This window comes from Mercenaria mercenaria, chromosome 1, assembly GCF_021730395.1.
Source record: "Mercenaria mercenaria strain notata chromosome 1, MADL_Memer_1, whole genome shotgun sequence".
NCBI lineage: Eukaryota > Metazoa > Mollusca > Bivalvia > Venerida > Veneridae > Mercenaria > Mercenaria mercenaria.
This window is the reverse complement of record NC_069361.1, coordinates 56,973,460-57,117,638: the sequence shown is the minus strand read 5'-3', so window position 1 is coordinate 57,117,638 and position 144,179 is coordinate 56,973,460. Positions and strand designations below refer to the sequence as shown.

Below are 144,179 nucleotides of genomic sequence, written 5' to 3'. Positions count from 1 at the left end.
CAATTTATCAATCACCAGATCTGACTGAGAGTGAAATGGAAAGCTATTAGAGTTAGACATATGACGTAGTAATGTTCTTAAAGTTTATTTAAAGGAATTACTACCTGTTATCACCTTATTGGCCGTATCAAAGCCAGGATTCTGTAGGTCCGATACTGTGGAATGATATACCTTGGGGTGTAAGGCAGTTTAAATCTTCGGTTGTTCGGACGTTTTCAAGAAGAATCTGAAAACATTTTACTTTTTATGCATTGTTTTAGGACACAGCCATTATGTATTGCGGTTTGCGAAGCTATTCAGTTGTATGTTTGCTCTTTTCCTGATTTATGTACTTTTAACGCGAAATACGCATTTTACGATAATCAAGACGTATCGTAACGACATGTTTATGTTTTAAAACTTATTGTGTAAAGCCAGTGAATTAACTTAAAAATAGGCGTTTAATGAAATAAAGAGTTTCAGTTCCAGTTTTAAGACTGATTCTAGTTTAATACTCACAGTCAGATTTGGTGATCATTGCCTATAGGCAGGTTAATACAGCCGAGGTAGTAAAGGAATGTACTTTATGGTAATCGGATGAGATTTGTATTTGTCTTAACATGCTTAAGTTAAATGATTTGCATTGATAACATTAGTGATTTGAATGTGCTATGACAAGAACGTCCTTCATAGTTTTCAAATACCCATAATACTGTAAAAGGACGTATATAAGAATTAATGTTGGCAACTACCAATAACCTTAAAAAAAAATTAAGCAAATTGTTCAATTCGCTAAAAGACCAGGAAAAATACAACTTTTCAGTGTAGCCACGGATTTCAAATGCACTTAATTGCAATTTTCTTTGGGTTAAATTTGTCCATTAATCCAATACAGTTCCATTCCAAAGATATTGTATGTTATGATGAGCTGCACCAATAATGCTTGCAATTTTGTCTCCTGTGCTTTACAGCTGTATTTTAAAACAAACTTTTCGTCCGAGAAAGATCAACTGTAGCATAACATGATACCATAAATAATCAACAGAACTGTATACAAGAATCTCAAACTTCCCTACCTTTTTGCCAGAGATAACTTCTTCTCTGTGCCAAATTCCGAAAAGACCGGTGTCACGTGATTATCACACGCGTGGTAATATTACGACGCGTATGATAATTACGCGGCGTCGTGAGAATCACACGGTTTATGGTATAGCCGTGATAATCACATGGACGGTCTTAGATTTAGACATATATATCAATATGATACATAAAATGATTAAGAAATCCACTGGTATAAAATAATTGGGTATTCAGGTGCGTAGCAACTCGGGGTGTGCATCAAAGCCACATATTTTGAAGAAAAAAAAGGGATTTTTTTTCAAAAAAGAATAATTCGAATCACTCTTTGTTTTCAGAGTAGTTTTAAAATGTTTCTGTATATTTTTATTTTATTTAAATAGAATATCATTATGACGACCTGATACGAACATTAAGAATCCAGGGGCAGATAGTGATGGGTAAACGCACATTAGAATTACACTACAGTTACATTCGAATTGGACAGAACAATGCTAAGATCAAATAATAGGTAAGCCACCTGAAATATTTCCAACAGATAATTATTGACACGCATAAATCGCATTCTTGGAGTTCGACGATTTATTGACTGTACGTCTATAATCACGTATATCATTCATATAACTACAAGTGCTTAACCTTTAGCTTGCTGAGGCAAGTGAGTCTGCCTTTGCGACCAGTGCAGACCAAGATCAGCCTGCACATCTGTGCAGGCTGATCATGGTCTGCACTGTTCGCTATTCAGTCAGTAAATTTTTAGTGATGACCCCTTCGAATAACAAATGGTACTGCCCAAATTGAATGATGGACCACTCCATTTTAGAAATTTAGCAGGCTAAAGGTTAAATAAACAGTATAAAACTAATTCAATTATTCCCGGATATTATCTAGTAGTATAAATGGATATATGTCATCCAAAATTACACCTGATTTACCACATTAACTGTTCCTCATTATTCTAACTATAAATAGAAATAATTTTACGTTAATACTTAACAAATTCCAGTTGACTTGCTCAAGATATTGAAAAAAAGTTCCACATTACTATGATTCTTTTAGTTCTGGCTCCGCTGTTTCAACTTTTTTAAAAAAGTAGAGCTTTAGTTGTCACAAAAACTGGAAAAGCGAATATTTTAAAACTTCACACATGTCTTTGGCATAGTACATTTCCCTCACTGGACAAGTATCATAACTATAGCTTACATTTTATGAAAATGAGTTCCTTTTTTAACACAGAAATTTTGTGAGGGTTTGCAAGTAAGCAGGTTTCTGAGAATGTTCTACGCCGAAGACTTTATTCAGCATCACGTGATTTTCTTACAAAGCAGGTTTCATATGTCATGCTCAAGATCATTCCACATAAACACTGACACAAAATTGAACGAAAATATATACATGATTCCAAGTGGACTTTTTCGCATATACACTAAAGCTGAAACCGAAAATTAAACGAGACTGACACGAAAATATACATGAAATGAAATCATAGTTTCCGAATTCATTTCGAAAAGGTGAAAAAACACGTTTTTCACAAGTTTGTTGATTTTTACTTTGCTTATCTCAGAAACAACTACAAAAATGTTTACAAACAAACCACACAGTCAGAAGTCTTTTTCGCCATCCTGAATGGCTGCTTTACATTTTAGCAAAATTATTCTCGTTTGTAACTAAGTGATTTTGGTGAAAACTTGGCATATAAGCAGATTTCTCAGGAAGTATCGGACTAAATTCTTTCAGACTCTTTAAAAGTGTGTGCAATCAGGAAATGGCCCCTCTAAACCAGGTTCAATAACTCTGGCTAACCGTTTTCAAAATAACACACCTTCTTCAATTCAAAGTGTAATATTAGCTAGTATTTATGTAGAAAGGATTTAAATAGTCTAGCGTGCTGTGATTAAATAGTTGTTGTTACATCATTTTGTGATAAATAAAGCATTTTAATAATATGTACATACTTCCTATAACGCAGCAGTAATACACGAACATTTTCGACAACCACTACCTGTTTGATTTTCCATAATTCGCTTTTCAACTTAATATAATTTAATCAACGTTCATCGAATTTCTAAACTTGCCTCTCGCATAGTATATATGTCAGTCCTGCAGTCAGTTATATGTTAGTAAGTTTATACAATAAAACAAGTAGAGATACATAAATTATTACCAATTCTATTATACTCAAAAATCCGCAATATATATAACAGAAGGCTTCGCAAAAGTGCTTTTTTTTACAGATTGTCAGAGTAACCAGAGCAAGTGAAATCCTAACATGTTAAAATCCTAGAAACTCTAGCTACTCTGGCCAGCCAGAGTAACCAGAGCAAATGAAATCCTGGTTACACTAGCTACTCTGGCTGACCAGAGTAGCCAGAACATGTTAAAATCCTAGAAACTCTGGCTACTCTGGTCAGCCAGAGTAACCAGAGTTCTGGCTACTCTGGCTGCTCTGGCTAAGTTCATGCACATACTTTATGTACTGATTTTACAAATCCTAAAACTAAAGATTTTGGTCGGGGATACATACTATTCATACTGATGTAACCCTCCCCCCTCCCCACACACACACTTGCTAAATATAACAAAGGCGGACACAATCCCTCCTTTGATTTTGTATCTAGTTGTACCCGAATGGCAATCAATTCATTCCGTATTCAAATAGACAAGTATCATCTTATACTTGTTATTTTTTTTATTTTTATTGATTCTTTAAATTTAAGGTTTTTATTTAACAATATCAAAGGGGTGGGGTGGTGACGGCAGCAGTCAAATTTAACAGAGCGGGAGCGGGTAGCAGGGATGGGTGTTATACACTCACATTCCCTATCTACTGTAAGATCATGAGCTCTATTGTTTGTGGAATAGAAGTTTATTATAATTATTATATTAATTGACGTTTATTGATTTTTGCGCACGATATATTTTCGATTATATTAAGATTATAAAAATGATCCAGAATGCAAACATGAGTGATATATTAGGTATTTGCCTAAAGTAAATAAATTCAAATTGTAATTTAAGTCCTTGATATGATCCAGATCTTACGAATTAAGATTTTTTGTTTTAGTACAAACATCATTTTAAAAGGATATGTCCATCAAAGTTCCAGAGGATATTCTTATAGATTTTATTTAAAATTTTAGATATCGTGTGATATGTTTATTTTTTGATAAACGAAACACCTTCGTCACGTGATATATTAGCCCGGGTGAGTACCAAATCATGGCATTGGTGACAGAAGGGTATTAGTTAGTAAGCCACACTAAAGACATGTTATATACTTCAGTAACTTTTATAACCCGGTCTGATTAGGTGACATCCCCGAAATTACAGACAAGTCCATGGTCTTGATCACCAAGGTTAACTTTGTTTTATCATGTCAGTTGCATAATAGTTACGTAATAATCATTCCCGTAAATTACTTAAAACAGCAACGTTAGTGACAATGAGCCGCACCCCTTAAAATGCATAATCAAGTCGGAGTAAAATATGTATGTATACAGCTGCTATTTCAAGGAAAAAACCTCTTTTGACAGATAGAATGAAAGAAAATATAACATTTTCAAATGTACGAAACAAGTTTTATATTTGTTTTGTGAGTGGATCTAGACTTGCGGATGCTTGTTCTGTTCTGTCAAACGTAACAATAAAGGATACTTGTCAGGTAAGACATGATAAATAATATGTTGTAAAGTTGGATTTTTACAACATAATGTTACATAATACATAGTTTTAGTATTGCATAATATCATCTAACAGTCTAATATTTTATCATAAACGTTTGTATTTACATAAAGTATGGTATGGTAAGTTTTTAAAAGCATAGACCTTTAGCTAGTCTATGAAGGGCATTTCATCTAGTCTATTAAAGACTGCTGATTTATCTAGGAAGATCATTCTTCACATTCACACAGTTCCGTATATTTATTTGATACTTTATTATTGCTTATATACTTCATAGTCATCAGTACTTTCAGTTTATCTTTACTGTAACAAACTACATTTAATATCATTACATATTTTCATTTTGTATTTCCATCAGCTATTTTTAGTAAGACCAGTTATGAAAGAACTTTGAGCTATTTTTAGATTATAGACAAAGAGTTTACATAAGCATTGTCAAGGTCATAGCTGATATGTAAGATAAATGTTGAATGGCTTATCAGAAAGATGCTGACCAATCAGAATGTACTTTACATCCTTCATGGTTGACTGCATTCTGGAAGAGTTTACCTCAGTAGAATTTCAGAGCCAATTTTTCACTCTGTGAGGAATTTTTGGACTGACAACATCTTAAAACTCTCTTAGGGTTTAGTAATTAATAATTAATTAATTTTGTATTTATTTTTGGCTATTTATATAACCTAAGAGTTTTACTAAATTTATTGTAACTTTTCTCTAAATTAGTAAGAAATTTTCTCTAATTAAGTAATTTAAATTCTATTGTCTTAACAGCAATTATTTCAGATTTTCATTTTTAAATACTTCAGTAATTATTAGTATTTAATTTACATTGCTGTTAATTATACACAGAGCCATTCAAGTACAGAGTCACAAAATACATTTAGATACTTTAATAATAACATTCATTAAGATAATTATTTACTTTTTGGCAGAACTTAAAACTTTATTCTTTTTATTCATTAAGCTGATTTGTCATTTTCATCAGTAATTTTGGCGTTTTTCTAACTTGTATATTTAGATCACTTTGTAAAATATTAGTTAGAAAGATAAGTAAAAATTTGGTTGGTTTTCAAATTTATTCAGTATTTGTGTTTTTATTTTCCCTTTCTGAGTAAAGGGTGGTGTCATCCTGACGTGTCAGTTATTCTGACGTAATAATTTACTACTAGCAAACTGCTAGGCTAGACCACTGCTTCCAAGCAAACTATTAAACGAACGTGTAGTCAGACTGTTCTACAGACAGCGTTAAGTAAACAAAAACCTATTCCCCACAACAAATATCTATCTTTAATCAAGGCAATTGTGTGGTCAATATATTTTCATTATGGCAGAACAATTAGTAATATAGTGATGATTTTTTGTAGGTTTACTTATTGTTGAGTGGTCTTTTCGCTACACGTAAAGAGCGCATGCGCATTAAAATAGAAATATCCGAAAAAAACAACAGGGCAACCAACAGCGTTGTAAATTCGTCTGTTGCAGTCTATGCTTCCAAAGGGTCTTTATATAGATTTAATTAACAGTCACAACAACAATCTTTAAGTGCGTGTGGCGCCCATAAAACGTCTCTCCGTACTTGAATTCAGTGTTGTTATATTTTCTGGTCCTTTGGGAAATGGAGTCCATTCAATATCTGTGTAATAGAGTTCCGCTTAAGCCTGTGCCAGGGTGCGTGAGGGGTGTTGCACTTCCCATTACCTCCCAGGAACAGACTCTGGTATCATTTTGACTGTTTGCATTCTATGCTTCCAAAGGATCTTCATGTAGATTTATTGAGAAATCAAGATACACGTCCGAAATAATTTATCGACTTGAAACGGAATTCGTCTGTTTAAGAATAATCTTTAAGATTATGTGCCATACAGATTTGAATGCTGACCTGTTTCGCTGTAAAATGGTAAAAACTTAATTTGGTTATGACTGTAGAAATTCGATTCATATGAATGCCACACGTTGTAGAGCTTTCCTACGTTTCGCCAAATATGTTTCTCCCTCGCCAGACTAGGAAAGGACCAGCAAAATATTTTTAAAACATTATTATTGACACGCATTTAGCGCATAGTTTGAATTCCTACAGGCATCGTAAGTAGTATATAAATCACCTGTTACAGCTATATAACAGCAGGTGCTATATTACGGTATATTTTCATAATTACAAAAGAACTTGTAGTATTTTTCATATTATTCTAGTTTGCGTCTCTCCAATTTACCTCTACTAGCTCACACTGGATAACCGGCTATCCTGACGCCCGCTGGAAATGTAACCCAGCTGGAAATGTAACCCAGCTGTAAATTGGTAGGTAAAGTTTTTCATTTATTTCTATTAAAACGAAGCCGATTCTTGCAAATCAACTTGACAGTTTTGTCAAGGAATGACCATGGCTTACATTTACAATTTCTGGGCCAAATACTGTTGTTACGTTTTGAGATATTCGCTAACAATTTCTTCAGTTTGAAAAAATCGAACAAAAGTCCAAAGTTTTGCGCAAACTGTTTTGTTTATGAACAACCTATGAAAAATTTTATCATCTGGTTTAACAGATGTGTCCTTTCGGAAAACCTGTGTAAAGTTTCCGGGTTCTACGTTATTCCTGAAAAAGTATATTAGCCGTTAAATAGGCATGGTCGAGAGAAAAAGACGGCCGCTAGTGCTGTCGTTGAACTCGGATGTTAACATTTATAGACTATCCATCAACTCAGATGATTTTGAATATGTATGTAAAAAGTATTACTGGCAGTGATTTGACGGAAACGTAATTATTTTTTAAAATGGCACTTTCATTTCCAGAGGCTTTAGGACTATATTCCTTCATACCCGGGCTGAATTTTAACCTTGTTCACGCGTTCTTGCCATTTTTCCGCCATGCGAAAGCCAGCCATATATTTTTTGCAGTTACACCGAAGCAATATAGTACATATTGCCATTTTGCCAGCTTTTGATGGTGGAGGAAAACCACTACAGGTGCCTCCGGGCTACTACAGAAAGTAATTTCACATCGGGTTTTGCAAGTGCAAATGATAGCTTCTGGTCGTCAGTCCTTTGAATTTCGTTTGAAGAATTCAGTATCTTTAATGAATCCCAAAGGCCCGTTCTTGTTTCGAAAAGTGTTCTTAGTGCGGTGCTTGATAGGTGTATAATCTTATTTGCTCATACATAATTATTTAATTGCTCCTAATGTAAATCTGCCATTTTGTTTTATTCATAAATACCTTTTCAACAAATACCAGTTTATTCATGGTCTAAAACTGCAAGTTGTTGATGTATAGAGGCAAACGATTGAAAACGATTGTTTGAAATCTAAATAAGCAGAACTTTGCAAAATGTCACGTGACTGTTAATCAGTTATTTCTTAACATGGCAGCCACATGTAGCTTTAATAACATATAACAAGGTAGATCGGAACTCTTCTTTGCACTCTTTCTTATTCATAAATACCTTTTCAACAAATACCAGTTTATTCATGGTCTAAAACTGCAAGTTGTTGATGTATAGAGGCAAACGATTGAAAACGATTGTTTGAAATCTAAATAAGCAGAACTTTGCAAAATGTCACGTGACTGTTAATCAGTTATTTCTTAACATGGCAGCCACATGTAGCTTTAAGAACATATAACAAGGTAGTTCGGAACTCTTCTTTGCTTGTTTACGATCTTACACAGTCAGGTATCAAATAAAACCGCATGAAAATAAAAGTTCTACTATACGACACAATATATTTGAAATTTTGTCTATGCATGTAGGAATTGCCAGCCTGACACAAAATACTTATTTATAGCTCTGTGTTAAAGATTTTTTTTTGTTATACTGACATTGGAGGTGGTCAATAATTAATGGGCCTCACTAATACTTGCATCATCGGTAACACATGTTTGAAGTTTAAAAATAAATACTTAAAAATCAGTCCATGCATTTAGAATCAGAGCCCGGACAAGACACTGCGGGCGGGCGGACGGACGGACGGACGGACGAAAGGGACAAAGCAACTTCTAGACTCTAAACCAAAAGGACAATGATAATGAAATCAACCAGAATTACTCGACATGGCAATAAGGACCATACATAAGTATATACAAACTGTTTACTGACTGCAAGTATACATTTTTACACAAATGAAAGATGAAAGAAATCGCAAAAACACAGACGGACTAAACAGATACAAAATATACATAAAGAGGAGACACAACGGGGCATATAACATGTCTACAAGACAGTTCTTTTACTTTTATACAGCTGTATTCTCGATAGCCGACAGCTGACTTCAACGACTGCCTATTTCAAATACAGTGGCCGTTCTCGACAGTCTTTTTTTCTCGACCATGCCTATTTAACGGCTTATATACTTTTTCAAAAATAACGTAGAACCCGGAAACTTCACACAGGTGTTCCGAAAGGACACATCTGTTAAACCAGATGATAAAATTTTTCACAGGTTGTTCATAAACAAAACAATTTGCGCAAAACTTTGGATTTTTGCTCGAGTTTTCAAACTGAAGAAATTGTTAGCGAATATCTCAGAACATAACGATCGTTTTTGGCCCAGAAATTGCAAATCTAAGCCATGATCATTCCTTAACAAAACTGTCAAGTTGATTTGCAAGAATTGGCTTCGTTTTAATAGAAATAAATGAAAAACTTTACCTACCGATTTACAGCTGGGTTACATTTCCAGCGGGCGTCAGGATAGCCGGTTATCCAGTGTGTAGCTGTGTCTGGGTATTTTCAAGACCCCTAAAACTTCAGCAGTAAGAATATAAATATAACAAAATATGTAAAATACAATTTACATGCAGGAATTTTTGTGACAAAATGTTATGTTTTACACTATTGATTATTTTTTCCATACAAACAAATTAGAAAATGGGACATACAAATTAGAAATTGGGACAAAGTTTATTGGCGGACATTTCCTTCCAGATTAAACGGAGTTAACCGATGCAGTTGTGTTTGGGTCACTCACCGTTATCCGGGCATTATAACATCACGGACGAGCATCCAGGTAAAACCACCGACCTTCCGTAAGGCAAATGGATGACTTCCTCACATGAAAGTTTTTTTTATAAAACTTGCAAATATCATTTATAAGGATATAGAGGTGTAGATATTGACTTTTCACTGATATATGGTCAATTATCATTCAGAAGTTAATTTATTCCCGAGATATTAGAGGATACAGAAGTGTTTTTCACAATTTGCTTGCCTTATTGTAAAATTTGCTTGTTTGCTAATTCAATATATTTAATTTACAAAACTGGGCTGAGGCCGTAGAATAAATAAAATGATATCCAAGAATCACTCAAGTTTGTTGATATGTGAATATATTGCTTTTTATGCCCCCGAAGGGAGGCATATAGTTTTTGAACCGTCTGTCTGTCTGTCGGTCTGTCAGTCTGTCGGTCTGTCCGCAATTTTCGTGTCCGGTCCATATCTTTGTCATCGATGGATGGATTTTCAAATAACTTGGCATGAATGTGTAACACAGTAAGACGACGTGCAGAGCGCAAGACCCAGGTCCGTAGCTCAAAGGTCAAGGTCACACTTAGACGTTAAAGGATAGTGCATTGATGGGCGTGTCCGGTCCATATCTTTGTCATCGATGGATGGATTTTCAAATAACTTGGAATGAATGTGTATCACAGTAAGACGACGTGCAATGCGCAAGACCCAGGTCCGTAGCCCAAAGGTCAAGGTCACACTTAGACGTTAAAGGATAGTGCATTGATGGGCGTGTCCGGTCCATATCTTTGTCATCGATGGATGGATTTTCAAATAACTTGGCATAAATGTATACCACAGTAAGACGACGTGTCATGCGCAAGACCCAGGTTCGTAGCTCAAAGGTCAAGGTCACACTTAGATGTTAAAGGATAGTGCATTGATGGGCGTGTCCGGTCCATATCTTTGTCATCGATGGATGGATTTTCAAATAACTTGGCATGAATGTGTACCACAGTAAGACAACGTGTCACACGCAAGACCCAGGTCCGTAGCTCAAAGGTCAAGGTCACACTTAGACGTTAAAGATCATTTTTCATGATAGTGCATTAATGGGCATGTCCGGTCCATATCTTTGTCATTCATGCATGGATTTTAAAATAACTATGCATGAATGTGTGACACAGTAAGACGATGTGTCGCGTGCAAGACCCAGCTCCGTAGGTCAAAGGTCCTAAACTCTAACATCGGCCATAACTATTCATTCAAAGTGCCATCGGGGGCATGTGTCATCCTACGGAGACAGCTCTTGTTCAACATATTTTTCTGAATATGTGAGAAATTTTTTAATTTACTGTTAGTAATGGTAAAGATATTGAGGGTGCGTTGAAAGTTTCGTTTAGTGTATTTACAGTATTACAATGACAGCGTTAACAGCTGAAGATACAGTGTTAGAACAGGTTATCCAAGTGTGTACACTAGCTATTATTTGTGAAATAAATAAATAAATACTATTCATGTTTCTGTTGTTTCTAAAAGTTTCAGTTAAAAAATATATTCAGTTTAGCTGTATGCATTTTTTTCAATTTCAGTTTTAATTGTAACTTAATCAGTTTGCATAATTTGGAGTACCATATTGTATGCTCCGATTTCTGACGCATTTATATAATTTATTGCTGTTACCTGCTTTTGGTTGTCTGTTCTTGAAGCTGGCATTTTTTCCCTTACTCTTTTCAGATTTTAAAATACCAAAACGAGCACGCTCTTTTCTGGAAACCTAAAACTTAAGGGTTACATAAGCTCTGTATCAAGTATCGTTTAACGTGTAACGGATTTTAGACTCGAACTGTAAATCAATATCCATCAACCAAAAATAACGAATTAAACGTGCTTGCGTGCAAGTCTCGCAGACATTATTCCAAACTTATTTCTTGTTGACGTTAGAAGACATTCATTACATAGAAGTTACATAACCGTTTAATTATTACATTCGTATATCATATTATCATCTTAGCATATTTTCAGGACAAAACTGTTACGAATGTATTAGACAGGAGGTGCGAACAAACATGTGTACAAAAACCTAGAATCACATTATGTGTGAATGTTGATGTGGAAAAGGTGAATATCACAGACATTTAGAACCATTCCAGTGTGGTAAGACGTGTATCACTTCAATGGAGGGGCATCCGTAGTAAAGTGGTTAAGGTCGCTGTCTTTGAATTACTTGTCCCTGACCCTTGTGGATTCGAAACCTCTTCTGAGATGTAGAATTCTTCATGTGTAAAAGCCATCTAGCTGGCGTATGCAAGGTCGGTGGTTTACCAAAAACAGGAAAAGCAACGATATAACCTGAATGGTTTCGGTATGAATTTAAACCCAACGAAATAATGTTGATGTGGTAAGACGTGTGTATTACAGAAACCTAGAACCCCTTCAAAGATGCGAGCCTAGTGCAATCCAGCTTGTTTACGAAAGGTTGGTTGTTCTTACCAAGGTGCCCACCCGTGATGAAATAATTCACAGAGGGGCACCTGGGGTCTTCCTTCATCATTAAAGCTGGAAAGTCGCTATATCATCTGTGATTGTGTTGGCGTAACGTTGAACACAACACAACAAAACAAACAAATAAACAAACAATAATTAAATGCAAATTAACATATCACAGACAGTCCAGTACTTAAAGTATACATATCCTTATAATTGAGGAATAAATATAGATCGTCCAGGTGTCTTTTAGTCCACATGAATTCGTGTCGAGCATATTTCAAAAGTATAAGACCTAGAGTCATGAAATATCAGGGTTTTTTTTATTCAGTACGTAAAGTAGGGCATCCGGGATTTGGTTTGGTTTTGCTCAGTATGATCAGAGTTACAAGCATGGCCCTTAGATACTACTTTAAATAAAACTGACCCTACCTGTTTAAATATGGCCCCAACTGGGCTAGGGGCTAGGGGATATTTCTAGTGTCCGAAAAGTAAACAAAATATCAGATTTCGAGGTAATTAACTTGAGACTTGAAAACCAGGACACTCTTATTTAGACTTCTATCTATTCATGAACACGTGCATTGTTTATAGAACCATTAGTTATTGGTTATCATAATTTCAAAGGATCGAACACTACATTTTAGATATATAAAATTCACCCAGCCTGCAAAAATGAGAACAAAACTTTATGGACAAGTGGTTAGAGTAGCTGGTCCATCACATGTGGATTCGAAAGAAAATTAACGTTCGAATATTGTCAGTCTGCTGAAATAAATGGAACTTGTTATTTAGACGTTTCTTGCAAGATATATTCGAAATTATTTGTTAGAAAAGAATAAGTGCGTCTGAATTTTCAGTGCAAGATTTAGTTTGAGAAAAAAATGTATAGATTTATCTTCTGTTCAAAATGTCCTACTAAAATATTAGTTGTATATATCCGAGAAAGTATATGTACTAAGAACGTAAAACTTTACAGACTGAAGCTGCGCATCGGCCAATTTGCCGTTGGATTCAATCAGTTAGAATTTCTGTTTAATAAAATGGTATTTTTGGACACAAAACATAACCGTTTTAATATTCCGACATTAACGGAAATTCTGTTCTGTGGATTTTTTCTTTTTTTTGAGTCAAACTACATTGAACAGTTTATTAAGTATTACCTTTATTATGCTTAGTGATATTATTTTGAAACGTGTCATTTAATCAGTTCAAATAACTTTATAAATAGGTGTATTAATTGTCTCATCCGCTTTATAGAAAATGCACTCGCCTTAACAAGTCCAAACTGAAAAAAGCATAAATATTTCGCTAACCCACGGGTTTTTTTGTTTGTTTTTTTTTTGAAAAATTTCCGAAAAAGTATAAATCTAATTGGTATTGCGTAAAGGTTTACATAAGAAACATTTGGGTAAACTTATTTTAAAATCGGACACTCAGTTTCTGACAGGAACATTTTAAAAGATTCCTCTTTATACATATAAAGAAACTGCTTATTACGAATCATTTCTTGGTAGAGGGTCACCTAAAAGACGTTCCTGTGAAGTTGTTTCGAAATTGGGCCAGTAGTTCCTGACGAATAAATTTTTCATACATGCGGGTAAAATTTAGCATGTCTCCTAGTGGCTATGATTTTTAATGAATAGAATTAATTTGAATTTATTTTAAAGAGGCTCACCGATAGAACATTTCTTTGAAATTATTTTAAAATCGGATCAAGGTTTTAGAAAAAGATGTTTTTGAAGATTTCCTTTTATTTTCGGCTCTGGCAGCCGTGATATTTGACGGTGGACGCTACGCTTTCCTCTGATTGTGTCTCACGGAATAGGTGGAATACTCTATGATAGGTAGTTCTTACCGGTGTAACGGTCAGTTTTTTCCCCAGTCAGTTTTTTCCCCGGGGAAAGAACTGACTAGTCAGTTTCTTCCCCGGGGGAAAGAACTGACTGGTCAGTTTCTTCCCCGGGGAAAATACTGACTAGTCAGTTCTTTCCCCCCCTAGTCAATTTCCCCCCCCCCCCCAATTGCAACTGGTTACTTTTGATCATTCTTATGGGGGGAAAAACTAACTAGTCAATTCTTTCCCCCCTTTTTCCTAGCTAGTCATTTATTTCCCCTGTTAGTGAATTGGAACTGGTTATTCTTGGTTACTTTTAACTAGACTGCTTTTTTATTTCCAATAGTCTGTTTTCATTTAAATTCCATATAAAATAAGAAATAGGTTTCATATTTTGTGTAAATTAAGAAATGTTTAAAAATGAACTTACTTCAATTTCTGTTAAATATTCTTTCTAATTGCTGGCCTTTTTCCTGTTTCAATTTCTTCTAAGGTAAGGAAATCACTTCTGGTCAGTTCTCGTCCCACCTAGCCAGTAATTGACCAGTCAGGTGGGCGAAGTTAATTGACTGGTTAGTTCTTCCCCCGCCCCACCACTTGCCAATACAATACATGACTTATTGGACAGGGGAAGAAATTAACCTGTCAGTTCTTTCCCCATAGCCAGTCCTTGACTTGTCATGAGGGAGAAGAAATTGACAGGTCAGTTATTTCCCCCGAGCCATTTTTGCATAGGCTATTAAGTTGGAGAAGAAACTTACCAGTCAGTTCTTTCCCCCCAGTACTTGACCTGTCTGGTGTGGGAAAAAACTGACCGGTCAGTTCTTTCCCCCACCCCCCTCCTAGTTTTCGACCTGTCAGGTGGGAGAAGAAATTGACCGGTCAGTTCTTTCCCCCACCCTCCCAGTTTTCGACCTGTCAGGTGGGGGAAGAAATTGACCAGTCAGTTCTTTCCCCCATTGCCAGTACTTGACCTATTAGGTGGGGGAATAAATTGACTGGTCAGTTCTTTCCCCCCTAGCCAGTACTTGACCTGTCAGGTGGGGGAAGAAACTGACCGGTCAGTTCTTTCCCCCCTAGCCAGTACTTGACCTGTCAGGTGGGGGAAGAAACTGACCGGTCAGTTCTTTCCCCCCTAGCCTGTACTTGACCTGTCAGGTGGGGGAAGAAATTGACCGGTCAGTTCTTTCCCTCCTAGCCAGTACTTGACCTGTCAGGTGGGGGAAGAAATTGACCAGTCAGTTCTTTCCCCCCTAGCCTGTACTTGACCTGTCAGGTGGGGGAAGAAATTGTCCGGTCAGTTCTTTCCCCCACCTGACAGGTCAAGTACTGGCTAGGGGGGAAAGAACTGACTGGTCAATTTCTTCCCCAACCTGACAGGTCAAGTACTGGCTAGGGGAGAAAGAACTGACCGCTCAATTTCTTCCCCAACCTGAAGATAAAGTACAGGCTAGGGGGGAAAGAACTGACCGGTCAATGTCTTCCCCCACCTAATAGGTCAAGTACAGGCTAGGGAGGAAAGAACTGTCCGGTCAGTTTCTTCCCCCACCTGACAGGTCAAGTACAGGCTAGGGGGGAAAGAACTGACCCGTCAATTTATTCCCCCACCTAATAGGTCAAGTACTGGCAAGGGGGGGGGGAAAGAACTGACTGGTCAATTTCTTCCCCCTCCTGATAGGTAAATTACTGGCTAGAGGGGAAAGGACTGACCAGTCAGTTTCTTCCCCCACCTAACAGAGCCTTGACTGGCTAGGGGGGAAAGAACTGACCAGATAAAGTACAGGCTAGGGGGGAAAGAACTGACTGGTCAATTTCTTCCCCCACCTGATAGGTCAAGTACAGGCTAGGGGGGAAAGAACTGACCAGTCAATATCTTCCCCCACCTGATAGGTCAAGTACAGGCTAGAGGGGAAAGAACTGACCAGTCAATTTCTTCCCCCACCTGATAGGTCAAGTACAGGCTAGAGGGGAAAGAACTGACTGGTCAATTTCTTCCCCAACCTGACAGGTCAAAAACTGGCTAGTAGCGAATGAACTGACCAGTCAATTTCTTCCCCCACCTGACAGGTCAAGTACTGGCTAGGGGGGAAAAAACTGACCGGTCAATTTATTCCACACCTTACAGGTCAAGTACAGGCTGGGGGTGGGGGGGGGGGGAAAGAACTAACCAGTCGATTTCTTCCCCCTCCTGACAGGGAAAGTACTGGCTAGTGGGGAAAGAACTGACCGGTCAATTTCTTCCCCCACCTAACAGAGCCATGACTGGCTAGGGGGGAAAGAACTGACTGGTCAATTTCTTCCCCCACCTGAAGGTAAAGTACTGGCTAGGGGGGAAAGAACTGACCAGTCAATTTCTTCCCCCACCTGATAGGTCAAGTACAGGCGAGGGGGGAAAGAACTGACTGGTCAATTTCTTCCCCCACCTGATAGGTCAAGTACAGGCTAGGGGGGAAAGAACTGACCAGTCAATTTCTTCCCCCGTCTGATAGGTCAAGTACAGTCTAGGGGGGAAAGAACTGACCGGTCAATTTCTTCCCCCACCTGATAGGTCAAGTACAGGCTAGTGGGGAAAGAACTGACCAGTCAATTTCTTCCCCCACCTGACAGGCCAAAAACTGGCTAGGGGGGAAAGAACTGACTGGTCAATTTCTTCCCCCTCCTGATAGGTAAATTACTGGCTAGGGGGGGAAAGGACTGACCAGTCAGTTTCTTCCCCCACTTAACAGAGCCAGTACTGGCTAGGGGGGAAAGAAATGACTGGTTAATTTCTTCCCCCACCTGAAGATAAAGTACAGGCTAGTGGGGAAAGAACTGACCAGTCAATTTCTTCCCCCACCTGACAGGTCAAGAACTGGGTAAAGTACTGGCTAGGGGAGAAAGACCTGACCAGTCAATTTCTTCTCCCACTTAACAGGTTAGAAAAAAGTATATGCTAGGGGGAAAAGAACAGACCGTTCAATTTCTTTCCCGCACTTGACAGATATTGAATTGTAATGGCAATCAAACAGAAGTTAAAAAATTTGATTTGCCAAAAAAAACAACATTGATTAAAAGTTACAAAAAAAAGAAACATATAGGTTTATTCAAATGAAAAACAATACCTATTTCATCTGAAATTTAAATGGAAAATGAATAGACACTTGTATCCCTAATAACAATATCGAAAGAAACCAGTACTTGAATGGAAAACTTGACTAGGGGGAAAGAACTGACAGGTAAAGTACTGGCTAGGGGGGAAAGAACTGACCGGTCAATTTCTTCCACACCTGACAGGTCAAGTACAGGCTGGGGGGAAAGAACTAACCAGTCGATTTCTTCCCCCTCCTGACAGGGAAAGTACTGGCTATTGGGGAAAGAACTGAGCGGTCAATTTCTTCCCCCACCTGACAGGCCAAGAACTGGCTAGGGGGGAATAAACTGACTGGTCAATTTCTTCCCCCTCCTGATAGGTAAATTACTGGCTAGAGGGGAAAGGACTGACCAGTCAGTTTCTTCCCCCACCTAACAGAGCCATGACTGGCGAGGGGGGAAAGAACTGACTGGTCAATTTCTTCCCCCACCTGAAGATAAAGTACAGGCGAGGGGGGAAAGAACTGACTGGTCAATTTCTTCCCCTACCTGAAGATAAAGTACAGGCTAGGGGGGAAAGAACTGACCAGTCAATATCTTCCCCCACCTGATAGGTCAAGTACAGGCTAGAGGGGAAAGAACTGACCAGTCAATTTCTTCCCCCACCTGATGCGTTTTAGGTACCAAGAACAGGCTCAATCAAACCGAGCCTGCAACATTTTCGTTTTTGTCGTGTTGAGCGACCTGTGAGGTTTCCACTATTTCTATTTCATAAGAATTGCTTTTTATATAAATATACAAGAGTATATTTTTGTTTTACATAACATGTCTTCTATTACCATTACGTTGGCTAGGGATTCACCTGAAGGGGATAACTTTTTATTTACACTGTCTTTTGAACATGGTGGGGGTAAGGGTGAGGTTAGGTGCACCGTAAACCGGTTTCGCATGTTTGGTGTTCAGTTCTTTTACCGTGAGTTGGACGCTACGCTTTCCTCTTTGATTGTGTCTGACGGAACACGTGGAGGACTCTATGACAGGTAGTTCTTAAATCCGACCGGGACTGAGCTATTTTGCTTTATGTCTTCTGGCCTGCTTCGTCGGGCCCTTACGGGTGTTTCCCTTGTTGCTCTGTCTTCTTCCACGCGTTTTAGGTACATACGGATTGCTTTTTATATAAATACATGGGTATTTTTGTGTGCATAACATGCCTTCTGTTACCTTTGCGTATGTTAGGGTTTCACTTAGCGGGGATAACTGTTATTTACACTGTCCTGTGACTTTGGGGGGCGGGGATGGGGGAAGGAGGTAAGAGTGAGGCCAGGTGCACCATAAACCGGTTTAAATTTCCCAGTGGTGGTTTTGCCACTGACCGTTCAAAGGCGGTGCGCCACTATGTTCCTTTATTTGTTCGTTTTGTCTTAGTGTGTTTGCTTTGTGTATGTGCGTGTGTGTTTTCTTTGTGTTTGTGTGTGAGTGTACGTGCGTGCGTGCGTGTGTTGGTCGTGTGCACGTCCGCGTGCTGGGTTAACGTTTTGGGATGCTGCGAGTTTTGAACGTGGCTTTTCATGTTGGATATTTATCCTTGTTTTTTTTTAACTCCCCAGTGGTGTTTTTGCCACTGACCGTTCCAAGGCGGTGCCCCACTGTGTTCCTTTATTTGTTCGTTTTGTCCTTGTGTGTTTGCTTTGTGTGAGTGTGTGTTGGTCATGTGCACGTCCGCACGCTGGGTTGCGGATTTGAATGTCTGTGTTTTTGGATATTTATCCTTGTTTCTAGTAAAAGTTTACCCAAGGCACAAGTGTAAAATTATTTTAAAATCGGACAAGACGATTTTTAAGGTTTCCATTATATTAATATAGTGACAAATTACTATGCTCTATTGACAAATAAATTAAATAGTCGTGGTAAAGAGCCACCAAAGAATCATTTGTGTGAATTAATCTTAAATCCAGGTATTCAGTTACTGACAAGAAGATTTTTAGTGTTTCTAAAAGATTTGAAAAGTTTCTACTATACATATGGTCCTGTAAAGTGATCCCGACCGGTGGTGGCCATGTTTTTGAAGAATCGGAATAAGAATGTTAGCGAAATGTGATATCATAAAAAATTGGCTCAGTAGTTTCTGAACAATTCCGCCTTTTTAAAGAAAGAAGATTTCTGTGAAATTATTTCCGAAACCGGGCTTTCTGACAAGGATATTCTTAAAATATTCTTTTTCCGTTCCCGTGACAACCAGCAGATTTCTTCATAGAATAAAGAGGACCAAAGAATATTCATATAAAGTTTAGTTGAAATTGGCTAAGTAGTTTAGTTGGAGGTACTGGGGTGACTGAAAGAGCGGACATTGAGCAGTAAGTGCTCAAGTTGGCTAATAAAATACCATCAAAATAACCCATATATCGGAAAAATACGTGCTAAAGAACCAATTATTCTATGCATTTTCACAACATATATTATTATAAATCACTGCCGATTTGTGAGACATGAACAGAGCTTATAGCTCATACTGTAGATAACAGAAAAATGTTATATGAATAGAATACAAAGATTTCTTAGTATTGCCTTTAATCTAATTGTTCGTCTTAATACCACACCATTTTGATACTTGCTTTTCCGTAATCCATGCCAAGAGTGACGGAAGTTGATACTCATTGACAGCGCAAAATCAAACCGCACTTGTTACATGAAATATCTGTTGATTTCTTAATACCTCAATAATAACTATGACGTTCTAACTTTCTCTTCGCACGTAATCCTGCTAATTGACAGGCCATTAGAGCTGCACTAATGCATCATGGTAAAAACAGTCCAGTTTTCATGTACAGAACACCAGAGCCATGCCCCTGAATTAACCAAAAATTTACTGGCTGTGTTTTCATAATAGCAGACGACAGAAATGGCATTTATTGCTGATCTGAAAGGGGCATGTAATCGTGCGTACATGTAAATATCAAAATTATATCAAAAGTCATAAAATAAAATGTTATGAATAAAACATAAAATCAATTCTGTTTACTAAACGCAATAGATAACTTTTTCACATATTTTACAGACTACATGAACGTTTTGATAAATAACAGCTGATAAAACACACTCTGATTTTACATTATTTTATCATAGAATCACTTAAAAAGCAGGGCACCGCCAATTGTGCATTTTACTTTACTCATAAAATTGCCAGTGACCTGACGGACTTCGTCAGTTTTCTATGACCAAATTAACTAAAATGGCATGATGAAAAGAATGTTTTATTCTAGTTTTTAATATTCTTTTCATTTTTTTTTCTGTTTTATATGATGTACATTTTAATTTGTTTCCAAAGAATTTCTAAAACAGTCTACACTTTAGTATAATATTGGCGAACTAATGAGAAAGTGCTATGGAAAAATGGCTAAAGTACTAGTGGTGTTTAATGGTGGAAAACTGCATTGTCAGCGCTGCTTTCAGCTAAGGAACGGAATACTAAAGTATAATGTTCATATAGAAATGTGAAACAAGTAATAACATATGATATATAAAACATGTTCAACATTACGCTTAATAGTAGGTAATATAATAATTTAATAAAAGCGGTGTCGAATATACACAATTAATAGCACTAACGAAGGCAGTAACTTACAGTGATAGTACCATATATCACAGTGCATCACAGTTTCCTTCTGTCTATCGATTATGTAAAATATTTCACTCAAATGATTCTGAAAATATCTAGTGTAGAGATTGTACCTAAAACTTTTGTTGTTTAAACATAACATTTAAGACGGAATATAATTATTAATATTATTATTTACCAGATTTTACAGCGCTCTTTTCATCTATAAAATAAACGTTAAAAAGGGCTGTACAAACTACATATCACAGAATGATATGGACACACAATACAACACAAAAAACAATATTTAAAATATATCAACATTAAAAGGTAGTTAGCTAGAATCAGGTTTGACTCTACATATTAATTATACTAGATATTTTAAAGAACAATAAACAACAGTAAATAACTTCTATTGCGCAGTCATACAACAGCTTGTTTTCCAGTGCAAAGTTAGTTTCAATAGACCTTGAAGAAAAAGTGTGTTGTTAATGATCTTTTGAAAGCATCCAAACTTTTAGCGTCTCTAATGGTAGCCGGAAGAGTATTCCATAACTTCGGTGCAGGTGATGAAAAACTACGATCACCGTACCTCACAGTATTGCTTTTTGGAACAACTTGTTGTTTTGAGTTGTTCTTGGATCTCAAATTTCTTGCTGGCTGATAGAGTTCTAGCAAGTCTTTAACATAGATCGGTGATTGGTCATGCAATGCTTTGTATGTGTGAACTAGAATCTTAAAGTCCACTCTGTGAGTAACTGGTATCCAATGCAGTACTTTAAGACCGGTGTAATGTGATCATAACGCGATATTCTCGTTATGATTTAGACTTACAAAGTCTGTTGAGATCAAATAATCTGTAATAATATTAATTTCTTCATACTGACACTGATATTTTCTCAGAAAAACATTTTCTCTCTAGGCTCATCTCAACAGAGACAGAGACAAGAGATACTGTAAATTTTTTCAGAAAGTGGTATCAGAGAGGATTGATTTTATGGCCAGGTTCTTTACATTTAATGACTCTAACGACTGATGCCAGTCTAGTTATGATTCGAACTGTAGTGTTCTGAGGTCTGAAGTCTATTCAACAAGGACTTCGGAACACTACACAAGAGCGCATTGCAATATAATCGAAGCGTGAAGTGACGAGTGAATTTACTAGCGATTTTGTAGACAAAAGTCTTTATTTGATCATTTTGAAGCATATTGTTTAAGATTTTCTTAAACTTTTTATTTAATTTATATGTATCCCCTCTTGCAGATAGTCCTACCTATCAAGTCATTGGTCAATATTTAACCCCAAATTATACCTGAATTATTGTGGGAAGCACTTAAAGAATTGTTAAGTATGACATTGGAAAATGTTTTAAGTCTAATAAAATAAATTCAGATCCACCATTTAAGCTGAAATTTAGAAATGATGTTATTTCTACCATATCACAAATCATATATAAAAACTAGATACTCCAGCATTAACCATGAAATTTGAAATTACAATGAAATGACTTATCACTAACTTTTTAACCATTCAGTTACTTCATTCTTCCATACAGATGTACATGTTAATGCAGGGAAGGATTATTATTTGTGTCACTGGTTGATCTCTAGTACTATGTCTAGACATCTAGTGGAAATATGTATTTAAATACCCTTGTAATATTTCGAAATAAAGGAATTTATGTTCTGTTGAGAAATAAATTTATGTTATAATTTCTGCTTCTGTTATTTCAATCCAGTCCGTATAATATAACCTGCCTCGATTAATCAATTTCGCGCACGAGCAGTTCACGGGTGTGGTCATTTTATATTTCAAACGGGTTCATTCCTTCACAAATAACTAAGCAGGCAAGTCGGCACTTCGTGTTTATCACATGTCTGAAGAGCTAGCGTTTTCCAGTAATGTTGCCACAGAGAGGATGCAAGCAAAATGCAGATATGTTTTTGAACAAACTTTGTCTGTTTACTTTATTGCGTATTTCATAAAATTAAAGACGAATGAATAGATACAATTATTGTTCACTACAGCTCATGAATAATTTCAAATGATTTATGTCGAACAATCATTGGTTATTTATGATATAAAAAACTGGGTTCTTTTCTAGGGAAACTCCCGTTTCTATTGAAAAATAGCAACATTCACCATTCTTTGTTTGTTACCATTTTGTTGAGACATTGTGTTTTGGATATTGACTGACGGTTTTACATTTGTCGCAAAATTCTAATAATTTAGAATGAAAACACAAATTTTCACACTGCTTATACAGTCAAACCTGAACAACTACCCTAAGTGAATAAATGAAATGTCTTTGAACATTTGAGGACCGAAGGTCTCAATACGTGCATATTCTATGACAGCATTATCAACAACATTTTATTTGTTTCACTACTGACTTAAATATACACTCTATTACAAATTAAATGCAAAATTAAAAAATGATTGAAAATTTAAGAGATTATTTTCGATAATGAATGAACGAATCTATCTATGGTTGTTGCTACTATCAGTTGAATACTTTGAAAGCGTGATAATTTATACTATATTTATGTACAGAAAAGTCGATGTTGAAGAACACGACTAGTGGTCAAGACGATTCTTATGATGATGTTGGAATGGACGATTTTGATAATGATCACAATGATTATCATTTTTATTACTGCCGTTGTTACTTAAGAAATAATAATTTTTGTCCAGAGTGCCAAAATCTAGGGCTGTGCGATTTGTGACTTTATCGTAATGACAAAATCATTCATCAATAACTAATAACTGTATAGTATTTCTGTTCCTTAGACATTTGATTGCGCGACGTTAAACACAACAAAATAAATAAATAAATTTTATATTTCATTTACTTTTATTTAGATGCTTGTGTATGCAGCTTCTACATCCTCTTGTCATAGGCGTTGTGCTGTTGATATATGCTATTATACCGGACAAGGCAGAAGCACTGTCGATTCAAACAGTACACTAAGAATAGCAGGATGACATGAGAGCACTGTCGAACCAATTGGCGGATGGCATGAGAGATATTGTCAAATCTAAATATACACTGAAAGTGGCAGGGTGGCATGAACTCAATAGAGTTGTTTCACCTTAGACTGGTGATAACAAGCGGAAGCTTTGCTAGCAGGGTCAGCAAAGACTATTAAGTAAAACTATTGATTATGGTGGCTGATTCCTGCCGTTCCGTGTGTTCGTGTCGGCGAGGCGAAGTGTCGAAGCAACGAAAACACGAAAGGTCGAAATAATGCATATTTGTTCGTGTCGGCGGGTCGAAATGTCTAAGACACGAAAACACGAAAGGTCGAAAACAGCTTACTTGTCGTGTGTTCGCCTTTCGACATTCGAGGCGAATACACGAAGTAATGAAACATTGAAGACGAAATAACGAAATTTTAGAGGCGAACACACGAACTTTTGTATTAATCACTTTTCGTGTCGGCGGGTATCAAAACTTCGTGTTGTCGCCCTTCTTTTGTCGTGTCTTCGTGTATTCGCCGCGAAAGTCGAAAGGCGAACACACGAAAGATAAGCAGTTTTCGACATTTCGTTACTTCGACCCGCCGACACGAACACGCAACAAATATGCAATTTCGTCCTTTCGTGTGTCCGCCTTCCGGTAAGCATGCGCATAACAATTACACATATGCTGCTGAAATGAATATGCTATCTAAATAATGTGTTTTACCATTTATAAAAAAAATAATATTTGTCCTAAAACGAAAGCTAATGATTTATATTCCATAAAAGGTGTCATTGTGTAGAAATTTTATCACTAATATTAAATTTACATGTATGCTACATACATTAAGCTTTTGTCAGTCTTACGGGATATATCATTATGCCGACTTGAACTTTGAGTGCTATCTAGATAATGTGTTTTACCATTTATGCATTTTCTTTTCGCAGTTTATGATAGAAAATGTTTTATATGCAATAAAACATGTCACTGTTAAAGTATTTCATTTCTGGTATAAAATCCATGTATGAGCCGCGCCATGAGAAAACCAACCGTTGTGCATTTGCGACCAGCAGGGATCGAGACCAGCCTGCGCATCCGCGCAGTCCTGTCAGGATTCATGCTGTTCGCTTTCAAAGCCTATTGCAATTAGAGAAACCGTTATCACACAGTATAGATCCTGATCACAATGCGCGGATCCGCAGGCTAGTCTGGATCCATGCTGGTCGCAAACGCACTATGTTGCTTTTCTCATGGAGCGGCTCATATACATTACGCCCCAGTTTGTACCATTATTATAATGTATTAAGGCAGACCCTACACGATACATTTTTCGTATGTTTGTGTCGGCGGTCGAAGTAACGAAACAGCTCAGTTTTCGTGTGTTCGCCTTTCGCCTTCCAAGGCGAATACACGAAATAACGAAACATTGTAGGCGAAATAACGAAGTTTTAATACCCGCCGATACAAAAAGTGATTAATACAAAAGTTCGTGTGTTCGCCACTGAAATTTCGTTATTTCACCTTCAATGTTTCGTTACTTCGTGTATTCGCCTCGAATGTCGAAAGGCGAACACACGACAAATAAACATTATTTCGACCTTTCGTGTTTTCGTAACTTCGACATTTCGCCTCGCCGACACGAACACACGAAATGACAGAAATCAGCCACCATAATTGACCTATTCAAATAATATACGTGAATAATGGCTGGATTATAAAGTACGTGACTTATCAAGACTACTGCCTGATCTATCTCGGGTTACGGAAAAAGTAACTGTTGCATAGTATTGGAAGCGTTTGCTTTCGGTTGATTAGGTAAAATCAAGAGAAATAATGGTCAAATACAGCTGAATATAGCTTATATTGTCATCTTTGAAAGTAAATAAGCCGGAAAAATCTGATATTATTAAAGAAATGAATGTTTGCATGTGGCTATTAATTAATTAGATATGATATTCAATGTACCATTTTATAGGCAAATTTTATTTCATAAAATATTTGGTGGCCATCAACACACTTTGTGCATTTCGGTATGGCATGTTGTATACATAATCATTAGCATACTTTAAGCAACCACAGCTAAAATCATCATCATTATGTTGAGAATTCGTTGAGCATCTTGGCCTCGGATTTGCCTAGCAAAATGCATTCTCCCTGCATTGTCTAGTGCATGTGTGCTTATCATATTTAGAGCTTCAGCATCGTAGCGTTTTCTTTTTAGTTTCTATGCATTTTGGCTAGAAATCTATCTTTTCATGCTTCATTTCATGATACTTCTATCTCATACAGAATGCCATGATATTTCATTAATTTTCTGTAATGATATTATAATAATAAAAGTCACGGCCTTATCCAATTCAATCAGCATTTGTTATTTATTGTCAATAGCCAGAAGCGACTGATATATGGTTTAAATCTAGGTCACTTCTCATCATGGTTAAAACAACATGCCTTTCAGAGTGCGGGCGAGTCTGTCGCTTCTTATATTCATGTCTAGTGCCATTTTTATCCACTTTACAAGCTAAAGTCAAATCCTTCCATGTTAACTTGATGCAAGCTACAATCATGCATTATATTAAAGTTTTGTTGAACAATGATGGCACAGAGGCTCGAACCAGGATGTAAACATGCTAATTTTTGTATATACACTGATTGTTCATTGTTTTTCCTATAGTTTACATCCATATTTCACTTCGTGTGACCTCTATGGGTTATCCTTTCTCTTTTAACCCAATTTTAAAAAAAATATGTACACATGATATGTAGCTGCTATATTAAGTATCATTTATGTATAAAGGTGGCTGTTTGTCTTCTAATAAAATCAAATATGAATCAAAATAGGCCAATTTCTTAAAAATTTCCTCTTCTGGACATCCATCTTTAATACCCTGTTACATCATTTCGGCTCCTTCAAACCTGGTTATGGTTCTATTTAGTAGCTACAACATATAGCTACGGGATATCGTAATTTTAAGCCTTGAGCCTTGCACTTAAGAAAATTTAAAAAAAAAAAACATACCAAAAGTTTACTTTTTTGGTGATTTTTCGTAAATATACATCAGGTCAAGTTCACTTCATTGAGGATCAGAATTTATTCATCACTCATTTGTATTTTAAGTTAGCGCCTAGCACTTACTAATGATATATTAAACTTTTATTCGTAAATGGATTAGAAACTTACCCCAAACAAGTGTTAGAGGGAGCACTATCACTTTCTTGCAAACACCTCTGCAAGTTCTCGTTCACTTCTGCCTCATCCGCAATACATTCTTCTTTCACCAATGCGTACTGTTCCATTTCTGCAATAGATAAGAATAGTTCAGGGTGTTGGTTTCGATAATTTGTAAGGGGTATTAGTTAAGGTTTTAGGGTGACGGGGGGCAAGGTGTTGTGGCTATGGGCAAGACATGACGGGGTATTATAGAGTTAAGGTTTGAGGGGTGACGGGTAAGTCGTGACGGATGAGAGTGTTACAAAGGGTTGGAGGTAAGGGGTAACGGCTGACGGATTACGGCTGAGGGGTGTCCGGGATAATGGGTAGGGGTAAGAAATTACGATGTAAAATAAACGTACGGGTTGAGGAATAACGGTATAAGAGTCAATGGTATAAGGGGTAACTGTGTAAGGGGTAATGGTACACGGGGTAATGGTATAAGGGTTATAATATATGAGTATAATGGTCGAGGGGTGGGGATGACGGTATAATGGCATAACGGTATAAGGAACAAGGAGTAGCGCAGTAAGACGTTATGGTATAAGACGTAAAGGTGTACGGGTGTAAGGGGTAATGGTATAAGGTAATGGTAAAGGGGTGTAAATGGGAGATGTTGTAATGGGTAATGGTGCACGGGATAAAGTTATCAGGGTAACGGTAAGAGGGGTAACGATATCAGTGGTAATGCTGTTTGGGTTAATGGAATAACAAGAAAGAGGTGATGGTATAAGGGGTAATGGTATAAAAATTAATGATATAATGGAATAAGGGATAAGGGGAAATGGTAGGTAAGGGGTAACGGTATCATGGTATAATACTGTATAAGGGATCAGGGGTGCTGGTATGTAAAAGGTAAGGATATAACGATATAATGGTGTAAGGGCATATTGGTTAATGGTATAAGGGTGATCGTATAAATGTTAAGGGTATAACGGTACAAGGGATAAGGGATATGTAAGGAATAACTGTATAATGGTGTAACACGTAATGGTATAAGGTGTAACGGTATATGGGTATAAAGGGTAATGGTATACGACGGGTAATGGTAGAAGGCTGTAAGGGGTAATGGTATAAAGGTTAATAGTATTTTGGTAAAAGGGAGAAGGGGTGATGGTATGTAAAAGGTAATGGTATAAGGGATAATGGTATGACGGTATAACGATCCAAGCGGTAATGGGTTAATGACTCAGGGATAAGAGGTTAGGGATAACGTGTAACTGATAAGTGGGTAGGGATAAGGATAAATGGTTAGGGAAATAGGTGTTAGAAAGGGATAACGGATACCGGATACGGGTTACGGTAAACGGGTAACGGGTAATGGAAAAGAGATAAGTATGTATGGTTGAGCTGTAACAGGGGGAGGGGGAGGGACGGTAAGGTGTGGGGGTTTGCAAAATTACCGATATTGAAAGTGGTATGCACTGGGGTAGTGCCAACCGTATGGGTACGGATGATAGTTCTTAATCATCATCATCAACATCATCATCATAATTATCATCCTGGATTCCGTATGGTAAAGCGTAAGGAAAAACAGAAATAATTTCAATTTGAAAAATCATGTTGATATTAAAATATCAATGACATTCTTTATCGTCGTCATCTCGTTTGTTATCATCATCATCATCATCATCATCATCATCATTATCGTCATCATCATCACTATTACGTTCTCATTGACATATCTTCGTCATCAAAATCATTATTATCATAATTTTCATCATCATCACCATCATCAAAATAATGAGCAAAATTAACTGTCGTCTTCGAAACTTATACCGACTGCACTTCCACTACCCAGACACACAAGAGTTCTATCCACAGTTGTTCAGGAAACTAATAAGACGCCCAGTCTACTATAGAAAGAACACACTAATAACTAACATATAAAATCTCTTACCACACTATCCCCAATTTAAACTATGCACAAAATCTATATTAGTTACAAAATCATTTATTCACAGAAATAATCCATGCAAGCACTTTTTGTAGAACAACATCTTATCCCCAAGATATCAAATGAAAGGGTGGCCAGAATTATGGATAGGGTGCAATGGTAAAGGGTAATGGTAAAGGGGTAATGGTATAAGGGTTAATAGTGTAATAATAGTTAATTGTATAAGGATAAGGGGTAATTAGGGGTAACGGTATAACCGGTAACGGTATAAAGGGTCAAGCAATATGGGTAAGGGATTAAAAGTAAGGGATTGGTGGTATGGATTAAAGGGGTAATGGTTAACGGTATCAGAGTAAGGGATAACGGATCATGGGTTAGGGGTTACAGTAAAAAGGTTAACGGTAAACAGGTAAGGAGTAACGGTATAAGGAGTACAAGGGGAAATGGATAATAATATAACGGGTAACTGTGTATGGTGTAAGGGATTAGGATACAGGGTAAGTGGTAACGGTTTTAAGGGTAAGGAATAACGGATATATGGCGTCAGGGATAACGGATCAGGTGTTAGGGGTTACCGTAAGAGGGTTTAAGGTTAAGGGGTAACGGGTAACAGTATAAGGATAAATGTATAAGGAGTATCGGTACACAGGGTAAGGGGATAGGAGTAAGGGGCAAGGAGTTAGAGGTAACGAGTGATGGGTAACGGGTTGTTGTTTAAGAGTAAAACGGTAAAAAGGGCAAGGGGTAAATGTGTAACGTGTAACGGTATAAGTGGTAATGGATAAGGTGTGACGGGTAAGAGAAAACAGTATAAGGGGTAAGGGGTAACGGTATAAAGGGTAACGGTAAAAAGGTTAGGGATAGCGGAATAAGGGTAACGGTATAAGGTAACGGGGTAACGGTATAGGCGGTCATGGATAGAGGATTAGGAATTATGAATAATGGGTTAGGGATAAGCGGTTTCTGAAGCAAGATATCATTGCTGTAACACCAGAAATGTTCATCAACCCGTCTTCTACGGGGATGAAAAATAGTAAATATGTAAATAACAATTCTTATTTCCGTTTGTATGCATAATTATCAAATAGATCAACATATATGACCATCATATTGATTTTCATTATCTAATTTATTAAAGTTATTGTTTCTTAACGTTATCAAGTGCCTCGTCAAGAACACAAATATTTCCTTACATCAGACCGTTGCATCAGAAAACATCCATTACAATTAAATTCATAACTGTAAATATAAACAGTAAAACATCTCACATCACAATCATCCAAATGATGATATCCCCAAAAGTACGTTCTCACACATTGAAAGTTAACAGACATGTGACAAGGCACTACAGAATTTTAAAATGGGTAATGTATAAGGGGTAAAGGTACGGTAGGGGTAAGGGGTAATTGGTTTGGGTTAAGGTTAAAGGGTAAATGATCGGTAAAGTGAAGGGTAGGGATGAAGGTAAGGGTGAGGTTAGGGTGAAGGGAGGATGAGGGAAAGGGTGAAGGGTTCAGGGTGAGGTAGGGATGAAGGTAAGGGTGAAGGGTAGAGGTGAAGGTAGGGATGAAGGGTAAGGGGTGAAGGGTTAGGGGTGAAGGGCAGGGGATCAAGGGAAAGGGGTGAAGGGTTAGGGGTGAAGGGTAGGGGATGAAGGGTAAGGGGTGAAGGGTCAGAGGTGAAGGGTAGGGGATGAAGGGTAAGGGGTGAAGGGTTAGGGGTGAAGGGTAGGGGATGAAGGGTAAGGGGTGAAGGGTTAGGGGTGAAGGGTAGGGGATGAAGGGTTAGGGGTGAAGGGTAGGGGATGAAGGGTAAGGGGTGAAGGGTCAGAGGTGAAGGGCAGGGGATGAAGGGTAAGGGGTGAAGGGTTCGGGGTGAAGGGTAGGGGGTGAAGGGTCAGAGGTGAAGGGCAGGGGATGAAGGGTAAGGGGTGAAGGGTTAGGGGTGAAGGGTAGGGGATGAAGGGTTAGGGGTGAAGGGTAGGCGATGAAGGGTAAGGAGTGAAGGGTTAGGGGTGAATATCCCAAAAAATACGTCCTCACACATTGAAAGTTTATAGACATGTGACAAGGAACTACAAGATTTCAAAATGGGTAGTGGTATAAGGGGTATGGATACGGTAGGGGTAAGGGGTTAATTAGTTTGGGGTTATGGATGAAGGGTGGAAGGATAGGGGTGAAGGGTTAGGGGTGAAGGTCAGGAGATGAAGGGTAAGGGGTGACTGAGGGTTAGGGGTGAATATCCCAAGAAGTACGTCATCATATACTGAAAATTATCAGACATGTGACAAGGCACTACAATATTTCAAAATGGGTAATGGTATAAGGGGTAGGGGTACGGTAGGGGTAAGGGGTAATGTGTTAGGATTAAGAGTTATGAACAATGGGTTAGGGATTCGAGGTTTCTCATGCAAGATATCATTGCTGTAACATGTCTTTGCAAAAAGACGGAACGTACGTCAGGAGGACGGAAGGTCAGAATGACAGACAGACGGACAACCCAAAATCTACATTAACCCGTCTTTTACGGGGATAATTAATAGGAAATACGTAAATGATAATTCTTATTATCGTTTTTATGCAAATTTATCATATACATTAACATACATGACCATCATTTTGATTTTCATCGCCTTATTCATAAACATTATTGTGTCTAAGCGTAATCATGTTCCTCGTCAGGAACATAAACAAAATATTGCCTACATCAGACTGTTGTATACGAAAACAGCCATAACAGTTAAATTCATAACTGTAAATATACAAAACCTCACAATCATCCAAATGATAAAATCCCAAAAATACGTCCTCACACATTGAAAGATAACAGACATGTGACAAAGCACTACAAAATTTAAAATGGGTAATGGTATACGGGACAGAGTAACGGCAGGGATAAGGGGTAAGTGGTAATTGTTTTCGGGTTAGGGTTGAAGGATGAGGGGTGAAGGGTTAGGGGTAAAGGGTTAGGGGCGAAGGGTTAAGGGTAACGCGGTAACGATCTAGGCGGTCATGGTTAACGGATTAAGAGTTATATGAATAATGGGTTAGGGATAAGCGGTTTCTGACACAAGATATCATTGCTGTAACATGTCTTATAGTTTCTTTGCAAAATGACGGAACGTACGTCAGGAGGACGGAAGGATGAAGGGTACGGGGTGAAGGGCCAGGGGTGAAAGGTCAGAGGTGAAAGGTTAAGGGTGAAGGGTAAGGGCTAGGGGTGAAATATAAGGGGTGAGGGTTAGGAGTGAAGGGTTAGGGGTGAAGCGTAAGGGGGGAAGGGCCAGGGGTGAAGGGTGAAGGGTGAAGGGTAAGGGGTGAAGGGCTAGGGGTGAAATATAAGGGGTGAGGGTTAGGGGTGAAGGGTAAGGGGTGAAGGGCTAGGGGTGAAATATAAGGGGTGAGGGTTAGGAGTGAAGGGTTAGGGGTAAAGGGTTAGGGTAGAAGGGTATGGGGTGAAAGGTAAGGGGTGAACGGTTTGGGGTGTGGGTTAAGGGATGAAGGAAAAGGGGTGAAGGGTAATGGGTGAAGGATAAGGTGTAAAGGGTAGGGGTAGGTGTAACAGCGTAACGGTATAGTCGGTCATGGATAACGGATTAGGAGCTATGAATAATGGGTTAGGGATAAGCGGTTTCTGACACAAGATATCATTGCTGTAACATGTCTTATAGTTTCTTTGCAAAATGACGGAACGTACGTCAGGAGGACGGAAATCTTCATCAACCCGTCTTCTACGGGGATGATAAATAGTAAATACGTAAATATCATTTCTTATTTCCGTTTTTAAGCAAAATTGTCATATATATCAACATATAATATATTATGACCATCATATTGATTTTCATCGACGAATTCATTAACGTTATTGTGTCTAAGCGTAATCATGTTCCTCGTCAGGAACATAAACAAAATATTTCCTTACAACAGACTGTTGCATCAGAAAGCATCCATTACAATTAAATTCATAACTGTAAATACTAACAATAAATCATCTTACCTCAAAATTATACAAATTATAATATCCCAAAAAGTACGTCCTCACACATTGAAAGTTAACAGACATGTGACAAGGCACTACAAGATTTCAAAATGGGTAATGGTATAAGGGATAGGGGTACGGTAGGGGTAAGGGGTAATGGGTTAGGGGTAAAGGATGAAGGGTTACGGGTGAAGATAGATAGATATGGTACCTGGCTTTTTTATATTAAACACGCCTAACAACATAAGTTAGAATGTATATCCACAGGCAGGAAAATTTTCTTCTATTTGTTAATGTTTCAGTTTGGTCGGTTTAATACAGATACAACTGTCCAGGAAGGAGTGGCATGTTTCTACAGCTGAGCTGGACATGTGAGTGTCACTAGCCAGTTGAACTGAGAGGCAAGAGGAAATGATTAGAATATCACGAGGTTTATATTGGGCTAAGGCAATGCCAACATTTCAGTCCCTCAAGACAAACTGAGATGTCACCAAAATGGGTATTTAGACCACTATAAATATAGGTATTGCGGTCTTTAAGGAATTCACGATATAACTTAAATGGACCATTTCTCTCTATAATTTCATTAAATTTAGTAAACTGTTAAAAATACGGATATTAAACACTGCATATAACTTTACGAACACAATTTGTCTTTGCAAAGTTACCTTTTTATACGACATATTTTTATATTTATTTCGAAGCGACCAAAAACGCAGTCGTGCCATTTTAAAACCGGTGGTATAGAGAACAGTAACATCATAACTATACCATTATGCTTCTGCGTAAACTAATTGGAGAGGTAATTAACCCATTGTAAGGCTTTTTCATAACCTCTGAAAATGCCTTTGCATAAAAATATTTCTATTATGCATATTAAATGCATGTAGTTATTAGACTGAAACAATGATAACAAGAAATATCTTTAAAAATGATGGTCGGCGAATTGTAATAAGGAAAGAAGTTTATGAATTTTTCATCTAACATTCATCTTTCATCTAACATTTTTCAAATTGCAAAACTAAACACCGCACTTTAACAATTTAAATGCTTCTCTTTTAAGTTTTCGCAAAGGTTTCGTAGGGTTGCAATTTTGTTTCGTTTATCCTTAGACGAGACGAATAATTACAGTAGTTTGATGGAGATTCATGAAGCGGTTCATGAGAAGAGGTCATTAAACGTGTTTATATTTTTAGCTAAATTGGTCCCTATCCCCATTTGTAACAAAATAGCAGGAGACCATACGATATTGTTACACATCGAGTTTGATAAAAATCCATTACATTTTAGTGGTTAATGCGAAGAAAGGCATATCTATTTTTAGCTATAGTGGTCCCTAATAGGGCCCAAGTTCCTATATAAATAAATTTGGAAGAGGACCTTATAATGATGCTCCAGACCAAGTATGACAAAGATCCACCAAGCTGTTCATGAGACGCTGTATAAAGGCATTTCTAGTTTTAGCTCTAGTAGCCCCTAAAAGGGGTTCAATGTCCCAGCTGAACAAAGTTGGCTGCGGGCCTAATAAAGATTCTACAAATCAAGTTTGATTAGAATACATGAGGAAAAAATCAATTAAAGGATTTTTTTATTTATTGTTTTTATTTATTTCTAAAATAGGCCAACTGATCCCACTTTAACAAATGCATATTCACTATTCATGAATCTTTGGACAATAACGTCACACCTATAAAACGTGAAGGTCAAGCAAAACATACATTTGTAATTATTTCAATATTTCTGTTTTATAAGCAAAGTTTGACCGTAGTCATATCACATAGATAAACCGTATGCAGCGTACCTTCATTTCAGTGTAATGAGATTCAGTCATTATATAGCATATATATAATAAAACAGATTTCAGCTGAGTTCAATATTTGCATACCATACTAAAGAAAAATATTCATATATAATAAATCAGTTAAATAATTTATAACAAATATATCAAAGCAAACAAGTACTCATTTTAATATGCAATCTGAATAAGTCACAAAAGCAAGAAACCTTTTCATATACAGACGACAATTGTAACAAGGAAAATCTTTTAAAAAGCACTTCTCTACATAAAAGACTCTTATCACACCCTTATTCATGTGATACGCAGACCGTATTCAGCTCTTTCTTTAATTTGATATATATTGGTATTTGAACAGGTTTTTATCATATTTATTAAACTTACTTATCATATTGAGATATATCAATATTCTTGCTAAATATACTGAGCCAAAGTTAGCTTTAAAACTGTGAACAGCGTCGTTTAGGATAAACGCTTTGTCTACATTTCACTCAGCGTAGCACAATCAACAGAGTGAAAGAAATTGACACTCTCGTCCAATCAGGCAGTGTGTTACATAAATCTTCCATTTTGATAAATCATCTATATTGCGTTATCAAGTAGTTTGATTTGCAAACTGAAGTCACGTGGCATAGGTAACGAAAAGGAATTTAGACGGCGTCGCCGAAAAACGATTAAGCGATGTACATTAATATTTACCTACTGATGGCTTAAAATTAAAAAAGAGCATTGAATACAAACCTTCGTTTATCTTCTACAAATTGAAGAATAAGGCATGCAAGAAAAAGAATCAATTACTGGCAGCGGGTAAAAAATGGGAACATTCGGCACTCGGGTAATTGTTTAGGCTGTCTGCTATTTTACAAATTATTCTGATAATTATTTCTTGACAAGTTATAGTCTGCTTAATTTTGCATATAGCATCTACTGTTGTCATACTGAGAACTAAAACAATGTTTTGTCTCAAATTTGCATGGTTACCATAGCAACGTAGCCTAAGATAGGATGGAAATTGAAGCAACTTGCAATTCATCATTGTTGTGTTGTTAATGTTTATAACAGCATTGTTTGTTGTTTAGTAACACATTATTAAATGCCAATTTTGCAGTGAAAACGGATTTTAAGGTAGTTAGCATTGTTGCCATAGCAACCATTATGATGTCATTCAGCTGGAAATGAGTCAGGTATTTGAACAGAATATATATTGCTCTATCACATGTGTGCAATTTATCTGTTTCTGAGATTGGGCAAATTTTGACCATCAGTGAACTTACCCCTTTAATCATTCGATCACAGAAGATAAAACTATTCGGTACTTTTTTAAAAATGATAACCGGTAATGATAAACGATAAATCATAAAGTAAAGATTTTCTATCTAAACTTTGAAGTCATCATCAGATATTGAGTTCGGGATTTCATAAAAACATTTTCTGCCGGTTCGACTGAAAAAAAAAATGTTGAAAAGATGGCAAAGATTTCTGCAATATTTGCACAATTTTGAACATATCCGCATTATGCAGAACACCATAGCCATTTCTAGAATTTATTCAAATATTGTGCTTTGCCATTTCTTTTAACTACTGCTTTTTAATCTCACCAATACTTGAAATTTCATAAGTGCCTAAACTAACACTGTATTTTCATTCGAAACTCATTATTTCACAAGCATTGATAATATTGACGATCTTATATGATTGGTATTGGTAATGCCGAAAAAGTATAGCTGATTTCATTTGATTCGATGTAAAGTAACACCTAGTGTACGTATCAGTGAAAAACATCACATGCATTCTTTGATTTACATGTATGTATCTGGCATACACCGACTTTAGGTATCATCAAATTTTAGAAGGTTGCCATTACTGAAAATTTCCCAATGAGGCATTCTTGCTGACTTCGGAATAAGACTCAGCATGCACTGTTGAAGCCAAATCCTCGAAAAATAATGTCAACTGTGTATCAGACTGACATCTATAATTACGAGAGGGAAGTCAGTGTCCATCAGCTGTTACATTTCTGGTTGAAAACTGCTGAAAACCTGGGGCAAATTATAAATACAATTTAATGAATTTAACTTGATAGTTCCAAAATGCCATTTCGTTATATAGATAAAAGGAAACGAAATTGGAATGAACCTGACTACATATGTGGTGAGGAATATTTCCTCAGGGATATGCTGTTCTCTACAAGACTGCTAAAAGATTCATTGGCATTTAATCATGGTATGGTGTAGGCGTGTAAAACGAGAAGTTCACGGAAATATCGGACGGAAATCTAGCTTTGTCTGGGTCATTAAAACACGGCCTGCAAGCATTTGCTCCACCTCTTTTTAGAGTTGAGTTGAAGAGAGAGCCAGTAGCACCAATGAACGCAAAACGTAAGAAAGAAAGAAAAAGGTGGCTTGATCTGATACCTTCAGTAACAACCTAGAACCATATTTCAATATAAGGGCAGTTTAGTTCTACTCAGAAATGGTTCTACCTTTATATATTTGTAATACAAAATGTATTTGAAGATTGATAAAAGGAGACCGATTCAAAACGAAAGATGACATTTTTGCCGCGTATTCCGATTCGATTTGCACAATGTAAGGATGTTAAAGATATAGTACCATTTTCTATGAGAAATATAATACGTCATTTGCTAACGGTAAAATAGAAGGGGTCAACGCCCCGGAGGTGGCGCTAAGAACCAGAGTTCGAATCAATCTACATTCAATATCATTATGTTTAACACCCAGTAATAAGATAACCTGCAAGTAAGACAAATCGTTTATTGTACATCTCTCCTCAATTAAAACATATCATTTTTAATAAACTTCCACCAGGACGATAACACAATGATACCTAACAGGTAAGTTGCATCAATGTGTTTTTATAAACATAGGTTTCAACCTACAGACAAGCGATTCACATTACAATCGTTTGTGACACCAACCGTGATCGCACACCCGTCCTTCAGCAAAACAATTTACCACTTTCGCCGAGCTGCGTTCGTAGAAAGGATCCTTAATTAATGAAAGTATAGAACAGAAGAGAACATACGTTTATTAATAAATCGTATGCAAACAGCACATTGGTTAAACAATTAGATAATGAATTACATATATGTGCATGCATAATAAGTATGTATGAAATGAAATGAGAGCATATACAACATATATACATACATAAAACCATGTAATAAAGGTCATAAAAATAATGGCACAGCTTAAGTAAAGAAACTGCGATCCTACCGCAATGATTTTATAGTCTCCGGACGTTATGTATATACAATATCATGATAAATTATGACAATAATAATATACGTAGCAACATGAAATGGTCGTAAATATTACTTTCAATCATTAACAAAGACTTCAATTTGCATTGAGGAGTGATTTTCTTTTCTCAAAGGCTTTTAACAAATATTTGGCAAGTCTGTAAAATAGTTTAATGTTACAAGATGACAGTAATTCTATGAATTTAACCATATTTAGCCTAGTTCTATATCTTTGAGGTATGAACTGAGTTCTTATGTCATTATACACCGGACATTCTAACGTAAAATGTACTCATCTTCTATTGTTCGTAACTGACATAGTGCACATAATCGCTCATTTCGCGGAATGCCTCTGTGTCTTCCATATTCTATTTCCAGACAATGTGATGACAGCCTTAGCTTAGTGATTCTTCTTCTTGTCGTTCGCATCTACACTGTCAGACCAGTAGCCTCGATGAAACTTGTGGTTTGCCGAAGATCCTCAATGACTCCATACAGTTTCTGGTGGATTGAGGTATCTATCGGCCAAGTCGCAACTCGCTCCTGGTCATGCCTTTTACATCTCTGTAGTATATGCTCCGCAGTCTGATCTTCTTCACCACATGGACAAGTTGGCGATGATGTCAGTCTGTATTTCTTGTACATGTGAACATTGAGCTTGTTGTGCCCTGAGCGGAGCCTGACCATCATCACTTGTTCAGACCGATCAAGGAGATGAAAAGCATCTTCCTCCATCCTTGGTCTCGTTAGTGCCTTGATGATGGTGACTTTCTCCTTGTAACTCACAGGTTCTGTTGGTTGTTCTGACTGAGCTCCTAGCTTAGCCAGTTTGTCTGCCTTTTCATTGCCTGCAAGGCCACAATGGGATGGAATCCACTGAAGTGCTACTTTGCAGGTTATACTCAGGCTCTGCATTCTCCTGGCTAGCTGCGGGGCTTTATTGTTGATCAGAGCTTCCATGACAGACAGTGCATCTGTGAGAAAGACGACTGAGGAGCATTCTTCTGCCGAGTCTTCAACCATTGAGACGGCCTTCATGAGTGCTTCAGTCTCTGCCTTGTAATTGCTGCAGTGTTTTCCTGTGGCTGCATGTAGTGTTTCTCTCTTGCCAGATGGGTATTGAATGCAAACTCCTGCTCCTCCATCTTTGACGGCGCATGTGGCTGATCCGTCTGTATAGACATGAGTCCATAATTCCGGAGGATAGTCTTCATTGATCATAGCAAGAGTGAGGCTCTTCCGAATGCCTTCATCCTCTTGCTTCCCGCGGTCAAGACGAGGAACAGCAAGTCTCACAGTCACTGAGGACAGATCATTCGCTAGTGGGTTCATGATGTCTTCACTAACTAGGGGAGTCGTTGGTATGCTAGCTCAGTTTTGAACTCTCGGTTGAGTTTCTTTGCCTCATGTACGAAGCTGCTACGTTTGAGCCGATTCTTTGTGTAGCCATCTAGCTTGGCTTTCATGGAATGGTCTTGAAAAGACCTGAACTTCTCTGCTTGAAGCAGAACCTTTGCATGTCTTCTATCTTGTAACGGCTGTGTGCCTGTTAGCTTCTCCATGAAGGAGATTGGTGTAGACTTTGTAGCACCTGTCATGATCCGCAATGCTTGGTTCTGAACCTTGTCTAAAGCCTGTTGGTTAGTTTTGGCAGTAGTGGACCAGGCAGTTGAGCTATACTCTAAATGGGGTCTCACTGTTCCCTGATATACTGCCTTGAGTATTTGCTCATTTGCTCCCCACGTTGTTCCAGCAAGTTTGCGCATCATGGCAAGCTTCCTACGGGCCTTCCCTTCTGCTTGACTAATGTGGGGCTTCCAGGTTAGCCGTTTGTCAAAGGTCACTCCAAGGTATTTTGCCTCGTCTGCTTCAATACATCGAAAGTATTTCCATCTTGATTTTACCCGCCCTCTGCTTTGACGACAGGGAGAATAGTGTGGTGGACGATTTCTCTCTATTGATCGATACACACCAATCTTCAGCCCAAGCTGAAAGCTTGTTGATGGCTTCTTTCACCTGTATGTGGCTGTAGTGGCATGTTTTTCCTTAACCATAACACCAGATCGTCAGCATAAGAGCACCAGGATCATTGATGAAAAGCAAGAAGAGTGTAGGGGATAAGACTCCGCCTTGTGGGACCACCATGACGCAACAGGAACTTCTACTGCGGCATGTTCTAAACTGACTCTTGCTCTCCTGTTGTGGAGGTATGACTTAATCCACCTCAGCATGTGACCTCCTACTCCAGTCCTCATCAGTTTGACGAGGAGTCCATCAGTCCAGACTTTGTCAAACGCCCTCTGCAGATCAATCCATGCTGTAAGCACGACTTTCTGCTCTTGGAAGGCGTCCTCTATCTCTTGCGATAGATAAGTGGTCTGGTCCTCAGTGGAGCGGAATTGTCTGAAGCCAGCTTGTTGCGTTGCAAATAGGTTGTTAGTCTCCATGTACCACTTCAGGCGTGCATTCACAATCCTCTCCATGGTCTTTCCAACACAGCTGATTAGGCTGATTAGGCGGTAGCTTGCAGTCTTCTTTGGATCCTTCCCTTTCTTGTGGATGGGGATCATGACTGCCTCTTTCCATATCTGTGGAAGCAGTCCTTGTGTCCAGCTGTAGTTGTAAATTTCCAAGAGTTTGCAAATTGCTTCAGTGCCTAGATGGGTCAGCATTTCATTTGTGACTCCATCTGGTCCAGGAGACGTCTTTGTCTTCAACTGCCTAAGAGCTGTCTGTAGCTCAGGCAGTTTAAGACCCTGCTTCATGCATTCTGGTGTCACTTGGCTTGTCTGCCTTTCCCTTTTTAATCTTCGGGCTTCCCTTTGCCGTTCCCTGTTGATGGGGATGTTGGAAACATCTTTGTAGTTAGAGGCAGAAGTGTTTGCCAGCTTAGTGATAACATGTCTATATTTGAGATTTTCCATAAGCATTAAATATTCTGTCATTTCAAAGTTTTGTTAAATTTCGTTAAACAGCATTATACTTGGACTATTACGTTTACATACTCTCCATTCGGAGATATACATGTCCAGACATCTTTGTTTAAACATTTTCATAAATACACTGATATTAACAGAGTGCGGATATAGCCACACTTCCCCAAGTCTCTTCACTTTGCAAGCCCAGTTTTGCTGCCCGTATGTCTAGATGGCTCGGTGTTCTGAGCTAATGCTTTTGTATGAATAATGTTAAGAGTTGTAATGTATACGGTATTTAAATTTCAAATGAATCATTTACTAAAAAGTTGCTTACACACTAGTAATTGGACTCATGAAAATTCATACAAATGGAATAAACAAAAGTAAAAACGCTCGAACTTTATTAGACAGCGATCGAACTGAAAATTTAGGTCTGGAGAAAAAAGTTACTTCTTACGAGTGAGTCATTGTGATAAAATAAAAACGCAAAGAAATTATATTGACAAGCAAATAATCAAAACATTTGAACTTTCTAAAATACCGAGCAATACGCAACCATTACAGTCAGTGGTATCATTTTTGGAAGCAAAAAAGTGGTTGTTACTTTTATTTCACGTTTAATTTTCTGTGGTTTATAGCGGTAGATTATATTTGAACTTTCACTGTCCAAATTGTTACATAAAGTATATCAATCAAGTTTGTTATAGATATAGTACCATTTTCTATGAGAAATATAATACGTCATTTGCTAACGGTAAAAGAGGAGCCAACGCCCCGGAGGTGGCGCTAAGAACCAGAGTTCGAATCAATCTACATTCAATATCATTGTGTTTAACGCCCATTTTTACAGCATTTAAGTAATCAACAAGTAATAAGTTAACCTGCAAGTAAGATAAATCGTTTATTGTACTTCTGTCCTTAATTAAAACATATCATTTTTTATAAACTTCCACCAGGACGATAACACAATGAGACCTAACAGGTAAGTTACTTCAGTGTGTTTTTATAAACATAGGTTTCAACCTATAACAGCCTGTGACAAGCAATCGTTTGAGACACGAAAATTGCACTTCCGTCCTTCAGTAAAACATTTGAACACTTTCGCCGAGCTGCGTTCGTACAAAGGATCCTTAATTAATGAGAGTAAGTATGTCTAGATGGCTCGGTGTTCTGAGCTAGCGCCTTTGTTTTAATAATGTTAAGAGTTGTAATGTATACAGTATTTAAATTTCAAAAGAATCATTTACTAAAATGTTGCTTACACACTAGTAATTGGACTCACGAAAATTCATACAAATGGAATGAACAAAAGTAAAAACGCTCGAACTTTATAAGACAGCGATCGAACTGAAAATTTAGGTCTGGAGAAAATAGTTATTTCTTATGAGTGAGTCATTGTGATAAAATAAAAACGCAAAGAAATTACACTGACAAGCAAATAATCAAAACATTTGAACTTTCTAAAATACCTAGCAATACGCAACCATTACAGTCAGTGGTATCAGTTTTGGAAACAAAAACTATATCATTGAAAAGTGGTCCTTTCTTTTCAGAAATTGTTACTTTTATTTCACGTTTTATTTTCTGTGGTTTATAGCGGTAGATTATATTTGAACTTTCACTGTCCAAATTGTTACAGAAAGTACATCAATCAAGTTTGTTTGTTTACGTTTTGCGATAATTAGTGCCGCCTCGGAAGCATCATTGGCTTTTCTTCAACTAACCTACAAAAAAGCTAAAGCTAGTGTTTACATGCCGTGTAAAAGTTGTGAGTTTTTATCTTGATAGCTTTTCGCAGAAGTCTAAATAAATGCATCAGGTTTTAGTTGCTTGAGTTTGTCAGGACAAGTGACTTTGTCGTTTTCTTGATTGTCATTGAAAAAATGAAAAATACGGATTCAGAAGTTGTTACGTCCCAGCAAAAAAAAAAACCCTGAAGTCATTGGTACTATGTTAGCATTAACTTGTCAGTAAATTTGTATTTAGTTTGTGAGAACATTTTTATTAAACTTGTGCACTATTTATCATCTTATTATGGTACGCGTTACCAAACGGCCACATACAAAGTTTTAGGAAGAAGTACTAGGTCTTTCACTTGTATTAAAAACAGAACTATGAAAATTAGATAACCTTGTAACTTGTCATCAAATCAGTCTATTTTTGCGTAGACAGTCCCGTCAATAATACTTGTATGGCATCTTCAACTCGTGCTAGGTGTGACGATATGCTTCAAGAGCGTGTGTCAAATCACAGCCGTTACCTACAATATCTGATGATTTCTAAATTCCTTTAATAGCTTACCACGCACACGTCAACACGGGTTTGTGATATTTTCAGCAACAATTGTTATATTTTTGAGATAGGGCATAAAATTGGCCCAATTTGGTGACACACTTGCATTTGTTACAGAATAAATCAAGTAAAAGATGTAACATTAAGTAAATGTAAAGACGTTTAAATGTGTTCGTAGCATGCAGATAGTGCCTACAAAAGACGCCTCTTTTCAAACACAGTAACAAAATTAACACCCGTAAAAATTTTTGTAACATCCTTGTTAATCTATAAAACCTACAAAAGACGTATTCGCCCAAATTTAAGAAATGGGGTGTAACATGTGTAACATTTTGATCAAAACCACGCCACTACTTAGCACACGAAAACATAAGTAACACCCTGTAAAAGCGTTTTGCAACATCCTTTTTTACATCTATAAACACTACAAAAGACGTTTTTCGGCAAATTTTAAAAGAAATGAGGTGAACATATGTAAATTTTGAAAAAAGGGCCCTCTTTCGGACCAGAAAACAAAAGTAAAACCCATGAAACAGCCTTAAAAATCCTTTTTACATCTTTATAACATCAAAAGACGTTTTCGGCCAATTTAAGAATTGGGGTGTAACATGCGTCTTTTGACTAAAAAAAACACGAAACTTTTTGACACACGAAACATAAGAACATGCATGTAAACTTTGTAACATCTTTGTTAATCTATATACACTACTAAAGACGTTTTCGGTAAAAATTTAAAAAAATGAGGTGAAAATGTGAAAAACATTTTGACTGAAATAGAGCCATTTCTCAGACACACGTAACATAGAAAATTCCATGTAACGCTTGTAACACCCTTTTACATCTTTATAACATTAAAAAGACTTTTTTTCGGCAAATTTAAGTTTGGGGGTGTAACATGCGTAAATTTTGAAAAAAAAAAAAACCCACCCCATTTTAGCACACGTAACTATAGTAACATCCTTGTAAAAATTTTGTTACTCTATTAAAACCTAAAGAGTTTTTCGGTCAAATGAAAAGAAATGGGGTTTTTGTAATTGGGGGTAATTTTTTTACTCATAAAGACGCCATTTTCAGACACACGTATCATAAGTAACTCCATGTAACAGCCTTGAAAAATCCTTGTTACATCTATATAACATATAAAATTTTTTTCGGCCAAATTTAAAGAAATGAGGTGTAAATGTGTAACATTTTGACTACAAAAAGGCCCTCTTCTCGACACACGTAACATATAACACCCTGTAACAGCTTGAAACACCTTTTTCCCACAAAACATTAAAAACTTTCTCCTTTGAAATGAGGTGTAACATTGTCTTTGTAACATTTTCCCTTTAAAAAAATGACGCCCTTTTCGACACACGTAAAAATAAGAAATATTCTTTGAAACACCCTTGTAAAATCCTTTTTACTTTATATTCACTAAAAAGACTTTTTTCGGCCAAATTTAAAAATTTGGGGGTTAACATGGAAAATTTGTGACTACAAAACACGCACTTCTTAGACCACGTAACTACGTAAATCCATGAACCCCCTTGTAACATCTTTGTAAATTTATAAAACACTACTTAAACGTTTTTCGGTAAAAATTTAAAAAATGAGGTGTAACATGTGAAACTTTTGATAGAAATAGAGCCATTTCAGACACACGAAACATAAGTAACTCTATGAAACAGCCTTGTAACACCCTTGTTACATCTTTAAAAAACCTACAAAAAGTCGTTTTCGGCCAAAATTTAAAAATTGGGTGTAACATGCGTAACTTTTGATTGAAAAACACGCCATTTTAGACACAGAAATAAGTAACATCATGAAAACTCCTTGTAAAAAACTTTGTTAACTTTAAACCTACTAAAGGTTGTTCGGCCGTTTTAAGAATTTGGGTAAGTGTAATTTTTGCTAAAAAAAGGCCCCTCTTCTCAGAAAACGTAACAAAAGTAACATCCTGTAACAGCCTTGTAACCCCTTGTTAATCTCTATAAACATACTAAAGACTTTTTTTGGGCCCCAAATTTTAAGAAATGGGTTTGAAACATGGTAACATTTTGACTACAAAAAGGCCCCTCTTCTCAGCCCAAGTAACATAAAAACTGCATGTACATTTTGTAACACCCTTGTTAATCTATAAAACTACTAAAGACTTTTTTTTTTCCCGAATTAGGAAAGGGTGTAACATATTAAACTTTTTGCCCTACAACAACACGCCACTACTTAGACACAGAAACATAATAACTCATTTTAAATCCTTGTAACATTTTGTTCTCTATTAACATACTGAAGACGTTTTACGGTCAAATTTAAGAATGAGTGTAACATGGTAACATTTTGACTACAAAAAGGCGCCCTTCTCAGCCAGTAACTAAGAAACATAAATGAAAACCCCTTGTAACATTTGTTACATTAAAAAAAACAACTAAAGACTTTTTTCGGCCAAATGTAAAAAAGAGGTGTAAATGTGTACTTTTTGATACAAAAAGGCGCCTTTCTCGCAAAAGAACATAAGCAACACCCAAGTAACAGCCTTGTAACCCCTTTGTTAAATATATAAAACATACTAAAGACTTTTTTTTCGGTCTAATTTAAGAAATGGGGTGTAACATTGTAAATTTTGACTAAAAAACACCCCACTTCTTAGACACACTTTAACATAAAGTAACACCCTTTGTAACGCCTTGCTCCTTTTTAAATTCTATATAACCCAAATAAAGTCTTTTTTAGGCCAAATTTAAGAAATGGGTTAAACAGTGTAACATTTTGACTAAAAAAAGACGGCCTTTTCAGACCAAGTAAAAAAAGAACACCCATGTAACAGCCCTTAAATCCTTTAATTAAAAAAAACACTACAAAAGACTTTTCCCGGGCCAAATTTAAAAAATGGGTGTAAATGTGAAAACTTTTGACTAAAAAAGCCGCCATTCTTGACCCGTAAAAAAGTAAATCCATGTAAACCCTTGTAACATCCTTGTTACATTATAAAAACACACTAAATTTTTCGGCCAAAATTTAAAAAATGAGGTGTAACATGTGAAACATTTTGACTAAAAAAACGAAACTTTTCAGCAAGTAAATAATTAACATCCATGGACCCCCTGAAAATTCCTTGATAATCTATATAACATACTAAAGACTTTTTTGGCCCAAAATTTAAAAATGAGGTTTTAAATGTGAAACATTTTGACTAAAAAAAATGGCCTCTTCTCAGACCCCCGTACATGTAAATCCATGTAACACCCTTTGTAAATCTTGTTACTTTTATAACATATAAAGACGTTTTTCGGCAAATTTAAGAAATGGGGTGAAACATTTGAACATTTTGACTCAAAAAGGCGCCTTCCTAGACACAGAAAATTTAAGTAAATCCATGTAAAGCCGTAACATCTTTTTTACTTTTTAAAACACTATAAAGAGTTTTTCTGCCAAAAATTTAAGAAAGAGGTGTAACTGTGAACTTTTGACTACAAAAGCACGCCACTTTTAGAAAAACGAAAACATAAGTAACATCCATGAAACAGCCCGGGAACACCCTTTATAAAATTTATAACATATAAAGACTTTTTTGGGCCCAAAATTTTAAGAAATGAGGTGTAACGTGTAACATTTTGACTACAAAAACACGCCACTTCTTAGACACAGTAACATAAGTAACATCCATGTAACACCCTTGTAAATCCATGTTACATCTATAAAAATACAAAAGTGTTTTACGGCCAAATTTTAAAAAAATGGGGTTTTTAACATGTGTAACTTTTTGCTACAAAAACACCCCACTTCTTAGACACACGTAACTAAGTACACCCATGTAACACCTTGTAAATCCTTGTTACATCTTAAAACCCTACTAAAGTCTTTTTTTCGGCCAAATTTTAAGAATGAGGTTTTTCATGGGGAAAATTTTTATACAAAACACGCCTTCTCGGGAACACGTAAAAAAAGTAAATCATGTAACAGTTTTGTAAATCCTTGTTACATCTATTAACACTGTTAAAAAAGCGTTTTGGGCCAAAATTTAAAGAATGAGGTTTTAACTGTGTAACATTTTGATAAAAAAAGGGCCCCGCCTCTTCTCAGAACACGAAAACTAAGTAACATCCAAAAAAACAGTCTTGTAAATCCTTGTTAAAATTATGTAACACTGTAAAAACTTTTTAGGGCCCGAATTTTAAAGAATGAGGTTAACATGTGTAACATTTTGACAAAAAAAAGGCGCCGTAAAAAAGTAACATCCATGTAAAGCCTTGTAACATTTTGTTACTTATATAACACTTTATAAATAGAAGTGTCCTGTATTAACGCATTTATCAGTTAATACTGCCGTGAAAATCGTGAACAAAGTCAAAAATGGCCTGTGTAAGAATGTCCCTTTTTAAAAAAATTAAAATTTTTGACTATCTTTGTTGAAGAATTATTATCTAAAAAATTTCAATGAAAAAAAGTTTTTTTAAAAAACATAAAAAAGAATTTAGTTTCAACTTATAAACAGAACGGCATGATAGTTTAGACCCCCACTGCAAAACCCGACAAATTAAAAATTAAGTGAGCCGCGCCTGTGAAACTACGGTCTCCGTCCAGGTCAGTGACTGCTCCTTGTGAAGGCGAAGGTACATTGTACGTGACGAAAAAGGGGATAGTACGATGACGATAACACGACAGTCCAAAGGTGGAGCGCGCAGTATGATGTTGACAGTCCATCGTACTGTCGGCTCTGCCGTCGTTTCTTCGTCTTTACCATGTACTGTTGCCCTCCTGTCAAAACATGCGCAGAAAATTATTTTTTCGACATATTACCGCCCCAATGTGTAATAGTGTTAAAACAGGGTTTTTCTTATATTTTTTCGATTCTATTTGTCCTTTATTTAAAACAATTTTTATAAGATATTTGTAGCGCTCCTTTTTGGTCGCAACAAAAACTTTGGGCGTCACCCCACGTTAAAGTGAGGTCATTCTAGCGTAAACTTGTTTTAAAAAAGACAAACACAATAAAAAATTACAAATAATTTGTTTTTAACGTAAATTTATAAGAACATAAACCCAATTTATTGAAGAAACCGATTTCCAAAGATAAGCGTAACGAACGACGTTTTCAGACCTAATCAAATATTATTTATAATAGGCCCCCAAAAATTTTTTTTCACCAGAAAAGTAAACAATTTGTTATTTTTTTAAATAACACTCTGTTGGTGATTTTTAGTTTGAGTTTGGTTAAGTTAGATACGCATGATTTAGCAAAGGGTTTCAAAATAAATACGGAGCAGGATTCTTCGACCCAAAGAGCTTTTTTTTGTCCCCAATGAGTTAGTAAAACCCTTCTTTTTTTGGCCTGAAAAGTCACTTCCTTCTTGTGACCCTTTTTTCCCTTTTTTAAAAAACTGTTTTTTAAAAAATTAAAGGGGAGTGTTTTGCTAACGATATTATAGACCCCCCTTTTTCGAAGTCTAAAATTAAAATGAGCCCGGGCCCTAGGGGAAAACCAACATAGTGGTTTTCGACCGCATGGACCAGGGCCAGCCCGCGATCCCCGCGTCTGATCGGACCCATGCTGTTCGCTTTCAAAGCCTATTGAATTAGAGAAAAATGTTAGTGAACAACTGGTCCTGCCCCGAAGCGCTTTTCGAGGCCCGGTTGGGTCTATGTGGTCGCAAACACATATGTTGGTTTTCTCATGGCCGGTCAAATCACAACAAATTCTTTAAACTGTTGAACGTAATATTTTTAAAAAAGATAAAATTATCGTACCTCTTACAAATGACACATCCCCCAACGGAGTCCCATGCCTCAATGAAAACAGCTGTGGTCTGAGGGGCTAGGATTTCGTCCTGTTCGTTGTTTCCCCGTCAAAAAAGCGTATGTCATTTTTTGAACTGTTTTCATGCAGTGTGTATACCCAAAGTACAGACACTATACGCCCCCGTTTGAATTTGAAAGCACGAAAAATTTTGGGGGTTTTGTCGTAGTTGACCGTTAAATTTGAAAGGCACACGATAGTGTTTAAAAGTTTTTCTTTCGAAAGAAAAAATATTCATTTTCATTGTATTTATTCATACATTAATATTTCTGTCAATTATCGTGGTTTTGTCAGATACAGTTTCGTTTTTTTTCAAAAGGTCCTCTTCAGACTAAGAAGGTTTCGTAGGCCTATTGGGTTCGTCCAGGAAACGGCTTTTTATCTCAATGGTCTTTAAGAGGCGCTTTTGAAGAAAACTCGTACTGTATCTAGAAAGGGGAAAATTTCTTTGTGTTAAAATTTAAAAAGTATGGCGGATGAGGATAATGCTTTGACATGAAAGCGCGTGGAAAGGACGCGGAGAAATGCTGTTGATGTGCACTTAAGAGAAAATGGGTTGTTTGTTTGCATGCCCGGAATATATGTTGTGATTTATTTGTTCAATGACAGTTTTTTTTGGGTTGTACTGAATTTGCCCACAAATCTTCAAAATTTGTGCAAGAAGACTTCGAAAAGACATTTTTTTAATATTTATCGGTACAGCTACTTGGGAAGTCCAAAACATACTGATTTAATTGTGATTTATTTTCGTTCGTTTTAATGGTTTAAAGCACGACGCTAGTGGCGAGGCGGAAGCGAAAACTAAAGGAAAACTTGCTTTCGTTTTTAATTTTTTATGCACTCGAAGTACTCTTGTAAATGCCCGAGGCACCCAAAGGGTTTATATATTTTAAAGTAATCCCAATGGGGTACTGAAAAAAATTTTTGGTATATTCATTTGATTTATTAGTTTTTTTACTTTACTTCAGTATTTCATAAAAAGTAGCATAAAATTAAAAAAAACATAGAGTACAAAATTAATAGAAGCGACAAAACTAAAGGTTTTTTAACAGTGTAAGTAATGTGTCCTTAATTGCAGTTTTCCGAGAATGAACAAATTTTACAAATGTTCCCAGGCTTCAAACACAAGAATGAAGGCAAATTTTTTTACGTAGGGTGCTATAAAAAATTTATATTTGAAAAGAACATTTTGTTTTTCAACTGTTTTTTTTTTTTTTTTTTTTTAATACGGTGTAAAACCAAATAAACATGAACTGTAATGTCAATCCCAACAAAAAATATGAGCTGATCATGAGAAAACCAAATATGGTTTTTGCGACCAGCATGGATCCAGACCAACCTGCACAGTTGGGAGGATCCTTTGTTCGTTTTTTTAAAATAATGCAATTTTTACAACTGTTATCGAACAGCATGGTCTTGACCAGGTATGCGGATGCGCGGGGTTGGCCCTGTGGTCGCAAACGCACTATTTGGTTTTTCATGGGCGGCTCATATATTTACAGGGGTTTACTGAACATTCAGAACGTTTAAGATTTCTTAGTTTTTTCTATGTACGATGTACGGATAAAAATTTTGGGAAAAAGTGGATTGTGACATAACAAAAAAAAATGAGGGTGCAATGATTCATTAACTTTGTAAATCGTAAATTATTATTGCTATTTTTTTTATGTCCCGAGAGGGAGCTACATGCCCCTTTGTCCGCCTTTCCGTCCGTCCCTCCGAAAATTTTATTTAAAAGCTTTTAAGTATTTAACGCATTTTATTGAAAATTTTTTAAAAAGCACAGGGCTTTTAGCAAGAGCAGTGTCGAAGTACCAAATCTACCTTAAAAAGCTTTGAATCTCTCCCTTTTTATAAAAATAATGCTTGTCCGGAGCATTATTGCAATGTATTAATGGCATGTCATTGAAAAAATTTACAAAATGAAAAGCCCTTGAAGTACGGCTCAAAAAAATTGTGTTGTCTTACACGCCTGGTAAACCCCAGAATAATAGCCTTTCGGTTATGTAAAGCCAAAGTAGTGTTGTTTTTGGTTGCGGGTTTATCCCGCTACCAAAGTTACAAATGTATTTTTGACAATCATATAGCTGGTTTTTAATTTATGGTAATATTAGGAAGAAAACGTAAGAATTCCTTACCTGTGTCACTGTTTTTACGTGAAAACCGTCATAACCGGAAATCACAGCAAAGGCATTTTCATACATAACCGAAAGGTTATGATTCTGGAGATTACCGGGCGTGTACCATCGCGTATCGCGATTTAGTATTAAATAAAAAGTTACGATTGTCCAAACGGAACACCGTATAACAGGGTTATAGGGTTTATTCTTTTTACTGATTTCGTTATATACGTATTTTATACCATAGTCATATTTGTAATACTATGTCATTACAATAATTGATACAAATAAAAAGAAATCTTGTTTCGTATTTCCTTTTAAATTTTATGTTAAGACCGCTTGAATACAACACCTGCTTGGACGAAAAATGGCGCGAACCAGACCAAATGGATTACATGTATTATGCTAGAACACTATTATGTTGTCTTCATGCATATTTGGTTGGTATTTATAATAAAGCAGAAAATTATGAAAATGTTGAAAAATCGCTGGCAGTTTCAGCAATAGTGGGTTTGTTCAAAACTGGCAACTTTTCACAAAAACAAGCCTGGTGACCCATTGGTTTTATTTGTTCATTGTTTTCCGCACATATTTTCCAAACAACTTTGATATTACTTTCAGTAATTTTGAACACGTGAGTGTCTGCGTGCATATCTTGAGTCGAGGGTGATCAAATTTCGAAATCCTATTTTTTTTTTTTTTTATTATTGAAGGGGTCATGCTAAACTCGGCTAAGACATGCAAAGACACAAAGGTGCGGTTAGTAATGTTCGAACCCGTTTCGGCTTCTTCTAACTTAGGTACTAGCTTGTTCTTTCCAATAACGTATCATTTAATAAAGGAAATGAAGATATTATAGTCAGACATAGCTCTGTAGGACCACGTTCGTAACAGATCGCATTTGTAACAGATTTCGTACGTATGCGATCGCATTCGTAACAGGTAAAATGTGTTACGAATGTGTTTGTCCAACATGGGGGTTGACATGAAAAGCACATATGTATCATGTTGAGTTTTATACTGCAAATGTTCAATGAGTTGGTTGTCATCGCAACATCATTAAATGACTGCCATAAGCACCATCACAAGTTAGCCTCGTCGTCGTCGACGTCAATGGCGTTATTTGAGCCGCATCATGAGAAAATGGGCCTTCGGGAATCTTCGAGGCTTTGCAACCAGTGTGGACCCAGATCAGCCTGTGCATCCGCGCAGTCTGATCATGGCCCACACCGTTCGCTGTTATTTCAAAGACGACTTACACACTGGCACCAGATCAGGAAGAAAATTCCTCCGTACGTGTTATACCCTACCCCTAGGTATTCTATAAGAACCATGGTCGTGAACGGGAAAATATACCAACCCGTTTCAATCGCGCATTTCATACCTAAAAACCGCAGTGCGGTAAATGTGTACTATGGATATCAAACAAGTGGTAATTTATCTTCTATTGTGTACCGGTCACATTTTTTCAATACATCTTATCTTAGAAAAACAACGCGTAGTTTATAGTAATTTCAACATTACACAAAAAACTTGCTTGAACTTCCCTGGTGAAGTTCCGTTCTAGATTACAAAACCAATCTGATCGGCTGTTGTGAAAATGTATGTCAATCGTCATTTTACTACACGTGTTCGCTAAAATGTGAAAATGCAGCAAAATGTGCAAAATGAATAAAATATACAGAACAGATGCAGACCAAAGTACGATTTCAAATTAAAGATCATATACAAGATGAATTTCATTCATCATTTCGAGTTTTAGTGTAAAATTGTGATTTTTTAAAAATCTGTTTTTGTTTGTTTACGTTTCGCCAAACATGTGCGCACTGCCGTGACCTCTAGACCGGATGTTCATTAGGGAAGTTCAAGCAAGTTTTTTCTGTAACGTTGACGAAAGCATAAAATATGTTGATAATCTCAGAAATATGGAATATTGAGACAATGTGACTGGTGCACGATGGAAGATAAATTATCGCTTGTTCAATATACTAGGTACCTATGCACCGAACTGCGCGTTTAAGTTGAGAAATGTACGATTGAAACGGGTTAGTGCACTTTCCCGTTCACGACCATGGTTGTTATAGAATACCTAGGGGTAGGGTATAACACGTACGGAGGCATTTTCTTTATGATCTGGTGCCAGTGGACTTACACAAAAGTATTTCTTTCCATAGAAATAATAGTTATGCACCAAGGCATGTTACTTCTCAGTCTTGGTTGATGTAAAATAGATTTTTTAGACAAATAAGGTGCATTTTTCGCATTTGAACCTGGCACTTACATTCGAGCCCGGACGGCCCTATGGTTGGGTTTTAAACATAAACTATACCTTTATTGAAAAGCCTTTTGAACATTGTGTGAAATTTGATCAGTGGCATTCAAAATTTTCTTGCATGAAGAATTACTAACTTCATATAAATTGTCAGATTTATTGTGCTAAAATTACCACCAAATAAAAAAAATCATAACTTTTAAAAGCAACTGAAATGCAAAGGAAATTTAAGAATTTCATGAACAATTAAATTATATTATGAACAATTAAGCACAAAGTAAATTTAAATTTAATTTATATTTCATTGTAATGCAATTGCCTTCAAAATTTTGATATGATATAAGTTACATTTAATTTTGTATTAAATCCAAAGTCTTCATGCAGTGTTCGTTTTTCGTTTTATTCTTTCTCAGATTAAAAAATTGTAACAATTGATCGGATCCTATATCATGATATGTTTGGATAATATTATAAATGTTGTTTATGGGGGGAAAAGGGCACCACCACACAGGGAAACGCCTCCAAAATGAAAGGGTTTTAAATTGGTGATAGCTGATTGGTCATAACGATGCCAGTTAAATATCTAATGTTCCGCCTACCTTATGACCACCTGCCAGACACAATACACAGCCATAAGTTTAATATACCAGCATTCAAATAACAGTCCGAGTTACTGGAAAACATGACTTGTATATTTTTTGCCGATTTTATATGAAGTTGAACAGGCACTCCCCATAAATTAAAAAGACAGACAAAAAGCTTATAAAACGTATATGATAAGGTAAGGCAGTGATAAAAACGTATTTTTAATGAAGTCAATTTTTATGGATTTATTGCGAACTGTATTTCCGATACTGAAAACCAAAGACTATTGAATATCCTTTGCTTTTGTAACATATATTGTAATCACATGCTATTTGTTGAATAAAATACTTTTAAACCAACATGCATTGCTAGTGTAGTTTGTATTGCAAACTTTGTTAGTAACAACGTATGAACCAAATCCGCTTATCAGGTCACATTTTGACCGGCATTTGCGGTATTGAACTTGGACATTCCTATCTCCTGTCATATAGTCAAATTTATATATTGCAAGTTTTGTTATTGACCCCTAGTACTTAGATTGTTGATTTAAAAACATATTGACATTTCAACAAGATAAATCAGGATAAATTTTACGGTCACTAACCCAATTTTACAAGCCCAGAAAATACTTTAAAAAACAAAACTCGTTTAAAATAGCCAATATCAAAACATGTTATCTACATGTATCTATTCTAAAGCTAGGGAAAATAAGAAATTATTTTGTTATCATCATGATCATTTTCGGGCGATATATTAGAAATATAATTTTACCAGTGGCGAGTACAGGATTTGTGTTAGATGGAGTAAATTATTTGTAGTGCAGAGCAACTAGGGGGTCCGGGGTATGCCCCCACCCTGAAAATTTTGAAACAACGGATCCATCTGGTGCATTCTGACGTGCTTTATTTGGTATTGACGAAGGACAGGTTTTGTGACAAAATCAACACAAATAACATGCTAATAATAGTAATGTTTTCTGAAATGTCAGATATATTCTTATTTTTGCGCAGGTATCATGAAATTTCTAAGCCCGATTTCTTGGGATTTTTTTACCTAGTACTATGAAGAATTATTAAAGCTCGTGCTTACATAAGTTTAAACATATTATGAAATCGAACCAAAAAAGTATGATAAATAAATTAGCAAAATATATATATTTAGCAAACTGTAAAAGAGAAAATGTTCCATAATTGTATAAAGTTTTTCATTTTACGACTATCTTCATAGTAGTTTGTCATATATTAATTGTATGTAACTTATACCCTGTTAATCATTACTTTCATACTTTTCTCATATATTAACTTTTTGAAACCTTGTTTTGTACCGTCATATTACAATGTTATATTCCATGTTCGGCAATGAACATATTGTATGTTTTTGCCTAAATAAACTATCTTGAATCTTGAAATCTCGTGCAAACTTTGTTGGATTTTAAATGTGCGGGCATAGCGAGCGAGAAAAGAATGCATTTTTTTTCACCCAGAACAAAAGACAAATTATCTATGCGACAGAGAAAAAAATGCATATTATATATTTTTCACTCAGAACAGAAGACAAATTACGTACTCGAGCGTAGCGAGCCAGAAAATGCATATTTTTCACCCAGAACAATAGATAAATTATTTATGCGAGCGAAGCGAGCGAGAAAAAGTGCATATTTTATATTTTTCAGTCAGAAAAAAAGACAAATTATGTACGCGAGCGTAGCAAGTAAGAAAAATACGGTATATTTTGCACTTATTTTACCCAGACCAAAAGACAAATTACCTTTGCCCCGGCGATTTTAGGGGGGGGGGGGGGGGGGGGGGGGGGGGGGGGGGGGGGGGGGGGGGGCCACGCCGGGTGCACCCCATGAACCAGGTAGTGTTTCCTGCAAAACTTGTGTGTTGAGATCAGTACAATGAATTTTATTCATTGTTTTTATTTCTTTTAACAATATTGATATACACATGCACTTTCAAATTAATGCATTTATATCCCATTTTGAATCTCTTTGTGACTGTCTTTGCATAATTTGTAATAATATTATTTACTTATTTGTATCATTTCCTAAATAAATGTGTCATAAAATCACCTTTTAAATATAATTATACCTTCAGATATATGTTTGTGTATGTGTCTAGGTATAGTCCAATTCTAGCCTTTTATAAAGTTTATATCTTAATAAAATCTATTTATTGTTTTTTTTAAGCCAATACACACCACAACTGGGCATACATCAGAATCTTTTCCGAACGATACTGAAGAAAATAATTTTACGACAAATTTTTGTTATTACTGTATTTTATGTCTTTGTGTATGATACGTGCCTCTGTTAAGATTCAGCATAATTTATAACAATTTTGTTTATTGTTATTACTTTTTAGATAAAGATCCCCTAAAATCACCGTTCAAATGTAAATATACATGTCTGCCTTCAAATGTATGTCTTTGTATCCATCTTTGTGTGTCATTGCATGTTTCGAAAAAGGTCGAAGTCTTAACCAAGTCTTTATATTTTAATAATTCTAATTATTGTTTTTAAAACCAATACACACCACAACATTACACCAGAATCATGCATTTCCGAACGATACTTAAAACATTTTTACCGTAGACATTTTGCTATATTTTGTGTCTTTGTGTACGATACATGTCTCTGTTAAGTTCAACATAGTTTGTTACAATTTCATTTATTTTTATTATTTTTTTTTAGATAAAGATCCCTTAAAATAACCGTTCAAACATAAATAAACATGTCTGCCTTCAAGTGTATGTTTTGTGTCTGCCTTTTTATGTTTTGTCGAAGTCTAGTTCAATTCTAGCCGTTTATAAAGTTTATAATAAAATTAACAAATGGGCCGCGCCATGAGAAAACCCTCATAGTGCGTTTGCGAATGCATGAATCTCAAAGCCTATTGCAATTAGAGAACTGTAAGCGAACAGCATGAATCTTATCCAGACCAGCCTGCGCATCCGCGCAGTCTTGTTAAGTCTGGTCTGCTGATGCGCAGGCTAGTCTGGACCCATGCTGGTCGCAAAGCCACTATGTTGGTTTTCTCAATGTGCGGCTCAAATGTTAGCTAAATCTTATAAAAAAAATCTTATGGTTTCCTGACATTAAGTTTCTTGCTGATTATTCCAAAGGACTCCTGTCGCTTGGAGTTAAACACGGAGGGGAATACATATGTTGGATCCCCTCCCTGGTAAAGAACCAGACAACGATGCAATGCACAAATTTATACCAGTGCCGCCTTCGCAAATACTCTGTAGCGTAAACACATAAATCTAATGTATCAACGGTCCTTTTTAGGACCACACAACTGTCCTTTTGAGGATCACAAATGTCAAGAAGGAAGTATCATCGGTTATTGTCATACATATATTAAGTTTTATCCTATATGCATTGATAATGTTTTATGCAATAATTTGTAAATTTGTTGTTGTTCTTGTTGTTGTTTTATTCCTCAGGTTCATATAAACAGATTAATAAAGGGGGTTATTAATAATAAAAATAAGTTTGTACTTTTATATTTTTTTTATTTATTTATTTATTTATTCATTGATTTTTAAATCAATACACACCATAATAAGTTCCGAATCTTTTTCGAACGATACTGTAGAAAATAACTTTACGGTAACTTCCTGTTATTACTGTAATTTATACCTTTTGTGTGCGTTACATGTCTTTTGTTATGATTCAGAATAATGTGTTACAATTTTATTTATTTTTATTAGATAAATATTTCCTAAAATCACCGTTAAAACATCAATATACCAGTCCACATTCAGATATATGGCTTTGTGATCGTCTTTGCATGTCTTCGTGTGTCTTGTACGATACATGTCCCTGTTAAAATTCAGAATAATTTGTAACAATTTTTTTATCTTTATTAAATAACTTTTGCCTAAAATCACCTCGTTCGCACGATATTTTATTTCGAGCTCACGATATTTTATTTCGATCAGATGAAATCTTATTTTGATCGCTTCAGATAATTTTGAGAAGAAAAAATATGTGTGTCCTAAATATACCAACGTATTTTGATGTAGGTGTCAAAAAACTAACACTAAACATTTGTATCAAGATCAACTTCCCCATATATACCAAATATATACATAAAAACGAGTGATCTTCTATCAAAGTCATATGTTAGACAGGCTCAGCCCAATCTGAGTGACCAATTTTGGTAAATGTATTTCTAATAGGAAAATGTATGATATATGATACATAAAAAACCTTGCCACCGAAGTATCGACGACAGATTTCTTACAAGACGCAAGTTCATACACATGCGAATAGTTATGGAAGCGTCCTGGTGCCAGCAGAGAAATTTAAATTTGTCATACGTACGATTTACTATCTCCTACGTAGGACTTAGTATCTCCTACGTAGGAGTTAGTATCTCCTACGTAGTACTTAATATCTCCTACGTAGGACATAGTATCTCCTACGTAGGACTTAGTATCTCCTACGTAGGACATAGTATCTTCTACGTAGGACTTAGTATCTCCTACGTAGTACTTAATATCTCCTACGTAGGACATAGTATCTCCTACGTAGGACTTAGTATCTCCTACGTAGGACATAGTAGCTCCTACGTAGGACATATTAAGTACTACGTAGGAGTTAGTATCTCCTACGTAGGACTTAGTATCTCCTACGTAGGACATAGTATCTCCTACGTGGGACATATTACGTACTACGTAGGAGTTAGTATCTCCTACGTAGGACTTAGTATCTCCTACGTAGGACATAGTATCTCCTACGTAGTACTTAATATCTCCTACGTAGGAGTTAGTATCTCCTACGTAGTACTTAATATCTCCTACGTAGGACATAGTATCTCCTACGTAGGACATAGTATCTCCTACGTAGGACTTAGTATCTCCTACGTAGTACTTAATATCTCCTACGTAGGAGTTAGTATCTCCTACGTAGTACTTAATATCTCCTACGTAGGACATAGTATCTCCTACGTAGGACATAGTATCTCCTACGTAGGACTTAGTATCTCCTACGTAGGACATAGTATCTCCTACGTAGGACATAGTATCTCCTACGTAGGACTTAGTATCTCCTACGTAGGACTTAGTATCTCCTACGTAGGACATAGTATCTCCTACGTTGGACTTAGTATCTCCTACGTAGGACTTAGTATCTCCTACGTAGTACTTAATATCTCCTACGTAGGAGTTAGTATCTCCTACGTAGTACGAGTTAGTATCTCCTACGTAGTACTTAATATCTCCTACGTAGGACATAGTATCTCCTACGTAGGACATAGTATCTCCTACGTAGGAGTTAGTAACTCGTACGTATGTCACTGACTATATAAAAGACTCCCAAGCATGCGCAGTGGAACAATATACTCGTGTGTACTATAATTTAGTAAGGATTATCTGATTATCTGATACCGGTAGATTACATATTTGTAAATAATTAAACATCTCCCTTCTTTCAATGTCTCACACAAACTTCGTAAGTATGAATTAAAGACACATTTGACCAAGTTCTGAATTTGATAGATGAAGTAGTCAATAAATTTGTTTTAATAGATATTTTTGAACATTTTATTTTGTTGTTGTTGTTTTTGTTGTTGTTTTTTTTTGTATTTTCGGGGTGACTACGTAGTTTGGGTATAGACACACTGCGCTACCCACAAGGTGCACTTCTAGGCATTGCTCCAGGCATGGGCAGACATCAGGTTACAACCACCGACATTCCATAAGCCAACCGGGCAGTTTATGAGCATGAAGAATTGAAACATGTCATGTGGGGTTTCGAACCTTTACCATTCGGCTATGGGGGCCTCTCTTGAAACTATGTAGAGAGTTCAAAAGTATGATTAAAGTTTATCATGAAAGTTACTAAATATAATTACCGCCAGTTATTGTTTTGACCGATTGTGTGATTTGATTAATAAACTTTCTCTAAATAAAGGCACTGACCTACAAATTTTGGCTAAAAATGGTCTTTGAAGTTCGGTCATACATACTATGGACATTAAAATTCGAGTTTTTGTTTCTAAACTATCCTTAATCTACTCAATCAAGGAAAAAAGATGTCAGAGCCGGGAATCGAACCCGGGCCGCCACGGCAATGGAAAATTTCCTGCTGTCTTTAACAATATACACCACGCAGGAATATGTATACAATGACCCTTGAATGTAGATATTTAATAATTAGGCAGTTCACCTCAGTAAAACGTTACAAACGCTTTTGCATTTCCAGTGTAAAAGATAGCTAAGACAACTAGTTCTCATGTGTTTCAATAACATATAATCTGTTAGTAATTAATTCAAAGCTTTCTTAAGCGGTATTAGCATTAATTTCTTGATACTGGTACCTAAACTTTCTCTTTTTTTCTGTTGTCGTATGATCTCAAGGACAGTGCCTAATAATCAATATTTATTAGGTGTTATCATCATTTGAGCTGCGCCCTGAGAAAACCAACATAGTGCCTTTGCGACCAGCATGGATCCAGACCAGCCTGAACATCCGCGCAGTTAGAGAGACCATCAGTGAACAGCATGGACCCTGACCAGACTGTGCGGATGCACAGGCTGGTCTGGATCCATGCTGGTCACAAAACCAGTATGTTGGTTTTCTCAAGGCACGGCTCAATTTTCTTTTTCTACATTCAGGTCAAGCATTAACTAGTTACAGGAAATTACTGTAACTGCATCTAAAGCTTGATTTAACATGATAATAAACTATTGATACTTTTTGTTTGTTTCAAACACTCATTTCTACTTTATTTGCATATTAAAGATGATACATTTATGAAGTTTATTAAGGTATAATGTTCATTAACACCTCTCCCATTAATCTGGTGATAAAAGGTACTCATTGGCAAGCACTTCATTATACAGAGTGTGAAAGTCATAAAGGATATTCTATAATCCAGGGCACTGGAGTCAATCAAGGGTTATGTTACATCATGAACACATTTGCAATGATCTCTAATGAGATGGTGATTATTATAGCTGGGGTGAAAACTGCCTAGCTCAGATCGCATTTGTCCAGTCGTTAGAGTCAGAGGTAAGAGGTATTGTATTTTTTTTTCAGAAAGTGGTATCAGGAAAATGCTTTACATTTAATGACTCTAACGACTGTATATAGTGTTCCGAAAAACTAATGTCAAATCAACGTGTGGTCCGACGGTTTTGCTTTCTTTAACATGGTGTGTGTATCTTCTATATATTGTATATGTTGTGAAAAAGAGGAAGAATAGAATAGTATTTAAATAAAGTGAAGCGTTTTTTTGACAGTAAAATCTTTTAATTACCGAATATCACGGAATTTGTAGGTTTCAGTCATTAAATCTGGTAATCCTTTAAGGACGAGTAACTTGGTAAACATGATTTATTCCCCTTTATCGCTCTTCATAGTAGAGGCTATTTTTTAATATAAGAGCTTATTTCATGCGAAATAACATTTACAATTTTGTTTGATCAGAGTGACTAGATAAAAGAATAATTGACTAGTTGAAACTAACTAAATGTTATAGAACATTGATAATCGTGTCATGCAATCAGGTCTATATAAATTCATTCTTTGTTATTGGTTAGAAACAGTGGTTAAGAGATAATTTCACTGATTGCAATGAAAGTTATTTATTTATGCCCCTTCTCGAGACAATACATAAAATACAAGAATATAAATAGTTAAGAAAATAAATCAAATATTGCGATAAATGTCATTTATCAGCACGTAATTAAAAAGTCAACCAGCAACGTTCAATTAACACATGTACCGGAAACGCGAGTAGGACCACAGAACGCTGCAGCGCCCCAAAATAGGAACCCTTACGTAAGTTACTAAGTTCTACGTAGGAGATACTATGTCCTACGTAGGAGATACTAACTCCTTAGGTCCTACGTAGGAGATAGTAAGCCATACGTAAGACAAATTTAAATCTCTCTGCTGGCACCAGGACGCTTCCATAAGTAGTAGACTTGTATGAATTATGACGAGCACTTGAGTGGACAGCGACAACTATTATAGTTCGGAGGAAATCTCACAAGTAACTGCATTCTTAAATTACCAATACATAAAATTTGAATGTCATTAAATTTATTGACAACTTTTACATGAAAACAAAAATCATATAAATAATAAAATAAGTCTATTTCACGTCAAGAAAAATTAGATACAGATTTGCACCACGGATTGTAGGTGTGATCTATACCCCAGTCACACATACGGCGCGGATAGCTACGTCCAGCCACGGATAGAAACGTAGTAAACCTTATCGATCCGTACCTGAGACATACCTTAAATCATTCCGTACCAATCCACACGGTTCAGGTACGGATCGAATACGGATTACTACGTTTCTACCCGTGGCTAGGCGTAGCTATCTGCGTCGGTATGTGTGACTGAGTAATGAGAAGAACTTTTGGAAGCGTAGAACGCAACCAAACGTCTTTTTGTAGCCAAACTGTTACACATGTTACAGCTCATTTCTTAAATTTCGTCGAAAAACGTCTTCAGTAGTGTTATATAGATGTAACAAGGATCTTACAAGGAAATTACTTATGTTACATGTGTCTGAGAAGAAGCGTCCTTTTGTAGTCAAAATGTTACATATGTTACACCTCATTTCTTAAATTTGGCCGAAATACGTCTTAAATGTTACAAGGATGTTACAAGGATGTTACTTATGTTACATGTGTCTGAGAAGAGGCGTCATTTTGTAGCCAAAATGTTACACATGTTATACCTCATTGCTTAAAATTGGCCGAAAAACGTATTTATTAATGTTATATAGAGGTAACAAGGATGTTACAAGGATGTTACATGGATGTTACATGGATGTTACTTATGTTACGCGTGTCTAAGAGGAAGCGTCCTTTTGTAGTCAAAATGTTACACATGTTACACCTCATTTCTTAAATTTGACCGAAAAACGTCTTTAGATAATATAGATGTAACAAGGATGTTACATATGTGTTACTTATGTTACGCGTGTCTAAGAAGAGGCGCCTTTTGTAGTCAAAATGTTACACATGTTACACCTCAGTTCTTAAATTTGACCGAAAAACGTCTTTAGTAGTGTTATATAGATGAAACAAAGTTGATACAAGGATGTTACATGGATGTTACTTATGTTACGTGTGTCTAAGAAGTGGCGTGTTTTTGTAGTCAAAATGTTACGCATGTTACACCCCAATTCTTAAATTCGGCCGAAATACGTCTCAGTAGTGTTATATAGATGTAACAAGAATGTTACAAGATGTATACATGGATGTTACTTATGTTACGCGTGTCTGAGCAGAGGCGTCCTTTTGTAGTTAAAAGTTACATATGTTACACCTCATTCTTAAATTTGGCCGAAAAACGTCTCCAGTAGTGTTAAAAGATGTAACAAGGATGTGACAAGGATGTTACATGGATGTTACTTATGTTTACGTGTGTCTGAGAAGAGGCGTCATTTTGTAGCCGAAATGTTACACATGTTACACCTCATTCTTAAAATGGCCGAAAAACGTCTTTTTAATGTTATTTAGAGGTAACAAGGATGTTACAAGGATGTTACATGGATCTACTTATGTTACATGTGTCTGAAAAGAGGCGTCTAATTTGTAGTCAAAATGTTACACATGTTACACCTCATTTCTTAAATTTGGCCGAATACTCTTCATAGTGTTATATAGATGTAACAAGGATGTTACAAGGATGTTACATGTATGTTTCATATGATACGTGTGTCTAAGAAAAGGCGTCTTTTTGTACCATAATGTAACACATGTTACACCTCATTTCTAAATTTGGCCGAAATACGTCTTCAGTATGTTAATAGATGTAACAAGGATGTTTACAAGGATGTTACATGGATGTTACTTATGTTACATGTGCTGAAAAGAGGCGTCTATTGTAGTCAAAATGTTACACATGTTACACCTCATTTCTTAAATTTGGCCGTAAAACGACTTTAGTAGTGTTATAAAGATGTAACAAGGATGTTACAAAGCTGTTACATGGATGTTACTTATGTTACGTGTGTCTAAGAAGATGCGTCTTTTGTAGCCATAATGTTACACATGTTACACCTCATTTCTTAAATTTTGGCCGAAATACGTCTTCAGTAGTTTTATATAGATATAACAAGGATGTTACAAGGATGTTACCTGGATGTTACTTATGTTACTTGTGTCTGAGAAGAGGCGTCTTTTTATAGTCAAAATGTTACGCATGTTACACCTCATATTTAAATTTGGTCGAAAAACGCTTTATTAATGTTATATAGAGGTGACAAGAATGTTACAAGGAATGTTACATGGATGTTACTTATGTTACATGTGTCTGAAAGGAGAGTCATTTTGTAGTCAAAATGTTACACATGTTACACCTCATTTCTTAAATTTGGCCGAAATACGTCTTCAGTAGTGTTATATAGATGTAACACAGGATGTTACAAGGATGTTACATGTGTGTTACTTATGTTACGCGTGTCTAAGAAGAGGCGGCTTTTGTAGTCAAAATGTTACACATGTTACACCTCATATTTTAAATTTGGCCGAAAAACGTCTTTATTAATGTTATATAGAGGTAACAAGGATGTTACAAGGATGTTACATGGATGTTACGCGTGTCTAAGAGGAAGCGTCCTTTTGTAGTCAAAATGTTACACCTCATTTCTTAAATTTGGCCGAAATACGTCTTTAGTAGTGTTATATAGATGTAGCAAGGATGTTACAAGGATGTTACATGGATGTTACTTATGTTACGTGTGTCTGAGAAGAGGCCTCAATTTGTAGTCAAAATGTTACACATGTTACACCTCATTTCTTAAATTTGGCCGAAATACGTCTTCAGTAGTGTTATAAAAATGTAACAAGGATGTTACAAGGATGTTACATGTATGTTACTTATGATACGTGTGTCTAAGAAAAGGCGCTTTTTGTAGCCATAATGTTACACATGTTACACCTCATTTCTAAATTTGGCCGAAATACGTCTTCAGTAGTGTTATATAGATGTAACAAGGATGTTACAAGGATGTTACATGGATGTTACTTATGTTACATGTGTCTGAAAAGAGGCGTCTATTTGTAGTCAAAATGTTACACATGTTACACCTCATTTCTTAAAGTTGGCCGTAAAACGACTTTAGTAGTGTTATAAAAGATGTAACATGGATGTTACAAAGCTGTTACATGGATGTTACTTAATGTTACGTGTGTCTAAGAAGATGCGTCCTTTGTAGCCATAATGTTACACAGTTTACACCTCATTTCTAAATTTGGCCGAAATACGTCTTTCAGTAGTTTTTATATAGATATAACAAGGATGTTACAAGGATGTTACCTGGATGTTACTTATGTTACTTGTGCTGAGAAAGAGCGTCTTTTTATAGTCAAAATGTTACGCATGTTACACCTCATATTTTAAATTTGGTCGAAAAACGTCTTTATTAATGTTATATAGAGGTGACAAGAATGTTACAAGGATGTTACATGGATGTTACTTATGTTACATGTGTCTGAAAGGAGGAGTCATTTTGTAGTCAAAATGTTACACATGTTACACCTCATTTCTTAAATTTGGCCGAAATACGTCTTCAGTAGTGTTATATAGATGTAACAAGGATGTAACAAGGATGTTACAAGGATGTTACATGTGTGTTACTTATGTTACGCGTGTCTAAGAAGAGGCGGCTTTTGTAGTCAAAATGTTACACATGTTACACCTCATATTTTAAATTTGGCCGAAAAACGTCTTTATTAATGTTATATAGAGGTAACAAGGATGTTACAAGGATGTTACATGGATGTTACGCGTGTCTAAGAGGAAGCGTCCTTTTGTAGTCAAAATGTTACACCTCATTTCTTAAATTTGGCCGAAATACGTCTTTAGTAGTGTTATATAGATGTAGCAAGGATGTTACAAGGATGTTACATGGATGTTACTTATGTTACGTGTGTCTGAGAAGAGGCCTCAATTTGTAGTCAAAATGTTACACATGTTACACCTCATTTCTTAAATTCGGCCAAAATACGTCTTTATTAGTGTTATATAGGTGTAACAAGGATGTTACAAGGATGTTACATGGGTGTTACTTATGTTACGTGTGTCTGAGAAGGAGCGTCTTCTTGTAGTCCGTTTCTTAAATCAATCAGAAGTGGGGCATTAAAAGATATTACATGATCTTTATTCATGTTACTTAATGTTACATCTTGTTACTTGATGTTATTCTTGTAACAAATGCAACATATGTCACAAAATTGCGCCAATTTTGTGCCCTAGATGAAGAGCGTGTGTCAAATCACAGCCGTTACCTACAATATCTGATGATTTCTAAATTCCTTTAATAGCTTACCACGCACACGTCAACACGGGTTTGTGATATTTTCAGCAACAATTGTTATATTTTTGGCGCAACACACAATGCACGTATGTTTACTAATTGACGTTTACAATATTCAGGAGTGTAGATCACATATAGATAAAGACGCTTATTTGATACGTACTTAACAGTCTATTGTATTGTACAGAAGCTACCAGATTATGGCCCACCATATTTCCTTTAGCGCAAATGAACACTCTCGAATCACAAGATCAAGTGACCATACAAGATAGAAGCTTTGGAAGCAATATAAATGTTCTGGTAAACTTTCGAATGTTTTGACGGAAACTGAGCGACTTAGCTAGTGTAACAGGGTTAATTGATATATCTAGTAGCAAGATATTTCATTCGTTTTGTATAAAAACTATTGCTCCACAAGGGCAATCAGTTCAGTCGGCGTGGTACTGATACCTGTATCCAGACACGAGTGGCTAGTTTCTACGGTTCAGTCGGACATGGAAGTGCTATAAGTCAATTTAATTGAGACACAAAGGTGAATGCTTACAAACTCACTGTAGTGAAACTGAACTAGATAAAGGCCTATGTTTCATTTCTTCAAGATAAGCTTACAGAGACGTTTCCAAATTTTGATTAAAGCATGGAATACGGGTACATTGGTGGGATAAAACTGTGCTTAGTTTAAAGCATAGAATATAGCTAGATTGATGGAATAAAGCTATGCTTAGCTTAAAACATGGAATATAGGTATATTGGTGTGACAAAACTATGCTGAACTTGAATCAAAGAAGCATAGTTGCATTCTACGAGAATATATCGCAATCTTTGAGAGTGGGAGGCATAATGAGACGCAAAATATAATTAGGTTTTCAAAGAAGCATATGCTTAGGCTAGAAGATTGTAATGTTATGCTTCAATACCTTCAATATAAGCTTATTATAAAGTTTCGACGAAGCGGGTTCAGACAAAAGCAGAATAATCAAATGTATCGATGCACCAATCCATATTTGATTTATGAGTACAAATACCTTGCCTTTTATTCAGTTCATGTCAGAAAAGACACTAAAGACTAAAGTAGACATCCCACTAGGAAAGCACAGACAAAACTACAATGGTTGAAGGCAACTAAAACATTCTTAACAATCGTTTATAGTTATTACGTGTAGTATTTTCAGCAACTATTGTTCTATTTTTGGTCATCCTCTCTTAGGAGATTAATTGACGTTTAGATTATTCTTAAGTATTGTAGATTAAATCAAAGTCCGTTAATGCAACATGATGTAGACGTTTATAAAACGGTAACTTAATTCTACAGGTGCGTTACAACAATTGTGTCCGAATGAATTTATTGCAAAGCCATTTGCCAATCCTTTCTTTGGACGTAAATGTATTAGAACTGTTCGCTCAGAATAAATATAATTAAATGGCTGAAAACAGTGAGGAATTCATAACGGAATTTCAGATGGATAAGTTCTCTCAACTTTAATAACAAATGCCAGCATTGGGTGGAAACTGTAAAGTGCAACAGACATTCAACACAAGGACGATCCAGGATTTTAGACTAGGGGGCATTAAATTTTGTTACTTTTAAGGTTTATAGTTGCATGATATATACGGAGACGTCAAACGTGACTGTTCAGATCTGTTCATTTCCTGTGGTATTAATGAAGACATATAAAAGGGGCTGAAAATTGGATGATGTTAGTTTACATTTGCTTTCTTCTGTCTAAATAATTATTATGTTCCGTGAGCAGAACGTTTATGTTTGTGTAGAAATTATTAAATGTAATTATGATTTGTATGGTCTTTTCACAGGAATGTTGCAACCTTGGTATTATTAGTGACGTGCAAGAGAAGCAAGAAGAACAATTATGTTATTAAATTTTGCCTTAATAGTTATAAGGAGCATGTGCTAGCAAAACAGCATAACATTTCGAATATACGTAGGAATGTCGAATCCCGAGGAATAAAGAACAAAAAAGAAATTCGTGCCTTTAGCTTTTAACTGCGTATAAAAAGGTAAAAAATACGTATGATTTACAGTTTTAAGGCCGAATGCGCACCCTCCCCCCCCCTCCCCCCATCACACTAAATATATCTGTATATCTGTCATGCATTATACATAAATGTAGTTGTCAAACCTGCTTTTCAAAATAGGTTCGGGTTTCTTATCAGACAAAAAGAACAATGAAAACAGTTTATAGATACAGTGATTTTGCCAAACGAAGTTTAGGTTTTATTTGTACTGTCATAAGCGGTATTGTAATTACTTTGCTAAGGACTTAATCTATTCGGTCCCAGAAGATACATATTTAGTGATAAAGTATATGCGATAAATCACCAACCTTGAGTTCATGTATCAACAATAAGTTGCCACGTTACATGTGGTCTTCATCTGCAAAATAATGTTTCTTTTTATACCTTAATTTGATAGGGCCGTTATAACAGTACTATGATCTAATATGTTGTATTCGGCCTATATCCCCCCGAGGTGCTTCTCGGAGTGTGGTCCGGTCTGGCAAAATTCACTACAGCCGAATATATCATTGCAGATCATGGTACAAAAATGTACTGCGTTAATTATATACATATACCCATTTCTACTGTTCTAGCGGTAGGTGCATGAACTTTAATTATGACGCATAGAACGTCGTAACTAGAACAAGAAGTCGTACCATTGAATATTTTTCCATATACAATGGGAGTTAAATACAGTGTTTTGTATTCATTAGTGAAATACAGACTGTTTTTCAGACGGAAATCCGTAGGTATATATAATACATTTTCCAGTCTGTAACTGGATTTGGTCTAAAGAATGGCAAAAAAACTTTCAATATCTATAATGTACAAAAAGTAAACACAGTACAATTAGAGGTCTGCTGTCTGCTCTACGTAGTGCTACAACTTGAGGTGATACAACCGGAGAAAAAAGATGAAGTTAAAACTAAGGAAGTCTGAATACAGGACACTCAAATGATGCTAGAACTGAAGCCACGGGGAATCAGTGGAGAAGCAAAAAAAAAAAAAAAAAAAAAAGGAGAGACTACATTTTCCAACAAACCTAAGAGCGTGTGTGGCTTACATTCCTATTCAGTTTTGTCTTCACAAGTGTGTATAGACTGGCAAAACAGATAAGTGGAGCCATTTCTGAGACAAGAGAGCAGCTTTGATTCACTTATCTTTATGGCAAACAACAGATACCGGTAGAGGCACGATGGTGTTCTTCGAGAACTTGCTGAAATCTTGAAGAGTAAGATGATAAAGGAGCGAATAATAATGAAGCAACCCATTGATGATTCGGTTGTCAAGAATGACAAACTGCGCGAACAAACTTTGCGTATGAATCTGATAATAATATATTATTGCAATCGATCCTGTGAAAACAATCTTATTCTTGTTGTCACTAAAAAAAGATTTTGGTGAGATGCCTGTTCCACATCATATTGCGAAGAAGCCTTTGGGCATAAAAAGCGCAAAGAATGATAAAGGGATTACAGATGGTATATGAGGTGAATGGCAATTATATATGTGCGTATATGTAATTGGCTTGTATATTTTCTCGTTCAAGACCATGGTTTTCATAGTATACAAAGGAGTAGGGTATAACATGTACAAAGGCATTGTCTTTCTGGTCTGGTGCCAGTATACGAGACTCTTCTTGGTTGAGTTCAGATCAATCATATTGTCAAGATGATCCGTACAATATTCGTGCAATTTACATGAGTGTTCGGTGTAAAATCGTTTTTCAACAATATTTCGTTATTCGATTCATTGTCTGTATTTACCTGTTTTTGCAAATTGCAACTTGAATCTCACTATTCATGAGACAGCTAGCATTCTCTTGGATCTTGCTAGACTACAAATAGATGGTCGAAAACAAGCGTCTATTGCGCATTCAGTTCAATAACTACAGTTACAAGTACATGCCAGTGTTATCTGTATTTTTTAATTCACTAAAATATATACTGACTATAAAATGTCATGGAAAACAGACAGAAGACAAGACGGGACTAACGTTGATTTAAGTACAGGGACCTAAATGCAATTTTGACTGAAATAAATAAGCTGAAGCTAAGTGAAATTGGAATGAACCTATCTGCATATGTTTCCCCGGGGGGGGGGGGGGGGGGGGGGGGGGGGTATGCTAACATATTAGTAAAATAGTCACAGACATTTAATTATGATGTGGGAGTGTAAAACGCACAATGTCAATGTACTTGGGTTTGCAGAAGTTAATTAAGCTTTGTCTGGATTATTAAAATTTGATATTATCTTAATTTGTTTTTCTTAGAAGTCTATGTAAATGTATCTGGTATTTTTTGTTGTTGACTTGTCAGTTCAAGGATCTGTTAGTTCCTCGTTTTCTTTGTTGTCACTGAAAAATGCTGATTCAAAATTTGCTGGGTAAGATTTGTAAGGACATACTACCAGAGTCGGTCTATAATGTATTTAGTGTGTGAGGACACCTTTCATTTGCGGACTACGTTGCCATTGCACAGAAATACCTTATTGCAGGGCATTCATACATTACATAATTACAAATGTTAATACATAATATTCACCAATTAAAGATAATAATTTGGTACTTCAATGATTTGAACAATTAATTTTGCCTCATTTATTTAAGATACATTATCTTTGTGAAATATAAGGACTAAACTTATACATCTGACATATTTCACCATTTATTTTTACATAAAGTTACAGCATTATTGAGGGGGATGGGGACACTTAGAAATTGCAGTGTATGTCGGTCTTTCCGAGTCCACATTCGCATACTTAGGTGGCCATGGGAACAATAGGTAACTGTACTTTTTCTTTGATGTCATTCATTCCGTAAGGCTTTTATGTGGCTATTTTTCGTCTTGCGCATGGCACATTATCTATCTCAATATAGGCAATATTTATGCCAAATAATTTTAAAATCCCTTCATCGATGGCAGAGTTATGGACCGGACAAGAAACAGACTTACGTGGCTAAAAGACCAATAGAAAGAACAAAAGAGAAGCCACATAAATACCCTTATGTAGGAACTTCCGTCCGTCCGTCCGAACTTGTGCCATCTATATCTCAAAAAATATTTCACTCGGTCATCAAACCTCACAGGATTGTCATTAAGAATGAGAAATTGTATACACGGTGTTTTAATTAAGATTTCACACAGCCAGACCAGAGTCGTGGCCCTTTACTTAGTCAAAAATATGTCCATCCATCCGTCCAAATTTTTGTCGTGCATATCTCAAAAAATATTTGACCCTGAGTCATCAAACCTCACAGGACTGTCATTCAGCATATGGAGATGTATACCTGGTGTTTTAATTGAGAGTTATTGTCCCTTTGTTGGTAAAATATATGCAGAAAAAGAGTTTAAAAGTTTGTGTCGCACGTATCTTGGAAACTGTTTGTCCTAGGATTATGAAAGATTATCTGGATATTATAAAGCACGTGAAGTTGTACATCTGTGGATTTGTTTGGCATTTTTTAACTCAGCAAGTTCAGAGTTATGGCCCTTGACTTAGTAAAAATATACATTTGAGAGTATAAATTTGTTTCGCACGAATCTTGATACGTATTTCACCCAGGGTCATGAAGCATAATAGAATAATAATTCAGCATGTGAATTTGTGCACCAGGGATTTTGTTTGGAATTTCAGTCAGTTAGACCAGAGTTATTAAGTCAAAAATATGCATAAAGGGCATACAAGTTTGTATCGCATGTATCTCAAAAAGTGTTTGTCTTGCACTCATAAAACATTAGAGTATTGTTATATAGCATGCGGAATTGTGCGACTGTTGTTCTGTTTGGGATTCATTCAGCGAGACAAGAGTTATGGTCTTTGACTTAGTGAAAAAATACACTTATAAGGTGCTTAAAAGTTTGTGTTTTATATACCTTAAAATATTTCACCTATAGTCATGAAACCATATAAGAATATTATTTAGCATGAGAATTTGTGCACCTGAATTTTGTTTTAGATCTTACTTTGCAACCATCGTTATGGCCCTTGACTTGATGAAACTAGGTGACTTAGCTTATACAGCTAACTTAACATGGGAGATCATTATACTAATAGGTTATAGATTGTGGGGAAATCTCTAGGGACTCTTGTCAACAAAATTATTTACTTAACTTTTGACATTTAAGTATACTGTTGGAGCTATATTAAGTTTTATTTGTCTGGGTTCGCGTATGCAATATGAAGTTATTACGTTGTGAAATTTCAATTATTTTGAGATTTATTTTTGCTGCAACTCTATGTGAATGTCAAGTTTAGCCGTGACTTTTGTTAACGGAAGAAAACGTGTGCCGGGAGAAGTTCAAGAGCTTACAGACATAGACTCAATACTGGACACATATTACAATAAGAGTGAAAATTGAAATAATGCCTATAATACCTTGTAGTTACAGTAATTTTACAAATAATCAAGGCCTTCGAGTGGTTTGTCGTCTAATATACCTAAAGAAGGCTAAGTTATTTGAATATCAATCCGCGCATGGCATAGTCAATCACCAGACAAGAAATTAGCTAAATTGTTTTACCTCTAAGAGTGTAAATAATATAATTATATAATTACAAACAGAATTATAAACCAAGATTTATTCAATTATTTGTCGGAGACATGTGCAATGTCGTTATCAATTAATATATAAAATATCTTCAGGCAATTTAATAAAAGATTCACCATAAAATGTTTAAAAGCGAGAAATGAAAGAAAAACTCATTGTGATATAAGTGCATACAATGCTGTAGGCAGCTGTTTTGTAGTAATGCTTTAGGCTATTTGAGGTTCCAATTCGCCTTAAAGGTCTTTAACGTGAGGTTGTTTTCCCTAGATCGAAGTTACGTAAATAGACTTCAAGCAAATCTAAGTAAACAATTCATTAACCAGTTCCAGACGTTAACAATACCAGTACTTGATCTTTTTATGTATCATTTATACCCCCACCCCTAAAAAAAAAACAACAACAAAAAACAACTGGTTTATATATAAAGATACATTAAGAGCACCGCTGTGCGAAGCAATATACGCAAGTAGACAGCTCTAAAGCTAACGGTGTTGACAAAAAAAACTTGAGATATTCAACAGGTATGGAAAGAATGACTGTTTACCTGACTACTAAGCACGAACATAATCATAGGTTTTGACTAACAACCTCGAAAGCAAGAGAGGTCCAAGGTAAATGTGCCTTTTTGTCAATGTTCTCCTGACCTTTGTCCAAGAGACCTCAGAATCACTAGGAGTCATTTTATACTGCCTATGTGCAATGTGCCTGCAAAGTTTGAGGACCGTTGATCAAGGCTTGTGAAGTATAGATAAGCTTGTGATATTTGATACCCGCTTCAGTGTAGAATTGTAAATCAGTTTACAATTTATTCATAAAACCATTCTTCAATAACTTAAATGCATGCGATTTGGTTTTTCTGCATCTCGATAACTTAACAACAAATTGCAAATTAATTTCTTCATAAACAACACGAATATTTTAGTACCGATTCTTGTCCAACTGGTAAAATATTTTTAAGTATTAATAGTAGACTGTGACCTTGACCTTTGACCTCAAAGGTGGACCTGAAATAGAAAGTGTAGGTGGAAGGAAGGAAGACCTTCACACTTGAAGGTCGTCATAATGACAACATTTTGCTTTCTCTCTATTGAAGCGGTGTCTAGAGGTATTTACCTCATTTAGTGATTTGTGGTAGGAAGTGGGTTATTGTGACTCAGAAAGTGACAAGTTTTATAATATTATGCTGTCGATGACCTCGACTCTTTGACCTGACATTCCCTTCACAAAAGCAAGTATTTTGTTAGCTCTTGCACTTACCCGTTATAATATGTGGCTGGTACTTATAGCTGTCATAGTCATTTCCCCGGATCCAGATACAACCATGATTCATATTGGACTACAATCTCCATTTTTTGGAGGTGACGACGTCTCTAAGCCACTGATTGATTTTTCCACCGATGCAAATGTTCTTTTGCTTACGGAGTAGCTTCCCATGTCAAACGCCTTTAAAAAAATTCATGATAGCCATGTCCAACAGCAAGCCTCTGCTGTGTAAGATCATCCATAGGAGTAAAGAAATTAGTCTTGCAGTTTTTTGCAAGATGTTTCGATGTTATTCTTTTCTGATGTTTAGTACATATTCAACACTAATTTGAGCGGTCATTTCTTATTTAAGTAATTGTGATAATCTGGCATCATATGCAAACCCATTTGTGGTATTGATATAAACTTCCTATAGCCAATGTTTCTTTTTAGTTTTGTCGTAACTAAAGCTATCACTAGACGTTGTCATCATGACCTTTGACCTTCAAGCGTGACATTTGTCTTGGACCTGGATCCTGCACTCGGCATGTTGTCCTGATGGCGTAGACAATTGTTGCAGGTTTTATGAAAATCTTCCAAGCGATTAATACAACATACAACAGACAAGAAGTTAAGCTATTGGACCTTTGACCTACAAATGTGACCATGACCTAGTGACAGGTGCTGCACACTGCACATCGACTTGGTGAAGTAAATAATAGATCCCAATTTTATGAAAATTTTCCCAATGGTTAAGGCAATATAGAGCTGACACGAATTTAAGCTATTTGACCTTTGAGATCCAAGTGAAATCTTGACCTTTGACTTGGGTTATAATTATTAATGCCATTTTTTTTCAAAATCTAGCGGTTAAGATATGGTTAAGTTATGATATGGAGCAGACACCAATCATGGACGAACGGACATGCACGACTCCAGTATAGCCCCCATACATTTTGTATCTGGTAGTAGAATAAACTAAGGTAGTAGCCCCATACATTTTGTATCTGGTAGTAGAATAAACTAAGGTAGTAGCCCCATACATTTTGTATCTGGTAGTAGAATAAACTAAGGTAGTAGCCCCATACATTTTGTATCTGGTAGTAGAATAAACTAAGGTAGTAGCCCCCATACATTTTGTATCTGGTAGTAGAATAAACTAAGGTATAGAGGACCAACACGGTATATTATCCCACAATGGTAAATACTGATTGAAATCAGTATAGCAGGTTTACCCATGTTAATGATTAAAGTTTTGACAAAATAAATGATATATTAATCAATGGCTATGCAACAGACTAGTAATTGTTTATCTTAACCGAAAATGCTCGTTTGTTTGTGTCTAAGCTTATTTATTAGTCGCCAAAGGTAATCCACATGGGCGACTCCTCCAGAAGACTGTTAGTGAAAGGACAGTACAAAATACAGGTGCTCCAATGGCAGAATCGTCCGATCTCCGAAAATGTTTGCTAACAGTTGTGAATTTTTTTATGATGCAAACTTATTCACTAATTTATGATAGGTCTGTGTACCGACGGCCAGTCACAACTGAGATAAATTCAAGATAAAAATTCTGACCAATTTTCATGAAGATCCATTGAAAAATATGGCCTCTAGAGAGGTCACAAGGTTTTTCTATTATTTGACCTATTGACCTAGTTTTTGACCGCACGTGACCCAGTTTCAAACTTGACCTAGATATCATCAAGGTGAACATTCTGACCAACTTACATGAAGATCCATTCAAGGGTATGGCCTCTAGAGAGGTCACAAGGTTTTTCTATTTCAAGACCTACTGACCTAGTTTTTGATTGCAGTTGACCCAGTTTCAAACTTGACCTAGATATCATCAAGATAAACATTCAGACCAACTTTCATACAGATCCCATGAAAAATATGACCTCTAGAGAGGTCACAACGTTTTTTCATTATTTGTCCTACTGACCTACTTTTTGACGGCACGTGACCCACTTTCGAACTTGACCTAGATATCATCAAGATGAACATTCTGACCAATTTTTAAGGAGATCCATCAACAAGTATGGCCTCTAGAGAGGTCACAAGGTTTTTCTATTTTTCGATAGGTCTGTGTACCGACGGCCAGTCACAACTGAGATAAATTCAAGATAAAAATTCTGACCAATTTTCATGAAGATCCATTGAAAAATATGGCCTCTAGAGAGGTCACAAGGTTTTTCTATTTTTCGACCTACTGACCTAGTTTTTGACCGCACATGACCCTGTTTCGAACTCGACCTAGATATCATCAAGATGAACATTCAGACCAACTTTCATGAAGATCCATTGAAAAATATGGCCTTTAGAGAAGTCACAAGGTTTTTCTATTATTCAACCTACTGACCTAGTTTTTGATGGCACGTGACCCACTTTCAAACTTGACCTAGATATCATCAAGATGAACATTCAGACCAGCTTTCATACAGATCCCATGAAAAATATGGCCTCTAGAGAGGTCACAAGGTTTTTCTATTATTTGACCTACTGACCTAGTTTTTGATGGCACGTGACCCAGTTTCGAACTTAACTTAGGTATCATCAAGGTGAACATTCTGACCAATTTTCATGAAGATTTCATGAAATATATGGCCTCTAGAGAGGTCACAAGGTTTTTCTATTTTTAGACCTACTGACCTAGTTTTTGACCGCACGTGACCCAGTTTCGAACTTGACCTAGATATCATCAAGATGAACATTCAGACCAACCTTCATACAGATCCCATGAAAAATATGGCCTTTAGAGAGGTCACAAGGTTTTTCTATTATTTTACCTACTGACCTAGTTTTTGATGGCACGTGACCCAGTTTCCAACTTGACCTAGATATCATCAAGGTGAACGTTCTGACCAATTTTCATGAAGATCTTGTGTAATATATGGCCTCTAGAGAGGTCACAAGGTTTTTCTATTTTTAGTTCTACTGACCTAGTTTTTGACCGCACGTGACCCAGTTTCGAACTTGACCTAGATATCATCAAGATGAACATTCAGACCAACTTTCATACAGATCCCATGAAAAATATGGCCTTTAGAGAGGTCACAAGGTTTTTCTATTATTTGACCTACTGACCTAGTTTTTGAAGGCACGTGACCCAGTTTCGAACTTGACCTAGATATCATCAAGGTGAAAGTTCTGACCAACTTTCATGAAGATCTTGTGAAATACATGGCCTCTAGAGAGGTCACAAGGTTTTTCTATTTTTAGACCTACAGACCTAGTTTTTGAAGGCACGTGACCCAGTTTCGAACTTGACCTAGATATCATCAAGGTGAACATTCTGACCAATTTTCATGAAGATCTTTTGAAATATATGGCCTCTAGAGAGGTCACAAGGTTTTTCTATTTTTAGACCTACTGACCTAGTTTTTGACGGCACGTGACCCAGTTTCGAACTTGACCTAGATCTCATCAAGGTGAACATTCTGACCAACTTTCATAAAGATCCCATGAAAAATGTGACCTCTAGAGTGGTCACAAGCAAAAGTTTACGCACGCACGCACGCACGGACGACGGACGCTGCGCGATCACAAAAGCTCACCTTGTCACTATGTGACAGGTGAGCTAAAAACTTATAGGGCATAAAAAGTTTGTTTATAAGGGTTTCTTTTATGATTTGACCTAGTATCTTAGTTCTGACTCAAAATGACCCAGTCTTGAACTTAACATAATTATATATAAACAAACATTAACATTCATTACATAAAGACAAAGATTCTGTCTATGTTTCAAGTGTATCAGACGCAAGATTAAGTGACTTCCAAGTAGGAAATTAAAACAAGAGGACCATGATGGTCCTGAATCGCTCACCTCTTCCCATATGACCCAGTTTTGAGTATGACGTCGTTTTTTCTATTATTTGACATAGTGACCTAGTTTTTGAGCTCATGTGACCCAGTTTTGAACTTGACCAAGATATTATCAAGATAAAAATTCTGACCAATTTTCATGAAGATCCATTGAAAAATATGGTGTCTAGAGAGGTCACAAGGTTTTTCTATTATTTGACCTATTGACCTAGTTTTCGAAGGTACGTGACCCTGATTTGAACTTGATCTAGATATCACCAAGGTGAACATTCTCACTAATTTTCATGAAGATCTCATGAAAAATATGGCCTCTAGAGAGGTAACAAAGTTTTTCTATTTTTATACCTACTGGTCTAGTTTTTGACCGCACGTGACCCAGTTTCGAAAGCGACCTAAATATCATCAAGGTGAACATTCAGATCAATTTTCATGAAGAACCATTGAAAAAAATGGCCTCTACAGAGGTCAAAAGATTTTTCTAATTTTTGACCTATTGACCTAGTTTTTGACCGCAGTTGACCCAGTTTCAAACTTGACCTAGATATCATCAAGATGAACATTCAGACCAACTTTCATACAGATCCCATGAAAAATATGGCCTCTAGAGAGGTCACAAGGTTTTTTTATTATTTGACCTACTGACCTATACTGACCTAGTTTTTGACCGCACATGACCCTGTTTCGAACTTGACCTAGATATCATCAAGATGAACATTCAGACCAATTTTCATACAGATCCCATGAAAAATATGGCCTTTAGAGAGGCCACAATGTTTTTCTATTATTTGACCTACTGACCTAGTTTTTGAGGGCACGTGACCCACTTTCGAACTTGACCTTGATATCATCAAGATGAACATTCAGACCAACTTTCATACAGATCCCATGAAAAATATGGCCTCTAGAGAGGTCACAAGGTTTTTCTATTATTTGACCTACTGACCTAGATTTTGACGGCAGCTGACCCACTTTCAAACCTGACCTAGATATCATCAAGGTGAACGTTCTGACCAATTTTCATGAAGATCTCATGAAATATATGGCCTCTTGAGAGGTCACAAGGTTTTTCTATTTTTAATCCTACTGACCTAGTTTTTGACGGCACGTGACCCAGTTTCGAACCTGACCTAGATATCATCAAGTTGAACATTCTGACCAATTTTCATGAAGATCTTGTGAAATATATGGCCTCTAGAGAGGTCACAAGGTTTTTCTATTTGTAGACCTACTGACCTAGTTTTTGATGGCACGTGACCCAGTTCCCCACGTGACCCAGTTGAACATTCTGACCAACTTTCATAAAGATCCCATGAAAAATGTGACTTCTAGAGATGTCACAAGGAAAAGTTTATGCACGGACGGACGCTGCGCGATCACAAAAGCTCACCTTGTCACTTCGTGACAGGTGAGCTAAAAAAATAATAAAAATTTATGTAGTAACATATTTTTTTTTGATACCGGACAACTTGGTTACAATACTGACCTAAATTTTATAAACATTCCCACCAAGTTTCATTCAGATTAAATCAGAGATGTGGTCTCTATAGCGTTTGACAAAGTTTTCCAATTTCGATGACTTGACCAAGTGAACTAGTTTCTGATCCTAGATGACCCAGGTATGAATTAATCATTTAATAAATATTGAAGCCAACAATTACGATTGGGCCAAAATTGTGACGTCTATAGTGTTAACAATTAAATCATAGAAGATGGACCGTGCACCATCCGCCTATACCAATCTTGGGTTCAGGCAAGTTTAAAGGTCTTAACTGACCCATGAAATCAGCATTTGTTCAGATATCAGTTCATCCCAAAATAATATACCTCCATCATTACATTCAGAATATTTAGGAAGCGGTCGAGGTGGCCATATCTTTTAGCAACAAAGCAACATCAATTTAAGTCTATACCATTTTATTAAAAAAAGGTAATTCATAAATGTGAACACAAAATGTGGCCAACACAATGATTAGTCATTTCACTAAAATAATGAAACTCCCTGCAAACTTTTCTATCTGCAACCTTCATAAAATCTTGAATTCAATAGCAGTTTCAGTATAAACAGTCCAGAACGTAATCATTACACTTACTACCCATAAACATTCTGTCATAAAATTTAGTAAGTGCTAATTTATTCATGATTTTAATAAAGCAGTGCAATAAAGTAAGAAAATCAAGCCAATCAATATATAGAATTGTGTGCTCAACTTGTAGGATTTAGTAAAACTTCTCAAAGTTGTAAATTGACCCAATTTTCTATCATATGGTCAAATAAAATAAAAAGGTGTATATGATTAATATCAAGATATTTCAGCCATATTTAAGGAGAACACAAAATTCATATCAAATAATTATTTCAAACCTTTTCTTTATTTCATTTAATCTGAGAAAGATAGTCTACTTAACCTTTAGCCTGCTGGCGGCAATTGATTTTGCCTTTGCGACCAGTGCAGACCAAGATCAGCCTGCATATCCGTGCAGTCTGATCATGGTCTGCACTGTTTGCTATTCAGCCAGTAATTTTTCAGTGAACACCCTTTGATAAACAACTGGCACTGCCCAAATTGAATAATGGATCAATCCATTTTAGAAATTCAGCAGGGTAAAGGGTATTCTGAATCAGTCTAAAGTAAGAGTCACTTTGAACATTCTACATCTTATGGCAACAAATGCACAGGTGAAAATTAAACAAGAGGACCATGATGGTCCTGAATCGCTCACCTCTTCCCACATGACCCAGTTTTGAGTATGACGTCGTTTTTTCTATTATTTGACATAGTGACCTAGTTTTTGAGCTCATGTGACCCAGTTTTGAACTTGACCTAGATATTATCAAAATAAAAATTCTGACCAATTTTCATGATGATCCATTGAAAAATATGGTCTCTAGAGAGGTCACAAGGTTTTTCTATTATTTGACCTGTTGACCTAGTTTTCGAAGGTATGTGACCCTGTTTTGAAAATTACCTAGATATCATCAAGGTGAACATTCTCACTAATTTTCATGAAGATCTCATGAAAAATATGGCCTCTAGAGAGGTCAAAAGATTTTTCTAATTTTAGACCTACTGACCTAGTTTTTGATCGCAGTTGACCCAGTTTCAAATTTGACCTAGATATCATCAAAATGAACATTCAGACCAACTTTCATACAGATCCCATGAAAAGTATGGCCTCTAGAGAGGTCACAAGTTTTTTTTATTATTTGACCTACTGACCTAGTTTTTTTTGGCACGTGACCCAGTTTTAAACTTGACCTAGATATCATCAAGGTGAACATTCTGACCAATTTTCATGACGATCCATTCAAGGGTATGGCCTCTAGAGAGGTCACAAGCTTTTTCTATTTCAAGACCTACTGACCTAGTTTTTGATCACAGTTGACCCAGTTTCAAACTTGACCTATATATCATCAAGATAAACATTCAGACCAACTTTCATACAGATCCCATGAAAAATATGGCCTCTAGAGAGGTCACAACGTTTTTTCATTATTTGACCTATTGACCTACTTTTTGATGGCACATGACCCAATTCCGAACTTGACCTAGATATCATCAGGATGAACATTCTGACCAATTTTTATGGAGATCCATTCACAAGTATGGCCTCTAGAGAGGTCACAAGGCTTTTCTATTTTTAGACCTACTGACCTAGTTTTTGATCGCATATGACCCTGTTTCGAACTTGACCTAGATATCATCAAGATGAACATTCAGACCAACTTTAATACAGATCCCATGAAAAATATGGCCTTAAGAGAGGTCACAAGGTTTTTCTATTATTTGACCTACTGACCTAGTTTTTAAAGGCAAGTGACCCACTTTCGAACTTGACCTAGATATCATCGAGATGAACATTCAGACGAACTTTCATACAGATCCCATGAAAAATATGGCCTCTAGAGCAGTCACAAGGTTTTTCTATTATTTGACCTACTGACCTAGTTTTTGAAGGCATGTGACCCACTTTCGAACTTGACCTAGATATCATCAAGGTGAACATTCTGACCAATTTTCATGAAGATCTCATGAAATATATGGCCTCTAGAGAGGTCACAAGGTTTTCCTATTTGTAGACCTACTGACCTAGTTTTTGACCGCACGTGATCCAGTTTCGAACTTGACCTAGATATCATCAAGATGAACATTCTGACCAACTTTCATAAAGATTCCACAAAAAATGTTACCTCTAGAGTGGTCACAAGCAAAAGTTTACGGACGGACACCGCACGATCACAAAAGCTCACCTTGTCACTTTGTGACAGGTGAGCTAAAAATACTTATTTTTTAAGCTTTGACTAGTTCTGCCATTAATCAGCCATAGGTTATAACATCTATCTATTTCTTCAAGTGATAAATACAATATAAGAGTGTCATATATCAGGGGTGTGGAATTCCTATATCCGACTTGTCCGACTCGGGACTTTTTGACTGCGGACAAGTGAGTTTTTGCATTCCGTTTGTCCGCGGACAAGCACAAATTTTCTGGTTTGAAATGAAAAAAGGAAAGAATAATTTAGGAACGCTGAACAGTACTTCAACTTTATGGAGTTTATAAAAGAATTTGATGTACGAAACGGATGTTTCACCCGCCAAGGGCCTCTCGATTTCTCCAGTTATGGGAAAACCATACTGTGTCTAAATTTAGCAGCTCTTTCCCTGCGTTCTGACTGGTCATGATATCATGATCTCGCGTGATTTTTGCACACAGTAACTTGTCGAACAAGAGGACCATGATGGTCCTGAATCGCTCACCTCTTCCCACATGACCCAGTTTTGAGTATGACGTCGTTTTTTCTATTATTTGACATAGTGACCTAGTTTTTGAGCTCATGTGACCCAGTTTTGAACCTGACCTAGATATTATCAAGATAAAAATTCTGACCAATTTTTATGAAAATCCATTAAAAAATATGGTCTCTAGAGAGGTCACAAGGTTTTTCTATTATTTCACCTATTGACCTAGTTTTCGAAGGTACGTGACCCTGTTTTGAACTTTACCTAGATATCATCAAGGTGAACATTCTCACTAATTTTCATGAAGATCTCATGAAAAATATGGCCTGTAGAGAGGTCACAAGGTTTTTCTATTTTTATACCAACTGGCCTAGTTTTTGACCGCACGTGACCCAGTTTCGAAAATGACCTAGATATCATCAAGGTGAACATTCAGATCAATTTTCATGAAGATCCATTGAAAAATATGGCCTCTAGAGAGGTCAAAAGATTTTAATAATTTTAGACTACTGACCTAGTTTTTGACCGCAGTTGACCCAATTTCGAACTTGACCTAGATATCATCAAGATGAACATTCAGACCAACTTTCATACAGATCCCATGAAAAGTATGGCCTCAAGAGAGGTCACAAGGTTTTTTTATTATTTGACCTACTGACCTAGTTTTTTAAGGCACGTAACCCAGTTTCGAATTTGACCTAGATATCATCAAGGTGAACATTCTGACCAATTTTTATGGAGATCCATTCACAAGAATGGCCTCTAGAGAGGTCACAAGGTTTTTCTATTTTTAGACCTACTGACCTAGTTTTTGACCGCACATGACCCTGTTTCGAACTTCACCTAGATATCATCAAGATGAACATTCAGACCAATTTTCATACAGATCCCATGAAAAATATGGCCTTTAGAGAGGTCACAAGGTTTTTCTATTATTTGACCTACTGACCTAGTTTTTGAAGGCACGTGACCCACTTTCGAACTTGACCTAGATATCATCAAGATGAACATTCAGACCAACTTTCATACAGATCCCATGAAAAATATGGCCTCTAGAGAGGTCACAAGGTTTTTCTATTATTTGACCTACTGACCTAGTTTTTGAAGGCACGTGACCCATTTTCGAACCTGACCTAGATATCATCAAGGTGAACATTCTGACCAATTTTCATGAAGATCTCATGAAATATATGGCCTCTAGAGAGGTCACAAGGTTTTTCTATTTTTAGACCTACTGACCTAGTTTTTGACCGCACGTGACCCAGTTTCAAACTTGACCTAGATATCATCAAGATGAACGTTCAGATCAACTTTCATACAGATCCCATGAAAAATATGGCCTTTAGAGCAGTCACAAGGTTTTTCTATTATTTGACCTACTGACCTAGTTTTTGAGGGCATGTGACCCACTTTCGAACTTGACCTAGATATCATCAAGGTGAACGTTCTGACCAATTTTCATGAAGATCCCATGAAATATATGGCCTCTAGAGAGGTCACAAGGTTTTTCTATTTTTAGACCTACTGACCTAGTTTTTGATGGCACGTGACCCAGTTTCGAACTTGACCTAGATATCATCAAGGTGAACATTCTGACCAATTTTCATGAAGATCTTGTGAAATATATGGCCTCTAGAGAGGTCACAAGGTTTTTCTATTTGTAGACCTACTGACCTAGTTTTTGATGGCACGTGACCCAGTTTCGAACTTGACCTAGATATCATCAAGATGAACATTCTGACCAACTTTCATAAAGATCCCATGAAAAATGTGACCTCTAGAGTGGTCACAAGCAAAAGTTTACGGACGGACGGACGGACTGACGACGGACACCGCGAGATCACAAAAGCTCACCTTGTCACTTTGTGACAGGTGAGCTAATAAAAACCGGAAACGTAAATGTATCACAATGTTTTGGACCAATTTGTTCAACGGTTACAACTTAGTCTGCCAACAAAAATTAAAGTAAATAGTCAAAACACAATTAAAGAGCTCGCTAGTGTGCTTTCTCACATGGGTTCACATGGCATGATGAGCAGTCTTTAGGTATTTCTGTTGAATGCTCGACGGCCTCGCGGACGAACACAAGCTGAAGTGTCAAAAGCTTATTTTTTGAAACGGCTACAGTACAGTATTACACTTTGTTATGTTTGCTTTTGTTACTACTTGTAGATTATTGTCCAAAATAAAGAATTATTTGCATGCTAAAATGTTGAAAATCCGGACAAGTAAGTTTTGACTGCCAACAAGTAGATTTTTAAGTTTCATTTGTCCGTGGACAAGTGAAAAATACTGGGATCTCCACACCCCTGTATATTGATTCAAGATGACAAGTTTTGCTAAGAAAATAAAACAGCTGCTCCCTTCAGGAGAAACTATTCTACTGTCCCTTGATGTATGGAGATAAACAAAACTTCCATAATGCAAACTTCCTATTTAGTAAAAAGTGGGAAAGAACAGCAAGTAGTTATTATCTAGACAATAATATGCCCAAGGCATAACATAAATGCAATTCCAATTTTTTTTTATATTCAAAATATTTCACCATATTGTTATACCACTGTGAATGAAATATATTACTCAAACATCAGAACATTACACAATTCTCAAAAACACATACATGTGTACCAATATTAATGTAATAATAAAATTCTCTACAGCATCTGTTGTACTGATCACTGTTCGCATTAATAAAGATATTGCTAAATAATTAACAAGAGGGCCAAGACGGCCCTAGGTCGCTCACCTGAGAAACACACCATAACAGTGTAAACATGATTGACCTCATGATTTCATGGAAACAAATATTCTGGCCAATTTTCGTTAGGACTGGACCAAAAATGTAGTCTCTTCAGTTTAAACAAGTACTTTCTTTGATATGACCTAGTGACCTAGTTTTTGATCCCCGATGACTCATATTCGAACTTGACCTAGATTTAATCAAGGCAATCATTCTGACCAAATTCCATGAAGAACAATTGAAAAATACAGTCTCTATCGCATACACAAGTTTTTCTTTGATTTGACCTAGTGGCCTATTTTTTCACCGCAGATGACCCATATTCAAAATTAACCTAGATTTCACCAAGGCAATCATTCTGACTTAATTTCATGAAGATCAATTGAAAAAAAAAAACAGCCTCTATTGCATACACAAGGTTTTTCTTTGATTCGACCTAGTGACCTAGTTTTTGATCCCAGATGACCCATATTCAAACTTGGCCTAGATTTTGTCAAGAAAACATTCTGACAAAATTTCATGAAGATCAGTTGAAAAATACAGCCTCTATCGCATACACAAGCTAAATGTTGACAGTCAACAGACATCGATCATTGCTCAGGTGAGCTAAAAATACAAGTTACTGTCAGTTTGACTGCACATCCTCAGTAACTAAACTTTGTAAAAATATCATGCAACACTCATGCAGGCAAAAGCATTTAGATTTACTTTTCTTATCACTGCTAACTAAATTACCAATACAAACTTTCATGCAGTCAAAATTATAATAACATTTCTGGTGAACTTCCATTTACCGCATTATGTAACTAAATGTGGACCATTAAAATGTTTGAACATAATTAATCTGTATATAAATAAAGCAGAAATAAAATTACATTGGTTTTCCATTCTCCAATGAAAAATATAATTTAATTTGTTTAAAAGAAAACTGCGAAGTGGGAAGTTTTTCCTATAAAAAAACTCACATGTAGTTCTTCATTTAAAAGAAAACTGCCGTTAATTCTGCTTAAGTCGATTGAGATACCAGTTTCATGTTCAGAATTTCATATATATTTCAGTCAGATCTATTGTCAAAACTATTTACAAACAAAACAAACATATCAACACCTGTAAAATATATGTAATTTGTACAAATGAATGTTGAAAATTTTTCAAAGCAGAAGTTGGTAGGCAGTGATAATTTTACAAGATATATATTATCATCACATGGCACTGTCACTTGATATAAACAATTATTTTGCAAAAGTAAACATTAACAGAGTAAAGTATTTTAAAAAAAGAATCAATTCATTCTAGTTGTGACTTCAAAATTATTTAAAGTTTATCAATACAGATCCAGACTGTATTTAATACAATTTCAACAAAGTGCCTCTTCTACCAGAAATAAAGAATTAGCTCATATTTTTCCACAAGCACAAGCTTTTACCCTTTAAATGACTTAACAACTTTTTTTTTCATATAACAACATCTGTCACACGATGCTGCTTGTGCCAATAAACATTGGTAGTTCAACAATATCGTCATCATCATCATCTAATGTGACAACTCTAGCACCATTTATCTTCTCCTTTGGATCAGTTCTTAAACTTGCTCCATAATATTCTGCCATTGACATTTTATCCGAGGTATGACTGCTTAAAGGCTGTGATGCAGCAGTTTTCTTCGCAGATCTTGGACTGCTCCGTTGTTTGATGGCAGAACTATTTTTAACCCCATTTAGTATATTTCTTTTTGACAGAGAAAAAGATGCCACTTGATCCCCCTGCAATGTTTGGGTACTTTTGACACCAGTATTATTATCAGTACCAGAAGCTTTTGATGAAAATGATTCTAAACTTTCTGACTTGGAACACGACCTGCGAAATTTTGTAAAGTACGATGGACTGAGGTTATCTGCCGTATTACACAGCTCATTTTGAGGACACAGATCGTTGACAGTAGTTGGGAGTTGATTGTTCAATTCAGAAAAATTTTCTCCGAGAATATCAGAAACGTTGAAGCCCTTTCTTTTAGTTTTTGCTGCACTAGTTGTACCTTCCTCCTGAAATGTGTCAACTCCCTTAGAAACAGGTCGAGGATTTGGGCATGTATTTTCACAGCCAGCACCATAAATACCTGAATTGTTTTGCGGCCTTCTATTCTCCAACTGCCGAGTACCTTCAAGGTGCCATACAACATTTTGTTGCTCCTTAGAAATGCCTTGCTGTTTGTTCATATATCTTACAGAATTTGACTTATCTTTTATTGTTTCTTTTACCTTATCTAACACACTGCCCTCTGAATTTTCACCTTTTACATCTGTTGTGTTTGCAGAGTTCAAATAATTAACATTTGGTTTGTATTTTTTCAGTCTTTCTATCTGATCTGATTTGGCAGAATTATCAGAATCTGAATCAATAGTCTGTGTTCCTGCTTCTTTCACTTTATCTACTTCTGAGCATATTTCTGTCTCAGAAATCTTATTAATTGGATGACTTCGCTTTCTCAAGTTTTTGGCTGGTGAATCTTCTAACTTATGACTTTCAGGCAAAGCCGGTTTATATATTTTCAGCCTTTCAATATTGTTATCACTTGTTGGGCCACATACTTTAGTCTCCAATTCTTTATATGCATTTGTGTCATTTATAATTATAACTGATCCAAACTCTGCAGATTCTTTTACACGAATCAAAGGCGAACCTTTCTCTTCTGGCAGTGTCTCCCCACACGAATTTGTCCCCTTTACATTAAAATTAAAACAACTTTTATTTTGCATTGTAGGGGTATGCTGATTTTCCTGTTCAAGATGGTTTATATCAATGATTTCTATTGAGTCAGTCTTCATTTGATCTTTTTTAACACGAAGTCTTAAGTTCTTTGCAGGGGAGTCAGTTCTAACTTCAGATTTTGGACTCTGTGGCAAAACTGGCTTTGACCTAACAGTGTCTTTACCTGGAGAATGTCTACATGCAAATTCTTTCACAATATTCATTCCAAATCCTTCATTGGATTGTACAGAATCAGTTGACGTAACAATTGTTTTCCCTCCTTTCATTTTTCGGACCCTTAGATTTTTGGCTGGTGAGTCTTCCCTATCATTTTCAAACTGTTTGTCAAGCTTGTCAACAAAGGCTTCACCACTATTCTCAAAGTGTAAAGGCTTTTTCCCTGAAATGCCCTGGAGAAGTGACTCACTAGGTTTTGACAAATTATCAGTTTCTGCTTTTTCTTTAACATCTGTTTCAATGATTCTGTCTCCTTCGCTATCATTTAACTGGGGTTGAGCATTTCCATTTGACTGTTCGAAGTCTGGAAATTTAGTTGTTGATGTTATTTCTGTTTCAGTATTTTCCTCCTTCCGAGCATCTCTGGCAGGCAACATCAATCTACCAACTTGTTTTTCAGCTTTTGCTTCAAAATGATCTATATCTACCATCTTCCTTGTTACTCTAATATCAGTTTCTAGGTTGGAAAGCAAATCAATGTCTTTATTTGAGTCTAAACTTCCTTTTCTATCATTCATATCTATCTCTAAACATTTGGGCTTCATCTTTATCACTTTTCTGTTTCTACTTCTATTCAAAGCAACTCTTGGTGATCTTATGATTAACTGCTTTCCCCTCCATTCAATAACAATTGGCTTTTTGTCTTTCTTAGTTTCTGTTGCTGTTTTTTCTGGGGACAATTTCATTTCAATGTTTTCATCTTTTGGCTTTGGTTTCAGCCAACTTGTTAGCGTAGTCTGTGACTTGTCATTTTCTAGTGACCTTTTCTTCAATTTCCCCTGCTTTTTCTTCTCAACATTACTATTTGTTGTAGCTGATCCAGCACCTAAAGACATCCTAGAATGAATTTCCTTTCCATGTCCGATTCCTTTCTCAGGATTTGTTACAGCCAATGACAAACGCTTATTTGGCATATCTTTTTTCTGACCTTTAAATTTCATTGAGTCTGTTTCTGTATCAGAAAGGAAAGTAGTGGCCTTCTGATTGATAGCATTTGCTTCTTCTCTGAACTTCTTGTTCTTCACCTTTTTATCTATTGTTTCTGTAGCAGTATCTGTTTCTGAATCTATATCCGAAATCCGTCTGTTCTTTCTATTTAAAACCTTTCTATTCACTTCAACATCTGTATCTGATTCAACTTCATTGTTTTTGTTCCTTTGTTTTTTCTCCGCATGTTTCCGTTGAGACTCCATCCTTTTCCGCCGTCTCACATCCCAAGCATTTTCAAGCTCCATTTTCTGCAGCTTTGTTTTCAGGATACTAAATGGCAAATCATCATCACTAGAATCTTCAGAGGACTGGCTTGATGTATTTGGGGACAATAATATCTCCTTTCTTCCTCTTTTTGCAGTGGCCGATGTTACTGTGGCACTTGCTTTTGTAAACCTCTGCTTCTTCAATTTCGGTGGACTAGCCTTATTTTCTGGACTGGCAATTCTTTTGCCTTTCTTAGCACCAGACTTAGTTTTAGCTTTTCCAGTTGGTGAATTCGGAAGCCCTAATTTCCTCATTGAATTTGAAGGTCCAGGGTACGGGCTTGTCCCTTTAGAAGTTTCTGGGGATGAGGCAAGCTCAAGTTGAAGTAGCTCCAGAGACTTTCTCTTATGTGGTGGTGAATGCAACAAGTACTCTTCCTCTCTTGCTGAAATATGGTACAAGATCTTTGAATGTAATCTTAAAGTTAACAGACATATCATAAAGATAAACTTTTTAGTGGACTCCTCTTTTGTACCTTAAATGGCAGAACATGATGAGTCACTAGATGATCTGAATGCAGATTCCTAAAATCTTACTGATAAAAGTTTAAATGGACAGCCAAAGCATACAAGAAAGAAAACTGATATTATATTAAACCTAATTTATTGAAGATTTTGTTATTAACTTACTAACTGGTATCAATGATTTATTAAAAGTTTGCACTCACTTCTCTCGTCGACCTCCTTACAACCATGACATATATCATGTTTGCCCATTTTCTCCAGGTGATTACATGCTACATGGGCACCATGTGAACCGCAGAAGTCACACAGAATTATCTCCCATTTACTGAAAAACATCATATTTATTGTTACTGTACTAATTCTATTTTGTAATATCACAATACAATATCTTATGCTGAAAGTTAGACTTCTATACAAGACATATGTTTTTTTGCCTCTCATCAATTATACAAGGATAAGATGTCACAGTAGTACAGATGCTGCAAGTGTTTTAAGCAAACAATACTTTAAGATAACAATATTTTAATTTTCTATCATACCTTCCTTCTTTATCATATTTACGCCCTTCCACACATTTGCAAAGAGGAGCATCACAATGTCCGTACCGTTCTAACAGTTCCTGAAAGGCATGGGGTTCCTTCTCCCATGATGCATCCCTAGAATATGTGTAGAAATGTTGTCAGAACATGTGAACATTATTCTTATTACAAAAAATACAATTCCTGCCAACAGACAAATTATTTTTACTTCAAGTTTCTTAATTTTATCATCTCCTTCAACTGAAATGGAGTTCTTACTTTATTCAATTTTGCATCCCAGAAAAAGGAACAGACTTCATGTATTTATAATGAAGGGAATGCACATTTTGAACAAGCCTGTTGTTGAATAGAAAACATCAACATCTGGTCAAGTTTATAGGAAATATATATCATACTGGTAGTAAGTTCCCAATCAAGGTCTCAGTAAAAGGATTCTTGCATAATTATTCATGTAGAAATCACTATATGACAAAATATCAGTGGTACTATCACGCATTAATTTACAAATTTATGCAACAACAGTAAAGCTGTTCTTTGAACTAATTTATATCTAATACATCAAGAGCATGAGAAATTTGCATGGTGTGTTTAGAATGAGACATAATATTTCTACACTTACTGGTCAGGTATGTATATACCCATTGTGAGCATCTCATCCTGGAATTCCTCTTTGTTGTTACATAAAGGACACTTGAAAAAATACAGCCCAGCCGATGTTGCATATCTCTGTCAATTCAGAAGAATAAAAAAATGAACTAAAGCACGTTGTTGTAAAACTTATGTAAAATGTGCATTATCTTTTTATGTGTGTAACAAAACACTTAATCTTCTAAATTCTCTTGTTTTTTTTTTTGCTTTTGTTGGGTTTAACTCCCCAACAAAACAATTATAGACCATATGGCAACTTTCCAGCTCTTCATGGTGAAGGAACACACCTCCAGGCATTATTTCATCACAGACAAGACCTGGGTAGAACTGCCGACCTTCAGCAAGCCAGCTGGCTGGCTTCCTCACATGAAGAATTTCATGCCCAAAGTGAGGCTTGAGCCCACCGGTGCAGGTGATTTGAAGTCAGCGACCTTAACCACTCGGCCATGGACGCCACCTCTACTTACTAAAAGATCAAGAGCTGTCAGAAAGGCAGCACACTCAACTTTATAACAAGAGCACCGCCTTGCGGGTGCTGACGCTCATCTGATTTTTTTTGTGTAATAGAAATATTGTCCTACCCACGATTTTCTAAGTCTAAAAAGGGCCATCATTCTTGCAAAAAGCAGGATAGAATTATGTTTCTTGATGTACAGTGTCCACTTATGATGGTGAAAAACTGTTGCAAGTTTTAAAGCAATAGCTTTGATAGTTTATGAGAAAAGTCGACTTAAACATAATACTCAACCAAGAAAATGATTTTCTAAGTCCAAAAGGGGCAATAATTATTGCAAAAAGCAGGATGGAGTTATGTTGCTTGCTATACAGGGTCAGCTTATGACGGTGAACAAGTGTTGCAAGTTTCAAAGCAATAGCTTTGATAGTTTAAGAGAAAAAGTTGACCTAAACATAAAACTTAACCAAGAAATCTGATATTTTCTAAGTCCAAAAGGGGCCACAAATCTTGCAAAAAGCAGGATGGAGTTATGTTTCTTGCTGTACAGGGTCAGCTTATGATGGTGAACAAGTGTTGCAAGTTTTAAAGCAACAGCTTTGATAGTTTAGGATAAAAGCTGACCTAAACATAAAACTTAACCAAGAAAACTGATTTTCTAAGTCCAAAAGGGGCAATAATTCTTGCAAAAAGCAAGATGGAGTTATGGTTCTTGATGTACAGGGTCTGCTTATGATGATGAACAAGTATTCCAAGTTTCAAAGCAATAGCTTTGATAGTTTAGGAGAAAAGTTGACCTAAACATAAAACTTAACCAAGAAATCTGATATTTTCTAAGTACAAAAGGGGCCATAAATCTTGCAAAAAGCAAGATGGAGTTATGTTTCTTGCTATACAGGGTCAGCTTATGATGGTGAACAAGTATTCCAAGTTTCAAAGCAATAGCTTTGATAGTTTAGGAGAAAAGCTGACCTAAACATAAAACTTAACCAGGCAACGCCGACGCCGACGCCGACAACCGCTCAAGTGATGACAATAACTCATCATTTTTTTTCAAAAAATCAGATGAGCTAAAAATGCCAATAAAACAGAAAATGACAGACAGCAGTGAGTGCAACAAACAGATGTTTTTTTATCTTTGTGTGTGAGGGGGTGTAATGTTGGTTAGGTGGTACAGTGAGGCCGGGGTTGAGAAACAAAATATACAAAGAAATAAGTTGGAGGCGAGGAGGAACTTGGATTGAAACATAGGAAAAGTATGACATATGACTCATATCATGAGTGAGAAATGTAAAAAAGTTATATGGGCAGTAGTATGTAGAAACAGTGAAATTGAGAAGCTTGTAATAAAAGGTTTAACTAACACTACTACAATATCTGAACGGTTTCACCCAATGTCCTTGACATTTTTCATATCCCTTCACTACAGGATGTCTGTCCCTTATCAAGATCAATCCTTATGTGAGTTTGATAGTATGGTCAGTAGGTATAAAGATATCATGAAATTGAGAAGCTGTCTATAACACTTTAACCTAAATGCAACTGTGACACCAATATCGAAATAAGTACAATAACCCCCCCCCCCCCCATTATTCTTCAAATAGTAAAGTTTATCAAGTTGAAAAGGCAAGGATTGTAATTTTCAATACAATCTAGCTTAAATCACCTACTAAAGAATTATTACTGATGTAATTTTTCACCAAAAGATGTCAATATTTATTTGAATTTTTGAACAATGTTAACCTGGTTTGGAGTCAAACTTTTTTACGGTAATACTATACTTCCATTTTAATAAGGCTTTTTCAATACTTGTGCTTACTGCATATTCTTACCTGCACACATTCACGATGATACCAGTACTTGCGACAACACGGCGCTCGTATTGTATCATTACTAGGTGCAGCAGTCACTGTGTTCATGCATATAGAGCAGACAATATTTGGATCGTCATCACATGGTACGTCTTGTTGCTGCCGATGAGCTGGACAAAACGAACTGAAAGAGAACATAACACTTACTGCAAGAAGTTTTACGTTCAATCTATTCTCACCCCTTTAAAAGACCAAATGCCACATAAAATTGTAATGCAGCATTCTTTTCTTCACTTCACTTTGAAGTGAAGGAAAACATGATACAAGGATATCCTAAGATGTATACTGAAAAGGTTAAGGGAAAGACTGATAGGTATAATAATGTCAATGGCTCAAGATGAAGATGGGCTCTGCCTCATTACTGGCAAAACAGTTACCCTCGAGCTGGATATTCCTATTTGCATCTATTACCAGAGGTAGATTATTTTTCTTGTATACCGTATTTTAAAAATTATAGTACTAATAAAGCACTAGATGCCCATGGGCAACATGTCAAGCCCACCCTTTGACCCCTAACTGTGACCTTGACCTTTGAGATAGTCTGTCTAATTAAGTTAAACATTCATGCTAACTAGAAAATGCTTTTGTAAAAAAGCGCATGTCTCCCCCAATGCAAAGTCCTATAGGCAAGAAGTCAATAGAAGTCAATATAAATAGGGGTCATCTACTCTGCATGTCCAATCATCCTATTAAGTTTCAACATTGTAGGTCAAGTGGTTCTCAAGTTATTTCCAAAAAATGATTTTACACTGTGACCTTGACCTTTAATAGACTGACCCCAAAATCAATAGGGGTCATCTGCTCTGCATGTTCAATCATCCTATGAAGTTTCAACATTCTGGGTCAAGTGGTTCTCAGTTATTGATCGAAATGGTTATCAATGTTCAGGCCCCTGTGACCTGACTTTAACGGAGTGACCCCAAAATACAATAGGGGTCATTACTCTGCATGACAATCATCCTATAAGTTTCAACATTCTGGGTCAAGTGGTTCTCAGTTATTGATGGAAATGGTTTTCCATGTTCAGGCCCCTGTGGCCTTGACCTTTAACAGAGTGACCCTAAATCAATAGGGGTCATCTACTTTGCATGACCAATCATCCTATGAAGTTTCACATTCTGGGTAAGTGGTTCTCTAGTTATGACCGGAAATGGTTTTCAATGTTCAGGCCCCTGTGACCTTGACCTTTACGAGTGACCCCAAAATCATAGGGGTCATCTACTCTGCATGACCAATCATCCTATAAGTTTCAACATTCTGGTCAAGTGGTTCTCTAGTTATGATCGGAAATGGTTTTCAATGTTCAGGCCCCTGTGACCTTGACCTTTATGGAGTGACCCCAAAATCAATAGGGGTCATCTACTTTGCATGTACAATCATCTATGAAGTTTCAACATTCTGGGTCAAGTGGTTCTCTAGTTATTGATCGAAAGGTTTTCAATGTTTAGGCCCTGTGACCTTGACCTTTGACGGAGTGACCCCAAAATCAATAGGGGTCATCTACTCTTTATGACCAATCATCCTATGAAGTTTCAACATTCTGGGTTAAGTGGTTCTCTAGTTATTGATCGGAAATGGTTTTCCATGTTCAGGCCCCTGTGACCATGACCTTTGACTGAGTGACCCCAAAATCAATAGGGGTCATCTACTCTTCATGACCAATCATCCTATGAAGTTTCAACATTCTGGGTGAAGTGGTACTCTAGTTATTGATCGGAAATGGTTTTCAATGTTCATGCCCCTGTGACCTTGACCTTTGACGGAGTGACCCCAAAAACAATAGGGGTCGTCTACTCCAGCAGTCCTACAATCCTATGAAGTTTGAAGGTTCTAGGTCAAATGGTTCTCTAGTTATTGATCGGAAATGGTTTTCAATGTTCAGGCCCCTGTGACCTTGACCTTTGACGGAGTGACCCAAAAAAAAATAGGGGTCGTCTACTCCAGCAGCCCTACAATCCTATGAAGTTTGAAGGTTCTAGGTCAAATGGTTCTCCAGTTATTGCTCGGAAATGAAGTGTGACGTACGGACGGACGGAAAGGGCAAAAACAATATGTCTCCTGGGGGAGACATAATTATAAACAAGATTCCTCAATGCATGTCAAAGTTATGGGCCGGACAAGATCTGACATGACCTTTGACCTCCAACTGTGACCTTGATCTGTTAGATAGGAACCTGGGGTTTGCGCATGACACTCCGTCTCACTGAGGTTAACATCCATGCCAAATATAAACAAGACTGCTCCATGCATGTTAAAATAATGGTCCGGACAAAAAATCTGGACGGACGCACGCACATACACCCTACAGACATTTGGACAACTATGTCTTTGCTTCCGCAAGCCGGCTCGACAAAAAATTAATTTCTTTGTAAGCCTATTTCTTACAGTAGCATATTTTAAACAAAGCATGGGAAATAAATGGGAAATAAATGCTTGAAAACAGAAATGACTTCATGATGTTTTTATGATGCACAACAATAACTTTTGGTTTCATTTTATCATTTGTAGTGTAACGTTAAGTATTTCCTTTAAATAACTTCTTTTGAACTGTGAAATATACTACATATAAGGAACAAAGAGCAACTATCAAGGTATTTTATTTTATCAAATTTTAAATAAACAAGACATAATCAATGCATTAGTTGTTGGTTGACATTAACAGCCAGAGAGTGATGAGTTTGGTAAAACCATGGAAATGCCAGTCTGGTGTGCAAGAAACAAACTTCTACTCATTGTTGGATAATGTCTAACATACACATTACAAAATAGTCCTATAGAGATAAATGTCCTCTTTTCAAAACTTTTGTTACCATATATTCTTTTAAAAGACCTAGCAGAGAAATGGTTGTGGTTCTATGTGCCAGAAATACTGCCAACAGGATCAGCCTGGGTCTACCTTCACCGAATAAAGCGCTTCAGTGGGACTTAAAACCAAAGAAAACAAACAAAATTTATCACAGCAATATAAACATGAACAAGCATTGCAGTGGCAATACAGAAGTCCCCTTATAGGTGGAAAACTTTGTTAGTGTTTGTCCCTTGTCGTTGTTGGCAACAGATACTTTCTGAGTAATTGCAGGACCCAGATTTGCAAACAGACAGGTGCAGCTGATAAGACAGATGGACGGAGGATATTCCTACAGTCCTCTCCAGTGTTTGGGAGTAAAAATGCTTCAAGGCATTTAGGAGCTATGAATCAAAATATTTTAAGTTAAATTTCAACAGTGACCTTGACCTACAAGCACAGATCATGTATGTGACACACTTGTCTTATCATCGGGAACATTTGTGTGCAGTACTAAGATCAATGCACATAAAGGTTACACAGCATAAACAATTTTACTTGACCTTCAATAGTGACCTTGAACTTTGACCAACAACGAATGGGCCATGTACGCGACACATAGTCTAATCATGGGACACATTTCTGTGTAGTAATAAAAAAATCCTTCAATGCAATTAAAAATTATGGAGCAGAAAGTTTTATACTTGACCTTCAATGATAACTTCTGACCTCTGATTGATAGGCAAGGGCCATGCAAGCAACACAACACTGATTATGGGGAACATGTGTGCAAGTGTGTTTAAAAATGCTTCAAGGCATTGAAAAGCTAAGGAACAAAAACTATTCTTACTTGCAATAGTGACCTTGACCTTTGACCACCAAGCATGGATCATGTATGTGGCATATTGTCTAGTCACGAGGAACATTTCCTTGTAGTGGTAAGAAAATCCTTCAATGCATATAAAAGTTATTGAGTGGAAACAAATTTTTACTTGACATAAAACAGTGACCTTGACCTTCAACCGACAAACACAGATCATGTGTTGACATATTGTCTCAGCATAGGGAACATTTGTGTTTAGCACTAAGATAATCAATCAATATATATAAAAGTTGTGGAGTGGAAACAATTTATACTTGACCATCAATAGCGACCTTGACCTATGACCTACAAGCACAAGTCATGTACATGCATAATCCACATATTGCCCTCTATTCCCATACCAAGTTTTATGAAACTTGAATACTTTTTGAGAAATTGCAGGATCCAGATTTGCAGACAGACAGACTGAAGCAAGGCATTCCTATAGTCCCCTCAAGTGTTCCAATGGTAGGGGTTTAATGAGCTCTGATCTAAATCAGTGTCCGACAAATCAATTGCCCGGAGCCCGCGGGCTACCAGAAATTTTCGTTGGGCTACCCAAAAAATACTGGCGGAAGCCCGCCGGGCAACCATAAATTTGAAGCATCAGTAGCCCGGTAATTGTATATTTTACAAAACTCCCCAACAAAATCATCAACATCCGGTCGTTTACTCGATTGTGACTTGCAATCAACAACTTTCCATGTGTACTGATTAACGGGTCGTAAATCGTCCTATTAGTTTAACCCCGCCCATTTATCGATAATTTCAACGGTGGCTGCAGAAGCAGTCTCCGCCTACAAATATCAAATATGCAAACTATCGTGGACTGGTCTCCGCTCGACTAATCAAAGTCTACCGATTTAACGATAGTTAATTATGACCGATGTACCAGTCAAAATCTCTAAATTCAATCGGATCCTCTCGTACATTACCGACGACTGATTATGATAGGTACCACGCTTTCACTGCTTCGACAGTTCAAAGGCTGGGAACCAGCGTTAAATGAGTCATTAGTAACATGTCTGTCAGCATGTGCGAAAAACACGTAAAACATAAAAACTGTCAATTTACTACACGAGTCTTTTGTATACAAGACCCCTGATACAATCCTGAAACAAGAGGACCATGATGGTCCTGAATCGCTCACCTCTTCCCACATGACCCAGTTTTAAGTATGACATCGTTTTTTTTTCTATTTTTAGACCTACTGACCTAGTTTTTGACAGCACGTGACCCAGTTTCGAACTTGACCTAGATATCATCAAGATGAACATTCAGACCAACTTTCATACAGATCCCATGAAAAATATGGCCTTTAGAGAGGTCACAAGGTTTTTCTATTATTTGACCTACTGACCTAGTTTTTGATGGCACGTGACCGAGTTTCGAACTTGACCTAGATATCATCAAGGTGAATGTTCTGACCAATTTTCATGAAGATCTTTTGAAATATATGGCCTCTAGAGAGGTCACAAGGTTTTTCTATTTTTAGACCTACTGACCTAGTTTTTGAAGGCACGTGACCCAGTTTCGAACTTGACCTAGATATCATCAAGATGAACATTCTGACCAACTTTCATAAAGATCCCATGAAAAATGTGACCTCTAGAGTGGTCACAAGGTTTTTCTATTTTTAGACCTACTGACCTAGTTTTTGACCGCACGTAACCCAGTTTCGAACTTGACCTAGATATCATCAAGATGAACATTCTGACCAACTTTCATGAAGATCCCATGAAAAATGTGACCTCTAGAGTGGTCACAAGGTTTTTCTATTTTTAGACCTACTGACCCAGTTTTTGAAGGCACGTGACCCAGTTTCGAACTTGACCTAGATATCATCAAGATGAACATTCTGACCAACTTTCATGAAGATCCCATGAAAAATGTGACCTCTAGAGTGGTCACAAGGTTTTTCTATTTTTAGACCTACTGACCTAGTTTTTGAAGGCACGTGACCCAGTTTCGAACTTGACCTAGATATCATCAAGATGAACATTCTGACCAACTTTCATAAAGATCCCATGAAAAATGTGACCTCTAGAGCGGTCACAAGGTTTTTCTATTTTTAGACCTACTGACCTAGTTTTGACTGCACGTGACCCAGTTTCAAACTTGACCTAGATATCATCAAGATGAACATTCTGACCAACTTTCATGAAGATCCCATGAAAAATGTGACCTCTAGAGCGGTCACAAGGTTTTTCTATTTTTAGACCTACTGACCTAGTTTTTGACCGCACGTGACCCAGTTTCGAACCTGACCTAGATATCATCAAGATGAACATTCTGACCAACTTTCATAAAGATCCCATGAAAAATGTGACCTCTAAAGTGGTCACAAGGTTTTTCTATTTTTAGACCTACTGACCTAGTTTTTGACTGCACGTGACCCAGTTTCGAAATTGACCTAGATATCATCAAGATGAACATTCTGACCAACTTTCATGAAGATCCCATGAAAAATGTGACCTCTAGAGTGGTCACAAGGTTTTTCTATTTTTAGACCTACTGACCTAGTTTTTGACCGCACATGACCCAGTTTCGAACTTGACCTAGATATCATCAAGATGAACATTCTGACCAACTTTCATGAAGATCCCATGAAAAATGTGACCTCTAGAGTGGTCACAAGGTTTTTCTATTTTTAGACCTACTGACCTAGTTTTTGACGGCACGTGACCCAGTTTCGAACTTGACCTAGATATTATCAAGATGAACATTCTGACCAACTTTCATGAAGATCCCATGAAAAATGTGACCTCTAGAGAGGTCACAAGGTTTTTCTATTTTTAGACCTACTGACCTAGTTTTTGACCGCACGTGACCCAGTTTCGAACTTGACCTCGATATCATCAAGATGAACATTCTGACCAATTTTCATGAAGATCCCATGAAAAATGTGACCTCTAGAGTGGTCACAAGGTTTTTCTATTTTTAGACCTACTGACCTAGTTTTTGACCGCACGTGACCCAGTTTCGAACTTGACCTAGATATCATCAAGATGAACATTCTGACCAACTTTCATGAAGATCCCATGAAAAATGTGACCTCTAGAGTGGTCACAAGGTTTACCTATTTTTAGACCTACTGACCTAGTTTTTGACCGCACATGACCCAGTTTCGAACTTGACCTAGATATCATCAAGATGAACATTCTGACCAATTTTCATAAAGATCCCATGAAAAATGTGACCTCTAGAGTGGTCACAAGCAAAAAGTTGACGGACGGACGGACGGACGGACGACGGACGACGGACACTGCGCGATCACAAAAGCTCACCTTGTCACTTTGTGACGGGTGAGCTAAAAAAAATTCAACTATCAAAACAGTAGTTTGATAGTTGAAAAAAACAACAGCTGTCTCCGTAGGATGACACATGCCCCCGATGGCACTTTGAATGAATAGTTATGGCCGATGTTAGAGTTTAGGACCTTTGACCTACAGAGCTGGGTCTTGCGCGCGACACATCATCTTACTGTGTCACACATTCATGCATAGTTATTTTAAAATCCATGCATGAATGACAAAGATATGGACCGGACATGCCCATCAATGCACTATCATGAAAAATGATCTTTAACGTCTAAGTGTGACCTTGACCTTTGAGCTACGGACCTGGGTCTTGCGTGTGACATGTCGTCTTACTGTGGTACAAATTCATGCCAAGTTATTTGAAAATCCATCCATCGATGACAAAGATATGGACCGGACACGCCCATCAATGCACTATCCTTTAACGTCTAAGTGTGACCTTGACCTTTAAGCTACGGACCTGGGTCTTGCGCACTGCACGTCGTCTTACTGTGGTACACATTCATGCCAAGTTATTTGAAAATCCATCCATCGATGACAAAGATATGGACCGGACACGCCCATCAATGCACTATCCTTTAACGTCTAAGTGTGACCTTGACCTTTGAGCTACGGACCTGGGTCTTGCGCACTGCACGTCGTCTTACTGTGGTACACATTCATGCCAAGTTATTTGAAAATCCATCCATCGATGACAAAGATATTGACCGGACACGCCCATCAATGCACTATCCTTTAACGTCTAAGTGTGACCTTGACCTTTGAGCTACGGACCTGGGTCTTGCGCACTGCACGTCGTCTTACTGTGGTACACATTCATGCCAAGTTATTTGAAAATCCATCCATCGATGACAAAGATATGGACCGGACACGAAAATTGCGGACAGACCGACAGACAGACAGACGGACAGACGGTTCAAAAACTATATGCCTCCCTTCGGGGGCATAAAAATTGCAGGGTTGTATCAAGGAACACCTGAGAATGTCATAATTTTTTTCCGGGTTGTATCAGGGGTCTTAGGGTGGGGAAGGGGTGACCAATCAATGATACTGCCACCTGTGAATATTGACAGTGACTTGCTAGTGGGCTACCAGTAAAATTATAAATTTGTCGGACACTGTAAATATTCCTTTTTTAGACATTGTTGTACTTTAAACATGACTTCATTATCTCCTTTTGGCAACTGTAATAACAAGACATAACAATGGAACAGTGGAAATAACAAGAGACATACCTAAATGTACCAAAGAACTGGTGCAGTGTGTTGTTGCTTCTGCCACATCCAAGATGAAACATCTTTTTACAGTTACGTATCACACAGCCGATTGTGGCTCCAATCTTCCGACAATAGCTGCATCTCTGAAATATTAAATGTTTTTACATTACATATGATATTATGCAGCCAAAAGTGGTTCCATTCTTCAGACAACAGCTGCATCTCTAAAATACTCAAATCTTTTTACAGCATTAAAGGTATAAACAAGAGAGGTCACTAATGGTGACAAATGCCCCTGCAGCGCCTTGACCTTTGACCTGGTGAAGGTCCTGGGTGCAGTGGTTCGCGAGTAAAGTGCTTTCATGCAAAAAGTTAACATTGGCCCCTGTGACCTTGACCTTTGACCTGGTAATCCCAGAGTCAGTAGGGGTCATGTACTCAATAAGTACTATCAGCAAGTGAAGATTGAAGGTCCTGGGTGCAGTGGTTCGCGAGTAAAGTGCCTTCATGCAAAAAGTTAACATTGGCCCCTGTGACCTTGACCTGGTAACCCCAAAGTCAGTAGGGGTCGTGTATTCAGTAAGTACTATCAGCATGTGAAGTTTGAAGGTCCTGGGTGCAGTGGTTCGCAAGTAAAGTGCCTTCATGCAAAAAGTTAACGTTGCGATGAACGAACGAACAAATGAACGAATGAACTAACGAACGGACAGACAGTTGAAAACTAATATGCCTTCCTTCGGGGGCATAAAAAATGAGGGCCCTAATGGCCCAATATCACTCATCTGACCTAGTTCTTACGCTAGATAACCTAGTATCTAATTAAGATTTCATAGAGATCCTGTAAATGGGGTAGATCTTCATCCAAGTTTTTCAATGATTTGACCTAGTGACATAGATTTTGACCTCAGGTACCCAATTTTTGAACTTGATCTAGATTTCATAGAGACAAACATTCTGACAAAGAATTAAGACCTAATGACCTGTTTTTTCCCCAACTGACCCAGCTACAACTTTATCCTAGATTTTAAATATTCTGAGCATTGTTTCATGAAGATCAGGTAAAAAAGGTGGCCTTTTGAATGTTAACAATGTCCTTCTATGATCTGATTTGACCTAGATAATCCAGGTTTGAACTGGACTAGATTTCATAGACAATCTGACTAAGTTGAAAATGTGGCCTCTACAGTGTTAACAAGATTTTTTTCTAAAGTGTTAACAGTACCATTGTTAAAACAGATGACATAGATGGTGATCTCAATAGCTCACCTTGACCACTTTGTGCTCAGGTGAGCTACAAAACAGCAAAACACGAACCTAATCCTACTGTGTTTTTCTCAGTATTATGTTGATGACACACACCCTTGGCTTTGGGAATTTTGGCAACATTTTTGTCAAAATTGTGAAACGTTTCCAGTTATCCATCTAATATTACACTAATAACCAAAGCATAATATTATGAAACAGACACCTGTTTCTTTACCCCCTCTTTATTATAAAACTTGTTGTATTTTTTGCAAAGAAAGATTTAAAAATTGCTAAAAGATCAATTGTTTTACCATAAGTAACCAGTAACTGGAAAATACCCAAATAATGGCATAAAATCTGCTGAAAACCCTGTGCTAGAGAGCAGACATTTTTACAAGTAATTTTCACACACAGACAACTTCCATCGTCTTGACATGATACAAGCTTTTTCTGATCTGGAAAGAAAACTTAAATCCACACATATAACAGTATAAAGCAAATGTATTTATAACTAGTGTTGTGCAGATTTTTTGCCATTCTTTACAGTCAAATACAGACTGCTTCCCCAAACCAAAAATAGCTATGATTTCACCTAAAATTGTTTTATTTTCCCTTAAAGAAGGTCATAATTTCCTGTTGGAATTTAAAGAAAACATTCCATAATATGCATAGCAAATATTTTTATGAAAGTCAGCTTTTATATATTTTTTAACCCCAATTACTCCAACATTGCTGCAATTTTACAACTTGTGCAGCTGTTATTGACAGATAATTATTTTATGCTAACTGGGATTAACTCTCATCAGGTGCCAGATTCATAAGTACATTGGCATTAATTCCTGCAAATTTGTACTGTGCCTGATACCATGAAATTCTAATGACTAGGTTTTCAAATTTGGATCTCCCCCTTTATGGCTTTTATCACGCTATATTTTCCCATTCAGAAAGCCACTGGGTTTTTTTTTTTTGAAGAAAAAAAAAAAAAAAAAAAAAAAAAAAAAAAAAAAAAAAAAATCCGAAAAAAAAAAATCACTTTTGTGACTAAGTAGTTTTTAGCTTGACTATTCAAAGAATAGATAGAGCTATTGGATTTATGCATGCGCCGGCTTCCCGATTCGGCTTAGTTTTTGTATGTTAGCTGGTATCTGAGTATTTAAACCACTTGTGGGAATGAATTGAAACTTCACTCACTTATTCACTGTGATAAACTGACTTACACTGCACAGGTTCCATAACTCTACTTTGCATTTTATTACAAAATTATGCCCCTTTTTCAACTTAGAAATTTTTAGTTAAGGTTTTATATGTAAGCTGGTATCTCAGTACCCACTAAGGGGAATGGATTGAAACTTCACACACTTGTTCACTGTGATTATCTTACATGCAATGCACAGGTTCCAGTCCTCCAACAGCTCTTGTTCTGTTTGTCAACATACTTACCAGTCTGGCACCACGTTTAACTTCTTTCATTATATCACTCTGCAGAAAGCCCAGAATCCCTTGCTTCTCTGTTTTGCCATTCTGACTAAGTCCACTGGAAAACAGCTGAAATATTATAATACAAAATATTCTGTTATGTTGTAAACTGAATATGGAAATCAATAAGATAATAGTTGCATTAAGACTTCAAATGAAATGAAATTAGATAAAAATACAAGTAAATTAAGAGCTGAATATTCCAGAGTACTTAGTTAAAATCAATGGATTTGTTCGAAAGTCTAACAAATGATCATTTATACCTTTTCTGTGTCCTTCAAATGTTTAACACACCCTGGTACTGGCGCTCCCAAGTACAGGTGGCACTCGCACATACAGCGCTCGATAAGCGATTTTGGAGGAGCTGTGGTTTAAGTATTTCTTATTGTATCTCCGGTAATTCAAAACTTTTCTTAAAATGAAAGATATCTGCGCCCTGATGAATAATTGGTGACTATGTTTATGAGTGTCACAACATTCCATCTTGAAATAAACAAAATACGGCGAGGTAAACGTGAACGTTTGACTCAAAAATGTCAAATGTCAAAAAAAAATGTAAAATACTCAGTAAATACTCCAAATGTATTCATTTTTGATACAGTATCGTACAGTCATGTCTTCCTACAATAACCAGTTCAAATTTCAAGACTTAATTTGTTATATTTAAAGAATGACTCGTGTTTAAAGATGGTATGGGGTTTCAAAACGGCACTCACATGGCACAGGTGTTAATTTTTTTGGCGCTCAACAAGTACAGCTAGAGAAAAGTCTTCAGAAATGTAGACCTTGTTGTTGTTTACTCTCAGTGTTGTGTCTGTATATATGATCATAAATCTTTATACCGTTAAAAAACTGACTCTAGAAGTCGACCTTTTTATGTTAAAACTTACAGGGACAATATTTTAACATTATTTTTTATGAAAAAGCTTGTTGAAAACTGATAAATGCTGAAATTTGATATGTCCTAGGATTTCGTTGAAAAATGAAAAACGTGCTTCAAAACATTCTCAGTGGGATCAATGGACGGTAAGGTTTGCAAGATTTATGTGTGTGCTTGCGTGCGTTTGTGCGTGCGTATGCGTTTGGTTAAACGCCGTTACTAAACAATATTTCAGGTCAATCTCAACGTTTTTGAGTACCAGTATAATGCTATGAGCATCCGTATGAAATATATATATATATAGAGCCAGATCGATACTTTTTGTTGGGGTGTGGAATAAATGTTTGATTATAGAGTTAGTAAAACTCATTTATAACGGACTGACAAGTTTTCTATTCTTTTCTTTATTTTAATTTTAACAACTTACCATATGCCTACATTGAATGTATAATAAATGTTGAACTTTTTACGAACAATATTTTACTTGTATTATTAGACTTAAGATTCAGTAAACACTCATAACAGAGAAATGGAAGATTTTTACGGTGGCTGATTTATCCATTTCATCAATTCGCCACGCGACCCCGTCGAGCGAAAACACGAGAATTAAAAAAAGTTAAACGCAGAGTGTTTAGCGAGCACGATTATGGGGGGGGGGGGGGGGGGGGGTGCTGGCGTTGAGTGAGATTCAAGATGTAAAGCGGCTGGGTGCCCGGGGGCCCACCAATGTTATGCCTTTCAAACCTCAACTCCTTGCTCGGAGCTCGCTGATCAGCCAGTTTTCGCTCGACTCCCCCCAACGATTTACATATTAAATCTAAACTTTTGGTCTGCGATTCTCCATAGAGAAAATACTAGGAATAAGAAAGGGCGGGAGCGTGGATTGAAAACATGATAATTAGTGGTGGCGCTGAGCGAAAAGTCGATATTTACGTTATAAATCGGCGCCCAAAATTAGCGGAAAGACGGAATGGCATATATCAGCCATTAAAGAATTTTGTTAAAATGTCTGTTAGGTTCAAAAGACGCTCATATTTTAATATCTTATTAATTTAAGGAATTTATCAATTAATGAGTTCTTGTTTGGCTCTCTCATGAATTGATGTGAGTCATTCCGATTTAATAGCAGACATGAGACGTGATGACTAGTTCCATTAACTACTGTTTAATCCAACATCAGACTGTTTTGGTGGTGTTATCTCCACCACACATAATTAACCAGTCCGATTCATCTCTTTTCTGTTGTAGTTGCCTTAGAGCTGACGATTTCTCCACATTTCTGAAGACCTGTCACTAGCTGTACTTGGTGAGCGTCAAAAAAATACACACCTGTGCCATGTGAGTGCCGTTTTGAAACCCCTTACCATCTTTAAACACAAGTAATTCTTTAAATATAACAAATTAAGTCTTGGAATTGGAACTGGTTATTGTAGGAAGATATGACTATACGATACTGTATCAAAAATGAATACATTTGGTGTATTTACTGAGTATTTTACGTGTTTTTTTGACATTTGACATTTTTGAGTCAGACGTTCACGTTTAACTCGCCGTAGTTTGTTTATTTCAAGATGAAATGTTGTGACACTCACAGAACATAGTCATCAATTATTCACCAGGGCGCAGATATCTTTCATTTTACAATTTTTTTTGAATAACCGGAGATACAATAAGAAATACTTACAACACCGCTCCTCCAAAATCGCTTATCGAGCGCTGTATGTGTGAGTGCCACCTGTACTTGGGAGCGCCGGTACCAGGGTGTGTTTAATACATGTAAGATTTTCACTGGAGATATTTTTAAAAGTTGTCTTTCAAATCCTATTTCTAAACCAAGATAGAATCATTCAGCATATATATAAATTTAATAAACAAACTATGCCTAAGGATTATGTGAATATAAGAACTGTTGTATTACAGTTGTCAAAGTTCTACATTGACAAATATATATTTATCCGAAATTCATTTGAATTGCAAGTTTACAAAGTTATAACCTCCCATTACCTATCTTGGTTGTGCAACTGGGATAGATTGGAAATAAATTAATTCAGAAGTTATACACCTGTTACATGCATTTTTGTACAGATTGTTGAAATATCCCAATATCTACCAAATACAAATGTAAAACTAGAAATTATATTGAAATTAAAAGAAATAGTCCACTTTTTGAATATTTTCATATTAAAGGGGTGTAATTACAAAAATTCATAACAAGAGCTGTCGGATGACAGCGCGCTCGACTATTCGAAGAACTGATTGAAGAATGGGGTAAAAATATTTCCATAGATTTTCAGACAAAAGAAAAAAATGGATTCAGCAAAAAATGTTCCTGTTTTTGTGGATTTCGATTAGTCTTGCACTAAATGGCAATGTGTGACCATGATGGCAAATATGTTATTAAGTTATATGTTAGGCAAAATATGGACTTGTATGAAAAATTTAACTAATTTCCAAGTCCAAAAAGGGTCATAATTCAGTCAAAATAGTTGACAGAGTTATGTACACTTGCCTACAGATGGATATCATGTTGATATACTAGTGTTAAAAGTTTCAAAGCCACAGTTCAAATAGTTTTGACGAAAATTTTGAAGTCGAAAAAAGGGCCATAATTCAGCCAAAATAGTTGTCAGAATTATGTACTCTTGCCTACAGATGGAAATCATAATGATAAACAAATGTTTAAAGTTTAAAAGCCATATGTCAAAATAATTTTATAGTCTTGACAAAACAGAACCAATTTCCAAGTTCAAAAAGGGCCATAATTCAGCCAAAAAAGACGACAGAGTTATGTACTCTTGCCTATTGATAGAGACTATAATACTGAACAAGATATAAAAGTTTCAAAGCCATTTGTCAAACACTTTACACAAAATATACACTGGTACGAAAAACTTAACCAAGATTTCTAAGTCAGAAGGGGCCATTATTCAGGGATATAAATTAACACTCGCCCAGTCGCCCAGTGCGACCAGATTTGTAGCTGGTCGAGTTAATTTTCCAAAATAGTCGCCCAGCCGGCGAATGGCTTTGGATTCTCCTAATGTCAATATTCTGGGTTTTTCCGAGACTGTCTTATTAATATGCACTACGTCACTTAAATCGACCAATTAAATTTACCGATATATACTACGACCAATCGGAATACGCGGATCATTTACTCCGTCACTAACAATGGCTGCGCCCATAGAAATACAGCACTAGAAAGTAGAGGTTTATTGAAGGTTGTTAAAGAGCTTAGAACGGCCGGTCGCGGCGACAAAAGGAAATATTATCAGGATAATTAAAAGACCTGAAGGTCAATGAGGACTTTTAATGAAAAATAGGCTGTTAACAGACCGCGGCTGCATAGAACACGGACCTCAACATGGTTTGTACTTTTTGTACAAGTAATAATTTCATGACGGGTTGCGAGTCGTGTAACTCGACAATGTAATAAAATACTAGAAAGCGTGCAGCCTCTATCAAAATGCCCATAAACAACCCAAACCCTCTAGTGCTGCAAAAATCATTCAAACTTTAAGTGCGTCTCTGTGTTTGAGAAGCTGTGTCCTATATTTAGAACATGTCATGCACTGGTTGATTACAACTTTCCTTTTCAGTGTGAGTTTGATGAGTGTTCTGTAATTATATTTAAGAAATTGATGTATTTTGGCAGGAAGCAAATTACAAGACTTATTATTAAGTATGTCAATCTAAACCACTGTTAGTATATTTTTCCGCTAATAATAGCTGGGCCCCTAACTTTTAGGCTGGGCCCCTAGAATTTGCCTGTAAGGAGCCCAGATGGCTAATAGGGTCTGAGTGTTAATTTATATCCCTGTTATTCAGCCAAAATTCTTGATGGAGTTATGTACTCTTGCCTACAACTGGATCTGGTGATGGTAAACAAGTGTTGAAAGTTTCAAAGCTTTATCTCAAAAGACTTTGGCAAAATGTAGACTGGTACGAAAAACTTAACCAAGAATACTAAGTCAAAAAGGGGCAATAATTCAACCAAAATGCTTGATGGAGTTATGTACTCTTGCCTATAATTGGACATGGTGATGGTAAACAAGTGCTGAAAGTTTCAAAGCTTAATCTCAAAAGACTTTGTCAAAATGTGGACTGGTACGAAAAACTTAACCAGGGTGTGACGCCGACGCCGACGCCGTGGTGAGTAGGATAGCTCTACTTATTCTTCGAATAGTCGAGCTAAAAATAATAAAACAGAAAATTTCTGACAGGGATATGTAGTGGGTCTTTTTGATTGACACTGCACCTAAACAGCAGAAAATCGAAGCATATAACAATTTCTAAACACAAACTCTGTTGCTAGTTATATATTATCAAAGGCAAATAAGAAACACTGTACTGGACATGCTACATGATACTGTTTTTCAACTGTCTACAAAGTTTAAACTTCATCTTACCATGCAAAAATAGTGGGCTGTGACACCAGCTTTTGAAAGCAGCTTGCCATATGTTTCTTCACACACACTGCCTTGCTCACAGAATACACACACCTGTCCCTTGCCTGCAATAACATAAATGTTCTGTTAATAGATTTTAAGCAAAGGCCAGAATGAATAATACCCATGTTTAGGGGTTACTTGACCCAATACAATATGATAGGTAGGCAGGCAATTTTTCTCTTTCTTCTTTTAATTTATAATTTCATGAAGAGTCATACAAAGTGAATATAGCTACAAATCAAATTTTTAATGAATGAAGTTTTACAAATGTAACCAACATATCCCTAATACCGTATTTTCCCGTATTAACGCCCCCAGGGGCGTTACATTTTCCAAAGAGGGTGCGTTTATTTGAGGTAAAAAAAAAATAAAAAATGAAAATTTTTACAAAACTTAAAAACATCGTTCAAACTAGCTGTCAAGTGTTTCTGTGTTGTTTAATCCCCCCAAAACGTAATTATTTGGCATCCAGTTTAATGCAGTGTGTCTTTTATGCATTTGAATACGGTACCTCGTGTATTCCATGTCTGGCTTTTTGACACCCTCGCGACACTACACATTACATCATGACCCAAACAGCTATGTACTCCAATAACATTTTCCTTAGTACATGCGGGTAGCTAATAGCGCAATACACAATGTCAATGGTTTGACACGCTGCTGTGCCTGCTTTTAAATTAAAAGTTCTTAAAACTGCCGAAGAAAAGGGTATATCGTAAACACATTGCTGCAAGTTTGTTTAAAGTCGGCAGGAAGCGTGTGCGCGAGTGGTGTAAAAACAGATCAAAAATGTATTTACCGTTTGATTTTCTGTTACGTACCGTACTTAGTACAAATGTTTTGGACTTACGGTACATGGACTGTTTAAAAGTGTGTTTAATTTTTAATACATTGGACTTTAGTACTGTGAATTACTTATTATGTGGACTTATAAAAATGAGGTAGGTGATTTTTTCCCGTTCTTGTTGACTTTTTCCCCCCTCCAAAAAGGGTGGGGGGCGTTAATTAGAGGGGGAGCCTTAATTTGGGAAAATACGGTAATCACTTCTGACAAGAAAAAATTCTAATCTTTTAAGTGTTCATTTTTTTACCTTGTTTTAAACTAGAAAAAAGAATCGGACACACAGCTTACTACAGTCGCTTCTTAAATGAGTAATATTTTACCTAACTGAATCTTATAAGTAATTTTTTTTTCGAATGCATAATTGGATAAATATATTTTTACTATGGTTAAAGGGAAAGAAATGTTGATCTAATGTTAATTTTGTCTGCTAGGACAGGAAGTGAAAGATTTTCAAATTTGGCTTCAAAATGAGAAAGTTACAAAAAAATTAAAATAGTTAGAAACATGAAACAAAATGATGGATTAATCAAATTTCTAATACACATAAGCAATAAAGACTTAACTTCTTGGGAGTGAAAGCATTGAGACTAATGTAAAGAAGTGTCAAGAAGGAAATTAGCTAAGTATTTTAAAAGGATCAATATTTCAGCCTGTCAGATGGAAAAAAAATTAGTTCTCTGGAAAAAAGTTTGAAATTAATGAAATCTAGGTTGAAACTGACAACAGTCTGACAAAATTTACAAATAACTTGTACAAGTTATTATTAAACAGTACCTAAAACTGGAAATTACTTGAAGAAGTAATCTAAATTACTTAAAGAAGTAATCTAACAAGAGCTAACACAGGAGACAGTGCGCTCGACTATTTCGATGCTGGATAGTGAAACTAGGCACATCTGAGGAAACTAGAGCTGTCACTGGAGTGTTTAATGACTCCAATAGTGGATGAAGATATTGCACAACAGCCTGAGTCTATGTCAAAAATATCAACTTAAAGTAATAAGACAGGTAAAGATAAAATTCATCAAAACACTATATAAGTATATCCTAAGAAAAAAGGGGCATAATTCATTAAATATTGGTGCCAGAGTTATGCACCTTGTGTCATATGGTGTGGGTGATGATGCTGAACAACTATTTTAAGTTTGAATCAAATCCATTCAGTAATAACAGAGACAGAGTGGAAGTGCATCAAAACTTTAACCTAAAATGCTAAGTACAAAGGGGAAATAATTAATGAAAAATTGGTGCCAGAGTTATGCACCTTGTGTCATACGATAAGGGTAATGATGTTGAACAATTGTTTAAGTTTGAATCAGATCCATTCAGTAATAACAGAGATAGAGTGAAAGTGCATAAAACTTTAACCTGAAATTCTAAGTAAAAAGGGGAATAATTCATGAAAAATTGTGCCAGAGTTATGCATCTTGTGTCATATGATGTGGGTGATGATGCTGAACAACTATTTTAAGTTTGAATCAAATCCATTCCGTAATAATAGAGGTAGAGTGAATGTGCACCAAAACTTTAACCTGAAACTCTAAGTGAAAAGGGGGGATAATTCATGAAATATTAGTGCCATAGTTATGGCCCTTATGTCAGATGATGTGGATGATGATGAGGAATAAGTATTTCAAGTTTGAATCAAATACATCAAGTAATTAAACTTTAACCAAGATGGGGACGCGGAAAGACGCCGACGCCGTGTCGAGTAGGATAGCTCTCCTTATACTTCGTATAGTCGAGCTAAAAATTACTTGTTCAAGAAACCCCTCTGAACTATTTTCTGTGTGTTTACCTTTTGGCTTCGGGGATTTTGACTGTGTGCTCATTTTTCAGCAACTGATCCCACCTGAAATCATATACTTCATGTTAGTAAGAAATAAGATTATGTAAGTTAACAAGTGTAGCATCAAGTTACTCCAACATTTAAAAACAGAAAATATTGGGCAGCAGTCTTGAAAACTTGTTTGATGTTTTATAGAATATTTCAAAATTGCACAATCCCTGAAAAAAACAAGAGGACCATGATGGTCCTGAATCGCTCACCTCTTCCCACATGACCCAGTTTTGAGTATGACGTCGTTTTTTCTATTATTTGACACAGTGACCTAGTTTTTTAGCTCATGTGACCCACTTTCGAACTTGACCTAGTTATTATCAAGATAAAAATTCTGACCAATTTTCATGAAGATCCATTGAAAAATATGGTCTCTAGAGAGGTCAAAAGATTTTAATAATTTTAGACCTACTGACCTAGTTTTTGACTGCAGTTGACCCAGATTCAAACTTGACCTAGATATCATCAAGATGAACATTCAGACCAACTTTCATACAGATCCCATGAAAAGTATGGCCTCTAGAGAGGTCACAAGGTTTTTTTATTATTTGACCTACTGACCTAGTTTTTTAAGGCACATGACCCAGTTTCAAACTTGACCTAGATATCATCAAGGTGAACATTCTGACCAATTTTTATGGAGATCCATTCACAAGAATGGTCTCTAGAGAGGTCACAAGGTTTTTCTATTTTTAGACCTAATGACCTAGTTTTTGACCGTACATGAACCTCTTTTGAACTTGACCTAGATATCATCAACATGAACATTCAGACCAATTTTCATACAGATCCCATGAAAAATATGGCCTTTAGAGAGGTCACAAGGTTTTTCTATTATTTGACCTACTGACCTAGTTTTTGATGGCACGTGACCCACTTTCGAACTTGACCTAGATATCATCAAGATGAACATTCAGACTAATTTTCATACAGATCCCATGAAAAATATGGCCTCTAGAGAGGTCACAAGGTTTTTCTATTATTTGACCTACTGACCTAGTTTTTGAAGGCACGTGACCCAGTTTCGAACTTGACCTAGATATCATTAAGGTGAACATTCTGACCAATTTTCATGAAGATCTCATGAAATATATGGCCTCTAGAGAGGTCATAAGGTTTTTCTATTTTTAGACCTACTGACCTAGTTTTTGAATGCACATGACCCAGTTTCGAACTTGACCTAGATATCATCAAGATGAACATTCAGACCATCTTTCATATATATCCCATGAAAAATATGGCCTCTAGAGAGGTCACAAGGTTTTTCTATTATTTGACCTACTGACCTACTTTTTGATGGCATGTGACCCAGTTTCGAACTTGATCTAGATATTATCAAGGTGAACGTTCTGACCAATTTTCTTGAAGATCTTGTGAAATATATGGCCTCTAGAGAAGTCACAAGGTTTTTCTATTTTTAGACCTACTGACCTAATTTTTGATGGCACGTGACCCAGTTTCAAACTTGCCCTAGATATCATCAAGGTGAACACTCTGACCAAGTTTCATGAAGATCTTGTGAAATATATGGCCTCTAGAGAGGTCACAAGGTTTTTCTATTTTTAGATCTACTGACCTAGTTTTTGATGGCACGTGACCCAGTTTCGAACTTGACCAAGATATCATCAAGATGAACATTCTGACCAACTTTCATAAAGATCCCATGAAAAATGTGACCTCTAGAGTGGTCACAAGCAAAAGTTTACGGACGGACGGACGGACGGACGCACGCACGACGGACGACGGACACCGCGCGATCACAAAAGCTCACCTTGTCACTTTGTGACAGGTGAGCTAAAAATTACTAGGCAATCCTCAATGCCTTGTGTACTTGTGTAATAGTGAGACACCTCTTCTGCATCAGCATCATTTCCATTAGGCTAAAAAACAAAATATGTGTGGTTCAGGTAACCCGACCGACCCTATTTTTTCATCGCCGACCCTAACACTTTTTTTTATAGTTTTTTGTGGTTTTTAACCTGGTACGAAAAATATTGAGTACGAAAATATACGAATCAATGCAAGCGTCTTATCGATTACGATTTCTACATGGCAGCGGCTAGTGTTCTCGCTGTGACAGTGGAAAAATGTGTTCATGGCGACCAGAAACGCTTTATGAAGGCAATTCTTCACTCGTCCCTCGTCGGAGATGTCACTTAGAATTGCATATATTGTTGAGATGCTTTCCATGTGCATATCTCACAGAATTGTGACCAACTATGTCTGTACCAAAATATCATCTAGGGTTTAGAAATACTTTCTATGCATATTAAGTTACATTTAAAATTGAAAGGAAAAACCTACTGGCAATACAGTTGTACCAATTATTTTTCTCATTGGTATGATTAGTATCTTACTGCAAGATGGTTGATGATTAAATTTGTATTTGAATAGGTCGCCAGTGTAAACTGAAGTCGCCTGACATCATGTTGATGTTTAGAATTCGTGCGCAAGACTTTATGTGCGTCTATTGAATCACTTGCCTGGTCAAATTCATACATATTTCAGTTAATTTTCATAATCATTTCGTAATTTAAACGCAAAACGTCACTGCACAGTAAAATGGCGAAAAAGTGTCAAATTAAAGTTCGTGATCTGTGTCATTATTTTAGTCATATGCAAAATACACACAAATTAAAGGACACCTATTAATGATGTCAAACCAACTGTTAACTTCATGAATGTATTGCATACTCTGCAAAAATCATATATGGAACAAAATATTCAGTAAAGACTTTCTAACTTCTAATATGTTCGTATGGGGCTTGTGAATTATTTAACATGATCATGAACACTTCCAGGCATGTCAATTGGTAACAATAGTGTTAAATAGCTTAACTCTTGTTTTATATCTATTTTTGACCCAACAGTGCGAATTGAGTACAATTACAAATTTAGTCGTATACGAATTTTAGTTACAAGTAGAACAGGCTCATTTCCTAATTTATTAATATGTATTCAGTCATGGTCCAACTTGAAACGCTTTGTATTTGGTTTATTTACTTGACAATCAAAAAGGTCATAGTACGTGCCATACATATTAATAAATCCCTCTAGCAGTAAGGATAACGATAGTATATTTCGGAATTTTCAAATACTGCATAGGCGATGCTAATGTATGCTATCATTGGAGTAAATTATAGTTAATCTGAATCTTTACTTCTGATTATATAATCGATTGGTGAATCGAAATAGCTGTTCAGATTCGTTTCGATAATCGATTTTGTTTTGAACCGATTTTACAACACTAATGATTAGTATCCTTACCTGCAAGATGGTTGTATTGATTATAAGCATTTTTATTCTTGGCATAGGGTGTTCCAGTGTTAAACTAGATAGATGCAGATAGCATCATGTTGCTTGTTTAAGATATTACACCAAGGGACCAACAGACATTTATGTGGTTTTTAAACAACATTGCAACAAATGGTAATATTGCATACCAGCTGATTTCAGTTAATTTGATCAATTAATTCATTAATTGACTAATTGTAGAACTAATAAAGACTGCACATAAAACTTATACCTGCATACCTTAATTAAATGTTTCTAATTTTTCATATTATGTTTTTAAGTCAATAAATTGCACATAAGTTATTCAACACAATAATTAAAGGCATCTTAATTGGAGTTGTCACAGACTGTTAACTTTCAAAGAGATGTATGCTACATATTTTCAAATAATCAGTAGAACTATGGAGATCCAAAAATTCAGAAAGACTTTACTAAACTTTACATGATTATGTTTAGTATAAAGTGGGTTTAGTATATACATGGATAACAGAAATAATTGGAACAACTTTCCAGGCATAATCATCATGCGAATAACAAAGTGTTAACAAGCTTTTCCTTTGATTTGACCTAGTGACCTAGTTTTTGACCCCAACAGTGTTCGAAATTCGCGGTAGTCCGACAGCCCGTGGCTACCAAATTTCAGCTCGGGCTACCGATTTTCCGCAGGTACAAGCCCGACCAGGCTACCGAATTTTCCTAATTTGTTTAAAAAATCATGCTAATTAAACGAGTACTGCGTCCAGACTGAGAAACGCTTATGGAATAATTGTTGGTTTTGCACTCTCACGTATTGACAATCAAACACAGTGTCAAAGACGTGACCACAGCGCTAACTGGCTGAATACAATCACCTCTAGCGTAACGGATAATCTGATTAGCTTTCATACTTCTCGCGAAATCTCACAAGTACCTGCAGTAGGCGGAGCTTAAATTATGCTATCAGTGTGTGTGTAAATGTGTATTCAGCACTCGTTATTAAATCTTGCAAATTGTCAACAGTCCTAGTTGCAGTAATTGGCGAGTGCGGATCCTAAAAAATCGGGCGTAACAGTTTAGATTTTGTTTTGGCAAGGAGTGTCATGTCCGATGCTTTTGGACTCTGACGATGCTGATCTGGACTGGAGTATTAAAGTTAAAAGTTTTCAAAAACATGGCAAACATGTACTGTATGTCTTTTCTTCAAACATGCATAGAGATGTCTGTATTTTAACAAAATGTTATATGGTGCAAAAAATATGTATTTTAAGGTATTAAAGTTCGGGCTAGTGAAATTGGTGTCGGGCTTGGAAAATTTCCAATCTGGTAGCCCGAACAGGCTAGTGGATTCAAATCTGAATTTCGTACACTGCCCCAACTGATCCAGATCTGAACTTGACTTATAGATCATCAAGATTAACATTCTGACCAAGTTTCATTAAGATATGGTCATAAATGTGGCCTCTATAGTGTAAACTAGCTTTTCCTTTGATTTGACCTGGTGACCTAGTTTTGACCCTACATGACCCAGATTCAAACTGGACCTTGAGATCATCAAGATTAACATTCTGACCAAGTTTCACGAAGATACAGTCATAAATCTGGCCTCTACAGTGTTAACAAGCTTTTCCTTTGATTTGACCTGGTGACCTTGTTTTTGACCCTGGATGACCCAATATCAAACTTATCAAAGATTTTATTGACGGTAACATTCTGACCAAGTTTCATTAAGATTGGGCCAAAATTGTGACCTCTAGAGTGTTAACAAGCTTTTCCTTTGATCTGACCCCAGATGACCCAATATCGAACTCGTCCAAGATTTTATTGAGGGTAACATTCTGACCAAGTTTCATTAAGTTTGGGCCAAAATTGTGACCTCTAGAGTGTTAACAGTCAAATTGTTAAAGACTAACGACTGACGGACGACGGACACAGGGCAATCACTAAAGCTCACTTTTGAGCACTTTGTGCTCAGGTGAACTAAAAATACAGGCGTATTTCGGTTATGGAAATTTACCGAGCGCTCACCGAATTTCAATCTCGTATAAAATCGTTTTGCGCAGACGTATTTTATTTTCCTTTTGTGAATTAATTATTTATGTCATATACGAATGAATTCTGCTTTAAACCCTATAAAAATACCATTTATTAACAAAGTACGGGTGCATTTTGGTTACGGAAATTTCCCGTGCGCTCGTCGAATTTCAATCTCGTATAAAATCATTTTGCGCGAACGTATTTTATTTTCCTTTTTGTAAGTTAATTATTTATGATCAATGTTGGGCGGTTAAACAGCGGTTTTAACCGGTTAAAACTGCCCTGGTCAATACTCCCTGAAGTGGTCTATACCGCTCAATACTGGTTGATTGGTCAATACTGGTCAATTATACTGTCTTTTAAGATATTTTGCAAAGTTTATGAACAATTAAATTATGACTGTTTTAGAGCATTTGGGACTTGATTATGGCGAATGTAGGCATTAGTATTTAGTTAAAACAACCGAGTGTAGGACAAAATCCCCTGCGGACAAAACCCCCTTCGCTCAATTTTGCATAGGCGGACAAAACCCCCTTCGTCGTTTTTACAAAGAGGACAAAATCCCCTTCGCTGAATTTTACAAGGAGGACAAAACCGCTTTCGCTTTTTTTCACAAGGGGGACAAAAAAACTCGAAGGGTGTTTTGTCCTCCTAGCAAAAAACGCGAAGAGGGTTTTGTCCGCCTTGTAAAATTCAGCGAAGGGGGTTTTGTCCTCCTTGTGAAAAAGATGAAGGGGGTTTTGTCCGCCTATGCAAAATTGTGTGAAGGGGGTTTTGTCCGCAGGGGATTTTGTCCGGATCCCAAAACAACCTAATCAGTACTCCTAAATTGGTTAGAAGTGATCGGTTGGTCAATAATATTTGAATTTTTACTGGTCATTGAACATATTCTGTTGGATTAGATTGCAAAAATATATTATTTTTCTACAAAAATGTCACAATAATTTGAAAAACTGCTAATTTAACTGAACTTAATTTGTAGAAAAGTACATGTATTTCTTAAACTATAGCAGTAAGTGTTTGATTCACAAGTGATAAATCTAATTAATTTTACTTGTATAAATAATTTAATGAAAAATTACCGTAAACACCTGGATCATTTCATGAAAGTGGTTTGTGTTTTGATAGCAATTGTCACATTGCCTAATTGACACCATGTGTTACAATATACAATAGGTATGATCTGGTCACTAATTAGCTGTCATGATTAATAACCCCACTGTACCATTGAATGCTTGAACATGGTAACTTTATTTTAAAAATAATTAATGCAATCACAGTATTCAATTGACCAGTATTTACCACTACATGTACTGATAATGAAGGGATATTGCATAGGACCAAAATTTGAATTGACTAGTACTGTCCATTTCAATGAGTGTAATTTATAGTAATAAAATCTTTAATTAATTTAAAATCAAGGCTAACTGTAAGAAGATAAAAGCATTAACAATAATAAACTAGTATTGACAAGTCTAAGTATATTGTCCAAAATGGAGCCTGACCAGGTCACATTGCCAAGGACCAAAATTGAATCGACCAGTATTGACCACTATACTTTTCTATGAACAAAACTTTATATAATTCAAATTGCTTTATTATTTTTATATTACTATTACAGCCTGTGCTAATCTGTTAATGTACATTATGTAAAAGTGTTGAATATACCAGTATTGACCAACCGAGAGTGACCATAGTATTGAATCGACCAATATTGACCGCCGGACCAGTCAATACTCATATTGACCGGCTTTTTGCCAACATTGTTTATGATGTATATGATTGAATCCTGTCAAAAACCCTTCAAAAATACCTTAAATTAAGATACAGGTGTATTCTGGTTATGGAAAGTGTATTCCGGTGTATTCTAGTTTTTAGGTGGATTTCGGTTTAATGTGCGACCGTTAATTTGAAATATATTTTCATGACAGATGTTAAAGTTTCTTTCTAATTCTGTCACTGAATTATAATTTATATTTTAAAGTTAATCATATTCTCTTAAAGGTATAGTGCCTGCTGCACAGTAAATGGGCCAAATGTGTTAGCATCAATGTCAAAATTAAAGTTAAAGATTTCTTACCTGTTAAGCCTTTTTCATGAAGTTGTATGTTTTAACTTCATGAAAAAGTAAAATAACAGATAACCTTTTGCTGATTTTTGTTTTTATACATCATTTTCTATCGGTGGTTGGACAAGGGGACGACGTTACATGGGAATGTAAAAAGCTTGTTTCTGAGGCTGTTTACTGTCATTAACATGAGAAAATTCACCAAATCAATAAACCAGTACATCTTTACAAGAAACTTACAAAAAAAAATGCCAAAAATTAAAAAAAATTTTTTTTGTTATTTACCTGTCGAAGCAGACAAGGAAAAAAACAGCCATACTCATATTTTTCCCGTTACCATTTATAATATTATACTTAATTGGATAACAACTTTTTAAGTGAAGACACAAGAACTGAAGTTATTAAACAATTCAGTTTTTTGTATATTTCTTTTTTATTTAGGCTTCAAAACTAGTAAAGAGAAACTGATGGCAAAAGGGGACGGACGTTACATTATGAGGGGACAGACGTTACACTAATTATATACATTTGTTTTTCAAGCTTTAATGTGGCTTTACTGAATAAATACAGATTCTGTTAATGTTAAACCTATCTAGATGAATGAAAAATGATACAAAGTAATAAAATAAAAAGAAATTTGCTGAATTAAGAGTTTTGAAATATAGAGAAAAAGAAAACAGTAGTTTTTAATCAGGAAAATTGATAGTGTTCGTCCTATGTATTCACTGACTTTATGAAAGATGTTCCTAAATTTTTTATTATTATGTTAATGTCATTCAATGAACAAGAGCACCGCCTTGTGGGTGCTGACGCTCATCTGATTTTTTTTTTTGTATAATAGAAATATGGCCCATTTACAGTGCAGAAGGCAATTTTCAAAATCCTGATCAAGGGTAATTGGCAATCACATTATTCTCTACAAAATTATATGCTGAACAAATGTCACCGTCAGGGGTGTAACTGTTTTAAGTTATGTAACCTATTTCAGTTACTTTTTCAAGCATTTTATGCCTGATTCCTATCGATTTCGTGGCTCCTAACGATTTCGTGGTTATAGAAACATCGCTCGTGCGAGCAATCCGCATCTCCGAAGTCCATGCAAGTTTTCCGGAAACGCGCATACAGTAACTACGAGTGCAAAATATGCGAGAAAAACAGGTAATTTAACGTATTTATTATTTAATACATGTAAAGTTGCTGGTAAGTTTCCATTTTCATTGAAATACAGTGAAAAATACGCCCAATAATAAGTAATATCTTCAATATTTGCCGATATGTTTGACAGAAATCCTACACAGCATCCATCTTATGCCATCACGAAAGGTAGTCAGATACTAAATTTTGCCCGGCATAATCTATAATTCACGAAAAAAGTTGAATGACACTTAAAATATGGAAACCAATTAAAACTCAATTAGCTCAAATATGGTCATTTGGGTGCATCTGACTCTTTCAGTGCCTTTACTGTGTAGAATAAATGTGTATGTATACAATAAAGTACTACAGTGTAAATGTGTTGGTTTCATACTTACTTGAAACTGTTAAAGCTTGTTTAGAATCTATAAACATTTAAAGCAACTTTAAAAATCGTTTTCCTACCTATTTGAATACATCATTTATCTGAAAGAAACAAACCTAAAATTTACCAAATACTCGTTTTAACACATCTATCCATTACCCCATATATACTCGTTTTAACTAGGGTTGGATATCGTTAAGGACGAAGCGGTCCGATACCGATACCAACGAAACGATACTGTATTTTTAACAATACCGATACCATGCTTTGTAGTACATCACATAAGCAGTGATTTGCTTAGTATTATGTACACCTAAGTAAGTAGATATACATGAAAATTTGCTGTGATAAATAAACATTTTAAGTCTGTTAATGGAATGTTGTATCATTAGATTATGAAAGAGTAAAAAATAAACATATCTTACAGACTAGTTTTCCAAAATAAAAATCTAGAGTAGATACCTCGCTCACTATGCACTTTAAATCTATGAAAACACTTACTGTAGTAATGCTTTTAAAGCTCAGTACTGTCTAGAACTGTTAAACGAAACACTTATTAGCTTTCAAATTACCCCTCTAACAAGTCAGACTCATTTTCACTCATGATAATCTTCGACTAGGTTGACTAGTAATGTTTTTAATGTGAAACACTTTGCAAAACATTTTAAATTGAACAAGAGCCATGTTAGACATGGCCAATCCCCCCGCTGGGCATATTATAATTGAAGGCTAAAGTTCCTGGCAAGTTAGTGTCTGAAAGTATTCATTTTGGGAGAAGCTTTGAAAAACCGTTTAGCTGTGGTACACATCAGGGGTTTTAAAGATGTGGAAGAAAGAATTATTCAGTGGTGAGGTGGTTTACTGCTAAATTTTATTAATTTTCATATACAGTATAGCTGTATGATGTTTTTCTATATGGCTACTGTAAAAAGAAGGAATGGAAAGCTAACAGGGAACAAGAGTGCCAGAATGTCACAATATATGCCCGTCACAGCAAATTTCTTTACTCCAGCAGCTGTATTTGCAAATGAAATTTTAATTTTGTGGTTGTTTAGTAATCATTGTAAGTCTTTTGTTTTTCTAAGTCCACAAAAAAACTCCTTACCACTGAGGTAGAGATGTCTTAAAATACACCTAAAATTGGAAAGTAACATCCAGGTTGTACCACAGAAAAGTGGTCTTGTTTTTTCCCTGTGGTCAATTATAAAAATGTTATAACATAAGTTATTTAAAGTAACAACTAATGGAAGTTAATCTTAAAAAAAAAAAAAAAAAAAAAAAAAAAAAATTGTAAGTCCACACAAAAATCTTTACTAGGTAGAGATTGGTCAAAATACACCTCAAAATTGGATGTAGCATGCATGTTGTACTACTGAAAAGTGGTCTGATTTTTCCCTACGACTAGTAATGAAAAAGTTACAATAAAAGCTATTTAAAGTAACAACAAGGCAGTCTGAAAGACAGCTAAATCCCCCGCCACTGCTATGGATAGTGAAAGGGTAAACCTTTGATTTTAGCTGTGACCTTGACCTTAAACTGACATGGCTGACTCATGAATTCTGCACAACGTCTTGATGAGGTGATCATTTGACCAAAGTTTCATGAAAATCCTTCAAGGGGTTTAGGAGATACAGAGCTGAAACCTTTGACCTTCAGTTGTGACCTTGACCTTGAGTTGACATGGCTGACTCATGAGTTCTTGATGAGGTGATCATTTGACCCGAGTTTGATGAAAATCCTTCAAGGGGTTAAGGAGATACAGAGTGGACACCAAATGGAAGGCTCAAACCTTCGACCCTTAGTTGTGACCTTGACCTTGAGCTGGCATGGTTGACTCATAATTTCTGCACATCGTTCTGATGAGGTAATCATTTGACCCAAGTTTTATAAAATTCCTTCAAGGGGTTTAGGAGATACAGAGCGGACACGAAATGGAAGGCTCAAACATTTGACCTTCAGTTGTGACCTTGACCTTGAGCCAACATGGCTGACTCATAAGTTCTGCACATCGCCTTGATGAGGTGATCGTTTGACCCAAGTTTGATGAAAATCCTTCAAGGGGTTTAGGAGATATAGAGCGGACACAAAATGGAAGGCTCAAACCTTTGACCCTAAGTTGTGACCTTTACCTTGAGCCGGCATGACTGACTCATGGGTTCTGCACTTCGTCTTGATGAGGTGATCATTTGACCCAAGTTTTATAAAATTCCTTCGAGGGGTTTAAGAGATATAGAGCGGACACAAAATGGAAGGCTCAAACCTTTGACCTGGAGTTGTGACCTTGACCTTGAGCCGGCATGGCTGACTCATGGGTCCTGCACATCGTCTTGATCAGGTGATCATTTGACCCAAGTTTTACAAAATTCCTTCAAGGGGTTTAGGAGATATAGAGCGGTCACAAAATGGCAGGCTCAAACCTTTGACCTTGAGTTGTGACCTTGACCTTGAACCGACAAGGCTGACTCATGGGTTCTGCACATCGTCTTGATGAGGTGATCATTTGACCCAAGTTTCATGAAAATCCTTCAAGGGGTTTAGGAGATATGGACCGGACACGATTTTGTTACGGACGGAAGGACGGACAGACGGACGGACGCAGACCATTCCTATAATCCCTCCGCCACGGCGGGGGATTAACAAAGGGAAGTAATTCTAAAGAAGGGAACTGCGCATGACACTTCGTCTCATGATGGTGTATAATTGTGCCAAGTTACATCAAAATCCCTCCATGCATGAAGAAGAAATGCTTCAGACAAAGTCATTCTTGTATCTGACCTTTGGCCTCTAAGTGTGACCTTGACCTTAGACCTGGATCTTGCGCATGACACTCTGTCTTGTGGTGGTGAACATTTGTGCCAAGTTATATCAAAATCCCTCTATGCATGAAGAAGTGCTCCGGACAAGGTTTTCATTCTTGTATCCTTTGACCTCTAAGTGTGACCTTGACCTTAGAACTAGGGACCTGATTCTTGCGCATGACACTACACCTCGTGGTGGTGAACATTTGTGCCAAGATATATCAAAATCCCTCCATGCATGAAAAAGATATGCTGCGGACAAATTTTTTTAAGAAAATATGATAAAGGGGAATAACTCAAAAAGTAGGCAAGGTAGAGTTATTGTTCTTGAACACTGCACTTCCTCCCAATGTGTTCTATCAGTGTATGAAGTTTGAAGAAAATCCCTCCAGTACTTTTGGAGTTATGCTCCGGACAAATTTTTTAAAGAAAATATGATGTAGAGTTATTGTTCTTGCACACTGCTCTTCCTCCCAATGTGTTCTATCAGTGTATGAAGTTTGAAGAAAATCCCTCCAGTACTTTTGGAATTATGCTCCGGGCAAAATTTTTTTAAGAAAATATGATAAAGGGGAATAACTCAAAAAATAGGCAAGGTAGAGTTATTGTTTTTGCACACTGCACTTCCTCCCAATGTGTTCTATCAGTGTATGAAGTTTGAAGAAAATCCCTCCAGTACTTTTGGAGTTATGCTCCGGACAAAGATCGTTGCGGATGCACGGAAGGAGAGCATTTCTAATATCCCCTTCGCCTTTGGCGGGGGGATAACAATAACCTTCAAAACACTTCAAACAACCAACATTCCAACAATAACTAGAGCTTCAGATAAGATGCGTATTTGCGTAAATACGTTTTGAAATTTACAAAAAACGCATTAAAAATCAAACCTACACGTACTGATACACATTGAAACAAGAGGACCATGATGGTCCTGAATCGCTCACCTGTTCCCGCATGACCCAGTTTTGAGTATGACGTCGTTTTTTCTATTATTTGACAAAGTGACCTAGATTTTGAGCTCATGTGACCCAGTTTTGAACTTGACCTAGATACAATCAGGATAAAAATTCTGACCAATTTTCATGAAGATCCATTGAAAAATATGGCCTCTAGAGAGGTCAAAAGATTTTTCAAATTTTAGACCTAATGACCTACTATTTGACCGCAGTTGACCCAGTTTCAAACTTGACCTAGATATCATCAAGATGAACATTCAGACTAACTTTCATACAGATCCCATGAAAAGTATGGCCTCTAGAGAGGTCACAAGGTTATTTTATTATTTGACCTACTGACGTAGTTTTTGATGGCACATGACCCAGTTTCAAACTTGACCTAGATATCATCGAGGTGAACATTCTGACCAATTTTCATGAAGATCCATTCAAGGGTATGGCGTCTAGAGAGGTCACAAGGTTTTTTGATTTTAAGACCTACTGACCTAGTTTTTGATCGCAGTTGACCCAGTTTCAAACCTGACCTATATATCATCAAGATAAACATTCAGACCAACTTTCATACAGATCCCATAAAAAATATGACTTCTAGAGAGGTCACAAGGTTTTTCCATTATTTGACCTACTGACCTACTTTTTGAGCTCATGTGACCTACTTTCGAACTTGACCTAGATATCATCAAGATGAACATTCTGACCAATTTTTATGAAGATCCATTCATAAGAATGGCCTCTAGAGAGGTCACAAGGTTTTTCTATTTTTAGACCTACTGACCTAGTTTTTGACCACATGTGACCCAGTTTCGAATCTGACCTAGATATCATCAAGATGAACATTCAGACCAACTTTCATAGAGATCCCATGAAAAATATGGCCTTTAGAGATGTCACAAGATTTTTCTATTATTTGACCTACTGACCTAGTTTTTAACGGCATGTGACCCACTTTCAAACTTGACCTAGATATCATCAAGGTGAACATTCTGACCGATTTTCATGAAGATCTTGTGAAATATATGGCCTCTAGAGAGGTCACAAGGTTTTTCTATTTTTAGACCTACTGACCTTCTTTTTGACCGCACGTGACCCAGTTTTGAACTTGACCTAGATATCATCAAGGTGAACATTCAGACCAACTTTCATAAAGATCCCATGAAAAATATGGCCTTTAGAGAGGTCACAAGGTTTTTATATTATTTGACCTACTGACCTAGTTTTTGATGGCACGAGACCCAGTTTCGAACTTGACCTAGATATCATCAAGGTGAACATTCTGACCAATTTTCATGAAGATCTTGAGAAATATATGGCCTCTAGAGAGGTCACAAGGTTTTTCTATTTTTAGACCTACTGACCTAGTTTTTGACCGCACGTGACCCAGTTTCGAACTTGACCTAGATATCATCAAGGTGAACATTCTGACCAACTTGAATAAAGATCCCATGAAAAATGTGACCTCTAGAGTGGTCACAAGCAAAAGTTTACGCACGCACGGACGACGGACGCTGCGCGATCACATTAGCTCACCTTGTCACTTTGTGACAGGTGAGCTAAAAACGGGATACGTATTTTACTCGGTTAAAGTGCGTAATCCAACTTTATCGTAAATCAAGCACATCCTATTTGTTATCGAGTACAACAAACAAACAAGAGGACCATGATGGTCCTGAATCGCTCACCTCTTCCCACATGACCCAGTTTTGAGTATATCGTTTTTTCTATTATTTGACATAGTGACCTAGTTTTTGAGCTCATGTGACCCAGTTTTGAACATGACCTAGATATTATCAAGATAAAAATTCTGACCAATTTTCAAGAAGATCCATTGAAAAATATGGTCTCTAGAGAGGTCACAAGGTTTTTCTATTATTTGACCTATTGACCTAGTTTTCAAAGGTACGTGACCCTGTCTTGAATTTTATCTAGATATCATCAAGGTGAACATTCTCACTAATTTTCATGAAGATCTCATGAAAAATATGGCCTCTAAAGAGGTCACAAGGTTTTTCTATTTTTATACCTACTGGCCTAGTTTTTGACCGCACATGACCCAGTTTCGAAACTTGACCTAGATATCATCAAGGTGAACATTCAGGTCAATTTTCATGAAGATCCATTGAAATATATGGCCTCTAGAGAGGTCAAAAGATTTTAATAATTTTAGACCTACTGACCTAGTTTTTGACCGCAGTTGACCCAGTTTCAAACTTGACCTAGATATCATCAAGATGAACATTCAGACCAACTTTCATACAGATCCCATGAAAAGTATGGCCTCTAGAGAGGTCACGAGGTTTTTTTATTATTTGACCTTCTGACCTAGTTTTTTAAGGCACATGACCCAGTTTCAAACTTGACCTAGATATCATCAAGGTGAACATTCTGACCAATTTTTATGGAGATCCATTCACAAGTATGGCCTCTAGAGAGGTCACAAGGTTTTTCTATTTTAAGACCTACTGACCTAGTTTTTGACCGCACATGACCCTGTTTTGAACTTGACCTAGATATCATCAAGATGAACATTCAGACCAACTTTCATACAGATCCCATTAAAAATATGGCCTTTAGAGAGGTCACAAGGTTTTTATATTATTTGACCTACTGACCTAGTTTTTGAAGGCATGTGACCCCCTTTCGAAACTGACCTAGATATCATCAAGATGAACATTCAGACCAAATTTCATACAGGTCCCATGAAAAATATGGCCTCTAGAGAGGTCACAAGGTTTTTCTATTATTTGACCTACTGACCTAGTTTTTGATGGCACATGACCCACTTTCAAACTTGACCTAGATATCATCAAGGTGAACATTCTGACCAATTTTCATGAAGATCTCATGAAATATATGGCCTCTAGAGAGGTCACAAGGTTTTTCTATTTTTAGACCTACTGACCTTCTTTTTGACCGCACGTGACCCAGTTTCGAACTTGACCTAGATATCATCAAGATGTACATTCAGACCAACTTTCATACAGATCCCATGAAAAATGTGGCCTTTAGAGAGGTCACAAGGTTTTTCTATTATTTGACCTACTGACCTAGTTTTTGATGGCACGTGACCCAGTTTAGAACTTGACCTAGATATCATCAAGATGAACGTTCTGACCAATTTTCATGAAGATCTTGTAAAATATATGGCCTCTAGAGAGGTCACAAGGTTTTTCTATTTTTAGACCTACAGACCTAGTTTTTGATGGCACGTGACCCAGTTTCGAACTTGACCTAGATATCATCAAGGTGAACATTCTGACCAATTTTCATGAAGATCTTGTGAAATATATGGCCTCTAGAGAGGTCACAAGGTTTTTCTATTTTTAGACCTACTGACCTAGTTTTTGAAGGCACGTGACCCAGTTTCGAACTTGACCTAGATATCATCAAGATGAACATTCTGACCAACTTTCATAAAGATCCCATGAAAAATGTGACCTCTAGAGTGGTCACAAGCAAAAGTTTACGGACACACGGACGGACGACGGACACCGCGCGATCACAAAAGCTCACCTTGTCACTTTGTGACGGTTGAGCTAAAAATGGCGTCTCATAAAAGCAAACGCAAACGATATCGTAAAATAATGCCATTTTCTTCTTCAAGTATATTAAAGTATGTGACAAGAGATGACTCGGACAATGCCTATCGCTAAGCACTTGATCTATGATATATTATTGGTAACTATTGAAAAAGCCGAAGCACCATACAGTCATGTGAGTGTTTCTGAAATAAAAACATTGACAGTCAAAGTATCAGTGATACTATCACTGGCTGTTGATATATCGCAGTGGTCAGTAACTGAAATTAAGATGTAGTGTAAGATGTGATGTATGCAGTAAACAAAATGTTAAAACTGTTTGAATGAAGGCTCAAAAATATTCAGGAAAACAGCACTGGTCGACAAAAGCACTTCAGTGGAGCACATGAATATCAGAAAATTATACAAACAGTTATTATTATTACCCTTTTAAATGATTTCGTATTCGGAAAAACCATTTAGAATTCTAAAATACCCCTTTGAAAAAAAATCTAGGAGTAAAATACCCCTTAACCTAAAATCTTATCTGGAGCTCTGAATAACATTATTTCTAATGGTTCGCGAAAACCGATTATTTGTTTACGTAGGTTACAGCTTAGTCTCGTAACTTTTTATTTACATAATTTTTTTCATTAGTTTTAAAGGAATACTACAAAGAAAAATAGTGTCCTGTATTTTGAAATGAAGTATTGGTTTATGTTGTTTAAAACGACGGGAAAAGAAGTATTTCAGGTAATATTTAGCATACGAAACTATTCGTTAGCTCTCCATGTCAAGGGAGGTTACTCGGAGCGGTATCACAGTAAACAATGTCGATCGTGTTATTACGCTATTTGCTTAAATTTCTGCTTTATTTTGCCACAGATTTTGTAAGAATTTTGTTTTTACTTTTATGGAAATACCGAAATAGGAACCGGTTCTTTTACGAAACGGTATAAACCGGTACTTTTCGAAGTGATTATTCGGTATTGTACCGATACCGGGAACCGGTATCCAACCCTAGTTTTAACACACTTAAATACACTGATAGTTTAAATGCAAAATACCAATAAAATATAGCAGCAATGAATCCAACAAAAGCATATTTGTGAAATTTAAACTATTAATAAAGGATAAATTTCAGAAAAACTTGTGGTTATAATTAAAATTTATTGGTAATTTTCAGTTTAAATTCAGGTGGCATTTTTTGAAAATCACACTGACTTTATATATGATAAGGGGGCTATTGTTGAAGGGAAAAGTACAAAGGTGACCCAAAAGCATGTTACTGTTTGCATTCTAACATTCAATTATGGCAAATTATGTAAAAGTGAGACATTAGATTGGAGTTTAGGTCAGTGTAATAAAAGGTGTGGTTACCATAACAACCATTTAAATCCATAGGTCACTTGTGGAATTTATGCTAATTGACCTGGACCCCTAGGAAGTCTGTTTATTAGGCACAGCTGTCAAAACAAAGCAATTAAAGGCCTAGATTTTGGCAGTGGGCCAAGGGATTTCTGTCTTCACCAGCACAGCTGGGGGCTAATGACCATCACAGTATGGTTCCAATTAACAAGGGTCAATGTTTATTGGAGAGTCAGTCTACCTTACAAGTGTATCAATTAGTGAGAAGGTGAAACAAGTTAATTTATCTTAAATTGATGATAACTTTTAAAGTTATAATAGTTGTTTGGTTTTTTTTTTTGGCATTTCTATGTAAAGAAAAATATTTGTTGATCAAACACAATAATAAGATAATCAGAAACTTATTTTCACAATAATGAAATAATGATAAACATACTTAAAGAAATATGCAAGTTTTTATTTTTTCAAAGTCTGTCTGGAGAATTGTGATATTTCAGAAAATTGTGACTTTCACACATCTAAAGCTTGCAGAATACTGTAAATAACATTTGTCTAAAACTGAAAACAGTATGAGCATTTCAAAGTTACAAAGCAAAGCATGAAAAAAAAGTCACTTTTGGCAACATACTGAAAATGAAAATTCAGTATAGATGGAACACTAATTTTAAGTTCAAATAATGTTCATTACATGAATACAAGAAACCCAGTTTCCAATTAGAAAAATATTGTTTGTCAGCACAAAGAACTCCTGAAGTTTTCACTACACTTGTGTTTTATTATCATTATTATTTTCAATATTTTTACTGTATCTTTAATCATCCTTTTTGTAATATAATAGTAATAATAACAATAATAATTATTATTATGATTATTTTTATTATTATCATTATTATAACATTAAAGTAATACTTATTATCATCTATATAATATCAAAATAATAATTAATATTATTATCATTCCACATTCACTGAAGAAAAATTAATTTCTTTCAACTCCACTGCACACATCTTCATGGTCTAGTTGGGGTCCCTGCTGTGCTAATTGTCCTCTAATCAGTTACAGTTACATAATCGCTGATAAGCAGCAGATAAGATGGGAGTTGTATATTGGATTTGGGGGGGGACACTTATATAGTAGTGAATCTAGGCCTTTAAAGTGTTGTTTGCATCATTTTTGAATATATGGACCAAAAAAGTTTTATAGAAAGTGTCTTTGATCAATGCTTCTTATGAAAACATTATGTAATTAATTAATTTTATGATCTATGACCTATGAAGTTCTGTAAGTTTGGTCCAAGTGTAGATTTTAATGACTGATTATATGAGTTTGTTGATTTTGAAAAACACTTAATATAATCCTTTCTAGACTTACATTTACCTTCAATTAATAAAATTATGCATTTTTAACAGTAAAAATATTTCTTTTCTTTAGTATCACATGCTGAAAACAGCTCAAATCAAATCAAATCAAATCAAAGCTATACATAGCTTATGTTAATTTGTTAAATATCTCCGACAATAAATAAATTTTGATTTGATTTGATTCGAGCAACTCAGGCTGAGTTAACTATATTTTATAACTAATACAGGTTATATGTCCTATTCCTACTAATTCAAGGCTTTTAACTGTTAAATTTGCGTATGCGCGTTGCACATCTCGTCAGTCAAATTCATTTTTTAGCTCACCTGTCACAAAGTGACAAGGTGAGCTTTTGTGATCACCCTTCGTCCGTCGTCTATGTGTCTGTGCGTCCGTCAACGATTTCTTGTCTGCACAATAGTGGTTTCATTTATGATTTTATTTTAACCAAACTTGCACACAACTTGTATCACCATAAGATCTCGGTTCCTTTCTTCAACTGGCCAGATCCCAGAGTTATGGCCCCTCAAAGGGCCAGAATAAGCTATTTTGACCTTGTCTGCACAACAGCAGCTTTATTTATGATTTGATTTTTACCAAACTTGCACACAACTTGTATCACCGTAAGATCTTGGTTCCTTTCTTAACCCTTTACCCCATACAGATACAACAGTATTGATTATTGATAACCAATACTCTGTAGCATTATCTGTACACTATCCCAATACAGGTTATTGGGAGAAAAATTGCAAAATTTATACCTGTGTTACTCAGATCAAAATTAGTCTATGAATACTTTATTTAACCATTTAGTATCCGATATAATTTATTTTCAGAATTAAATTTTCTTTCTGACGGGGTCACACATTAAACCGGAATCCACCTAAAAACCGGAATACACTTTGCATAACCGGAATACACATGTATTTTTTAATTTAAAGGTATTTTTGAAGTGTTTTTGATATATTTCAATCATATTTATCATAAATAATTAATATACGAAAGGAAAATAAAATACGTTCACGCAAAATGATTTTATACGAGATTGAAGTTCGGCGTCCGCGCCGGAAATTTCCATAACCGAAATACACCCGTATTTTATTGATAAATGGTATTTTGTAGTGTTTTTTCTTAGAAATCATCCTTGTTTAATATAAACAATAAGTTTACAAAAGGAAAATAAAATACTTAACACAAAACAATTTATACGAGATTGATATTTGGCGGCCGCTCGGGCAATTACCATAACCGAAATACACCCTTATTTCTTCAGCAAATGGTATTTTTTAAGTGGTTTATGACTGAATTCAAACATATTTATCATAAATAATTAATTTTCACAAGGATATTAAAATACTTTTGCGCATTACGTCTTGTACACGATTGAAAATCAGCGTGCGCAAAATCATACCAAGGGCAATATGCATTAATATATAAATGTGCCGTCTATAGTATATCTGGAATGTGAACTCGTAAAATAATTTAGGCCAATGTATGATTAAATCTACAATTCATCGCTGTTTTGGCAAAACATTGAATAAGTGCTGATACCTTAAAGCATATATGTATATGGCTTTATAAGCTTTTCATGTGCAAAAATAAAAATTATACTGTATATTGGCGATGAACATTTATTTGTTTATGCCGATAAAATATTGAATCTTGTACCTGTTTTTCCTCAATTTTTCAATTTGCAATAATACCGACAATTAAATGAAATTAAATAAAAGCTTATCATATTTAACTGCACTTCCCTCGTTAGACATAATTTGTCACATGTCACTTGTGTGTGCTTTCAAATATACTGATTAACTGATAATCAATAGGTGTGATAATCCAATCAGGACTAATCAGAGACACGTGTTTGTTACGCCGCATATATTCAAAGGATATTAATTGTGCTATGGCAATGAACGCAGTAAACGTTTTTATATTTATATTAAACATGATAAAATTCTTTTGAAAACTGATTTTTCAAAATATATTTTCTTCTTAAACATGATAAATTATCAAATCAATTCTGAGGAAATAATTCAATTAGTTCCAATAAACATACGGCCGGTCCTTTCCGATCAGCGCGGTTTATGCACTGACATGTGTTTTGTGTATAATTCATTTAAAAATCGAATATTGATATTTTTTCTCAGTTTATTTTCTTTCTTATTTGTTATACGAAATCTAAAGAAATAATTAAATAATTTTCAATAATAAACACGTGACATGCTCCTTCCGATCATGTTATGTCCTTTTCGATCAGCGCGGTTTATGCCACTCGTATTTTGTCTATAATTCATTTAGAATTCGAAAATTGCTATTTTATAATTCCTAATTTATTTTCTTTTTTATTTGTTAAATGACATATGAAGAAACAATTAATAATTTCAAATAATAAACGCGTGGCAAGCCTTTACCGATCATGTTAAGCCCTTTCCGATCAGCGCGGTTATGTCATGACCAGTATTTTGTCTATAATTCATTTATAAATTGAATATCGATATTTTTTTAATCATAAATTATTTTCTTTTTTCATTTATTTAAATGAAATGTGAAGAAACTGTTAAATAATTTCCAATAATCAACATTCCGGTATCTAGTCATAGCGACGTAAGCGTACAACATTTCCGTAAGCTCGCCGAATTTCAAACTCGTATAAAATCGTTTTGCGTTTAAGTATTTCATTTTCATTTTGTAAACTAATTATTTATATTATACTCGAATGTTTTTTGCAATAGCCCTTACAAAAATACCATTTATTAATGAAATACGGGTGTATTTCGGTTATGGAAATTTCCGGCGCGGACGCCGAACTTCAATCTCGTATAAAATCATTTTGCGTGAACGTATTTTATTTTCCTTTCGTATATTAATTATTTATGATAAATATGATCGAATTATATCAAAAACACTTCAAAGATACCTTTAAATTAAAAAATACATGTGTATTCCGGTTATGCAAAGTGTATTCCGGTGTATTCCGGTTTTTAGGTGGATTCCGGTTTAATGTGTGACCGTTCTGACGGTATATTTTTCATTCTTTTGTGATAAATAGTTTACAAGATAGAAAGCTACAAACCTAAGACCTTAGAAAATTATTATAATTTAGCTGTTTTCAGCATGTGATACTAAAGAAAAGAAATATTTTTACTGTTAAAAATGCATAATTTTATCAATTGAAGGTGAATGTAAGTCTAGAAACTTACTCAGGTAAGTTATTCAAAAAAAGTCTTTTTGCTGTTCTCACAAAGTGACCTTTAAAGTGAAATTAGTAGCAAACTGTGGTTAATCAAATTCTCTTTTAGTCTGAGCATGACCTGATAAGCATAATGGGATATTAATAGTTTTATAGCTTTAAAACTTGTGCGTAAAACTTTATCAGCCTTGCGTAAAAAAATTTTTTGCATAGCTGGAAAGATAAAAGGTCAAGGATTCAGGAAATAATTGCATTAGTCTCATTCATAATGAGGAATTGGCACAAGAGGGCTTTGTAATATTTTATGATAACTGAAACAAGTTATGAAAGTTTAAGCCATAACTCAATTGGGTTATAAACTGTGATAACTGGGTTATAAACTGTGATAACTTGAAACAGTTACACCCTAGTCCCGGCTTCCAAAACTCTAAATGCCGCTTTTTTATATTTTATTTTTTTCATAGTTGCGGCTTTATAGAGTTTTGGACCAGGCCTACTATGAAACCATACCAAAATAAAAAGTTGTCCAACTTTTTGTTGCAAACGTAGTCAACTGAAATTTTGAACGAAGATGTATGGATATCTTGAGTAATCACTTCTACATCAGTTAACACCATTTATCAAATTCTGGAAGCAAATGTTATAATAAAATCGCCGATTTTTACAAGTCACTGCTAGATCAGCATCATTTCGGCGGCCATTTTTGAATAGCTACGAGATTCTCGCATGACGTAACAGCGCGAGCCACTAAAAGTACACATGTAGAGTCTCTAGAGCACCTTGTAAACAAAAGAAATGATTTATACATACAAGTTTTCTTAAGGATTTATCTATAAAGTAATAATTCAAATCAATTTCAATAAAAAATAACCATTTTCCCAAGTTTTTGTGCCACCGGGATGCTGATGCAACTTCAAATACGAAGCGGCACATGCAATCTGACTAAAGTACATCTCCTATTACGCTACGCATAGGATCTGACAACGAGCTATTGATGGCCTCGTTCTGACAACCCTTCCGCTAGCCAATCAAAAGCTAACTTACAACATTCTGCAAGCTTTAAAAAGCCGTGGTTTTTGATATCAACAATTTTTATGTCGAAAAATGTCAGATAGCCGGTTAGCTCAGTCGGTAGGGCACTTGCGCTGTAAGCGGGAGGTCCCGGGTTCGAGCCCTGGATTAACTGCAAATTTTTCTTAAACTAGAGTGACATTCCAACAAGTTGTCTGATTGGTTCAAACAAAAATAGATTTGCGAAAATAAAAATAGCAATATTGGAAATCCAAAATATACAGAAGACGAATGTGAATGGGTCGTTCTCAGATCTTCGTTTAGAAGATCAAGTACTTTAGTCAGATTGCGGCACATGTGAGTGCTCTCTTAGCGGTTCGCACAGGTGAAAGGTCAGTCTCGTATTTCAAAGGAGCAAGATGGCGGCGTAGAGTAAACGTTTCACACCAGTTCGAAATTGTCAGGTAGTTCTGCCATCAATTATGGGTTTTAATGCGTAAAATTTGGCACAATGGTAGATTTTACTATATATTAACTGAAGAAAGTGCTGCTGCCTATTTTTTTAAAATGTACAAACGCGAGCGTGTCAGATTTCTGGCACGATTATTGGTATGATTTCCCTACGGAGTGCACTTCAGCTCTCTAGTCCAAATCCAGTATATAAACCGAGAGCGCTGAAGATCTTGAGCTAGTTATAGCAATGCTACACTCGCTAGGTGGCGCTGCGCAGCGAGATGCGCACTGGCCTAAAAACAGAAACCCCAGGAAAGCCGTGATACCCTTCCTTATTTTACGGGTTTTCCTGAAATAAAGCAATTTCATTGGGCCAGAAAAACGTCATAACTTTTTAATAGAAACATATGCGCATGTGTAATCGTTAAAATTTTGTTTCCGGACCGCACAGAAAAGAAATGAGGCAAGTTTGAAAAGTTCCTTTCAGAAAATTTAGCGTTTTACGCTCTATTACGGTGATGAAACCTAGATAAATTAGTTCAATAATGTGTAAACATTTGATATAAACGCAAAATACAACAGTAATAGGATGACAACGTATCAAATTTAGCAAAACTTTGGACCACTTTCTTTTTCGGAGGTATTTTGCCATATCTCGGACAAGTCATGCATTCCTTATGATAATAACAGAATTCGTCCGAATGAACGAGAAAATGTCAACACGCGAAGTGTTTGCTTGAAATCAGAGAGAAATCTTACATTTTATCGATAAATAAATAATGGTAGGGTATCTAAACACTGTAATATGTTTTGTTGATAAGTATTGCACCTATTTTGTTGTATTTTGTTGGATGACAGCCGTGGGAAATTTATAAATCGCTTACAAACAATGCGGCGCTGTGATGTGGAGTGGGTGGGGTTCATTTCAGTGAATTATGAATTGAATAGAATCAGAATAGTATTTCTACTCAGTATTAGTAAAATTGATGGAGAAATTGATTGTTGTGAATTTTAAGAACTTGTCTGCATGCAGTGATGCCTTGTTAAAGTGGTATAATACATTACAATTTACATGAAATATGTAATTGTCGGACTGAATTTATTACTTTGTTTTAGCATATTGTGAACTTGTCTTGCATCAGTAATAGTGACAAGTCAAATTATGAAATGTTGCATGTAGATATAGCATGATGCACTGTAAATGAATGCTGATCTTTATGTCATGACAATTCGAGGGCTTAGCGCAAAACTATTGTATCTTCTTTATTTATAATTATATAAAGTTACAATAGTTTTTCACTAACTAAGCCCACAAATTTCTTTCTTGCAATCTAGCTAGATAAATTGTGAGTGAGAATGTTCCAGCTTTACAGCATGATCATTGATTACAGGCACATATGTTTGGTACCAGACCAGTTGATTACTTTCTGGCAAAATGACTGTTCATATGAATTCTAAGTTATTCTGTAAAGCACTTTAAAATTTCACTTGTCTGTACCTTCACTTGGACAATACGGACAACTTATTTGCAGCTGCTTATTTTGCTGCTTTTGTATCTGGGAATCTCTTGATATAATAGAAGTTATCAATGTTTGATTAATAAGAATATGCCCGCTTTTCCGTGAAAGTAAAAATTTTCTTGGGGGAAGTTCAGCTGCAAAATACATTTCCCAGTTGGTAAGCCCTTTTTTCTACAAGTAGCTTCACTTCACAATAGAAAGAAAGTTTTCAATGTCACAAAAAAAGGAGGAAAGTTGAAACTGCTGTGGGAAAGGTGAAGTCAAATGTAAGTTATTCTGTTGATTTCACTTAAACTTGACCACAAGTGCAACTTTCCATATTGAACGTTTTGCTGAAAGGTTAGGCTAAACACCGAGTTTGCATTATTATTGATTGGCTGAGACAGATGTAATTGTGCAATTTCAGCTCTTCAGCAGTACGGTTTCCTCAGACGGTTTTCAACCGAGAGGTTGGGAGATTCTCAACAGAATTTAGTCTTGTTAAGTTCTTAATTTTGAAGACAAAGGGAGGTGGACGTAGACTTCAGAAACTGAAACAGAAACTTATACAGGTAGCTGGCAAGGATGTTGATATTTTGGAATTTTTTAAAGAAAAACTTAATAGCAGTTACTTTGGGCTACCGAGTTGTTCTCACCTTTACCTCGCATTTGCAGACTTCATTGAGGAAAGTGGAAATGAAAATTTGAAACAGTTAGTTTCAGATGATCTTCTGAAAATGGAGAAGTTGCACTTCAATGCATTTGTTTAGAATTAGACACTGATTGTTGAATGTTTTAAATGTCACGTGTATAGGAATGCACCTTTGTTATAAAGATCTACAGTATAGGTCATGTGAAATCTCTCCATATTTTAGTGGAGTATTATTATATTGTTAACTGTTGTTACAGTTGTTACTATATTACTTTCAGTTCATATAATTTTAGTTCATACTTTTTTTTGTTCATAATGGATCCAATCAAACAGGAAGTTTTGAAAATAGACCTTGAAAAAGGACTTACAGTGGGTTGTGCCTTAAAAGCGTTCAAAAATTACAAGTCTGCTGCTTTGGAAGAAGCATCATTAGCTGAAATTTTCTCAACTCTTTCTGGTATCAGTGTTACTGAAATTAATACAAAATCTTTGTTAACCAAACTGTACAGAATTTCTAAGGAAGAGAAAAGTAAACGAGGTGAGTATAAAGACAGGTTCCTTAATATGAAATTTGATATTCCAGTTCAGACTTGTATGTCACATTGTGATTCTAAACATAGTGAAAGTGAACAAGTATTTGAAACTGTTTCGAAATCCTTAGCATGTGAACTTGTTCATAAAGAAAAGGATATTGAAAATAAAGAGACCGAGATAAAATCTTTAGAAAAAGACAAATCTTTAATACATGAAAAATTGCAAGAACGGAGATCAACCGTAAGAAAATTGCAAGAAACAAATAAACAGCTTAGTAGAAAAAATGTACGTATTAAACGTAAATTAGAACTGAGTACCGATACAGAATCTGAAGTTAAACGGTTAAAAAAAGACTCAAAGTTATTAATTCGCCAAAAAGCAAAAGTTGAAGAAAGACTTAAAAACCAAACTGTCATACTGTTGCAAAACAAAAACTTAAAATCATGCAATAAAACTTTAACGTCTAAAACAGTTGCATTACAAAAACAGGTTGACATGTTAAAAAGACAAGTAGCTGACACAGCTGTCCGAGTTACAGAGGTTATTGATGAAAAAGATCAGGTTGTTAAAGATAACTCAGATTTGAAAAAGTCAGTGAATGACCTTCAGATAAACTGTGACTACATGGAACAACTTTTGAATGACAATAACAGTGTTGAGCTTTTTGACGAAAGTAGTAATTCATTTAACAGTAAAACCATGGCATGTGTTATGAACTTAAGCAATTGTAATGTAGCCCATCACAAAATACCAGAAGTAATAAAGGAGGTGTTACATCTTGCAGGTAAAGAACCTAATAAATTACCAAAGAGAGCTACAATAGATAACATAGTGTCTGCAAAAGCTGTTGTTACTCAGAAACATTTGTCACATGTTTTGCCATCAAAGGAAAACCTTACATTGTACACTGATGAAACTCGTAAATTTGGTAAAACTTACAACACTTACATTGTTACGGACGAAAATAAATCACCTTACTTTCTTGGACTTAGAGAAATGTTCAACAAATCAGCGCAAACTGCATTTGATACTTTTCAAACCATATTAACAGACTTGACAGACTGTGAAAGAAGTGAAAACAGTGTTGGTGATAGGATCATTTCAAACATTGTCAATACAATGTCTGACCGTGCCAGCACTGAAAAGGCATTTAATAATTTATTAGAAAATTATAGGAAAGACATACTTCCTGATTTGACTACTGGATGGGAAGAACTAACAGAAAGGCAACGTGACTCTTGTACAAAAATCCACACTTTCTTCTGTGGTTTACACTTACTAGTAGCTTTTGCTGAAGTTAGTGGGAAATGTTTGTTAGAGTTTGAGCATACTTTGATGGACAAAGCTTTAGGGTCAGAAACTGATGAGGAAGTGAAATCTGAGTTTTGGAACGCCTCCGAATCAGCAACAGTTAGACTGATACGTGCTGCAAGCAAGTGCCTTTCAAGGGGAGGTGACGAGAAAAGCGGTTGTTACGCAGACTTTCATACTTATCTGTCCTTGACTAAACAACGTGTTAAGTTTATCAGGTACCATGGAAATCGGTTTAATGTAATTTTTTTTCTGGCGGAGGTACTTTATTATCACCATAGGGATGTTATTACATTCTTTGAAAAACATCATCTTCCTACAAATAGACTACAAAAAGCAGTATACTTGGACATAAAAGAAAATGTTCTCATCGCAAGCTGTAAAGTCTTAGGATTGATATCTAAATTAATTACAGCGCCATTATGGAGGATCCTTGAAAGTGGCAGCACACACATACTAGACATGAACAATTACTATGTTGTTCTTCTACAGTATTTCGAGCGAATATCGAAGGATTCATCTGGATTCCTAACTGGCGAAGAGTACCCTTTTGATTCAGACTATATTCATAAAGATGAAGTATACTCAGCACTTGTACTTGAAAATGAGAGTGTAGATGAACATGCTGCACAGATAGCACAGACACTAGCCACTGCTTTGCATGCACTTGTTAAAAGGATGTTGAGTGATCAGTTGCCAGGGGGGAAATATTTTGAAACCAATGACGACATTAGAAAGAGAACAACTTCAGTTATTCCTCATAACAAGCTTCCAGAATTCGCATTTGGTGTTTTGGATTTTCAACTTAGATATAGGCCAAATGCCTCTACTTTAGTAAATGAAGCATTTCTCATGTATACCATGAACAAAACTAGTGAATGGATAGGGAGTTTATCTGATGATGAGTTAGACAAGCTAATGAAAGAAAGTAGAAAGGATGGCAGAAAATACAGGGAGACATTTAAAGCTAGGTGCAGAGAAATACAAGAGCAAAGAAGAAGGATATTAGCTGAAAAGGCTGCTGAGGCAGAAAGGAAAAGTGAAAAAAAGAAAAAGCAAAAAGAGGAAATTATTTCAAATATTTTATATTATGAACTTTGGCAGACTGAAAACCAAATAACAGAGGCCCTTGGAAGAATTCATAGTGACCAAGAAAAAAGGGAAGCTTTGAAGTGGCAGCTCAAGTTTAGGAGATTTGTGTTAGAACAAAAACATAAAGACCGAACAGTGTTCAACTTCAGCAAGAAAGGAATTGACTTTACTATAAATGAACTCATTGGAAATCTTAAGAAACTTCTGAATGAAGCACTCAAAGGTCCATGCAATGAACGGGCTAGAACAAATGCTCCATTATTAGTTGGAAAACGAATTCAGCATACTTTCCAAGAAGATACATATCTTGGGAGAGTAGTATCCGTGGTACCAAGCTATCCAGACTGGTATAATGTGGTGTATGATCAGGATGAAGCTGTTTACACATACAAGCTGCTTGAGGATTACAGAAATGGCGATTTGAAGATACTACCAGAGCCAGTTGAGGTATTTCCAGTTGAGACTGTTCCAGTTACAGCTGAGCTTCAGTTCCAGTTACAGATTCACTCCCAGTTACTATTTCAATCCAAGTTACAGCATCATCTCAGTTACAGATTAACTCCCAGTTACAGCTTCCATCTAAGTTTATCTTCATCCCAGTTGGATCCACTCCCAGTTACAGCTTCATTCCAAGTTGCAGTTTCAGTCCAAATTAGAGCATTTTTAGCCCAACTTCCGTTGCATGTTACCAGCATTAGTGCTTTTTGTTGCAGAAATTATAACATTCCTTTTTTGTTTCTTCTCAACACTAAGACACTCCTCGATAAGCAAGAACTGGTTTCATTTATTGCTGCTAGGCTTTTTAAAAATATTTAGCACAGGCTTGGATATAAGGAGTAACTGATTAAGTTGGTTAAAGGACTATATATTTTTGTTGATACATTGATTTTAACCATTTAAGATGTGCAAGGCATAGACTATCAGTTTTGCACAGACTACAAAATAGTGTCTTAGTGTTGATTATGCTGCTTTAACCCATTAAGTACTTGATATGCATATATTCTGTAATCAGTTTAGAACTAGATCAGCTGGCATGCAGTCATGCCAGTTGACCAAGATCTATAATGGTTGCCAATGTCAGTAGAATTCAGTATTTAAGGTTCTTCAGTTAGCCTTTGATTTTCAATTTTTCAGTTTGTGTTTTTTGTTGTTGTTTTTTTTGCATGACCTGTTATTGTTTTTGCATGCAAACTTGTTAAGATGATTTTGTAGCACCTAATAACTGCTAGTGTTAGCATTTGAGCTGTCTCAAGAGAAAAGTTGTCTTTAGGATTTTTATGGATTTTGCAAAAATTATGGACTTGTACTGTTTCATAATAAGTCACACAATACCTGTTTTATTTAAGAAGATTTTTTCCCCAAATTCAAGTACATGGATGCACATGACGCGCTAGATCTACACTGATCATAAACTAATGAAGATTCCAAAAGACACCTTTTCTCGTGACGCGGTCCATTTCATTGATATAAGGAAATTCAGTAAACCACTGATCTTAATTTAATTCTATCACAACAGGGATCATATTATTGATGATAAAACCTAAATACATGTAAAATTTGCAAACTTTAGGGGACATGGCCCAGGTGAGCATTACAGAATGAGATCTGGCAAGATCTCTTGTTTCAACTTCTAACTTTAAAGATCTTTGCCTTAAACTTTTAACTTAAAGATGTTGACTGTTGGTCATTACTGCAAATACATGTAATACTTCTTTTAGACCTGGGATGTTCTAACAATTCAAAATACCCAATTGTTTGTGTAAAATTTACTGATTTTGAATACATTCTTCTCTTTACAGGCAGAAAAAACACAGTCAAAATAGACAAGTTGAACTTCCACCAGAAAGAACAGTCTATAGCTAGGTGATTATTTTTTCTGAACATCTTTATTTTGTCACAAATTCAGTGAGAGAATTAAACTTAACTGATATTGTTTACATGAATTTTTATCTATTTTTCTGTACAATTATATTTATTTAATTACCAGTTCATCAACTCTATGTGTGTGTGTGTGTGTGTTTATATATATATATATATATATATATATAATTTTCATTTTGTTTCAGAAATTTTCAGAGATGTTCAACTGGTTCCACAGAGAAGAATTACCATTATACATTACATACAGACGTCCAAGGTCAAGGTCAGAACTATATTGTCAAAGGGTCAAGGTCAACTATTAAAGGTTAGTAAAAGTTACAGTATTGGTTAATATTTGCACTGCAGTTTCTTGGATCATAACTAGGTCAATGTGATGACACATTAGTACTGTTTTAAGACAGTGACTATTCTTGTCACTTTCACATGTTTTTGAATGACGCATTTTAGACCTTTCAGGGGATGATTTTACCATAATTTATTTATCTAAAATGAAAATACTCCAAAAATATTAAAAAATACTTCCTTTAAAGTGTTTTGGGTGGCTAACTTTGAGCAAACTTTGTCATGTTGTTTTTAAAAATAGTGAGGTCACTTTTTGGCAATTTCTGAAATAAGGCACATTTTACGAGCCTGACCCTGTTCTATCTAAAAACGTCACCAAAAATTTGTTTTTGCACATTTTGGTCCAAAATAAGGTTTTTTGGCATCCAGTGGCTTTATATAATATGGAAATGCAGTCAAAATGAGGATTAAAATTGGATTAAAAAATCCTGTAGCATTGCTACTAGTTACACCCCTGACTGGTCACTGGGATATTATTATAACCATCTTACAGCCTGCGACACAAGCATATTTTTATTCAAATTCATTATCAATTAGAAGAATCAATTTACATAAAATAACACACGGCAGATGTTCTACAACGTAAGCCATTTTGAACGGTACGAAATCATTTGGGACGAAAGTAAACGTTCTGTAAATGCACCACTCTTCATGTAACTGTTACCTATTTCAGTGCCGATTACTCGCTTGTCATTGTAAAATTGATCTTTCGCTTCTCATGATGGTTTCAGTTTGGATATAAAACAACACCTAAATCAGATACATGCATTGTTTTCATTTTTTGTATTTTCATTTCCCGGTTCGAAAGGCGCGGAAGTTGAATCCACGTGATTGGCTTAGTATAAAATCCGTTCTAAGCCGTTTCATTAAAGGACGGAATTGTTGCAGAAGTTGGTGGACACCGATGAAAAGGTGTGGCGGTGCCTAATAACCAATGCTATGTGTGTCTCCTGGTTTCAGCATGGTTTTAAAGTAGCTCCTAAAGAAAACATTCCAAAATCTCCATAAAAGCGGTCTGTAATAAGATAAGATAAGATAAATTTAAATTTT

General features: G+C 36.1%; 1 protein-coding gene across 1 annotated transcript; it reads right to left on the bottom strand.

Annotated features, from left to right (window-relative positions):
- Positions 1 to 86,011: 86,011 nt before the first annotated feature.
- Positions 86,012 to 143,946, bottom strand: LOC123536603 (uncharacterized). The gene is made up of 10 exons (XM_045319930.2): positions 143,794 to 143,946; positions 112,233 to 112,286; positions 109,550 to 109,653; positions 104,225 to 104,329; positions 101,558 to 101,682; positions 93,317 to 93,479; positions 91,002 to 91,108; positions 90,383 to 90,499; positions 90,047 to 90,168; positions 86,012 to 89,764 (listed from the first exon to the last, which is right to left on the bottom strand). The coding sequence occupies exons 2-10, from the start codon at positions 112,264 to 112,266 to the stop codon at positions 86,610 to 86,612; spliced, it is 4,032 nt and encodes a 1,343-aa protein (XP_045175865.2). The 5' UTR covers positions 112,267 to 112,286; positions 143,794 to 143,946; the 3' UTR covers positions 86,012 to 86,609.
- Positions 143,947 to 144,179: the final 233 nt, after the last annotated feature.

Coding starts and splice junctions, on each gene's coding strand:
- LOC123536603 (XM_045319930.2), bottom strand. CDS start 112,266: ATGAGCACACAGTCAAAATCCCCGAAGCCAAAAG. Junction 101,683..104,224: donor TTAAACGTGGTGCCAGACTG/GTAAGTATGTTG, acceptor TTAATATTTCAG/AGATGCAGCTATTGTCGGAA. Junction 93,480..101,557: donor CAGTTCTTTGGTACATTTAG/GTATGTCTCTTG, acceptor GTTCTCTTTCAG/TTCGTTTTGTCCAGCTCATC.